The 144,179-nt window shown below is 42.3% G+C and overlaps 1 protein-coding gene across 6 annotated transcripts; it reads right to left on the bottom strand.

Moving 5' to 3' along the window:
• Positions 1 to 49,073: 49,073 nt before the first annotated feature.
• Positions 49,074 to 82,037, bottom strand: Vldlr (very low density lipoprotein receptor). 6 transcript variants are annotated; one of them, XM_076918802.1, is made up of 20 exons: positions 81,928 to 82,037; positions 81,172 to 81,325; positions 68,425 to 68,544; positions 63,734 to 63,856; positions 62,261 to 62,383; positions 60,219 to 60,590; positions 60,011 to 60,133; positions 59,797 to 59,919; positions 59,088 to 59,207; positions 58,859 to 58,984; positions 58,202 to 58,373; positions 57,390 to 57,608; positions 55,719 to 55,837; positions 55,004 to 55,143; positions 54,556 to 54,697; positions 53,217 to 53,363; positions 52,217 to 52,300; positions 51,803 to 51,883; positions 50,846 to 51,015; positions 49,074 to 49,724 (listed from the first exon to the last, which is right to left on the bottom strand). In XM_076918802.1, exons 2-20 carry the CDS (start codon positions 81,251 to 81,253, stop codon positions 49,689 to 49,691), a joined length of 2,622 nt encoding a protein of 873 aa, XP_076774917.1. In that variant the 5' UTR covers positions 81,254 to 81,325; positions 81,928 to 82,037; the 3' UTR covers positions 49,074 to 49,688. The 6 variants fall into 6 exon arrangements, with proteins under 6 accessions (XP_076774917.1, XP_076774919.1, XP_034352631.1 ...); XM_076918804.1 differs by lacking the exon at positions 81,928 to 82,037 and adding an exon at positions 81,666 to 81,771; XM_034496740.2 differs by lacking the exon at positions 52,217 to 52,300 and having other exon boundaries at positions 81,928 to 82,036.
• Between the last annotated feature and the right edge of the window lie 62,142 nt (positions 82,038 to 144,179).

The following is a 144,179-nucleotide window of genomic DNA, read 5'->3' as shown; positions in this document are numbered from 1 at the left end:
GAGGGTATATAATTGCTAGATCCCTGATAGGTGAGGTTGGTGTTTGTTGGTTATTCATGGGGGTTCGTTGTGCTTTGTTAGTAATTGTGCTTGAAGAAGAAACAAAAAAGGAAAAAAAAATAGATTTAGGGAATCTCTGTCTTTCTCTGTCTCTCTATCCTTCTTTCTATCCTATCTAGTGATGGAGTAAAACCAGAGGAGGAGGAAGGGATGAAGGATGGGAAAAAGAATCCGCAAAGTAACAAAAGACCAGCTACAAACACAGAAGAAACATGAAGAAAGAAATTACTTTCAAGGATCTCTCTCTCTCTCTCTCTCTCTCTCTCTCTCTTCCCCCCCATATAGTAATAGGGGGTGAAATGGGATAAAGGGTGGGAAAAATAAAAATGCACAAGGTATCAGAGTCTAGCTACACTTAGCTGAAGGGAAAACATTCATTTAGAATAATAGAGAGCAATGTCAATCAGCTGAATCTTTAATGGCACTATGGTTAGGAATAGTAATTAACTCATGAGCTGATGCATAAACAGGGTATTACAGAAAGGCAAGAGTCTGCCCAGAGTGATTAGTATAATGGCAGGAAAAGAATTTACTTGCTAATCTAAACGAACCAGATTTTGAGGTGATTCGATTGTCACATCAGTTACTACTGGAAAGGAGTTCCTCAATAGGTAGTATAAAGTGTCACGGATGCTCCTCCTTCTGAAGAAAGACTTGCTTTCCATTTGGATCTATAACAGGGAGAAATCCATCCTGTTAACAACGAAAGTGCCATTTCCTTCCCTTGTGCACAACAGGCTGCAGCTTGGGGATGTTGTCAGAAATGTTGTCTTGTGAAGAGACACATACCTGCCAAAGCTAAGCTAAAGCTCAGGTTAGGGCAGAAGAGGGGCTCAGCCTCACACTGGCTGTCAAATGTTAACTGAGATCACATAAAAAACAGTCAGCGTTTGCCTATAGAGATTATTGAGGATAAGCAACCCACATGGAACTCAACGGGTGGTGTGTTTTCAATCGAGGAGATTGGGATGCTGGTTAGCAGAGTCTGTAATCATCTTCTGAAACAGGAAATTCAAAGGGAATTCAGGGCTGGAACAGAGTTCATGGGAGTACGTGCTTGTGCTTAGCATTCATGAAGTGCTGAATTTGATCCCCACTACGACACCTGCTAAAGGGACTTAGCTACATCAGCCAGATAGCCAGGAGTCTATGCAAGACATTCGGAAGACAGACAGTGATCACATAAGTCAAACAGGCTTTGAGATGGCTCTTCCAGAGGACCCAGGTTTGATTCACACTATTCATATGCTGGCTCACAAGCTTCTATGACTGCAGTCTCTGGGGCTCTGACCCCTCTGTATTATATAGCATTTCCAAGCCATCCTGAGATACAGCGAGATCCTCTCCTTACACAACAAAGTCACCATCACAGTAATGTATGTTCACTGAGTAAAATTATCAAAAGACTTATAAATTAAATCAAAATTCTCCAAGAATCTTACTGTATGTATGTACCGATAATCTTGGAAATGATGTGAAGATGAAATACATAACAGGGCAAATTATAAAAAAAAGCAATACTGAACATTTTAAATAGTGGAGGGTAAAACTTGGGGTGAGGTCCGCAAAGAACTAAAGTCTATTGTCCTATGAAAAATTATTATGCAGATATTAAAGAATCGTGATTGTATGGTAGTCCAGGGTCCAGAAAAATGTGATATAGATACATTTCTCTCTTTTTTGTTGGTTTGTTTGTCTTTATTTTTTTTGAGACAAGATTTCTCTGTATAGCCCTGGCTATCCTGGGACTCACTCTGTAGATCAGGATGGCCTTGAACTCAGAAATCCGCCTGCCTCTGCCTTCCAAGTGCTGGGGTTAAAGGCATGCGCCACCACTGCCCAGCTAGATACATTTTTTACCTGAATTTTTTTACGTCATTCTGTGTAGTTATCTCTTCTCTAGAATTTACCTCCACCCCTCTTATATGTGCCCCCATAGGATTTTGGTTTTTAATATTTCAATGTGGAAGATTTTTTTGTTGCTCAAGATGGTGACTTTCTGGAATCTATCCTCAAGGTGTAGGATGTTAGATGTTACTGACATTAGAACTTTGGGCTTTTACCAGCTGGAACTGTATTATTGCTTTGAATTATGTCTTTGGGTGTTTGACAGGCAAAACTTTAAAGAGGTAATTGAGGTAAATGACATCACAAGAGTGGTTCCACATGACTGGTATCCTCATAAGAAGAGGAGATCAGGACAGGACACAGACACTCTAAGAAGGACCATGTGAGGATACAGGGAGAAGGCAGGCTATCCACACCAGCCTGGCTCACACCTAGAGACTGGAGTGATAACCTCCTGGACATTCACAAGTCTGTTTTATATGATACTTTATAACAGGTACAGCAGATCAATACGGCACTCTTTCTGCTACTTGATTTCCTGAGTTGAGACAAGGGCAACGGTGTCTGGTAAGCACACAAAGGCCAGGGACAACCTGCATCCAGCCTAAACTCCTGGTTTTTGTTTCTAAGATTCTTCTCCATCTCACCAATCTTTATATCTCGCAGGATGCACGGTAGTCAGGCTTGTCTCCTAATAGCCATGTTCTCTACCCTCCCCATATCGTCTGTAGTGTTCTGCTCTTAGTTGGGAGTCCTGCTTCTCCAGATTGGGGTATCCGCCTTGCTCTTCTACCTGCCAAGCCTCTGGGGCCTAGTTCCTAACTGATCATCTTTTCCTATGCCATCCCTACTTTTTAATTTGTACAGCACTACATGAGGTTCAAACTCTGCCCCCTCTTCACACACACACACACACACACACACACACACACACACACACACACACAGTCTACCCAGTTGTAAAAAAAATGTAGTTTATACAAGTCATAAAATGGAGCAAAACCCCATAATTTCAACACAGAAGAGAAAGGAAAGCAATGGCAAAGTTATAAAAGGGAGGCGGCATGGAAACCAACAGCTGAAGGCTGCTTCTTGCTGTACGTTTGGCTCACTTGAAGAAGCCATCTGAGAAGGGAGAGTCTGCAGTTCTGAGATTCACACTGCATATAAGATGGAAACAGACTGATTGCTCAGAAGGATAATTGTCCTTGGTATTGCCAAAGAAATGCATCTCTCAGGAGAGTCCCAGAACTACTAAACATAAGGAACCACGCTGTTAGTACTCCACTTCTAATGAGATTCAATGCATGTTCTCACAGTTAAATAAAACTCCAATCCAGCAAGGGTCACTGCACAAATGTTGTTCTTTACCTTGTCACTGCTGGGACAAACACTCAAAGAAACCAGTGTGAAGGAGAGAAAGAATATATATTTTGTTTCATGGTATCAGAGATTTTAGGTCATTTTTTTGGTGGCAGCATTGTTTCTGGGCATGCAGTGGGCTAGTGGAGCATGGTAAGAGGGGAATGGTGGACAGAGTTCTTCATCTACTAGTTGCTGGAAGGAAAGAGGTGACAAAGGCCCAGCACTGCAGTGTATAGTCAGTCATTTGTTAGTCCAGAGTCTTCCGGAGCCCATCACCTCCCAGCTCCATTTCTGAAAAGTGCAAACTGGGAGCCTGTCTTAGTTAGGGTTTCCATTGCTGGGAAGAGACACCATGACCAAGACAACTCTTATAAAGGCAAACATTTCATTGGGGCTGGCTTACAGTTTCAGAGGTTTAGTCCATTATCATCATAGTGGGAAGCATGGCAGCATCCAGGCAGGCAAGGTGCTGGAGGAGTTCTACATCTTGATCCGAAGGCAGCCGGGATGAGACTAGATTGTTTTTGCACTGGGAAGAGCTTAAGCATTTAAGACCTCAAAGCCCCACCTCCACAGTGATACACTCTTACAAGTCCACACCTCCTCCAATAAGGACACACCTCCTAATAGTGTTACTCCCTATGGGCCAAGTATTCAAACACATGAATCTATGAAGGCCAAACCTATTCAAACCATCACAAAGCCATTCTTAAATACATGAGTTTTGGCCTCACAAAGTGTGTGTGTGTGTGTGTGTGTGTGTGTGTACCTCATTAAACTAGCGGTTGCTACATGGTAGGATTAAAGTAGAGAAGTCTCTGCTGGTCTCCTCGGTTAGAGGATAAGCTTGATTGGACTTTGAGGGAGAAAGAGTTGTATATGTAACAGCTCATCATATTGTTTCAATTAAGCCTTGATGTTACTGGAGGGTGAGAGATGAACCAGGCTTGAAAACAGCTGTGTAACAAGCAATGGATTCAGTAATGGCAGTAAGCAACATGCCATTCTGGGTCACCAGGTGAGTTTTGTCTGATAGCTCTTAAGGTATACATAGCCAATAACAAAGATGCTGTACCATTTGTTAGTGCTCTGAAGTACTTGGAGTCAAAATGAATAGGGCTCCTGGCTTGGTACTTTGAAGGGGATAAACATTTGGAAAGAATAGGAACAAAGGGTTGGTAGGACAGGCAATTTGGAGAAGAGAATCTCTGGAAGCAAGAGCTTGCTCTGAATTGGTTACCACTGGAATTTGGGCAATTCTGATTGTGTGTCCGCACTTTTGATCCAGAAGGCAGAAAGACTGGATCATGGTTAACATTGTGGTATGAAACTCTCAAGTGTAGGGAGAGAAACTGGTAGTGATTATAATTATTATTTCTGTGTGCACTCAGACATGATCGTGTGATGGGCTTATTTTGTCTCACTTCATTACAGAGAGGAGTGACCTTAGGAATAGCAAGGCCCACCTCTGAGTACGAAGCCTGCCCTTGACTGCTGTTGGCCATTCTTTTTCTGACATTGTGTGTTTAGAAGAGTGACTAGGAGTGCACCCACTGCATAATGAGGAAGAGGGCATGCTTTTAGTAAAACTTGGGTCCGAATCTTTCTAAGCACTCTGGCAACAAAGGGCCTTTTTATTCCATGCAGTGAGAAAATAATTTAATGCCTCAAAAGTTTTAGGGCAAATCTTCAAAACTGATATTGACATGTTAATCCTGGAGCTGAGTCATCTGGTCCTGTTGCAAAGAATCTGCTGTGTGTGAGCATCCCTTATTTATTTATTTATTTATTTATTTATTTACAAGTTATAAATATGGTTGTTTCATGTCACTCAGTTAAAAAGAAAGATCTTTTATAATGCACACCGGAGGATGGCTAGTGATGGCCCAATGGATAAAGACAGTTGCTGAAAAGCCTGGCAACCTGAATTCTGTCCCCAGAAAGCAAGTGGTAGAAGGAGAGAACCAATCTCCCAACATTGTTTTTTGGCTTCTACATGTGTGCTGTAGCACATGTGTAAGTACACACGGGCATGCACCCATGCACATGCGCATACACACACACACACACACACACACACACACACACACACTCGCGCACTCCACAAAAAAGAAAAAAAAACCTCCTTAATTTCACAGGAACTCCTACTTAAAAAATAATCATTGCTGCAACACTGTGGAAATGATCCCTATGGCTACGCTACACAACTCTTATCCCAGCTATTTATTCTAGCTTTTATATATACATTTTAAAGCTATTTTAATCATACTGCACTGTGTAATTTTACTTTACGATGTGCTGTTCTACCTTATATCCATGCTTTTATTGTAACTATAGAATCATTTTAATGTCTTTTCTCTCTTTCTTTATTGAAAATAGATTTTTTTTTTTTTTTTTGGTACAGTATACTCTGATTAAGGTTTCCCCTCCACTACTTTTCCCAGATCTTCCCCGCCTATCCAGATCTATATACCCTTTCTTGCTCTCTCTTATTAAAAAACAGTCATCTAAAAATAAATAAAAGGACTGGAGAGATGGCTCGGTGGTTGAGAGAACTGGTTGCTTTTCCAGAAGACCTGAATCCAATCCCTGGAACCCGCATGGTGGCTCATTACCAGATGGAACTCTAACCCCAGAGGGAACCAGTGCCTTCTGGCATGCATAGGGACAGTGTAGAGACATACCTGCAGGCAAAATATCTCTACATATAAAATAAAAATTAAAAATAAATTAAAGCTAAGATAAAAACAAACAAACAAGTCAGAACAGGACAAAACAAACAAACAGAGGGAAAAATGAGCCAAAGAAAAAGCAGAAGAAACACACACACACACCCCTTATATATGTGTGTGTGTGTATATATATATATATAATTATATATGAAAATTAAATAGATGATAGATAGTAGATAGATACAAATTTTCTGTTTCAGTTGTGCTTTTTTTGGGGGGTGGGGGTTTCGAGACAGGGTTGCTCTGTGTAGCCCTGGCTATCCTGGAACTCACTCTGTAGACAAGGCTGGCCTCGAACTCAGAAACCCACCTGCCTCTGCCTCACAAGTGTTGGGATTAAAGGTGTGCGCCACCACTGCCCAGCTCCGTTGTGCTTCTGATAGAAACACATGTTGTCTTTTTCCTTTATAAGGTTTCTTTTTTTTCTTTTTAGCTTTTAAGATTTTCTTTTCTGACAAAGAGAAGGTTGTGAGATTGGAAGTTTATTCTAGAACATAGATGAATGTACTTTATCTTTCAGTAGTATCAGCTAAAATCCATGAGATGGGTTTGAACCAAAATTTCAGATCTTTTTTCAAGGCAAGTTTTGAGTACTGGCCATTTGTTTTCTTTTTCTTGTAGGACACCATGTTAGTTCATGAGCCCTGTCTGCTCATTTTCCATAGGCTAACTACCTTGGGTTTTTCCTCATTTGACCCTTAGTCTCCCAGGCCAGAAAATTTGAGCAAGAACAAAGATCATCTCATGATGAATCAAATAAATTCACCCACTTTTTTTTTTAAAATGTAAAGGTTTTGGGGTCATCTCTTTTCTTGTGCTGAGCTTGAGTCTGTGACTTTTTAATCATTGCTGTTAGTCTGTCTGGTCCACATCTTCACACTATTAGTTCTAGTTACTCAAGGTAATTTTTGGTACCAAAATCTTAAATGGACATCTCTCATATGAAAAATTCTTTTTAAAAAGTAAAACTTATTATAGAGCATTGTTAAAGGAAGCATCCTGGGGTTCGGGTCAGGGATAGAGAATTTGCTTAGATATATAGCACAAGACACCAGCAACACACACACACACACAAATACACACACACACACACACACACACACACACACACACACACACGTGCATGAGTGCACATACACTATATAAGTGTTCTGTTGATTATTATTTATCATTAATCTCTTTTACAACCAATATTTATTAAACTTACATATTTTTTCTATATATGCATACAGAAAGCCAAACTTCATGTGTATGTATAATTCATGCTACCCAATTTTTTCAGGTATTTGAGGATTGGTTTGGCACCTGTCACCTGTGGATAAATAGAGACTGCCGTTATTTTTTTAATAGCTGTGCTTTCCATGCTGTAGTCAGCTCTCTCTCAGGAGGAGCCTCACCTAACCCTTGCTTACTTTTACTTTTTCTTATTACTAAGCCACTCTGGCTTCTGGGCATTTTTGTTTGAGCACACTGGTGTTCAGCTACCTAGTACACTAGGGTGTTGACCCTGACAGCTGGGTGACCTGCAGTGAGACATGTGGGCTAACCTGGAGAGCTCTGTGGGGTACAGTGGGCTAAATTAGACAGATGAGTGGGCTGGAGGGATGGATGTAGGTAAATGCTGAGCTGAGTGGACTCCATTGACAGGATGAGGACTAACCCTTACACCTAAGTGGGTTGCAGTGACAGAGACATGGATTAGTACTAATAGGTGGATGGTCTGCAGTGACAGATGAGGGTTAACCCTGTTACATGTGTGGTCTGCAGTGACAGATGAGGGTTAACCCTGTTACATGTGTGTACTGCAGTGACAGATGAGGGTTAACCCTGTTACATGTGTGGTCTGCAGTGACAGATGAGGGTTAACCCTGTTACATGTGTGGTCTGCAGTGACAGATGAGGGTTAACCCTGTTACATGTGTGGTCTGCAGTGACAGATGAGGGTTAACCCTGTTACATGTGTGGGCTGTAGTGACAGATAAAGGTTAACCCTGTTTCATGTGTGGTCTGCAGTGACAGATGAGGGTTAACCCTGTTACATGTGTGGGCTGCAGTGACAGATGAGGGTTAACCCTGTTACATGTGTGGTCTGCAGTGACAGATGAGGGTTAACCCTGTTACATGTGTGATCTGCAGTGACAGATAAGGTTAACCCTGTTACATGTGTGGGCTGCAGTGACAGATGAGGGTTAACCCTGTTACATGTGTGGTCTGCAGTGACAGATGAGGGTTAACCCTGATAGGTGTGTGGTCTGCAGTGACAGATGAGGGTTAACCCTGATAGGTGTGTGGTCTGCAGTGACAGATGAGGGTTAACCCTGTTACATGTGTGGTCTGCAGTGACAGATGAGGGTTAACCCTGTTACATGTGTGTACTGCAGTGACAGATGAGGGTTAACCCTGACAGGTGTGTGGTCTGCAGTGACAGATGAGGGTTAACCCTGTTACATATGAGGGCTGCAGTGACAGATGAGGGTTAACCCTGTTACATGTGTGGGCTGCAGTGACAGATGAGGGTTAACCCTGTTTCATGTGTGGGCTGCAGTGACAGATAAAGGTTAACCCTGCTACATATGTGGGCTGCAGTGACAGATGAGGGTTAACCCTGTTACATGTGTGTACTGCAGTGACAGATGAGGGTTAACCCTGTTACATGTGTGTGATCTGCAGTGACAGATGAGGGTTAACCCTGTTACATGTGTGGGCTGCAGTGACAGATGAGGGTTAACCCTGTTACATGTGTGGGCTGCAGTGACAGATGAGGGTTAACCCTGTTACATGTGTGTACTGCAGTGACAGATGAGGGTTAACCCTGACAGGTGTGTGGTCTGCAGTGACAGATGAGGGTTAACCCTGATAGGTGTGTGGTCTGCAGTGACAGATGAGGGTTAACCCTGACAGGTTTGTGGTCTGCAGTGACAGATGAGGGTTAACCCTGTTACATGTGTGGGCTGCAGTGACAGATGAGGGTTAACCCTGTTACATGTGTGGTCTGCAGTGACAGATGAGGGTTAACCCTGTTACATGTGTGGTCTGCAGTGACAGATGAGGGTTAACCCTGACAGGTGTGTGATCTGCAGTGACAGATGAGGGTTAACCCTGTTACATATGAGGGCTGCAGTGACAGATGAGGGTTAACCCTGTTACATGTGTGGTCTGCAGTGACAGATGAGGGTTAACCCTGTTACATGTGTGGTCTGCAGTGACAGATGAGGGTTAACCCTGTTACATGTGTGGTCTGCAGTGACAGATGAGGGTTAACCCTGTTACATGTGTGGTCTGCAGTGACAGATGAGGGTTAACCCTGTTACATGTGTGGTCTGCAGTGACAGATGAGGGTTAACCCTGTTACATGTGTGGTCTGCAGTGACAGATGAGGGTTAACCCTGACAGGTGTGTGATCTGCAGTGACAGATGAGGGTTAACCCTGTTACATGTGTGGTCTGCAGTGACAGATGAGGGTTAACCCTGTTACATGTGTGGTCTGCAGTGACAGATGAGGGTTAACCCTGACAGGTGTGTGGTCTGCAGTGACAGATGAGGGTTATAACCCTGACAGGTTTGTGGTCTGCAGTGACAGATGAGGGTTAACCCTGACAGGTGTGTGGTCTGCAGTGACAGATGAGGGTTAACCCTGTTACATGTGTGTACTGCAGTGACAGATGAGGGTTAACCCTGTTACATGTGTGGGCTGCAGTGACAAATGATGGTTAACCTGTGGGGCAGTGGCCTGTTAGAGGCAACTAGGCACCTGGTTGAGCACAGGTCTGGAATCCTGGACTCTAATCAGATGGCAGGGGCTTGTCTCTGCTCTTGGGCCCTGGTTCCTTTCATTTAGCTTCAGCCCTCCACAGCCCCTGCCACAGAGAGGTCTATGGTGATCAGTCATGAGGAACAGTGCCTCAAGCTCTCCCACATATAGATGAGGTGTCTCCAAGCTCTCAGACCAACCTAATAGACCTTACCTGCTGCCAGACCCTGAACCATCCCAAAACTCCCAAAGCTCTATTTGGGAGAACTAAAAGTGTGTGGGAGAGTCACCCCATTGTTTGAGAGTTTCTGTCACAAGGCCTGTAACACTTAGAGATCTGCTCTCCTGAGGCACCTTCAGGACCCTCCCCTCCTTGCTAGCTAGCTGGTGTCTTACTAGCACAGCCCGGACTGGCTCAGTGCAGAGGGACAGGTGCAGCACCTGGGAGTGACTGGGAGGCAACAGTGGACTGGAGCAGAGGCAGCAGCAGTGGAGGCAACTCCCCCACCCTGTTCGAACTCTATCCCCTTGTCCTGGACCCCCTGCACTGGGCAGGGCTGGAGATCTTCAGGGACTTCAGGACCAACTTCAGGCATGAACATCGACACAGCTGCAGGAACTGATATCAGGGAGATGTGAGCCAACTCTGGAGACAAACAACCTGGTGTTTCCTGCTGTGCTTTCAGTCAGAGCCATCTTGTGGATTTAAATAAGCTGACAGGGCAACTGAATTCTCCTGGCCAGAGCTACTCTTCGGTGGTGGCTGAATGTCCCTCTGGCCTCTGTTTAAATCCTGACAGCCTGCAATGGGCAATGTCAAAGACTATCTAGACTCTCTTTAAAACAAAAAGAAAAACCTGGTAACTCAGCAGCCACCTAAAAGCCACAGGGTGGCTGCCAGTTCTTAAATCTGCTGGAAGGCTTAGCATTTTGGACCTTTGTGGAATCCCCCAAAGCCAATAGGCCAAGGGAATGTTCCCATTGGACAAAATGTTTTTCCTCTTTTCTGTCATGGGCAACTCAACGCCACATAAAAAAAAATCACCCCAGGCCAGGGAAATATGTGTGTCCTACTAAAATCCCATGGGATAAAAAATAGCCAAAAACAAGCCTGCTTGTTTTGAGAAGAAGTCCTTCAGATAGCGCCATGCATGACTAATGATAATATCTACAGTCCAGACTCATGGAGCAGAGCCGCTTCCCTCATCAAAAACAGAGATATGCAAGAACGAAAAGAAACCCTCTCGTTCGTTTTTGCCAATCTTAGTTGCAATTCAGCAACACATAGGGCCATCTAAAATAGGACAGACTGAGAACAACACAGCTTCTGGCCCCCCACCCCCAGTCAAATGAACCCAAAGATCAAGGTTCCCAAAATGACCCTATTTCAGACCTCACAGCCCTTACCCAACTAATAAGAGAAATAAGACCCATCTACCCCCCCACACCTATGCCTTGGAGGAAGTGCCAAACACACCGGTCTGCTCCTCCTGCCCCTCCCTCCCCTACACAAAGGCAAGGCTCCATTAAAATACCATAGAAGCTCTCACCTGCCTTTCCCCTTACTCCCATCCAACCAAAGAGAGATAAATCCCACCCTCACTTCTCCAAGCCACAAAAGTGAGAGACCTTCAAAACTGGTAAATAAAACTCTGCTAATTTTCATAGTCCCTTACACTCAACCATCAACCATTCAACAACTCTGCAATTTCCAGGATGCTCTTACAAAAACTAACCCTGCCTCCCATGCTACTCAGGAGTCTGATACAGAACTTGAAACCCAAACTACTTGAGCATTCCCAGTTAATATCAACTGCACTTGAGCTAAACCACTTAACTGGTACCCACTCTAAGCCTCAGACCTAAAAGAACTCAGGCAAGCAGTGAAGGAAGATGGCATTCACACACCATGAACAAAATCTCTCCTACAGAGCCATATTGCCAACTTAAACACCCCCCAAAATTGGAGAGATATTTGCCGCTCTTTTCTTCCTGGCCCAATGTTTCTAGAGTGGGAAGCCTCCTTTCATGATGAATGTCGTCAACAAGTCAGGCAAAACTGGGAGAGAGGGGTTTTGATGAACTCTTTGGCCAGGAAGATTTCTCTACTGGAGCACAACAGGCAACTCAGACAGCAGGGTACTTTGAGCAGGTCCGCCTTTGTGCAACACAAGCTTGGTATAGGCTCCTCTACCCTCAGGGTCACAAGACCCTGCCTACTCCCTGCTCTCTCTCCATCAGAAGCCCAGAGAATCCTTATCTGATTTTATTCTTAGAACTAAAATGAACTTAGAAAAAAAAATCTCCAATCCCACAGCCAGGGACCTTCTTAAAACCATTGTTTGGGAAGGCATGACTTCAGAGTCTAGGCTAGCTTGCCAGGGTCTCCAGGAAGAGCATCATGATAGGTGGATTGTGGCAACCCAAGAAATAGGAAACACATCACACCAGGTTGCATCCGTGGCTCAGGCATTTGTAGCAGCAGTGAAAACAAGGAATCTGCTTCAAATATGGAGAGGCAGGTCATTGGAGGAATGAATGCCCATAAAATTCTCCTCCCATAATAGATTCTAATCCCCCTAAGGCAATGTGTTCCCACTGCAGAAAAGGTATCCACTGGAGGAAGCACTGTACCACTCTATATGATAAGAATGGTAAGCCACTAGAGCCTTTAAACTTCAAATGGGGCAACCGTCAGCCCAGACAGTAAGAGGGACAACTAGTCCCGTAGAAGCCTTATGGGTGTCCAGCATCTCAGAAGGCTCTCACCCAAAATTAACCATTAAAATAGATGATAAACAATTCAAACGTCTTATTGATACTGGGGCAGATAGGACAATTTTAAGACAATAGGATGTCCCACAAGACTGGTAACTGATCCCTGGGCCCCAGCTTCTTGGCATAGGGGGTACCTCTCATGCATTCGTCACCAAACATACCTACAGGTGGGAAGACCCACCCAGATGGAGCTACTGGCCTCATACGTCTCCACCCCCTGGTGGCTCAAGTAGCCACCAATCTTTTAGGGAGAGATATCTTGCAAGCCTTAGACATGGTTCTTACCACCCAACCAGAAAGAGACCACATTAAGATAGAGGATGTTACTTATAAAGAAAATAGTACCCAAGGAGATCCCAAAAGCCCTCCTCCAAATCACCACCCAATTCTAGTGGCCACTGTTCGATTTAGTACTCCCTGCCTTGATTGGCTCTTCAACGAAGCCATCTGGGTCCCACAGTGGCCACTATCAAGGGAGAAGCTTAGAGCCCTCAGAGAACTAGTAGAGGAACAGCTGTCTCTATAACACATCCGCCCCTCCTGAATCCCTGGAACACCCCTGTGTTTGCTATAAAAAAAGAGCTCAGGGGGGTGGATACTATTGCAAGATTTGAGGGCAGTTAACAAAACCATGTGAATCTGGGGCTCCCAGCAAAGAGGGCTACCCCACATCTCAGCCATTCCTGCCAGTGTTCCCCTATTAGCAATAGACATAAAAGACTGTTTTTTTCCATCCCTTTCCACCCCTGGGACTGTGAACGCTTTGCATTCTCAGTGCCCCCCACTAACAACTCTGGCCCAGCCTCACAATATGAATGGACCGTTCTTCCCCAGGGAATGGCTAACAGTCTTACCATTTGTCAGGAGGCTGTAGCCACTGCATTAAAACCCTTTTTAGACAACGGACTCAACATCTGTCATTACATGGATGACATCTTAGTATGGAGAGATGCTTCTACCTCCCCCTCCCAACTTAAGGACCAGCTAATACCTTCCCTATCTGCCCTAGGATTCAAAATAGCCCCTCACAAAATGCAACTTATCCTTCCATTGCATTTTTAGGAACAGAGATCTCCCTTACTTCAATATGCCCCCTCACACCCATCCTTTCCTTCCCTCAAAAATTAACTCTTGCCTCCCTCCAGAGCTTTTTGGGTGACCTCAATTGGCTTTGACTCTGGCTCCACCTTCCCACAAGCACCCTTCAACCTCTCTTTAACCTCCTGATAGGAGATAAAAGTTCTCCTCCCCAAGAACACTGTCCCCAGAAGCAGTCCAAACCCTAAATTCTGTCAATTCAGCCCTAAAAGATATGGCTTTTGCTAGGTATGACCCAACCATACCTGTACATTTTCTCATTTTTAACTCCTCCCCTATGCTTGTAGAAGCCCTTTACTCAGGGGGTGCTACCCCAATGAGTGGTGCACTCCAAATTTTAAATGAAGTGGATGCACGCACTAGCATGATTAAAAATGGCAGGGTTAGAGCCCTACAAACCCTAAGAAAAGAACCTGACATTCTTGTCACTCCCTTATCCCTCTCCCACATTCAGTGGCTAATCAAAAATTATTTCCACTTCACTATCAGCTTAATAGAATTCCCAGGACAAATTGACAACCATTATCCTGATGAAAAATGGGCCTCTGCCCTCTCTCTGTTGTGATGCCTATACCCCAAACTATTCTCAAGAGAGCCCATAGCAGGAGCCCCCTCAATATTTACTGATGGAGGGATTAGGGGAGCTACAGCAGTAGTATACTACTACCCCGAGGATGAACCCCCTATCTTCTGATTCAAAGAGCTTCCCCATCACTCCCCCCAATATAAAGAACTATATGCCATTTACGTAGTTTTAAAAGAAGTCAAGGGCCCCCTTAACCTCTTTTCAGACCGTGTATATGCTGTTAATTTGCTCCCCTGGTTGTCAAGATCATTTGTCAAACTAGATGACAACCCACTTTCCCCTCTACTTATACGGCTCTCTGCCTTCCTACAGGAAAGAGCCTCCCTCATCTATCCAGCACATCCGATCCTACAGTCCCCTGCCAGGTCCTATGTCTGAGGGAAATGCACTCGCTGACCAAACTGCCTCAACAGGGACATTCATAGCCTCCACTGAGCAAGCAGACCAATTTCATTCACATACACACACAAATCTAAAGGGGCTTCATGCTTGCTTCCCTCACACCCCCCTTGCTCAGCTCCAAAGGATAACAACACGATCCTCTTGTGCATCCCTCATTACCACCCCAGCTTTACAAACCATGGGCACCAATCCCCAAGGCCTCAAATCCAATGCCTTATGGCAAATTGGTGTCACCCATATTTCCCAATTTGGTAGACAAAAATATGTTTTTGTCACCATAGATACTTACTTTTATATGGGCTACTGCCCAGACAGGTGAAAACTTAAAAAGGTTAATTTACCATATGCTCTCTACCTTTGCCATCATGGACATTCCTCAACAGATAAAAACTGATAATGGCCCCGCCTTCACTAGTTCTCAATTTAAAGCCTTCTGCATACGCTGGGAAATTGCACATCATATGGGAATTCCCCATAACCCTCAGAGCCAAGGAATAATAGAACACATCAGACCCTGAAGGCCCAACTCCTGAAACAAAAAACTACTACTTATCCCCCTAATGTACAATTAATAATGGCCCTGACTACCCTAAACATATTCAACATCTACAAAAACTCCAAACACCCTCCTATTTCCCTCCATTGGCACACTCCAAAATTAGGTCCCCCTAACCTAGTACGATGGCAAGACCCTTTGGATTGAATTTGGAAGGGACCAGACCCCCTCCTTTGCTTGTGTTTTTCCACAGGACTAGCCTAAGCCTATCTAGGTCCCTGCCAGAAATGTCCGACACCACCCCACCAACCAAAAAGATGGCCTACCTCTCACTGACAGATCAAAAACCAAGGAGGGGAAAGAGAAGGCAGAGGAGACACCACCCCCAGAGGAATAGCAGGATCTCCTGGAAGGACATCCATGACCTGGTGACAGCTGCCCAGGCCATGTGCCCTCCACAAGCCCCCCTTTTCTCTTACTCTTGACTGTTTTTGTCGTCCTTCATGCTAACTCTGCTACTGCCCAGCCTCCCCCTAGCCTTCCCAACACCTACCATTGGAGATTCTATGCTAGGGAAACCTACAACGGACACAACAAAGTTATAGGAACCCAGGACTGCCCACTTGAAGGATGTCGAACCAGGATTGAGATTGTCCTACACCCAGAATCCATTTCCACTATCTCCAGCCCTTCTCTCTGCTTTCCTTACATAGGTGAATGTCTCCAGGAGATCTCCACATATGGAGATGGAGATATTGGAGCTGTAGGATAGAATCCACCAGTCGCGGTGGCACCATGCTCACTAACCTTAAAACTCATTTTTAGCTTTCCATCAGCCATTCATGGAATGAACGCTGGGGAACCGGAGTCATGTATAAAAGAGCCCTATTTGGGAGACGTAAAGATATGTGCGAGAATCACCCCATTGTCTGAGAGTTTCTGTCCTTACTAGCTCAGCACAGAGGTGTTGGGAACCGAGCTGGCCCACGTTTGGGGGCCAAAAATGTTGAGGCCCTCTCTATTCCGCACTTGACGGCCATTGTATCCTGGCCCAAGCTGCTGCTCCGGTACGCGGGTCGGGGTTCAGCAAGAGAGTGAGTGAGGACGGACTCAAAAAATGGAGACCAGACAGAGTGTCTTCCAGACTGAAGTTTATTCTCCAGTCTCTCTTCCTAGTCCAAGTCCCAAGTCTTGAGTTCCTAGTTCCTAGTTGTACTCAATCTCTTCTCTTCCGAGTGTCTAATGTCTACTCCTACTCCTAGTGTCTGAATCTCTCTTACTCCAAATTGTTCTCTTCTTTTTATATGTCTCACTTCTAAGCCATGCCTGTAAGTCGCGCCTTTAATCATGCTCTTAGGTCTTGTCTCTAAATCTGATCTCTAAGTCACACTCTTAAACCACACACCTTTAATCTCGCACACCTTTAATCTCACACACCCAAGGAAAGTCCTGGGTATCTAAAGCAAGATGTTATCAGAGTGTGCTCAGTTGTTGTAGGCTATTGTAATCCAAGTCTCATGTCAGGGTATATGGCTCAAGATGGCTGCAAAGCTGATAGCCGCTTTCTGCTAAAAGTCGGCCCCCAACACAGAGGGTCAGGTGTAGCACCTGGGAGTGACTGGGAGGCAACAGTGGAGATGCTGGCTGAGGCAGCAGCAGTGGAGGCAACTCCCCCACCCTGCTCAAACTCTATTCCCTTGGCTCAGGTCCCCACCTTCCTCCCCTCCCCACCCCCACCACACCCCCCTCCCCCCCGCACCTGGCCTGGCTGGAGATATTTATGAAACACCCTCAGGAACAGGGACACACTTTAACCCTGTTACATGTGTGGTCTGCAGTGACAGATGAGGGTTAACCCTGTTGCATGCATGGTCTGCAGTGACAGATGAGGGTTAACCCTGTTACATGTGTGGTCTGCAGTGACAGATGAGGGTTAACCCTGACAGGTGTGTGGTCTGCAGTGACAGATGAGGGTTAACCCTGTTACATGTGTGGGCTGCAGTGACAGATGAGGGTTAACCCTGTTACATGTGTGTACTGCAGTGACAGATGAGGGTTAACCCTGTTACATGTGTGGTCTGCAGTGACAGATGAGGGTTAACCCTGACAGGTTTGTGGGCTGCAGTGACAGATGAGGGTTAACCCTGTTACATGTGTGGTCTGCAGTGACAGATGAGGGTTAACCCTGTTACATGTGTGGTCTGCAGTGACAGATGAGGGTTAACCCTGTTACATGTGTGTACTGCAGTGACAGATGAGGGTTAACCCTGTTACATGTGTGGTCTGCAGTGACAGATGAGGGTTAACCCTGATAGGTGTGTGGTCTGCAGTGACAGATGAGGGTTAACCCTGATAGGTGTGTGGTCTGCAGTGACAGATGAGGGTTAACCCTGACAGGTTTGTGGTCTGCAGTGACAGATGAGGGTTAACCCTGTTACATGTGTGGGCTGCAGTGACAGATGAGGGTTAACCCTGTTACATGTGTGGGCTGCAGTGACAGATGAGGGTTAACCCTGTTACATGTGTGTACTGCAGTGACAGATGAGGGTTAACCCTGTTACATGTGTGGGCTGCAGTGACAGATGAGGGTTAACCCTGTTACATGTGTGGTCTGCAGTGACAGATGAGGGTTAACCCTGTTGCATGTGTGGGCTGCAGTGACAGATGAGGGTTAACCCTGACAGGTGTGTGTACTGCAGTGACAGATGAGGGTTAACCCTGTTACATGTGTGGGCTGCAGTGACAGATGAGGGTTAACCCTGTTACATGTGTGGTCTGCAGTGACAGATGAGGGTTAACCCTGTTACATGTGTGTACTGCAGTGACAGATGAGGGTTAACCCTGTTACATGTGTGGTCTGCAGTGACAGATGAGGGTTAACCCTGACAGGTGTGTGATCTGCAGTGACAGATGAGGGTTATCCCTGTTACATGTGTGGTCTGCAGTGACAGATGAGGGTTAACCCTGTTATATGTGTGGTCTGCAGTGACAGATGAGGGTTAACCCTGACAGGTGTGTGGTCTGCAGTGACAGATGAGGGTTAACCCTGATACATGTGTGGGCTGCAGTGACAGATGAGGGTTAACCCTGTTACATGTGTGTACTGCAGTGACAGATGAGGGTTAACCCTGTTACATGTGTGTACTGCAGTGACAGATGAGGGTTAACTCTGTTATATGTGTGGTCTGCAGTGACAGATGAGGGTTAACCCTGTTACATGTGTGTACTGCAGTGACAGATGAGGGTTAACCCTGTTACATGTGTGGTCTGCAGTGACAGATGAGGGTTAACCCTGACTGCTGAGTCATCTGTAGAGATGGACATAGGTTATCCCCAACAGATGTGTGGGCTGCAGGATAGATCTGGATTATCTTAGAATAGACTTTGGACCTTGTAAGAGTGTTGAGACTGTAAAAGTCTATAAGGATTTTGAAACTGGACTAAATGCAGTTTCCTTTACGAAAAGATCATCAGCCTATGATGGCCAGGGAGTAGCCAGGGAGTAGTTTGAATAAGAAATGTCACCCACAGGTATTTGAACATGTGCTTTCCCATTTGTGGGACTGCTTGGAGAGGTTATGGGAAGGTATAGCATTTCTGGAAGAAGTCTCTCACTGGGGTAGGCCTTGAGAGTTCAACACTTCATTCTACTGGTAGTTCAGCCTCTCTGTATCTTACATATGATAATATGACCCCCTAGCTTCCTGACCCTGCCACTATGTCTCTTGCTTGATACTCTGCCTGCCCCTCCCTTTGTGATGGACTCTTATGCCCCTGAAATTATAAGCCAAAATAAACTCTTTCATGGTCATGGTGTTTTATCTTAGCAATAAGAAAGTAAGCAACTAAAACAGATTGTGTCTACTTTTTTTTTTTTAACTATATGTTCTCTTGAGACACAGAATCCTGATCAGCCATAAAACATAGACAGGAAACCTTTTTTAGTGTGTGAGAAATCATTACAGTACAGTAGCCACTTTATAGAAACCTTTGCTTCTCAGCACATCTTTCTCCTTCTTTGTAAACATAGTTCTGTTAATCAAGTGTCTTCCTCTACATTGCCATGTTTGAGAGTTGTGATCTTTGGTGCTAGCGTGGTATAAGATGGAGATGGCCAGTCCTAGTAATTCACAACTCTTGCTCACAATTGGCCTCAACAGTTATCTGATATAATTTTGACTAACCAGAGGAATATTGGTGCTGGAGCTGTGGGATGTAAAGGATCCTATTAAGCTAGGATCACTGGAAGAGAGCAATCCCCATCATTACATCCACTTGATCTCACAGTCAAGGGAGAGGCGACTAAGAACAGCTGAGAAGGCTGAAGTCAAAGCAGATACTGTGGGATGAATTTGAGGCCATGGTGACCATAGGATTTGTGAGTTGAGGGAAGCTCAGTTTCTGGACTTCTGTGAAGTGAAATAACAAATTCTTCACGGTTTTGACAGTTGATTTTAATTGTTTTGTTACTTGCAGCCGAAAGAATCTGAATATATTTATTTTGTAGTCATTGTGCAGATAAATTCTACAAACTAAAGAGGCCCTGTTGACTCAATAGTCAGAAAATGAAGATGTGATGTGATTTGTGTGTGTGTGTTGTTTCTCCTATGAGAAATTTCAAGAAACAAAAGCTACCAAGATAGAGAAAAATGTAGTATTCTCTTTTTTTGTATTGTTCTTTTTTTTAAGGCATGCCTGTTGCAAATTTTACAAACTATGCTGAGATATTAGACATATGGGCAATTTATAAAAGTGGATATGGTGAATATTTCTACTTTAAAATACAATAACCTTGAAATTTTCTATGCAGACTTAAATTAGAAGTTTTTTGCAATAAGCAAATCAACAACAACAAAACAACATTTTAAATGCATGCAAAAATCTATTGTATGAATAAAATTCTGTCATTAATTAATGAATCGACAGCATGCAGATAAAGTACATACTATTGTGTTGGAATCTTTATAGTATAATATATTGGCTGAGTATTTATTAGGTATCCACTCATAATAGGAAGATGGATGCTGGGGGATGCTTGCTAGAGATTCAGGCCTTTACATAATTAGCCATCACATTATGGGAGCAAATTATAGGATTAACTGGGGATGAACTATTATTAGACTTGTCAATATTAGTTAATTGCTGGATAATGGTGTTTCTTACAGCCTACATCTGTTTTGATATAGGATCCCTCTCAAGACCAGAAGTACAGCCGATAACACACTTGTGCGTGTGTGCATACATTTGCACATATACTTTGTACTTAGGTACATACTTGTTTAAAAGACAAAGTTAATTTTCAGGTATACTGAATTTTTGTACAATTCTGGTGCATAGGTGGTGCAACCCTGCTTAGATGCCCTAATTCCCAAGCAATCTTTGTTTTGATAAGCTCCCATAGGACTCTTAATGTCCCAAAACCTTACGAAAGATGTCCCAACAAAAAGCACAGAGCAAGTGGGTGACTGCTGAAAGGTAAGTTCTCTGACACCTGACTGATAGGTGTCATCATTCATCCTTTGCACTGAATTATGGGCTGTTGATATTCTCAAGCTGTCTTAGGTATTTTTTATTCATAACTAATATTATCTATTTTATTTTGCTCTTTTTTTCTCCCTATTATCTCTTCACCACCCACTGGTGCTCCAGCTATTTCCTGTAAGTACGGTGGGTGACACTCCTTACTGTAAGAATACAAAAAAAAATAATATATGAGCTTTTGGCTTTCTACAACTACAAGAACTGTGTCGATTGTTAAGGTACTGACTGGAGCTGCCATGTGTGGCATACTGCATTTTCAAGGTCCAGAATCCTTTGAGGGGAGGTTAGGTGTCAGGAGATTAGTTGCATGCTCCATAGCCATCACTGAGGTTGGACCCTTGTGGTAGAAGGCGACAGAGAATGGAGTTTACTCAGGGCGATCTGAGGTCACCAAGAATTTCTGTTATTTAGTAATCACATTTTACAAGCTAGATAATTAGCTAAGAAAAGATAAGCCTCTGTTTCTTTATGTGCTTAAGGGGGGGAGTAAGACCTTGTGAGACTTGAGAGAAGACATAGAAAGTGGGGTAACATTACAATAGAAAATTAAGTTGTAAACAGCACAGGACCTAATCCTAAGGAACTCACCCTAGGGAAGGCAGCTATATCTTAAATCTGCACCAATCGATAAATTGCACACCAATGTAAGATTATAACTTCAATTTGCATTAACTATAAAGATTTCTACCAATGTAAGATATGGCTATGCAATGTTTTGTTTAAGAGTAAATTTAATAAGCTACCCCTATTTGTCTACTTCTCTAATTCCTATATCACTATATTCCTCTTTTTCTCTTCCACCCCCGCCCCCTTTTCCTACTTAAGAAAATAGGATAGAGAAGATGAAAGGAAAGGTAGAAATCCCTGAGTTTAAGCTTTCGGGTTCCCTCCCTGTCCAAAGCTACAACCTTTGTAAATTACCTTTTAAAATGACAACATATCTATAATTCATAAAATAGGGAAAACCATCCACTCTAAGCCCCAGGAATTGGGATGATGACTTTCCATCACTTCTGGCTGAACATGGGCAATAAAAATCTTTAAAGGGGAGGGGGAGGATAGGAAACTTAGGATATTTGGTTAGGCCTTAAGAAAGCCAAGCCAGCAATTGTTATTCAGTCTCTGATGCCTAGAAGGCTCAGGGCTTGACTAAAGTTCTGACTGGAACAGTCTGAAAGGTGAAATAAGGCAAGACAACCTGGAATCCATGACACAGGGAGTCCAATCGGGTCAGTTCAGCATCTTTACAGATGAATCTTGCCAAAGCTGTACACTCTGCAATATATAAATCTCAAGACAAATTTAAGTACCATCAAGATATCTGCATGGATTGTGCTAGTCTGTGCCAGGTGCACAGAGCAGTTAAGGATAAAATTTTGCTCCTTGTTTGAGCATGTGAAAGACAGCTGTCCTTTTGATGAGCCAATTTTAATAATAACCAATCCTAAGTCTTCATTTATGCTGTGTGAAGGATGGTACAAGGAATCTTTACCTGTTCTGTTTGATTCTCTTGAATTTTCCTAGTTCTTCAGGGAGTCTCCTCTATCATATCTGATCCATACATCTCTGGAAGGGACACTTGTTTGGGCAAGGTATAGGTTGCATATTCCCTTTCCAGTATGCTTGAGACAGAAACTTTTTCTGATTCTTATTTTCAGATTTTCACACACACACACACACACACACACACACACACACACACACACACAAATACATATTTATATGTATATATAATAAAACTGGGATCCAACTCTAAATTCATCGATGTTTAATATATACATGCAAATCATCTGAAAGTAGTTTTATCTAATATTTTTAGTGCATTTGTGTTATGACTGTGGCCTGTTGTGTGCAGTTTTACAGTGGCTTGCCAGTACTCTGAAAGGTTTTGGTTTGAGAGCATTTTGGGTATCCCATTTTCAGCTTAGGGATGCCTAACCTATAGCTAGTCTTTGGGTTCAAAAGCAGAGTCCAAGATTAGGTCCCACACCTCCAAAACAAAGAAACAAACAGACAAACAAATGAAAAAAAAGTGAACCTATCCAAAAGTGAGTGAAGAGCAGGAAAGCAGGAAGGTGCCTAAAGGTCAAGCAACAATTCAACACAGGAGCAGGACAGGAAGCTGGAAATAAGGACTGCAAGAACAGAAGGTGTTGGTATTCCTTCTATACTCTGCCCACCAGTTACCTAGCAACAGCCAGGTAAGCCTGGCTTGCTATAAAAGGGACTATTTGGACTCTCCCAATCTCTGTGTCTCTCTGCCCCTTTTCTCTTTCTGACCCCCCTTCTCTCTCTCTCTCTCCTTCCCACACCCCCATCCCCACCCCTCCACTCCTGTCTCTCTTCATGTGTTCCTGGCCATCCTCGCCCTCCCTGGCTCTCTCTGCCCCTACTCCCTTCTCAACTCTCTTTTTCATGTGGCCCCCTCATATGGCTTGTACCTCCAGGGTGGGGGTTGGGGAACAGGGGAGGGATGCCTCAGCTTGGTTTTATAAAACACATCATTTGGTATTGTGACTCTAATTTACACACACACAGGTTCACATTTCCTGCTGCAGCATGGACGAAATTTCTCCTCTCAAGGGAGGACTGTTGAGCTTGTAGCCATCCTCTAGTGTCCTTGGGGATGGAGGTGTTCTCAGTCATGGCTGCCCCCTTGCTGTTACCCGCTTGTCTTAGGACCTCTTCCCTTGGACGAGCATTCTTTCTCTCAAGTCAGGGTTTTTTTTTTTTTTTTTTTTTTTTTTTTTTTTTTTTTTTTTTTTTTTCTCTCTCACTGCTGGAAAATCCTAGGGCTAGGTAAACCATTCTCTTGCCTTTCAGGTACTGGCTCAGAGCTCAGACCCTAGGTCACCTCATGATGACCTGGTGATCTGGCCTGGTTGCCACTTTTCCTAGTTATCATATTTATCCTTAGGACACTGGTAGGGAGAATTGATAACTTCTATCCTTACTCAAAGGGAATGTCTTCACTGCTACTTCTAGACTCTCTACTGGAGCCCCTCCTGGTATAAAAGGGTTCTGAATTTACAGACTAAATTTGGCCCCAATACCCACTAGATAACTCCAAATGGCCATTTAATGACACTTTGGGGGGGGGGGCTTTTACAACTCTCGCCAGCAATCTGGAAAATGGAAGGTTTTCTATGTAGGCTTTTTTCCCACCTTTGCCCCAAATGCTTTATTTCTCCATCCTCTGCTCCCCATTCCTTTGACTCTAATGGCACTCTCCAGATTTTGTTTTGGCCCTAACTCACTCTCTTGTTCCCTGCCTGAGCTGACCCCACAGCAGCCCCGCCAGCCGGCTTGCTCACTCTCTGCCACCCGGTACTCTACTCTGCCACTGCTGCTGCCAGATGTTTGCTCCAATGGGTAGTCTTAAATTTCTACTTCCTGAAAATTTTTTTTATCTCTGGTCTCTTATTTCTTTCTATTATGATCTGCTCCAGTTCTAGGCCAGCTGTAGTGGGAGAAGGAATCACTGTGTGACAAACGGCGCCATGCCATAACTCCAATCAGCACAGTGGCAGAGGCTGCCTGTGGTGACAGGGAGAGATGATCTCACATATACATAATGCCCTGTCCACCAGACCAAACATGTCTATTTGTCTCTTTGTTTATTTGTCTCTGCTGAGACACAGCCACACTTCTATAGATAAATGCCGTTCCATTCTAAGTTAGGACAAACACATGACTGCCCTCCGCAAGTGGACCTATCGCTTCAGTGCCATCTTAGCTAAGGGCGGTCACATAGCTGGTTGTAGTTTCAGCACCATCTTGGTCGAAGGCAGACTCCTGGTTATCTGTCATCTTTGTTACGTGCAGTCCTTACTTCACCACCATCTTTAGGAGAACAGCCTGACTTAAAAGGTCTCCAAAAACACTTTTCAATAAGGATAAGGTTTTCATATGATTTCTATCCTGCCTTAGTGTTGAGTATCCAAGGAAATAATAATTTTAATTTAAAGATTTACAACAGTAAAATTGTTAAAGACCACTGCCTTAAAGAGATGTTTAGCGTTGTTTTTGCTACTGTCATTAAGTTATAATATAACCTTTCTGTTTGCTAGATATAGTCTAGAGCAAAAAATTAAAAACAACCACAGACTGTCTAACTCAGATAGGCTTAATAGATACTGGATGTCAATCTTGTCAAACATATGTTAAATATAATGTTAAATGTTTAAGCTTATAACAGAAACTCCCAAATCCTAACCATGACCTCTACCCCAAGGTCTTCGAGAAGATACGGGCTCATTGACAAGAAGCTCTCCCTAGATTGTGGTATAACAGCCACTGAGAAGCACAGCTTCATTGCCTTGCCTGCTGCCAGGGTTTGGCCTAAACTGTGGACAAACAGAGGACACTCAGAGAATTAAATGTCTCATATTGCCTAAGACAAAATGAGCCATTTCTCCCACAGAAAAATGTCTCTCATCACCTAGGCCTGATGGCCAGACTACCTCTGCCTGAGTTTCGATGGAGACCACAGGGACCTGGGAGAATTGTCTAGGTAGTGGACTATAAATCAACCTATGTTATTTTAATTAATATATAACATTTAGGTCATAATTTATTCTTCCCAGATATTTGATTGCATTGACAGCTAAGCTAACTGTAGCTTGACAGCTAGAAAACAGATGTAGTTCCTTACTCCAAGGTAACCCACCACTATAATTAGCTCATTAGTCAATTCACTAATTAGTTAAGACTACCAGATCTCTTATCAAAAAGACAGACAGGTTTGCCTTGCTCACAGGCTTCACGATAAGAGATGCACACGTTCAGATGTAAGCTTTCACAGATGTAAGCTTCCGTTGCTTCCTCATCTAAACTCAGTTTCCAGTGACTAAATGCCTTATGTTTCTTCTCCTTGTTCTGCCACTATAAACATTCCAACCTACGGTTCAACTTTTATAATCACAAGTTCAAATTTTAAGTTTCCTTTGATTGTCTTCTAACTATAGACTTAAAAGTGCTTCTCGTGCTAAAAATGTACACTTTCAGTTATAGTTACTGCCAAGACCTAAGGGTTTCAAATGTACACCTAAGAAAAGTTTTTCTTTCAAATCTACTTAACTTTATTCTCTGCCTTTAATATATATATATTGTGTGTGTGTATGTGTTTCAGCATCTTGTCAAGTTCAGGCATTTACTCAAAATCGACACCCAGGACAGCTCCAGAGAAGCAGCCCATGGATGCTCCAGCCTACTCTCACTGACACAGACCCTTCTACTGAGCCTGCTCCTTCCTATCTACAGACAGCATAGATCCTGGACAGCAAGGAAACAGCTAATTCTCCTAAGACGTGACCAGCATCTCCATCCCCAATTTCCTAGGTTTCCCAGAGACATGTGACCGCAAAGTCAGCAGAAAGCACTTAAAGATCTCAGTGACCCTATTCCTGCTTTACCACCACCTCTTTCTATTTTAGCCCTTTTGAAAATTAAACCAAAATGGAGGAATGTTGGCATTCCTTCTATACTCCTCCCAGCAGTTACATAGCAATAGCTAGGTAGGCCTGGCTTGCTATTAAAGGGACTGTTTGGCCTCTCTCTCTTTCTAACTGACTTTCTGACCTCTCTCTCTCTCTCTCTCTCTCTCTCTCTCTCTCTCTCTCTGAACCCCTTTTCCCCCTCTCCCCTTCCCTTCCTTTCATCTCTCTCCATATGTTTATGGCTGCTCTCTCTCTCTCTCTCTCTCTCTCTCTCTCTCTCTCTCTCTCTCGCGCGCGCGCGCGCGCGCGCTTCTGCCCCCTTATTAGCTCCCCTTCCCATGCCCCCAAATAAACCTGATTCTATACTACACCTGTTGTATGGCTGGTACCTCGGGGGTGTGGGTGAAGATGCCTCAGCGTGGGCCTGTTGATGTACATCTTTCCACTGCATCATCCTGTGCTCTATAAAGCATATCCATGGTTTTATAAAACACATCAGAAAGGGGCCTCCAGGACTCTCTTCTTCACTAGCACTGGCTTGTTCTGCTACTAGTTACAACTTAGTGTCCTGTTGCTATGATAAAACATCAAGACCAAGGCAACTTATAAAAGAAAACATTACACTGTGCTTTTGGTTCTGGAGCATTAGAATCTGTGGTGGTGAAACTAAGGAAAAGCAGAGAGCTCCCATCTGAAACTGGGAGCAGGAGCTAAGCACCCACTGGGAATGGCAAGAGACTTTTGAAAGCTCAAGTGTCTGCAGTGATGTACCTCCAACAGCACCCTGATCCCCAGCATCTCCCAATCCTTTCCTTAACAACTGGGACCAACAGTCAAATATAAGAGTCTGTGGAGCCATTCGCATTTAAACCACCATGGCTACCTTCATTGGAAGCACAATGCTGACACTAAGAGTGAACTAACTATATTTGGCCCCGTTCCACGCAACTGAGATTCCTTTCTGTCCAATGCCCTCTCAATAATTGTGTAGTCTTTCTATTGTCTTCCTCGCTGATTTTCCTCCCAGAGCACTGTCGCGTCTTTAAAAAGTGCCATTTCAACTTTTACATTAAAAGTATTCTCTTGAGAATAGTCCAAGCTTTAAAATTAATTTGAAGAGTCATTTATGGAAACTCACCTGTCCCAGGACATCACACTTACCATCCTAAAGAGCATTACTGTCCTAGAAAAAAAAAATCAGGCTAGATAAAATTTGTATGTAGGAGAGTTAGGTGGATCAAAGAATACACACACACACACACACACACACACACAAAATAGGAAACAAAAACAAGCCCCTTGCCCCAGCTGTTCCTGGACTCCATCTGTGGGCAATATTGTATTGACAAGTCTGTTTCTGTGTGCTTTGCTGTGTTTGGTTTCTGGTCAAGTTGATGGAGCATTAGAATAACACAGTGCTCTTGCTCACTCTGGAAGCCTGGTTGGCTTTGGGAGAGGGATTAACACTGGTATGTGTCACTGAATGTAACCAGTTCTTTGTTCCCCTGGTCCCTGTTGCCCAAACTAGAAAAGCACACTTCTTTAAGATTACCTGGCAATGTCAATCTGTAGTCTTCGTTTTGACCTGGCAAAACAAAAGCACACCTGCTTGGTTCTAAGTTCTAGCTGGTGCTCTAAAAAAGATCAAGCGACCCCTGCACTGTGCTGCTCATGGTCCATTTGGTGGATGCAAGTTACAGAAACCAAATCCACATCTTTTAGAAAACCATGATACTCTATGTTTCAAGGGTGCTGATCATTTCTGACAAAGTCAGGGTTGTTTCTACAACAATCGTAGATGCAGCAGAGTAGCTCAGAGCAAGTGGTGCTCAACCAGGGAGTCGAAGGTCCCCTTCACAGGGGTCGCCTAAGAGCATAGGAAAACACAAATATTTATATTATGATTCATAACAATAGCAGAATTATAGCAAAATAATTATATGGGTCCATGATTCGCTGAAGAATGATACCCCCAGACTCAAACAGTATGCAAAAGCAAACTGTGTTTTACTCTGCAGAAGTCCAGCATGCTGGTCTACCATCTTCCAAGATGGAGGTGCCCTAGTGAACTTGCAGACCTGATTTAAAGCACATTAGGAGAATTCAGGGCCTGCTTGGTAACCTCTACCTTAATCTGTTGGCTCTATCTCTAGAGACATTCCAGAACCATTGCTGGAGTGTGCTTCCCCACCCAGCTGTTGATGAGGAAGTTTGAAAATTTTTGCTGAGGAAGTCTGGAAACTGCTGCTGACACACTGTCTTTGTCTCAGGCCAGGTGGTAGGGCTTAAACTTGCCTGGATTTGTCCACTTCTTAGAAACAGATATTCAGGCCTAGTCTCCTGAACTGCCAATTTGAAGCCTGTCATGGAGTCAGCTTAGCCTGTCTCATTCTCCCTTTCAGTTATGGATCATTGAGAATCCTTGAGGTGTTTCTATGGGCTGGTATTGTTTGATAATCATCAATTGAACTGTGGAAATCTGTTCCTTAACAAACTTAACTAAAGAATTGATTGTGCAAGGACCATAAGTCAAGGCCAACATCAGTAGAATTAGAGGTCAGGGCAGAGACAAGGGTAGTTGGGCAAGGAGACTAGTTTAAGAGGGACTCATACCAACCCTGACACTATTCTCTCTCTATTCTTCTGTCTTGTAGTCTCTTTCTGACTAAGGCCATGGTTTCTTTGACCAACCCTGAGTGGTCAACATAGAAACAACATTCCTTACCTAAGGCTGCATAGTCCTCTCTGCTGGAGGAATAGCAAATCTAGGCCTCTTCTGTTCTGTAAGACTATTTCTGCCAGGGAAGATAGGGAATCCTGCAGGGCTCTGAAGGACTTTTTCATCTCCTGTATATCTGCATCTATCACCATCTATAGGGCCTTGTAAATTTTATCTTGGAGTATTAGGGCTGAGGCCCCTACACTAGCGACTCTGGCTACCTCTATGCCAAGGAGAGAACCTAGTAACACAGCGGAAATGGCCACCCTTTTAACCCAATTGTCTGGAGGTGCTAGCTGGTTGAAGACATCCTCCCCAGAGTAATAAGTCACTTTGTGTCTAAACTATACTAGAACATAAAAATATTCAGTCATATTTGTAACCAGGCCATAAATGCCTGGAGTAAGCCCTGAGGTACAAGCCCATCAAACATTTTCTGGGGACAAGAATAGGAGTTACAGTGTGGTTGCAGAGGTAGAAATAGACTATGGGTATCTCATTTCCAATGCAGAGTCCCTGTCTGATAACCAACAGTTCTGTGTTAAGTCCTGGGTGAGAGGAGTAAAGAACTGGCAATCCAAGTTGCTTTCTTGACACCCACTATGAACTTGATGACAAGGTTGTTGCATCACCCCCTGGGGGTACCCAGATAGTAAGGGGGGTCCCAGTTTATCCACCATTGCAGCATTAATGTGGGAGTGGTTTATTCACATTCTGATCCTGTGTATCTACAGCTGTAGGTGTGGTCAGGATCATGGTGTAAGGTCCTTTCCAGTGAGGTTCCAGAATCGTGTGGTCATGTCTCCTAATCCAAACTTCTGTTCAAAGCAGTGGGAGTTAGGGGGAGGAACAGACTCATAAGCTTGGCAGATCTCAGGCCAGAGTTGCTTCTGGACCCTATGGAGGGCATCCGAGGATTTTAAAATCTTATTTTGGTCATATTCAGCTAAGATATCAGACTGGATGTTAGGCAGCATGGGAGAGGGCCTCCCATATAAGATCTCAAAGGAGGTGGGACCTAAAGTATAGGGGGGTGTTTCTAGCCCTATATAGGGCATAAGGTAGGAAGAATGCCCAGTCACCACCAGTTCCAAGGGTTAATATGGTCAATGTTGGTCCATTGTCAGACCCAAGCAGGGTAGGCAAACGACACCTGGGTATGATGTCTTCCAGAAGCTTCTTTGCCACTACGTTGGCCATCTTCTTTTTTGAAGGTAGGCTTCTATCCATCCTGAAAAGTTATCTATAAAAACTAGCAAATACTTACATCCATGGTTTTATTTCTTCATAACTTATTTCCCAATTAGCCCCTGGCCATTGAGCCCTGATTCTGATTCCTGGAGAGGCTCCTTGATTAGAGCCTGAGGAGTTCACAGCCTGGCAGATGGCACAGCCTGAGATTACCTGATCCACCAAGTGTCCCAAGTTAAATATTTTGTGCCTTGTCCTTCACAGCAGTCCCTTCACTTTTTGGTGAGCAGGTGTGAAGCTTGCTGAATCTGATGGAGGAGCAGCCTAGCAAACTCCTTCGGTAGAGTGGTGCAGCCTCCAGAGGTCTATCTCTTCTGTAATCTACTTGGCACTTAGCCTGATGTCATTTGTCCTCAGAAGTATATTCAGGGATGGCTGGGAGTTCAGGGGGATGCAAAGCTACCAGGATGTAGGCTGTGAAAGCTTGGGTGGCCTTCCTTTTGGCTTTATCAGCTAGCCTGTTCCCTTGGGCAATTTCTGATGTCCCTTTTTGATGCTCGGGGCAATAAATTATAGGCACTTTGAGAGGAAACCAGAATGTCTCCAATAAAGCAAGTATCCCTTCCTTGGTTTTGATGGTTTTTCCTTTAGCAGTCAATAATCCCTTCTCTTGGTAGACGGCCCATGTACATGAGCCTTTGTAAAGGCATATCTGCTATCAGTGTAGACATAAGTTATGGTGCCTTTTGCCAGTTTTAAAACCTTGGCTAGAGCCTTTAGTTCAGCTTTCTGGGCTGAAGTTCCCAGTGGCAAAGCAATTCCCCAAATAACAGAGTCTAAGTCCACTACTGCTACACATGCATACCTGATTCCATTCTGGATGAAGCTGCTCCCATCTATGAAGTAGATACATTCTGGGTCTGGACAGGGTATGTCAGTCAAGTCTGACAACTATAGAGCAATCATGCTGCACACCTGAGGATGGGTCAGGTAGCAGGGCAGCTGAGTTTAGGGCTGATGATGGGTTATATCTTGTGTGAGGGGGATTCAAAAGTAGAGCCTGAAAGTGCACTAGCCTGATGTTGGATAGCCAGTGGCTGGGTAGAGTCTTGACAGTCCCCTCAATAGTATGGAGAAAATAATATGGTTCCTGTTCCATGGTTATTTTGTCAGCATCCGTGACTAACAGGACAGTGGCAGCTATGATCCAGAAGCAGGCTGGCCATCCTTGGGCCACCAGGTCCAGCTTCTTACATAAGCCACAGGTGTTTTCCAAGGTCCCAAAGTTTGGGTGAACACCCCTTTTGCTATCCGCTTTCTCTCATCCACATACAAGTGGAAAGGTTTGTAAATGTCCGGGAGGGCCAAGGCAGGTGACTCCAACAAAACTCTTCTTAGAGTCTTAAAAGCCATGTCCATCTCAGGGGTTCGTTCTATTTTGTCTTCTTGGCTCCAGTGGCCTCGTATAACAGTTTGGCTATCTCAAGGAACCCTGGCAACCAAAGTGTACAAAACTTGGCAGATCCCAGAAATTATCATACTTGCCTTAGGGTTGATGGAATTGGGATGCTAAGGATGGTTTGCTTCCAGGTGTCCAACAGCATGCATCGGTCGTCCCCTTTGAAAATGTACCCCAGATAGGTGACCTAAAGTTGACAAAGCTGGGCCTTCTAAGCAGACACTCAGTAGCCAAGTTGACTCAGTTCCTATAGCAGGTCTGTGTGGCTTCCTGACATATTTCTAGATCAGCCCCCCCCCCCACAATCAGGATGCCATCTCCATACTGGAGCACAGTTATTTAGAGGTGGGCCAGCCAGCACTCACCCAAGTCCTCATGCAGTGCCTCATCAAAGATGGTGGGTGAGTACTTGAATCTTTGAGGCAGGCTTGTCTGAGTCAGTTGTCCCTTGAAGCTTCTCTCCAAAGCTTGCCATTCAAAGGCAGATAGAAACCAGCTTTTAGGTGCCAGAGGCAGGCCACAAAGCCATTCAGTGGCTGAAGCTTCCAACAGATACCAGGGGTAGCTTGGTTATCAAAAGCCAGGTTCGCAGTTGACTGGTGCTCTGTGGGTTCTGGGTCAAAAGGAGTGTAGGTCCTATAGGTTTTGAAAAGGCATTCTAGATATTCCCTGGGACTTGCATTCTTTCCCTGCATCACCTGGCTCACCTCAGATAAATTTGTGGGCCACCTAGCAGCCTCCCAGCGGCCCTCATCAGGATCTGGCAGTGGACCCAGAGCCTTTCCCTACTTTCAGCAGTGTTAAAATCCTAGTCAGGTTGAGTCAAAGGAAAGGCTGATTCAATGTCAGCCTGGACTTGAGTGGGCAGCCCATTTTGTCCCTGAAACCAATTTCTGGGTGGCTTCCACAACCCTCTCTCTTCCCTCTGTCATGAAGAGGACCTGGAGCAACTGCTGACAGTCCCAGGTAAGCAGGTAAGTATGCATGATTGAATCTAGATCTGTGAGAGCTGATGGTCTTTCTAAAAATGAGGTTTTCTGCAACTTTCAATTATAAAGATCATTACTGGCAAATGGCACATATGTCATGAACTGTCTTCCCTGAGCCTCTAGGGGTCCTGTAGCCTGGAGGGATAAGGCCATAGTAGAGTCTGTCCTCTGGGCAGTATGGGCCCAAGTGTGAGGTGGATTCCAAGCAGGGTCAGGAGAGTCAGGGGAGTCAGGGGCTGCTCCTTCTTCTTCCTGTGCTGTCTGGGCACATGCAGTGGTGCCAGGAGCATAAGGTGGGGGACAGAGATCTTCCTTGAGAGCAGGAAGGGGGAGCAAGGCAGGGGACTGAGGATGACCCTCCTTTAGAGGAAGAAGAGTAGAGAGTGGCGAGGCCCGTAACGACAAAGGTCTCATCCAAACAGGGAGCTTCTCAATGAAGTATTGCCACATGGTGATATATGGCAATATATATACCAGGTGGCCCCAGGTCGCATATACTTAACCTTCACCCTGTAAATGATGGGGAGATGGAAAGTCCCCTCCTCAGGCCATCCTACTTTATAGGTGAGCCATTCATTCTTGCAAAAGACGGTTAGTCTGCAGAGAGGAACAACCAGACCAAGGTCCTCTCTAACAAACAGAACACACACAGACAGACACAGAAGGCCTTTCCCTGGGAAAACAAAAATAAAATGAAAAGGCTGTCTCAGCCCATCTTCCTCCCTGCACATGGGAGGCCCATAGACCCACCCAGTTCAGAATCCAGATGAGAACTAGTAAGTTCTCCTGCATCTGGTAGGGGGTCTGGAGTGTCCTCCGTTGCCCCTGGCCAGGTGACAAAATACTTGTCTGCTTTTTCCCTGTCAGTCCCCAGATTAAACCTGAAATAGAAACACAGATGGACAAAAGACAACTTACCGATCAGAAAAACACTCCACTATTTGGGTCGGGGGGTCTCCAGTGAATCCTAGATGAGCTCCCAAATGTAAGGGTCCATGATTTGCTGAAGAATGATATCCTAGACTCAAATACCATGCAAAAGCAAAGAGCGTTTTATTCTGCAGAAGTACAGCATGCTGGGGTCTACTATCTTCCAAGATGGTTGCACCCCAGTGAGCTTGCAGGCCTGATTTAAAGAACATTAGGGGAATTCTGGGGAGGGGTAGGTGGACTCTATCATAATCCATTGGCTCTATCTCTAGGGGAATTCCAGAATCATTGCTGTGATGTCAGGGGATGTGGCAGGGGGTGGCAACTGTTGCTGAGGAAGTCTGGAACCTTCTGCTTGCTTCAGGCCAGGTGGCAGGGCCTGGACTTGCCTGGACTTGCCCAGTTCTTGGAAATAGAGATTTAGGCCTAGTCTCCTAAGCTGTCAATTTGAAAGCTGTCATGGAGTCAGCCTAGCCTGTCTCAACAATGTTAAGGTTGGGGGTCACCACACCAAGAGGAAAACTGCATTAAACGGTTGCAGCATTAGGAAGGCTGAGAACCACTGGCTATCAGAGTGTCACATAAAAGTTTGGGTTCTTTTTAAATCTAAGACTATGGTAGGCTATACCTTTATATGAAGTATCTTTTCCAGCCTCGGAGACTTCAGTTATAGAAGAAAGAATGTTGAGCAATTCATGGGGAACAAGCCAGTAAGCAGCATTCCTCTATGGTCTGTGCTTCAGTTGTTGTCTCCAGGTTCCTGCCTTGAGCTTCTGCCTCTAAGTGTCTGCCCTGCTTGAGTTCCTGCCCTGACTTCCTTTCACGATGGGCTGTAAGCTGTAAGATGAAATAAAGCCCCCCTTTTCCCAACTTGTGTTTGAGCATGGTGTTTTATCATAGCAATAGAAACATAACTAAAACAGTTCCTCTAAATTGCCTGCTTTGAAATGGTTAAAAGTTAAGGGATAATATCAAACCCTTTAGATGAGCTCAGGAAATGAAAGGAAATGTCCCTCAGAGACAAAGTTCTCTGAATTTTTTTTTTTTTTTTTTTAAAATCTATCATAGCATAAGACTCTGGCAGCATACACACTTGGCACAAATCCATGCCCTGCCACACACCATTTGATTGGCGAGTACCTTCAGTTGATGGATTTCTTGCAGAGCTCCAGCTTTCTTGTTAGTAAAATGGGCCAATGAGAAATGATGACTGTAACATTGTTGTGTATGTGGAATGCTTAGCCCTGCGCCCAACTCAGGCAGGCATGAAATCGTTAATTCATAGGCCCTCCCACCCTCTCCCCAATGCCTATACTCTTTCCCCATCCCTATACCTTCTCATCTTTCCCATCTTCCTTTTCTCTTTGCAAACATTTGGTCCTCTGATCCAGAACTGCCTTGGGGATAGATGGTGTCCTCCCTGGCTTGCTCAGGGAGTAGATACTGTGGAGATAACCGTCTGCGAACCAGGTGTGTGTCTGGAAAGCTCTGCAGCTATTCAAACTGAAGCTCACAGTCTGTTCTTTGGGCCTGTGGTACGCCCATTCAACCCACACATTCCTCCATCATTGTAGAGTTGGAGCCATTTGGTTTCTTAGACTGTCAATTTTACCTTCCTTATGCCAAAGCATAAAGGAGCCTTCTCTCTTCTGTCTGCACCTGGAAAGTTACTATTTTTAGAGCAGGCAATTTTAAAAGTCAAAAGGTCCTACAATGATATAATAAAACCCAGCATTTTCTTTTTTTTTACTCATTCCTCTTCCTGAATCTAGCTACACAGAGACAAATACCATTAACTCTTAACTGATTTTATTGCTAATATTATATCACACTCCATTTTCCAAATGATATAATTTTACTGTTCTGCCTTATTTTTTACTTGGTTAGATATCATCAGTTGACTTGATACAATTAAATATGGGAATTTTCTCAAATTTAGTTCCAGGAGATCTGACATGTTTTTCTGGCCTCCATAGGGATCAGAACACTAATCACACACACACACACACACACACACACACACACACACACACGTGCATTTATACATTTATGGAAACTCACATGCAAACATATACATACAAATAGTTGGAATAGATAGATAGATAGATAGATAGATAGATAGATAGATAGATAGATAGGTGGATAGATAGATCTTTGAAAAACAGATTGATGTACAATGTTGATTCCCAGCTTGACCGTCCTACCTTCTATAAAAAGTCTCTGGTTTGTCTCTTTAAGATTGTGTAGCTGAAGATTCCTGTCAAGATTAGAGAATAATCTGTGTTATGAAAGATATCTAAAAGGTTTTCTGTAATTTGCTGTATGGAAGAGAGTAGGTCTACATATTTCTTTACAATTCAGTATTTAGAAAGACTGGGAACAGAACAGAATGCCAACAGTAGAACATAGTCCTGCTTCAGCCCTGATGTTTGGGTGATAAAAGGATTATTTAGACAAATTTGTTACAGAGGAAAATGTTCATAATGTGAGAGAGATAATCAAGAGTTCATGTGATAAAATGTGTATAATAATATTTTTTAAAGAAAACTGCAAAATTGTTGTCATTATTTAATACTTTGAATTATAAGACAAAACCTGCATTAGCAAGACAAATGGCTCTTTAAATGTAAAACTAAAGAGGTATCGTTTCCAAAAGCTTTCTCATCTGATGAAGTATAAGATCATTTCCTCAGTTGTGTTGGCTTTCTTCCTACCTCTTGTCAGTGGTGTGACTCACAGATATGTTTGCCTTGATTCTTCTGCAGGAGTAGGAGGTGAAATACAGTGTGAGCTCTGTGGCACCAAGTGACCCAGCAGACCACAGACACTCTCTCTGGTAAAAACTAGAGAAACTCAAGGGGCCTGAGACCAGGATGTGGTTAGCATGAAGAGTGAGCGTAAACGAACCACAGGCATCCTTGGCAAACACTGTACTTTTATTTTATTGAGGGTCTTAGGAAAAAAATGTTAATCACATGGCAGTAAGTTTGAAAATGGCATGTTGGCCCTTAAGATGGTGTGTTCGCCCTGTCATTCTCTCTCCTTCCTGCTCTTTACCACTTTAAGTAAGTTTCCTTACAATCTTGAATTTCAAAGGGCCTTTACTTAAAGTTGCCAGTTGACTTTTACAGAACGCCTTCTATAGGCTTTTCCTTATTGATTCATTGAGATGCTGTATTAGGTTGCTTAATATTTAATATTCCAGGTTTAGCTTGAGAATTATGATTTGATCATGGCAGACTGTACACTCTAGAATAATTTTGAATTTGATTTGCCAGCATGTTCTTTGGGAATTCTTTTCATTTGCCTTCATAAATGATGATAATCTGTAAATCCATGTAAACATGGATGTGAATGCAAGCAATTTATCAGTGTTAGAAGCAGGACAAGATTATTTCAACTATAAGCAAAATACAGTAAATAATCCATATTTATAATAAGAGATTTCAGTGTTTCTTTCTTAAATAACTTATTAAATAAATAGAGATATATACCTGAAGATTTTTTATGTCTTTGATCATGGGGTGCATTGGCCTATTTTCTTATAATATTTCATCTAGTTTTGTATCAAAATACTACTTATATCTTGAAATAATTTGAGAAATATTCTTCAATTTTCCAAAGGTATTAGGTAAGCCCAGTGCTACTATTTTCTTCAATATTTGGTGGAGATGGCCTTGAACATCAGTCTCATGAGCAGACCCATGGTATAAAAGGATGATGTCTACACAGTTTGCTTGAGAAACTGAATCTAGCACTGGTAGGTAGGGATACAGCCTAGACACAGAAGAAAACATATTCTAGTTGCCAGTGTTCCTGAAGATAATGCTTCTGGTTAATTTTAAAAGACTTGGGAAGATTTGTTAACACAGGAGAGCTAGCAACTCTCTGATGAAAACTGAAAGAAATATTTTCTTCATGGGAAGCCTATAAGAAGGCTGTCACCATGGACACTGAGGAATGACACCTACTGCCTGGAGCATCTCATGTAGCTGAACAAATGCTCTATGAAGCATCTAGCCTGGCTTCACACATGCTCTACGAAGTGTCAGGAATGAAATCAGGCCAGAACATTTTTAAGGAACTGGGGTTTTTAAAGACTATCTTAAATTTCCTTTTCTTTGTATGTTTAAACAACCATAAAGGAAACAGAAATTCAAAGGACCTATTCATAACACCACTCTGCAAAGTTGCCGGCTGCCTACAACTCTGAATATTTGTCATATGAACAAGTACAAACTGGACTTGGTCTTCTATTCTAGACATGGTGCCCAAGGTATTTCCTTCCACACTGTTCATTGTGTTGAAGAGAACAATACTGCAATATGTGATCTATTGCCATGGCTACTCTCACCAAGTTGCCCTGCATTGCATCAGCCCACAGCATAGACAGGGCCAAATAAAAAGCTTAGTAAGGCCAGTTGTAAGAATAGTGACGTGGGCTTTATGTGAAGATCAAAACTACAGTATCTGTAAATCTGTTACAGCTCTTGAAAATATCTCCTAAGATACAAGTTTTTTAAGAGTATCTTTTGGGATTTCCTTCTCCCCTTTGAGTCCAATAAAACCTGTGTGTTAGTAAAGCATGCACACCTTCTACTCTTAAGAATGATTGCCAGGATGAAAGCCACAGTCAACATCTTTAGAAGACTTATTGGCATCAGTGTGAATGACTGGGCTTTGCCAATGTGGGTGGTGTTATTTTAAGGACAGAACACCCTGCACTGTGATTCTTATTGTAAATCTAAAGTCCGTGATTTCAAACTTCAGTACAGTCTCTATCCGGGATGTGAACCTGCCAAATGTGCACATGGCAAATGTGTTTTATTCAAACAGCTCTGGGGGAAAAGAGAGCTCACATTTGAATAGTGCACATCTGTTTTCCCATCTGGTTCTCATAACAACTGTGTGCAGTGACTGAGTCAGAGTTTATCATTGGCTTGTTTGAAGGTGGAGAAATGGAGAGTCAGTAATTGAGGGGAATTTACCAAGATTATAAGGCAAGTAGGAAGCAGCTAACACCAGAACTCACAGCTTTCAACCCACTCTCATGGTAGTACCAGTGTGGTAATTTCTTCAAAATGAAAACATAGATATTATAGTTAAGGATTCAGTTTGAAAGATTAAAATACGCCCCCGTGCCCAACCCACAGTTAAAATCAACATTACACTGCTGGAGTTAAATTTGTTAATTTCTCTCACCAGCCATAAGGTTCTGGGTAGGTTTTTTGTAACAGGGATGTGTCCCTTCCTGTGGAGTAGGCCTTAAATCCAACCATAAGACAGTTAGTTACCTTTTCCCCCACCACCTGCCTGCAAAACTGTCATGCCACCAATTGCACAAGTAGGCATATCTTGCTGGTAGGTTAACGCTATAGCATACAAGCTTCAAAACTGAGTAAGGCTGTGCTGATTCTCCTCCAGCATCCTGTATAGCACCTTCTGCTTCTGTGGACAATGATCAGCAGGAAGGATGCTTATAGCTCAGCTCCAGCTTGATTTCTGTGTCCTCTAACCAAAGCGTGTTGTTTTGTCAATGTAGAATCGAGAATGTTTTGTGAAATTTTCAATTGTTACAACTATACACAGGACTCCTATAGTGTGTATCATATAAGATACTGATTATGTGGTTGACTCTGTCCATTTTGGTGGTGTCTCAGGACTTATATATTGTATCTTAGGCATAAGGAGACAATAACAGAAAATGGGGAGGTACTGAGATGTCTGAGTCCCAACTCATATACTCATTCTAGCCTGAGGTGTGCACATCGTTAGACTTCATAGGTAGACAGCAGGAGATCCCGAGTCACTGACATGAAATGTGAGAATTTGTGTTTCAGTCATCCTTCAGTATCCACTAGGCATATTTCCCAGGACCCCTGTCTGTTGAGAGCTTTTGGCACTGCTTCTAGAAATTTGGCATTTTGTCACTGGGCTCAGACAAAGAAGGGCTCAGATAAGAATATTAGAACAGTGACTATGGGGCTTTGCTTACTACTTTACTTAACTATTACCTTGTGTGATCCTTTGGCTTACTACTTTGCTTGATTACTATCTTATGTGATCTCATTTACTACTTAACTTGATTACTTTGTCTTTAATTTAAGAACTGACCATGGTTTTTGGATGTACCTAGAATGATATGAAAGCAGGCTGGAGAAAAACAAAAGGTGCTTCAGCCTCAGCCTGGCTGGAGTCATGTTATAATTTTGTCTAATTGTTTTTCTTCTTTTCCAATCCTCACTCCCTCCTTTGAGACCCTGTTGACTGACAGAGCTGGCTTGGTCACCTGTCAACCAAATTTCATGGATGCCAGAGTTTCTCCTATGTTTCCTTGAATGGTAATACTTGCATACAACCTATGCCTCTCCTCCCATGTACGTTATCATGTCAAGATTACAGGTTGGCCATACATAACTCACAAACACCATAGAAACTTTTTGATTTCTACCAGAAGAAGCAGACTTCACATCATGAACATTGCTTCATATACAAAATGATTGAACTCTTTGTATGACATCGCCTTCAAGCTACGTGCATAAGGGCACTTGAACCATAAATGAGAAAAACTTCTTGGACTGCACACTCTCTTGGGCTTTATGCTTCTCTAGAGACTGAAGTTGTTCAGTTAGTAGGTTGCCTGGTAAGTCCCTTGATGTGCTGACACATATGCCCAGGTCTAGAACTACTATCTTGTTATACTTTCCATCAAAAGCCACTTAAGTAAATTTTACTGAAGGAACACACACACCACACACACACACACTCAAACCTGTGTATTTCACATTCCTATTGTTTACTCAAGGCACAAATTTCCACTCCCTACACTTTGGTCCCACCTTACTCCCTACTTGATTCTTTATAGATTTTGGATCAGTGGATTAGCCCAATCCCCTGACACAACTCAGGGACATTCTGCAGTAAATATTAAGATTTCTCATCCCTACAGCAATATAGAAATCGCCTTTCCCAGGGACATTATGTTCCCAGGCCTTTTGCCAAGGCAAGAGCAGATACTGTTCCACCTCAATTTCACTGAGTTTCCAAGAGTCTGAGATTGCACGCAAACTAGTATGTCACTTCTGATGAATTGATGCTATTAATTAGGCCCATTGAAATCTTTATCTGTTTCCTAATGAAGACAGTTCATAGAGTGTTGGGAACGTTGTGTCTGCTGCTAGGGAAAGGCTGCGAGGAGAACTGCACGGAGTGTCTATTCTCAGCCCTGCACTCTCTCCCTGGAGGTCAGCAGATCCAGAGATACTGTGGGGCAGGCTTGCTTTTCTGAGTGGAGACAGGTACTGGGGCTGATGTGTGGGAAGTGGCTTTCTCTTTCATAAGCACTTGGATTCTAGCAGAGTGGCAGTTTTGGAAACTCAGTTCCTACATTAGCACACTTAAATAAAATCCTTCAAATTTTAGATCCTAGGGTGACCCTGTTTTCTGAGACAATTATAATTTCTCTCTCTCTCTCTCTCTCTCTCTCTCTCTCTCTCTCTCTCTTTCTCTCTTTCCCTCTCTCCTTCCCTCTCTTCTCTCCCTCTCTCTCCTTCCCTCTCTCCTTCTCTCTCTCTCTCTCTCTCTCTCTCTCTCTATCTCTCTCTCTCTCTCTCTTCCTGTCTGTTTGCCTTCCTTCCATTCCCCCCCTCCCCCTCTTCTCCATCCTCCTCCTCCTTCTCCTCCTCCTTTTTTTGTATCACAAGGGCATGAGCTGCCAGTGACTTTGTGGCTTATGATAAGAGTTGTTACACTGTGAGTGGCTGGAAGCCAATCTGCTGAATGGGTTCTTTGCTCTACCAGGGCTCTGTCACGTCCTCCTCTATCTGGTATCAGGCTCAGTGACTTAGGGCCCTCCTTAACTCAGAAAAGCCAGGATTCCAACATTTCCTCCGGAAAGTAGTTCAGATGGTTCTCTGAAGTTTTTAAGAACCAAAGTGGCTTGAAGAGACACGAGAAGCAGCTGGGTGTACAGAAAATTGTGTCTAAAGCCACTGTGTTCTAAAAGAGAAAATATTGCTCACATAAAGGTGGGTGCCCAGGAGCTTGCACATGGCTCAGTTCTCCAATAACCTCATCCAGATGTGTCCCTAGAAGGACTTCACCTGGAAGATAGAAAAGGACAGACTCACGTGTTGAGGCCTCTGAGCTGCAGGGAAAGATTTCTGCTCCAGGTGCAACTAGATTCTTCTAGATTCTAACATCCTTCACTCAGGAACAGCACCATCAGGGTTCTTCCCACAATGCCTGAAGAATTGTCAGCTTTTCCACTTACATGATTGGTGTCTATCATCCCTTGCCAGGGGAAGTCTAGTGGGTATCTCCAGGCAGAGAACAGAGCTGAGATAGGAGCCTGGATGAAGAGACATGCGTTACGCCCCATTATCCATGCAGGGAGGCATCCGGTACACATATCTTCCTCATGTAATGACTATGAAGAGTAGCTTTCTACCAGCCCCGCCCACGCTATGGACTTGGTCCAGAACCACTGTCATCGTCCTCTACCTCACATGCTGTTTGTGCGTTTGCCTCTCAAATGAAGCATTCAGTGGAAACAGTTTAAAATTGGGTGTGTGTTTCTGCTATCTCATCCCATCTCCTCTTATCCCATCACGTAGACATTCCTGAATTCTAACTACGACACTTGAAGTTGACAACACTTGGTCCTTGCTGCTCTCTCTCCTCCCATTCTCTGCCTTTGTCTCTGTGGCTACAAAGCCACCTTGCTTTGTCTGTGATAAGTCATGCATGTGTTTCACTAAGAACCTTGCCCGCACCCTGATGGTCTTGCCCCACACTTCATCTGTTTTGTTTTGTTTTCCCTCCAGTGGCCTCTCTGGAGAGTGTCCTATTTCTAAATTAGTTATTGAAATTAGATCACTCTGTGTTCCATGGTTTATTTTATTTTTCTTCATAGCTCTTGTCTCCACCTGGCTCGATGTTGGTTCAGTTCCTGGCTCCCAGATAGAATGAGCACCATGAAGGGTGTGGCTTTGTCTTTGTCTGTCATGGTCTTATTGGCTCCCCAGCATCAAGAACAGTGCCTGACCCATAGGGAAAGCTGAGCAAATGAAATAAAGTTAATACATGTGATGGTGTGTGTGTGTGTGTGTGTGTGTGTATGTATGTGTGTGTGTGTGTGTGTGTGTGTGTACATGAGAAGTGACTTAGGAGGTGTGTAGGTCCATACAATCTAGCTTAATTTCATTAAAAGAGTTTTATATTTTGTCCTAATTGATGTTCTATTCAGAATCTGCCCACCTTGACACTATCCTAGATCCTCTGAGAGACTGTCACTACTATTCCCCTGAGGCCTGAGGGAGAAACACTGCACTGTCTAACTACCTTATACCATCCTCCACTGAGAATTTTTTCTCAGAAAACCATGGTCCTATTTATTTAAAGACCTAAGTCTCAGGAAATGTCACACAGGGGCTAGAGTGATGATTCAGCAATTAAAAGCACAAACTGCTATTGTAGAGGACCCAACCTTGGTTCCCATTACCCATGTCAGGTGGCTCACAACTGCCTATACCTCCAGCTCCAGTGGAATCCAACGCTACTGGCTTTGTTGGGCACCTGTACTTACATGGACATACTCACACATAGACACACACACACCTACATATTAATTGGAAATTTACTTATTTTAATTTTTAAAATAAATAAAACAAATATAATGACTGAAGGCTTAAAACACATTCTGTCCCAGAATTCAATATTCTAGCCTTAGTTATTCAGATCTTAACTCTCTTTTTCTTACAATAAGGACCAGCCTTGTCTACTAAGCATTATCATTCCAGAGGGTGTGTTAAGCTTTCCTTCCTGAGTGGTGTTAAGGTATAAGCTACCTTCCCCCACTGATTAAAAAGACATTGCTGTATAACTGGTGAACTCTAGCCTGCCACTTGCATTCTTTAATCAGCCCAAAGTCACATGTGAGACTTTTTGCAAAGCCAGTAAGTACAGGACAATTAATCTTCTTCCTCTTCTTCCTCCTCCTCCTGCTGCTCTTCCTCCTCCTCCTCCTCCTCCTCCTCCTCCTTCTTCCTTCTTCTTCCTTCTTCTTCTTCTTCTTCTTCTTCTTCTTCTTCTTCTTCTTCTTCTTCTTCTTCTTCTTCTTCTTCTTCTTCTTCTTCTTCTTCATGTAAAAAAGGTCACCAATGCTACTGTTTCAAGGAGAGAATTAAGAAGAAACACCCATAAATGTGAGATTAATTCAAAGAGGCAGATCAGAAATCAGGTCCCTAAGTGAATATGAATAAAAGATTTTAACTTAACTCAAACAAACAAACAAACAAAAAACCAACAACAATCCCCCCAATCCAAAACAAAACAAAAACCCGAAGATGAGGAGATAGGGATGGTGCAAGAAAAGCCGTAGTTGTTATCAACTCCATCTAGATCTACTTGCCTCTATCTGAGATACTCATGGTGGTGGGTGTGATAGTTTTTAGAAGAATGTAGTTGACTGTGACTGAAGCTAGTCAAGTGGTGGGAGGGCAGTCCCATGTATTGTGCCTCTGCATTCATTATGAACTCACCAGAGTGAGTTCCTTCCTCTCCTTCCCCCCTCTCTTTTTTCTTTTCTTCCCTTTCCTTGTCGATCCCCTTTCTTCCTCCCTTCCCGTCTTCCTGTTTTGAGTTTCCCTATCTTCCAATTAGCTCCTTCTGAACTCAGTCTGCACCTAGTATAATTTAAACACTCAAGGCCTATTTCTTAGAACAGTTTCATGCGGAATAATTCTACGACTCAGGAAGATTTAGCCTTAACATGAACCAATTCCAATAGACCTTGGGAGAACTGATAAAGGTTGGAAATTCAGGAGTGGTTCCCTGCTTCTCAGTGCCTGTCTCATCTCTCATCTTGGAGCATCATCCTTTCAGTCAGTGTGGCCTGATCTGTGAGGAAGAGTTGGTCCAACAATCTTTCTGGAACACAGCATTGACTTTGTTTCATTCAAGGAAAGAGGAATAGGGATGGGGGGTTGTGAGGAGGTGACTAAGACATTGTTACTTGTGGTGAGGCCCTACTGTGCTTTTCAGGTTGGCAAGACGGGGGTCATCTTAGCCTGACCAGTTCAGGTCTGGATGATTCTTGTTGTTTTCTTTAAAGGGCAACTGTGTCATCCTTAGTTATTCAGCTGAAAAAAGAAGGAATATTGGAGCCAATGTTTCCCCAAGAAGGTCTCTAGAAAAAGTAGACTTGCAACAGTTATCTCAAAAATAAATTTTTATTTAAGATAAATGTACAGTTCATTTAGAGAAAAATAATTATCTACAGGTCAGCAGGTCAGCAGGACTGGATGTGTTCCAACATGTGCCTTTACAACAGTGACGGTACTAAGACAGCGGTCTGGTGTGTGCATGGGCCTCCTGAGACATCACATGCTCTTAAACCATATTTCGGTATCAAGTGTAATGTTTCAAAGAGGCAAGATGGTTGTGTGAAAGCCAGCAATTTTGTTCAAAGACATTCTTTTCTCACCAAGTGTACGTATAAATTGAGAAACAGTCCAGTGTCCCGGCAGATTCGAGAATACTTGAGATCAGTTTTGAAGTTACAGTACCATCGTTCTGTGAACAAGCCATATTTCCTGTCTCCTGTGATGTGTTCTTCACTTGGCTGCCTTGGAAACTGAAAAGTGTTGTATGGTAGCTTTCTTTCTCCTAATATGGTCTGCTAGGGAGTGATGCCACATCTCGAAATTCCTTTAAGGGAACTGTCTTTTTCTTAAACCTATTCCTATTTCTACTCAGATGATCAATAAAAGGCTTCTACCAAGTCTCGTGTCTTGAAGTTGTGGCTTAACTGAGTTATTCCTGTGCTATTCTGATGCCACACTACTGGCTTTAGAGTTCTGTGCACCAACATCCTGGTTAGGTAGGAAGTCTATAACAACTGAGAAACTTCAGACATGCTCTGCAAACCTATAGGAAAAGAGACTCAGCAAATACACAATGTGATATCCAACTTAACATTTGCATAGGACAGCACCCTGTCCCTAGACCATGGAAGCAAGCTTATTTGGTTTTGAATCTCACATGGTTCATAGTCTTAGCTTTCACATCTGCAAAACCAAGATAATACTTGCTTATTAGAGTTTCTGAGATGTTCTCATAAAAGACTGAAGAGCACTTATTCTGCACAATATTAAGCATATAGTAAGAACTGAAGGGCTATTAAAACACTTCAATAGCCATTTAAACACTCTGCAGGTTCCAATACTTGTTTCCATGTCTTAGGAGGAGTGAAGACAGACACACACCAGCTGTGTGTCCAGGGTTTAAATCATATAGTCCTTAAGGATTTTCCCCTGTATGAATTGAGATCCTTCCTGAATGGTGTGATGGGAAACAAGTATATCAGGGCTAAGTGCCCTTGCTACTCACTGAGTGAATCTGCCTGCCATGCTCACTGGTGAGGGCACTTACCAGTTCCTGGGCTGTGTAATCAACACACATCAACAGTCATAGTCAGTATATTTGCCCATACACACCAGATGCCAGACACTGTGCTGCGCTCTTGGATTCCACTGCTGTATCATGCCATAGTCCCAGTGAATTCCTAGCATCTCCATCCTACACAGCTGCTTAGTAATTTGCCTGAGCTAGCACACCAGGGACAGAGAAGCATGTGCTATCAACAATTCCTCTTAAGCACATACCCAGCTGCCCATCTGACTTTGCCCCCAAGCACATTCAAAAAGAAAGCCATCCTTGAGATATCCCAGAGTCACTACCGAGCCCATACTCCCTATGCTCTCTTCCTGTCTCACACTTGTCCCAGGGTTACCACATACACACAACAGGGAAACTTAAGTGGACTCTGGGTCTGTGGCCCCACTTCATTCCTGTGGCTTGAATGAACCAGGTTTAGAAACACTAAACAGATTTAAGTGACACTGTAAAGAGATAGAACGGGACCTCCAATCACATCCCTCAACTTAGGAGTCCCTAGTCCTTAGGGCAAAAACCTTACAATCAGCTTTCCATCCGTAAAGTTCGATGGGAATGAAAATGGTTATTATCCTTTCTATGAAGCTCTTGTGAGCTGGAGACCTCCATGCCAGATGTGAGAAAACCAAGTAAACAAAGGAAAACCAACGACAAAACCCACAAAGACTGTCACATCTTCAAAACCATTGTCCCTTCTCCTTGAGAGCAAGACACTCTTGCAGACTTTTTTCCATCTCTAGAATTTGCCAAGTTTAAGAGTCTAGAATATGGATGAAATCGGGACACAGTTCTGAGTCTTTCCAAAGAGAGCAAAATACTGGATTTTGTAATGAAGGTCATAACGTCTGGATCAGGAGTTGCATTTTTTGATTTTTGTTCTTGAAATTAAGTAAGCAAAAGGGTGTATTTTTTTTAATTTGTTTTGTTATAGGTAAAAGCAGCCTGGCATTCACTCTGGTTTAAGGGAACATCCTGTTCTATTAGGAAAGATTTTACTATGGAAGAATGCTGGGAAATCGGTTCCCTTTAGCTATGTGAGGCATAGGAAGCCCACTAGCATCTTTGAGGTTGAAGTAAAGACAGTTAAATGCTAGGATTTGGGTGAGTCTCAGATTTCTGCAGGGTTCTTGACTGAAAAGTGAGTTTTTTTAACTGGTCAGTAATTGAGCTGTTTAAAACCTGCTTGCTCACGTTTGAGAGGGGTTGTCTGACTTCCAATAATAAAAGAAATCAAGGCAAATGCCCACGTTAAAGCCTCAAAGAATTAGTTTTGCCCCTTATTTACCCAGATCCAAAGGCTCTGGATGATGCCACATCTTCAAAGCAGCTGTTAGAGTATTGTAAGGGACCTGGTGCTATGTGAGCCCTGTTTCTTAACAAGGAACGTGCAGCTTGCAACAACCTCTTAAAATTTTGGACTGAGACTTGGTTGAATTTCTTTACCACAGTCCACAAGTCTGTTGGTTTTTCTGTACTTTGTAGATATTCCTCAAGTCCCCAGATGTTCCCCTCACAGTTGCCTCATGACAGACTGTTCTAATTGTAAATATCATTTTTAGGATTTGATATTTCATATTTTATCCCTTAATGAATTATCCACTACATTGAGCCCTAGAGCAACAGTTCTCAACCTTCCTAATGCCATGAGCCTTTAACACAGTTCCTCATGTGGTGACCTTCAAGCATAAGATTATTTCATTACTATTTCATGATGATAAATTTGATATTGCTATAAATCATAATGGAAATCTCTGATATTCAGCATATATGTCATGTGATTCCCCCACCCCCAAAGGGGTTGCAACCCACAAGTTGAAAACAGATGCTCTAGAGACTCAACCAACTTACGTCAACCCATCTCATATAGAGTTCTTAAGGTCTTGTTTGGGTGAAAAAGGCCAAGGTTCTCATCCCTTGTAAACAATTATACACTGAATCAATTAGCAGTCTCACCAGATAACTAGCTACTTTAGCAATACTTAACAATACTCTGTCAATATTTAAGCATTTCATTTTTATAAATGTTTGTGACTTTTAAATTACAGTAAGTTCTACCTAATGTTGGATTTTTACAGAAGAGACAGGGCTTAAAAAAAATGAAATGACCTTGACTGTTTCAGATGCTGGCTCAGCCATTTCATCCCACGGAACCAGTGACTTTTCACAGTGACCACTTCACAGTAGAGTCAGAGCACCTTGTCTGTGTTTTAAGCTTTGTATCTTCCTTCACTTCCAGAAATCTTGAGACTTGAGTCAGGATGCGATGGCCAATGTGATGGAAAACTCACAAAAAATCTTCCCTTGACACTCCAACTCCTTATCTGTTCTCCACACAAAGTTCCGCAAATTCTCCACAGAAAGACCATGTCTACATATTTGATGCCACCACATTGACAATTTTGAACACATTATAGTTTCACCCTCTATAAAAGCCACATTAGAATAGCTTTTGTCAAACTTTGTTATATCCGAAGTACATGAAGAATCTGTGAAAACTTTCCTGTCTGTATTTCTGATTAAGTAGGTTTGGGGTGAGAACCAAGAGTCCTCATTTCTGTTAAGTTTCTAGAAGCCCATGCTGCTGTTCCTGGGACAGGCTAAGAACCACAACTTAAGATTGTTCAGCGATGCTGGATGCTTCCTAGTATCTTTCCTACCCATCTCCATGGTTAAGACAGGCCAGATTCTTATAAGAATAAAGCCCTTTCCCATGCCGTAGAAGGCACTTTTCTTTGACCTACAAATAATAAAAGAACATGGACAACAAAGCAAGAAAACTTATAAAAATCTTGGCATGTGTTTCTAGATTGTGGGAAGAAAAGTAAGAAAAAGAAATCTGTTAAAGAAAGGAATTTTAGGAAGACAGTGTCATTTATAAAATAAAAAGTACATAGGCTGGGTATAGTTGTATAGACATGTAATTCTAGAAGTTGAGAGGCTGAGGCAGAAGCATTGCAAGCTTGAGGCCAGCAAACAAAGAGAGGAAGGAAGGAAGGAAGGAAGGAAGGAAGGAAGGAAGGAAGGAAGGAAGGGAAAAAGGAAGGAAGTAATAGATTTGGGGGAACAAATATTAAATGATACCTAATTGTTTAGCTAGTTCTTGGTTGTAAAATATACTAGTTCAATTATGGGCTTAGGTTTACAACATCAAGAGCTAACTATAGCTTAGATGTCTAGGACATTTGGCGCTACTGTTCCCAGAAGCTCATCTTAGAGGAATAATCAAAACCATGGTTAAGCTGCTTGGTTTAATTTTTTTAGCACTTGAAAAAAAAAGTACAGTAGTTTGAAGTCAGTCTTTGCAAACCTCTACAGAGGTCAAAGATTTCATTCATACGTACAAAATTAGTTACAAATTTTTTTTTTTGGCAATTTCATCTTAGTAACCCGTTTTATCCTATTGCCATTGTCCCAACCATTGAAAAAGTTTACAATAATTTACATAGAAATATCTTCAAAGTGCTTAAGAATAGTGATTGTTCTCTGGGATATGTACAGGTGGCCTATACAGTGTATGTACAGGTGGGAGACACTATAGCACAAGGTTCATTGCTGGAATATGGCTTTCTAGGGAAAGTGCATATTTGGCCAGAGATGGCAATACTGTCTAGGGATTCAAGGGTTACAGATACTTGGTAACCACATCCAAAGCTGAAGTAGAATGTGGCCAAGAATATTTACAAAAGTAAAAAAAAAAAGATTAAGTACACAAACTTGATCCATGAAAAGATATCTTGATGTTCTTCCAGATGGGAGGAAGATAAAAAGAGACTTCAGCGCTGGCTCTGTTGCCATTCCGGAGTGGGGTGTTACCGATGTAGACCTCATAGATCAAGACTTGTTGAGAACTCAAGCCAGATCATCATCTGTGCTTACAACTGATATCTGCAGAGAAGAAAAAGGTTCCGGTGAGCTTGGTGGTTACTGTTAGCAACTCTACGAAGTGGACGTTGCTTTTGAGTTGGCCATTTAAAGACCCAAAGAATTGGAGGTCAAACTCATAAGTTGTTGTTTGTGTCCCCAGGATGAAAATCTGAAACTCAAAACGGGTTCCCAAGTCTGAAAATTTCTGAGTATCACCATGACATTATAAAAGGAAAATTCCACATCTAACCTTATGTTATTAGTTACGGTCAAAATGGACATACATCAAAATATTGTATAAAGTATCGTAGGCTATGTGTATATACATAAGAATATATGAAACAAATGGATTTTGTGTTCAAATTTTTTATGTATACAAAAACTTTAAAACCCATGTCCCCCCTTTTTAAAAAAAATCTACAAGTTTGAACATTTCTGGCACCAAGTGTTTTAAATAAGGGATATTTAACCTGTACCTACTTGGTGGGGAAAAAAAGTTTGACTGATTCTGTTTAAGGACTATAAATCTTAAAGACAAATGTGAAAAAAATACATGATATGGACTGAGCACTATTCCCTGTTACACTGGAGAGCATGCAAGGACACTGTTTCTGTTTAGCATGCTTCACTCGGCATGGTCCTGAAGTGGAGACCAAATATGTACTTGGGTTTTTAGTGGAAGAACAGGTGATTGCTGTTGTTGCTCTTGTAGAAAGCTGTCTCTCTAGGTGAGATGGAACACCTCTCTGAGGAAAGCACTTATTACTTTTGGCTAATTGAATCTTACTCAAGCTATTGAATTTCAGTCAACTCTCCTATCTCACATGTCCACATTGATTTACCTTTAGGTATCCAGTATGCAAGAAGTTGAGGTTTAAAAAGGAGCTAGTTGGTTCATACACTATTCACATGTCATTTCTGTAATCTAAAATAAGGTCAGGTAGGACTTATCTCTCCTTCCTCTGTGAGTGAGATGCTTATTAACTGACTGTTCTAGTGGACCAGACATTTAGTATTTAACATGCAGTCAGTGGATAAAATGTCTGGGACTTAATGATCCTTTCTACCCGGGTAGCCATAGCTAGTAATTCTAGACTCCTTTGAAGCAACTGAGCCAGTAAATACAGACAAAGCACACTTACTGCTGGGTACGTGTGTCCTACAGAAGCGCTGTGTCTACCGATGTCTATTGAGAGGTCCTCTTCAGTGGTCTTCAAGTACACTGGATTGTCAAAGTTCATGCTTTTCATGTTTTTATGTTGCCAATTCCTCCACATCAAGTAGCCACCTACGGCTGCCATCACTAAGAGCACTGATTAAAAAAAAAATCAGAGGTGACTAAGTGAAGTCTAACGTTTATGGATCTATGGTAATTAACACTAAGAACACTTCCATGTTTTAAGTAGCTTGGGTAACTAGAAATTGGAATATAAGTGAGATAAAGTTTTGAAACAAATTCAGCTCAGTGGTTGTATGAATCTCTGCACTGGGGGGAGGGGTGTTGGCGGGGAGGAAGTTAGGTGCATCCAGGGAAGTATAAAGTCCCAAGCCCCAACCCTAGGACAGCTACATAAAAATTACAGAAGCCTTTGGCCTGCTAGTCAAGTGGTTCTAGTGTGTTAGCTCAACCAGTAAGCTAGGTCAAAGGGGTCATCAAATCAAAGTGCCTTCAAATTCACATGCCTGAAAGTGGCTTTAGAGATTCTTTTCCCTGAGTTTGAAAATACTTAACTTCTTTTAATTTGCCCTTCATGAATTCTACATCCCATTCAAAAAGCATTTGACCCTTTGTTCACCTCCTCTTTGTGAATGATTGCACACAACAAATGGGACTAGAACAAAACTCTTATTAAAGAGACTTCCCCTAAATAAGGAGGCTAAGCAAAGTTAAGAAGTTCAACAGACCATAAGACCTTGTAGACAAACTGATGGAGATTCACTATCAAGGGAAAGATGACTGAAGAGTAGGTACCAGGTAGGTGAGGAGGTAAATGGAAGCCAGTGTCTCATGTGTTATGACAGCCTAAGAGACCACTGGAAGGTGACTGCAGATAACTAAACCTGTCCATAAAGTATATATGAGAGGAAAATTTACTTACAGAGAGGGAGAATGGCCCAGGCAGCCGAAGTCCCTTTTGGGGAAACACTGACTTCTGATACTGCTGTGGTCACATTGATCCCTACAAGGACATACAAGGAATCAGTCTATAATAATTTTAATTTAGACTGAGACATCTACTGATTAGGTAGAGATCCTCACACCTTTGTACTTAATATTGATTTCTAGTATCCATTATAATTAGATATCAGAAGAACTTAGGCTTAGAATTATTTGAGTTACATTAAACCTATAGGTGTAAATAGGTCAAGAGAAATCCAGGATATGCAGGATCTAAATCCTTGGACTTTAGGCACAAGTAGCCAGTTGGGGCACGACCAGTGGTGAAAAGCTGCATTAATTATTTAAGCGGCAGTTAGTTGAGATTAACAGTTTGCAGTGCTGGACCCAATACCTCCAGGAACCAGTCCACTAGTTCGTAGAATGTCTGTTGTGTTGATATCTTTTGTCTCACTGTAAGTCACAGGAGTTGAAGTACCTGGATTACAAAGACCAAGAACCTGGTTAAGGCCAAGGTTCCTGAGTGGCTGACTGTGTAGTCCAGAGAAGTCATGCTGAAAGGTTATTTTAAATCAAGGCAAAAAAAAAAAAAAAAAAAAAAGACAATCCAGTGCAGAATTAACTTGTGAAGTGGACATATCTGAATGGAGAGGAATAGCCAGCTTTGTGCAAAAGATCCAGAAACGTAAGAAAGTTGGGCAGGGCTGTCAGCAGGTAGAATTTGACAACTCAGAAAGATTCAGACAAATGGATTCCTCTCAACAAAGCCCCAAGCTCATGAAATTTCCACAAATGTTCTCAAAACTACTCTAGTGTACAATACACACCAAGGGGTCTTGTACCCATTTTCTAAGAAAACTAAGTGCTTATTATGGTACTACCTAATGAAGTTAATTAAGACATCATTATGTAAGCTCCTTGTTTACAATCAGCAAGTTCAGTTTGCTCCTTAATCAAAAGCTGAGAACAAACTATTAAAATTCAAGTTTAGGCTATCTGTGAGTTTAAACTTGTGTCATCTACTGAGGCTAGTTAAGTGCCCAGGGACCATGGCCTCCTTCCTTAAGTGCCTTTAATATATTTGCTCAGCCCTCTATGGAAGACTTTAATTAGCTAAAAACTGGCTAGCTCAGGAGGTGTTATAGAGCAATGGGTACAAGTTAGCATGTGGTACATTGACACTTCTGTCCCCTCTAAACTCAACCGATGTTGAAATGGGTCACAGGTGAGCTCCAAAGCACAGACAGAATGAATGCCTGCCACACAACCATAACATTCTGAAATCAATTTCAAAGGCTAGCCACAACAGAGTCTCTAAAATCCAGGTAAGCTGTAGCTGGTGTCTTATAATGCTCGTTCTATGTCTTGCTTGTGGTTGAAACGCCGAGTCTTACTTTGACACTCTCGTCCATTTTCTTCAAGATTGTACCCATTGGGACAGGAACAGGTATATTTTGGAGAGTGATCATTGATCTGTGGTGCTGGCAGGCAGAGATATTCACATCCTCCATTCTCCATATCTTCTTCACACCAATTTTTACCTAGTTGGGAAAAAAATCCTTTAAAATAAGTACTATGATGTTAACTGCCTAGAGACTCTGCGGGGCTTACGTTTGTCTACTGTATCAGTTTTTCAAGTAAGACTAACATCAGTGAAGAATGGGTATCACTGGTGTTGAGTGGGTATCAATCAATGTACTGGGAGTACACTTTAAAGATATCTGATTCAGAGGCTTCTTAGAAGCAGAGTAAGAGTTATGTCTTCCATGGGTAGGTGTGAAGGGAGGTGAGAGACCAGGCCTGGCTCATACTGTTTATTTGAAGCTCAGAGCAAAGATTCAAAAGGAGACAAATCATAATATCCTGGTTTTATATTGACGTACTCCTACAAAGTATAAGGGAATTCAGACACAGAGAGGTGTGAGGGTCTCATTAGATAGACAAACTGGTTCAGGTTCTGGGCAGAAGAAAACATGACTAGACACAACTGATAACTTGTTAAATCCTATATAAGATATGTCATGGTGAAGAAAAGGTGTTACAGATTAAGTTGTGTCCCTCCATAAAATTTGCACATTGAAGTCCTAATTGACAATATCTTAGAATGTGACCTTAGTTGCAGATACGGTATTAACAGAGGTAATTAGGGTAGGTCTTAACCCCAAATGTCCAGTGTCCTTCACAGAAGATGAACTATGGGGACAAGCATGTATCAAAAGAAGATATAAATAGATGCTGTGGGGAAATGGCCATCTTCTAGTCAAGAAGAGAGGGATAGAGCCTTCCCTCGTCTCCAAAAGGAACCAACTTACCAGCACATTGACTTTATACTTAGTTTCCAGATTGTGAGACAGTAAATTTCTGTTGTTTAAGGCATCCAATTTGTGTTATTTTGCTACAGCAAACTTAGAAAACTAATCATGAGGAGTATCTGTGGCCTGAAGGTTACCATGGAAACTGGTACAACAGGCTTAGCAAGGAAGACCCAGAAGATGGAGATGAAAGCTATGTCATTAGGGTTTGGAAGAAGCTAAGAGGTGATTCTGAAGCCATTTCTTTAAGATGGCTGGAATATCGATATCAGGCATCGAGTGTGGAGTTGGGCCTAGGGTTCAAGAGGACAAAGGTTCTGTTTTAAAGACAGTTGAGTTGCTAAGGAGCCAGTAAGTAGTAAGTTCAGGACCATACTACTCCTTTAGGATGCTCATTAAGAAGTGGGCGTCTTCATATTACCTAATGGCTGGACGAGTTCATGGTAGACAATGATGTCTTGGGCATCATTGAGATTGTTCACTAGCGTGGCCAGCTCTGACCCAGTGAATTTATTGGCACCGTACACTGCTTCATTTTCTCCATCTATCCAGTAGACACGATCCTAAAACAAAACCCTACAATTAGCATGTAGACCCAAGACTGGCACAAATCAAGAGCTAAGAATTATCATGATTTACTTGCCCTTTAATGGGGCAAGGTTACTTAATGATTCTCTGGAACAGAGTACAAAGTGTAAAAGAAGCAAGTTCTTTGTGGATTTTGTGCCTAATATATACCAGGCTTTAAGGACTTGGTGTCTAATGTATACTAGGCTTTAGGTAAAGGTTTTTCAGTTGTCTACTGCTCCTTTCTCTTCCCATAGAACTGCTTCAAAAGTGTCCACATAGACGTGAAGCATGAGTCTTACCTCAAATATGGTGAGTGCAAGAGGATGAGCCAGGAACTCCAGAGACTTGAGTACTATCCTACGATCTTGACCATTCAGGTCCACACTAGAGAGCATGTGCAACTTGGAATCCAGCCAGTAGAGGCGGCTTTTCACAAGGTCTAGGCAGGAAAATAATTGACATGACATGAGCTATTGCTGCTCTGGTTTCTATTTAAAATACCCAAAGAATCTATTCTACTTTACAGTTTCCTCTCTATCAGGAGTCCTTAATGAGGAGACTGTAATATTTGTGAAGCCACCAACAGAATATGTTGGTGTGTTTTCTCTATGGGGGCGGATGGAAATTCTAAGACTCTCAAAGTCATTGACTAATGATATGCTACATTAGAGAGAGAAGACTTGTATTTTGTGCTTCTTTCCAGATAATTCAGAAGGATACAGTTACAAGTTACCACCCAGGAAAGGCAAAGGCACCCATGCCTATAGTGTTCTGGAGGAGAAGCCCAAAGATTCAAGATTTCCTTAGTTTCTGTTGAATATTAGACCATCTAGATGACAAGCCAGCCATCCTAGCACCTGTAGTTTGTTAAGTCCGCCATATGTGTTTAGCTACTCTCTCCCATAGTTTCTGCTATAGGTGAAACTAGAAGAATCATTTCACATTTGTAATGGGCATACATTTAAAAACTATGAAGACAGTTAACTAGTCAGTGATGGGGAAGGACATACATACCGAGCGTAATTCCATTAGGCCATTGGATGTCCTCCGTCACCAGTGGCCGTCTATCAAACCCGTTCATTCCTGCTTTTTCTATTTTAGCTGGCTCGCCCCAGTCTGACCAATAAACAAAGCTGAAGGAAAGTGAAATCAGAAGAGTGCCTTACTGGATTAGAAGGAATAAAGTTGTATCTTAGAACAAAAGCTTAAAAATGAGCAGAAAACTCTTCAGCTCCAGGCTCTTGAGATATAAGTACTGATGCTTAAGGCTTTAATTATGTTTTGAGTAAATTAAACTTAACAGTCGGAATTCACAAGGGTTGGAGGCACAGCCCAGTGGTACAACATTTGATCTCCCATGTGTGAGGCTCTGGGTCCACTCTTCAGGACTATAGGAAGCAATAATATAATTTCCAAGTCATAGCCATGTTAGCCTGGGTTGATCTGATATGTAACTATCAGCCAGCCCAAAGTCCCATTTCCTTTTTAAAGGCACATTCTTTCAGAGCCATGAAGGAGGCATTTTTCAGTAAGCTCTATAGGAAGAACTTGGGGATTGTGTTCTAATGATATTTCATAGGGACCAACTGTGATCACTGCCGTCAACTATCTAAGCAGCCTGCCTCAGGTTCCTCTCAATTGAGCTTTCACATAATTTGCATTTTTAGATAGAAGCCTTGAGGGGACAGGGTTATGCAAATCCCAGTATTCCGTGCAAGTCCTAGATTTCAGTACCCAGAGCTAAACAACCAACCCAGTAAAGTTCTCTCTCTCTCTCTCTCTCTCTCTCTCTCTCTCTCTCTCTCTCTCTCCTCTCCTCTCCTCTCCTCTCCTCTCCTATCCCCCCTCTCACTTACACACACACACACACATACACACACAGAATTTTGGTGGGCAAAGGGCTCAGATATAGCTCTTGGTTTATGTACTACATGAAATCTAAAGCATTGCTAATGCCACCAAACAGCTGGCTAAGAAGGAGTGAGATTGGGAGGCCATCACACACAAGAGCTGCCCAGGGCTACTCCATATTTTGTCACTCACAGCATTGTTTTTTTATTAGTATGCATTCATTATGTATCATGATTGGTTTCAAAAGGATATTTTCATTCAAATTTATCATGTACACAATGGAATTTTATTTAGCCATAGAGGAGGAGGAGAAGGAAGAGGAAGAGGAGGAGGAAGAAGAGAAGGAGGAGGAGGAGAGAAGAAGAAGAAGAAGAAGAAGAAGAAGAAGAAGAAGAAGAAGAAGAAGAAGAAGAAGAAGAAGAAGTCATTTGTCATTTTCAGGAAAATGGAAACAACTGTAGGTGATCATATTAAGCACAGAAAGATGCCAACAATAAATATCACATTTCCCCCTATTTATAGACCCTAGATTTTATAAAGATAAATTGTGTGTGTGTGTGTGTGTGTGTGAGAGAGAGAGAGAGAGAGAGAGAGAGAGAGAGAGAGAGAGAGAGAGGTGAACAGAAATATGAGATCAGGGAAGAAAGAGAATTAATGGGGGGAGTGTAAGGAAGAAAAATGGGAGGGGCTGGGCAATGAACACTGTCATTGATGACTTGAACCAGCTAATTCTGTTCCTGGGAACTCTTAAAATGAGTGAGCTCTTTATAAGAAAAGTTCTTGACCTCTGTGGCTAGCACCCAAAGGCTAAGTGAAGGAAAACAGAATACAAACCCAGACAACGGATCCACAGCTATGGAGGCAGGCTCTCGCAAATCAGAGTTAAACAGGAACTTCCTCTTGGCTCCATCTAGGGTAGCTACTGAAATAGTCTTAGAAGCCGCATCAGTCCAGTAGATGGTCTTGTACACCCAATCAACAGCAATGGCTGCAGGATTATAGACATTGTCGATCATTTTAAAATGTCTACCAACCTTGTCATCAATTGAGGCACTGAAACAGAATAGGTCACAAGAAATTTAAGAGTTGTCACCATTGGACCCTGGACAATGGACTTGCTGCTTACAAAATGTTCAAGGACTTTACTCAGAAAGGACTCTAGGAACCCCATCATTCAGCACTGAAATTATTCAGCCATGTTGCTTGGGGATGGAAAATTAGTAATACTGTATCTTATGTAGTTGTGGATATGAACTCTAGATATGAGCTCAGAGCCCAGCAAAATTAGTAAAGAGATATCCAACTCAGTAGCCATCATCCTGGGTCTACAGTTTCCACTGAGGAAAAGTTGCTGCCATCATTTCTATTTGTAGCAAGAAAAGTCAGTTCACAACCACAAAAGGGGAGAAATTCTGATGTCATATGCAGGCATAGTCACCTTTTATATCATGATCAATGATTATCAAAGTAACAGCTGATGATCATTTAATAGCTAAAAAGTCAGGGTTGAATTTAAAACTCCCAGCTAAGTAGATGGTAGACTAAAGCCACAGACAAGAGAAGATCCACCCATACTCCAATCCTTCCCACAGACCTAACTGTCAGGACTGAGATGCCCAGATGTCAGGGATGCAAGTGGAAATTACCTGAAGATGGCCTTTTGGCTTAGATCAGCCCAAAATAGCTTCTGAGCTACAATGTCAGCATCGAGGGCCACCGTGTTTCTCAGTTGTTCTACAAGTTGGATGTATTCCTTTCTCTCTAGTCCAATCTTCCTGATGTCCCTTCGATTAGTGAAGATCAGACTTGGCTCTTTGCCTATAAGACATAAGCCAGGTTGATTTAATTTTGCTAGAAGCCAAGATCTTCCGTGTCACCTCCTCTCCACAGAGGACCACTTATAAAGATACCGCTGAACATCTCAGTAGTATCCAGCCTGGTTTTCCAGCCCCCCCAGGACCTGCAAGTACTCTCCACCCTGTTCAGAAAAGCAGTCTTGGGGTTACAGCAATCAAAAGTAGGGTGGCTGCTAACCGAGTTACTTGTTTGAATTGTGCTCAGTTTTAGAAGCAGAAAGGAAGAAACTCTGGTGAATATTCATAGTATCCTATGCAAAAGGAAGGACCAAGGCCGATGCGTGGGAAGATGGTTTATTTTAAGCTATCCTGCTGCACTAGGAGTTTAATAGCATTGCTCTGGGGTGTGACGTTATGTGTAGGTTGACTGCTGCAGTCACCGACTGTACCTTTTAGAATCACTAACTCAAAAAGGTACCAGAGCAACACCAGCCCAAGTCCATTTACCTACTGCCTTGCACACGCCAGTGGCAAGATCCATTTGATAGCCACGACTACATTCACACTTGTAACCGCCTTTTAAGTTGATACAAATTTGACTGCAGATCCCCGGATTTTGGCATTCATCAATATCTAGGAGGGAAATTAGAATTAGTCTTGCTCTTCCTCTGCCTTACTAGATGTAGGTTGCCCCTTCCCACATCCTCCAGGGGTCAGGCTCTTTGCTTCAACTCACCTCCACAGGTTTTCCTATCTATCAGTTCAAACCCAGCTGCACAGTCACATTCATAGCCTATAACTAGGTCTTTGCAGATATGAGAACAGCCACCGTTATTAACCAAGCATTCGTTGATATCTGGAATGAAAGAGTAGCAAAGTCATCTGATAGCTTTTTTTGTTTGTTTGTTTTTAATATAATGTTTTAGATTTATTCTTTGAGACTTCCACATACAGATACAATATATTTTGGTCATATCCACTGCTCTGCACCCCACCTAACTCTCTGAAGATGCTGCACAAACGTCTTCCTCCCAATTTCATGGTGCTCATTCTGTTTTCTGTTTTGTAAACCCAGAGCCCAAATTGGTATGACATGTTACTCTTAATCGACAGTTGTCTTACTTCCATTCAATCTCAGGCGATTCAATCTCAGGTGATGGCTTTTCTAATACTTGATTGTTTTGTAGATAGACATTTCATGCTGGACAGTAGTTAGTTATGAAGGATTTACTCAAGTTTTGCTATGATTTTTAGCTGTCTTAAGGGGTTCCCCAACCCTGAGTTAGTCACTGGCTAGAATTCCACTTTGTAACACTTTATCTTCAAGCTTAACTATTAAAATTTAACTCATTTTGAGTTCAACAGGGCACTAAGCAGGGTCCAAGCAGCAATACTTTTGATGGGCTGACTGGAACCTCCAAGCCTTGAGCAAGCTCGTCACTTACGGCATTCCTTCAGGGGTTCGTCACTCCAATCTCTGCAGTCCTGTTCCTGGTCACATACTTTGCTGATGTCTAAGCATTCCCCACTTCTGCACTTGAACTTTCCAGGGCCCAGGCACTGATTGACTGTAAAACCGAACACAGGAGAAAAGTCCCACTGTTGTTCTGATCGGAGTAGCCAATGGCCTAACTGAACCTGATGGAGAAAGAACCTCACCGTTTTTGCAGTTGACTTCATCAGAGCCATCAACACAGTCCCGGATGCCATTGCATTGCCTGCTGCCATGGATACAGCTACCATCTTCACATTCAAACTGGTCAGGTCTGCAGGTTCGAGAAGCTACGAAAGGAGATAACAATGATGGAATTAAGCCAGCCAAATGGCTTCCGGTCGGTACATAAAAGAGAACTGGCAAGTTACTTACGACAATTGACCTCATCGCTGCCATCCTTGCAATCAGGGTCTCCGTCACACCGCCATTTTTTGTGAATGCACTCGCCAGAGCCACACTGGATCTCACTGGTGGGACATTTGGTATGTATCACAGGCTGACGGCCACACTGCTCAAGAGACTCATCTGATTGGTCGGAACAGTCTGCGTCATCATCACACACCCAGCTGAGGGGGATGCAGGAAGAGGTGCTGCACTGGAATTCGTGGGCACCACAGGTTGGTGGAGCACAGTCCAGCTCATCACTGCCATCGTCACAGTCATCCTGGCCATTGCACACAAAGTTCCTGGAGACACAGCGGCCACTGGAGCAAGTGAACTCATCTGCGCTACATGTTATGTTGCCTGTTAAAGGGAGGATGCCCCATTGAAAGTACATCAGCATTTTTTTTTTCTCTTTAAATACAAGACTCTTATTGCCAAATCAAATACATTCATCTTTGGTGATTAACTTAAGCTTTCTAATTGAAAAGCTATAGTGCTGTTATACTGAGAACAAGTTTCTAAAATACGACAAAACAGTTTCACAGTATAAAATAAGATGCAGCCATACTATGTATAAGAGCGGAAATAAAGGACCAAGAAAACGGTAGAAGGCTAGAAACTAATTTGAGATGAGACCCACAACTGACACTTAAAGGGACAGTGTTCAAAAGCTTAAGCTGGTATTGGGTATTTCATTTTGGAAGACAGAGTTATATCTAGACCAACCTATTGTATGTCAGCCCAAATCATATCACTAGCTGAGAATATACATTACACATCAGCTATAGGTATAATGGATATTAAGATACTATCCAAAAAGAAACAAATCAAAGAACACTCTACATGGTTCCCTCCTTTTGGGTTTTTAAAATAAACATTAAGAATACCATCTTAATCGTTTTTAGTTTGTTTGTTTGTTTGTTTTAAAAATCATTCCTGCTAGGACCAGAATCACAGCCTAGCAACCTCGCATGTGATTGATGACAAGGTATTCATAGTAGCCAGTTTAGATTTTGATTTAAATTCCTGACAAACATACTGAGGTTATAATTTGGTGGGAATTGGACAGGAGACCACGACTCTCTTGGGAAGCAAAGTGTAGATTTGTGAGGGAAATGTTTGGCAGCTCCAGCGCTCGCCATGGCACGCTATGAAGTTCAATTCTATGACTGAATGTGAAACTCATTGGACTAGGTGCAGTGGTATGACCCTCACAAAGTGACTTGTACATGCCAGACTAATATTTGACCTGCAAGGACCCTGAGCTCCCTTGGATACTGCTGGAGCCTGAACTTAAACTCATCAAACTCGGGTTATAGAGGCACCTTAAAGGGGCAGTAGTTTGTAAGAAGTCAGGGCAATGTTTATCTAACCTGCAGATTTTCTCCAGGGCCTCACCTTTAACATGGAACACTTCATTATAGACTTTCCAAGAATATAAGCATGACAGAATAGGAAACAGCGCTAGCTTTCAGAGATAGGAATCATAATAGGACACGAAGTTCGGGTAGACTTTGTAAGAATTTGCTGGCAACACGCTAGATCATGTTTCGCTGCTAACTTAACCGTAGATTCTAGTTGGTGGAAATGTGTGTCTCATATACTCACATTCCTTATTCCAAGAAGCTAATCTAACTGAACCTAGGAATGTGTCTGCTGGTCCCATCACCTTCTAGTTTTATTGAGCCACTGTAAGAAAGGCCCAGGAGCTACTGTCATAAAAGACAAAAGCCCACATCCTTGCTACCTCACTAAGCTATGCTAAATGTACTATGCTGAACATAAGCACCAAGATGACTTCTCTGCTTGCTTCTATTTGCCTGGAAGACACTCCAGGCAATAACCAATTACCAGGAAAAGGCCTTTCACAGTTTTATGGTGGTTAGGAAGAACAAATATTGAGCAGACAGCGAAGCCACTACAAAGTGGGCCAGCGGCACTGGGTCTTCAGGCTTAAGTTAGCATCCCTTGCCCACCTTTCTTTAGGAAAAGGGTCTCTGGGTTATGCCACTGCACACTGGTCTTCTTACCACAGTTTTCTTCATCTTCTCCATTGTCACAATCATTTTCCCCATCGCATCTCCAGGACACTGGGATACACTGAGTAGAACGGGCGCCACAGCTGATTTCATTTGTGCGGCATGTTCTCATATCTGTTGATGACATACAGTCTCAAAAGAGCCTCCAAACTGGTCAGTGCAAAGCTGCTGCTCCCGTGCTGCCTGGAAGTGCAACACCTGGGACTCAGTGGTCAGGTACACAGGGCTCACTGAGTAGTGGAAGCCAGGCAGATCCTTCGCCAGCTCCGTCCTTAGAAGCTACGCCAAGCAAGGCCACCTGGCATCGTACCCAAGAACCTTGACCAGGTTACTCCTTCAAGGTTCTGCCGCACGCTTAGTTCTGGCTTTTGTTTTACTTGGCACAGTTGAGTTGATTTGTTAGCCTGCTCCTAGTTCATTACGTATGTTTAGATATCAGTGAGCATACCAGATAATGTCACCTAATCCTGACTCCATTAAAGGTCAGATGCACTACTACCTATGAGACCTTTGATGGAGCAGTCTCCTGCCTAGGCCCCCTTTCACATCTTTCTTTATAACCACAAAGCAAGACTATGCCCTGGTTATTGATTTTCCCATGTCATTCACCACTGAAACATGGGGATGAATCTGGGCAGATCCTGTTTAGGATCCTGGAGTTTCTAACTCACTGACAAAACTGTGCACTTCTTTGCTAGAAGATGAAATGAAAGTTCAACCTTAGTTATTTTCATAATCATATCCTAAACCTAAACTTGGTTCCTGTCAATCCTATTTCTTCTGTGTGAGCAGGCCTCTACTGTGATGGGTCCTCAGGCTTGTCCTCATCTTAGCATCCAAATGATCCCAGTTTGATGGATGCCAACACATCTTTCTCTGTGGCTTTGGGACTTGCCCCTGCATATCAGCCTATGAGACGACAGATTGATTTGTACCTTTATGAAATTTTTCTTACTCAATAACAAACTCTATGGCTTCTTCTTTTGCTTACATGTTTGTCAAACATCCCCCAAATTACCCTATTACTAATCATGTTCCTGTTTTAATAAGAGCATGTTTTCAGAATATGAAAAATCTCTGTGTTTCAAAGCTTATGTGTGACTCTTAGGAAATCTTCACATCTTGATTTTACTTCCAGGATCAGGGAGCCATCTATCCAGTTCCTGTCAAACATTTGAGATCTGTGCACCTAGTCAAGGAGTTCTTAATTGAATCTGCTGGCTTCAGTCTTAAGTATTCAATGAGGAAGCTACCCAAGAGAATGTCAGTCTTGTTAGACTAGGGAGAGCAGTCTTTAAAGGAGAGGGAATAACTGTTAATAGCTTGAATGACCTTCAAGTCAGTTGGCCTCAAGTTTAAGGCAGGCAAAGAAAAATGAATGCCGAGCAATCGATAAAGCATCACTTAGAACAGAGACAGAACAGCACAGCAGAGGTCAAGTCCAAAGCAAGTCAAGGCACTCACGGCACTGTTCTGGGCTTTCATCAGAACCATCTTCGCAATCAGGGTCCCCATCACACTGCCATCTGTTAGGAACACACTGGCCGTTTTTGCACACGAAGTCAGACTCAGCACATGTCTTCTTTACTATAAACATTTATTCTCAGAGTTAGAATTAAAGTCAATTACTCCAGACCTCAATTTTCTGATTAAGGTAAAAACCTTATTTTGATGTATTTCCCTTTAAAAATAATGTTGGATCAACTGACTGGCATTCAGATTGTTGGCATCTCCAGGGAGAATTTAGAAAGCTCATCTTTTTCTCATAGGTTTTAGAGGAGGGAGTTATTCATTAGAGAGACTTGGAAGGTGACAAAGTCAAGGAAAGGCAAAGGTTGTCCATTGTCTTATGACCCAGGGTCATCTTAAAATGAACTTGTCTGAGAACAATGTTAGCAATGTGGATTTCTTCCAACTCATTCACTCACACTCTCTGAGGTGTTTTTTCCTCCAAGACCATTTTCTGTCCCTATAATAGACCATTTGAGAGTGGACAATTTATAAAGGAAAGAAACTTATTTCAGCTCAAGGTTCTGAGCTGGGAATCCTAAGAGCATGCCACTAACACCTGCTTACTATTGAGTGTGGCTCATTTCCTAGCCCACTCTCTTAGTAATTAATCAGGGCCGGGAGAAAGGATTTATTCCCTCTCACTGATCTAATCACGTCCTAAGTACCCTACCATCTCTCAACACAATACTATTAAAAAATCAAACTTCAACATGAGCTCCAGAGGAGTCAAACAATAGAAAAGATTTCCTACTGGACCCTAGCATAACTGATAGGGAGTATGTGTGTCTTCATATACTTCATATCTCGAAATCCCTACAGTTTTGCTCTAGGAGGGAGGAGCTGAGGGAGGTAAGGCTGGAACCTTCTCAGATGGGACTGGTACCCTTATTAGAAACATGAGTGATGATTTGCCGCCTTCCCATTCCTCCTTCTCCTTTCTCCCCTACCTTGAAGGGACATGGGAAGAAAACAGCCTTTGCATTCAGAAAAGAGATCCTGTATCAGACACTCTGTCACTTCTTTGTTTTGGGACTTCCTAACACCCAGAATGCTAAAATCAAATTTCTATCATTTAAGCCTTCCTGCGGACAGTATTTATGTCACAGCAGTATAAACCAAGGCTGTTTCAGGGACATTTGTCACAATGCATGCATTTAGTGTAGCGGTATGTAGAGGTATGCTCAAGAACTGCATATTGCCACTCTTGCTGGTCTACTGGGGCAAAGGAACTCACCCACTAGACAAGCATAAAGCCAATGATAACACTTAAAACAAGTGGTAGGACTTGGAATTCAAAGAGATTTTAGGCTTTCAGCCAAACTTTGGTTTAACATCAACCAACTGAAAGTCACTGGAGCTGCCAGGACTAAGTCCCATAATTCACAGCTCTCATCAAATACCCTAAGGCAAAATATCAATTCTACTACTAATTCTTCCTATGGGGAATTATGCTACAATTCGCCACTCATCAATTAGACCAGGAAAGTAAATACAAACAAAGCAGGCAGCTTGATCATCATACCCACGAAAAGGTCCTAGAATCTGGAAGAATTCCACCAAATTAGCTAGATGAGATATCAACACACTGTGATCGTCTTTTTAGAATAGATTCCTCCATCCCTATGTGTGTATACTTTCTACCCAAGCATCCATTAAAAAACTCCTCTAATCAATTTTCTGTGTTTGTAAATAAGCCAAAACATAAACTACTTTGCAAATTTAAAAGAGACCACTAGGCATGAGGGGTTTAAGATGGGTAGAAACCTTGAAGGCTAGGGCTTACTCTTATGCCTTTCTTGTTAAGCCTATAAACTTGGAAGACAGTCACTTTGTAACATTTAGCATGGGCTGATAAATTATCATGATCCCTAAGGGCTTATTCATATCCTTGAACATAGCTAAGGAACCATGTGAAGCCATGCCAACTCATAAATTCACCCATTTTAAAAATCACCATAATACAACATTAACATGGCAAATACTATACAAGGTCTGTGTTCTCCTGGGCCCATATGGAAACAGAGGCCAGATTATAGGGCTTGATGCTATAATTCAACTTGTGATCAGCTCTGTAAGTTGCAAAAGAGAGAACAGAGTAATGGCCATAAAGAAAGCAGATCATTTTACAACTAGAAAATGCCATGATATGAAAGATCAACTGTGCGAAGATAAATAAGGGCACGTCTCCATAGAGTTCTTCTTTCTCAATTCTGAGCATATGCCATAAGGGCAAAGAAAAGCTATTCGAATCAACACTGGCATGCAGATAGAAAGCGTTCCACAGGGGAGGAAAGTCATTAGATACATCCTCTAGGAACCCACAGAAGCAAGTGGCATAGGAAATCCATGCTCAAACTGATCATAGTAGTTGTCAAGTGCAAAAATGAGCCTTCTTGAAAATTGCAACTAGGTACAGGTCAAAGGTTAGATGGGGACGTTGGAAAGTGGCTTCAGGTGTTTTAAGTAAATGTGTAGTTTTTCCATTTCAGACACGCATTTAAGGCTGCTTTGGGTGACGCCTACACCTTCCCTGTTTACCTCTTGGGAGCCAGCAACAAATCTGCTGATTGATATGTTTGATTTATCCCACCCTAAGAGATCCTAATTCATTATGCTGTTCATCTACCGATTTCCATCACCCAAATCCTTCTACCATGTGACTAGTAGAGAGTACTTATGCAGAAAGGACTTAAGAAAATCCAGTCACTGCTCCTATGATGACCCAGGTAAAACCTCCTGTAATGGGAAGTATAAAAATAGGTATAAGATGTCTTTTGTCTGATACATGATGTTTTTGGTAGCCTTGCACCTTACAACCATAACACAGCTGAAAGTCCTCTTAGTGAGGACTTAGTGAGATGTGAGATGAGAGAACTATAGTCTGTAGACCGCCTAGAAGTAGCAGGGAACTGTTCCATGAGTGAAATCTTTATATTAAAAGCACACAATGGAGAAGGACAGCACAGGAGAGCTATTCTTGGTCTTGAGACTTGGGATGTTTCCCCAGTTGCAGAATGAACTTTCCGAACTGGCACTGGCACAGAAACCTGGGGTATTGCTGCTGCTGTGACATTTTAAGGTCTCTTGAGGTGGGATAAATTAAATACAACAACCTGCAGATTTGTTGCTGGCTCCCAGGAGGTAAACAGGAAAGGTGCAAACATCACCAAAAGCAGCCTTTTGTGTGCCTGAAATGGAAAAACTACACCTTCACTTAAAACTTCTGAAGCCTCCTTCTAACCTTTGACCCATGCATGGTTGCAATTTTTGGGAGGGCTTATTTTTGCACTTGACAACTAGTATGGTCAATTTGAGTATGGATAATGTCTGAGACATTTTAATGCTGACATAAACAAAGAAGTGCCAAAGGCATAATCAACATGGTAGTCAACAAAACCCGACATAGCCTTTTTTTTTTTTTTTCTGTTCCCCAAGTGCTGGGGTACACATGTGCCTTCACACCCAGCATTGCATGTACCATCTTTCAAAAGGCAAATGACAATGGTCACACTAATCTTCCCTCTTAACATTGGACTGGGGTTTTTACAACACAGAACAGAGTGAAAAAGTAAACTTCAGCAAAAACTCCAGGTCCATGTGATGTTGACATACAGTCCTTAGCTTTATGACATGAGGTCATGGGGCTAACACACACAGACATTTCTCACAATGACCTTTTGATAGGTTCTAATCAATGGTATGCGGTTATAGTGACATTCATTTCGGAAGGGAATATTTTCTAACCCACCTAATGGTTTTGCAGAAGCAAGTATTGTGAACAGAAAAATAGAATCCTTTTCTGATCTTTGATGTGTGTTGTTGTCTTGTCATTTTTATAGCAGTTAGTTAACCTCTAAGCAGTTAGGGGATCTTGTAGTGTGCATAGCTTTCTACTATTCTTGGATTAGAGCCATTTGCGATGTATCTATTTAAAGAGGTATCTATTTTATTTATGTGTACATGTATATTTCTGTATAATTGTATGCTGTTTGTGTGTACTCACGTGCATACACAGGGGATGCACATGGATGTCAAATAAGGGTGACATATCCCATAAAACTGGAGTTACAGGAGGTTATGAGATGTCCAATCTGAGTGGTAGGAATTGAACTCAGGTCCTCTGAAAAAGCTGTACACAATCTTAACCACTAAGACATCCCTCCACGAATAACCCCCCACCCCTTTGTATATTTATAAAGTTACTTTATTTAAAATGTGGAGCTTTTATTCCATATTAAAGTTCAGTTATTGTAACTTCATAAATTTGACAGAAACCATCTTCTGAGACATACATTCTATATAAAGTTACTTTATGCAGTCTTCTGCCTGCTTCTATGTCTGGTTCTCTCTTTCCTTTCCCAGCTTCTCACAGCACATTTGTCTGAGGTATGATAAATCATATCTTGTCATCTGAAAAAAATCCCACTTGGTAGTCAACATTCCATATTCAAGTTGATTACCTCATGTCAAATATTCAATTATATTCCTCTAGATCAGCCTAGACTCACTGGACTCTGGCAATACTTTAGTGAGTTTTACTTATAGGATCTCAATATATTTGCAGAAATTAAAAGAACATGTGCTCATTTCAATCAAATGCATGAAGCTTGGTGACAAACACGACCACCCAAGTCTTTTCTTACCGCAGTTCTTCTCATCGCTGCCATCCGCACAGTCTTCATCTCCATCACATTTCCACAGCAGGGTGATGCAGCGGCCATTTGTGCACTGGAATTGGGAGCTATCACATTTGGCTTTCTTCCCTAGGAGGAGGAAGGGACATTGATCAATGCACGCATAGATGGTAACTTAGAGATACAAATTCCCCGAAGCCGATGGATAGGGACAGCTGCAGACTCAGCAAGCTGGAACATTCTAGGGGTCAGCCTTGGATGGCTTTGGGGGGCAGTGGATAACAGTTGCAGACTCCTTCACTGGGAAACAAACTAAAACTGAACATCAGAGTTCCAGCCTTTCTCCCAGAGATCCACAGCTGTGATACCAGGTTCCAACTTGTGGAATACAGAGAGGAATTATGTAGCTTCTAAGAAATCCAGACACAGGCTGGCCAGTGATAATTTTGGCTAAAATGTCAACATGTACCTTGTCTCCAATGGTAACCATAACATTGCAATGGAGCAACATGATTCTCAGTGTCTAGAGAAGACCCAGCTGAAGAGCTAGCAAAAGAAAACTTCAGAAGAAAAGAAACCACCTCTGAGAAAAATTGAGGGTTAGAAGAAGATTACAGACTTCAAATAGCTTGGGAATGTATCAGCAAACATGGACACCCAACAGCTAACTGTGCTCACTGACAGGAAGTTATGTTCACAGTCTGATTGAAAAGAAGATACAAAACACCAGGGGCATATTTCTGAAAAAATGTGAGGGAAGGAAGAACCTGCCCTAGAGAGAGCTCCCATTGCCTCCTTCAGGAGAGAGTCCAGAAGGACTTACTGTTGTAGAGAATAGCTTCAAACACACAGCGGGAGACACTAACAGGCCTGACCCTCAATAGGCTGAGGAGAAGGTGTATGACCATGTGTTGGTTCTCAGGAAAAGTTTGAAACACAAAAAGATACATATAGAAAAGCTTATAAAATGAGCATATAAAGAAAATATTTTTGCATAGCTGTGCATCATGTGTTTTAAGCCCTTATCAGAGTATTTTTTAATTAACTTAATTTATTTATTTGTTTTTAGGTGGGCCTGTGAGGTAGATGGCTCAGTGGGTAAAGGCACTTGCTTTCCAAGTCTGATCACCTGGGGTCAAGCTCTGGAACCTATGGTGGAATGAAATGACCCCTGAACTTTGTCTCCCACCCTTCACACCAGTGCTGTGCACCCTGAACAAACATTTTTTTTCAAGGTTTAAAAAAGAAAAAAAAAAAAAAGAAATACTCATTATTGAAAACAAATATCTTTATAAACTTTTTCTAAATCAAAGGCCCACCAAGAATATAGTGTTTCTGAAGTGACAGTAATGTCTTAGACCTTGGATTTCACTTTTTATTCACTCACAGGCTCACCAAGAGCAACCGTCAACCCTGCCAAGTCCATCCACATGAAGCATCCTCTACAGAGCTACCATTTTAACCTTGTACAGATATATTTGCATGTGCCTTTTCCATGTTTTGATATGTTTGGATATACACATACCTGCCATTGTGTTGTGGATGCCTACAAAATTTAGTGCAAGTACCATGTTGTATACAGGCAGCCTAGAATCAATAGGCTAGACCCTATGGCCCAGGTGTGAAGTCAAACCATTGTGTTTTGAATGAGAATGGCCTCCGTAGGCTCATACATTTTAATGTTTGGTCCCCAGCTGGTGGAACTGTGGAAATGATTAGGAAGTTTCAAAAGCCCACACTCAGCCCAGTCTCTCTCTGTCTCTGTCTCTGTCTCTCAGCTCTCAGCTTTAGTTCCAGTGTCATACCTGCCTACCTGTCTTTATGCTCCCCACCATGATGGTCATAGACTGACCCCCTGAAACTGTAAGCAAGCATGCAGTGAACTGCTTTCTTTTATGCGTTACCATGCACGTGGTGTCTCATCACAACCATAGGACAGTAACTAAGACAACCACTGCTGTGTGTTTAAGTAAAGGAACAATGAATTGCCCAATAAATTGTAGAGTGTAGGACTTATCTCTATCATTATGAGATGCATGGCTATCTCTCTAAAAGAAGGGGGGGTTGATTTTCCTTCTCTTTAGTTTTTGCTTCCAGGATCCAGAGGTGAGATGGCTCAACAGGAAAGGGCACTTGCTATCAATATTGAGACATCAGCTTTATTCCTATAGGATTGGAGAGAACTGCTTCCTGTAAGTCGCCCCCGACCTCCCATCTATGCTATGGCACACGTGTACATATAAACATGAGTAAATAAGTGCAACTTAAGTCCTTTTTGTATCTAAAAATACTAGACATGGTGGCTGGAATAGTGATCTTGGGCCAATGGAATCAGATCAAGATTAATGAACTTAGATAGGTCAGAGACACAAGGGGCCATCACATGGCCTCTAGACTCTTCTTTGCATAAACTGTATGTTTGTGGCCAACAACATGCAGACCACCCTAATCCTTTAATAGCATTTCCTGGCCACAACCATAGCTTTACTCAAGAGTGAGTCTGCTTATCACTAGCAAAAAGCAAACGACTTGTGAGACGGCAAGCAGAAACAATGATTGATAATGGTTGTGTGTCTTTAAAACTGAGGCCACCTTTGGAAAAACAATATGTTTATACAAACCAGCTCCAAAACCAAGTCAAAAGCATCAAGACAGCATTGTTAGGAGACAGTGTGGTGCCATGTCTAACTAAGAGAGAAAAGGAGAGCAAGCTACTAGAGCCACTGATCTGATTCTGATTGCCCGAGTTCAATGACTTTGGCTCATTATGGACATGCCCTTTAGAGAGGTGTGAACTAAGATTTTCATGGTGGTACTCCATGGCCAGAACAGTGAATGTTCATACGCTTTAATCATTAACACTTCTATCCTTCTGCAAGACCAGATTGCATTGCAATAAAAGGTGCAGCTCTTGTCCCTTAAAGGCCTCTCTTAAATACACTGCCTCGACTTGCAAAAACCCAGCATGTGTCCCAGAGTGCATGCAGATTTGCTGGGGGAGGGTGGTTTCAAGCAGAAAGCCTTCAGATTTCCTGCCACCTCTCAGCACTTGCAGCTGGGGCATGCTGGCATAGAAACAGAGAGGGCAGAGGCAAGCACAGACTGGAACACTTGTGTGAACCACACAATGCTCTAGTTGCTCTCCCTGGTGTCAACTCCACCCTGCTGTTGGGGAGAATTCTGCACGTTTTGTGGCTAATTCCCCAAGAGATTAAAATTCGTCCCAAGACAAGATTAACACCAGGGTGTGGCTACCTTTCAGTACTATGTATATTGCTTTTTAAAACTATATGGGCCTTTCTGCTCTTAGTCGTTAAGCCAGCTAGAACTTGGCTACTGAGCAATATAACTTGATGATATTTTTTACCACCGCTTCATAATGTTTATTTGTTCTACAAATATTTCGACAAATAAAAAATACTAGGGAGTTACAAAGGTGAGGTGAGCACCAGTTGTTTGTTTTAAAACTGAGAAGCCAAGTGTGAGCTACCTGGTGGGAGGTAGCTGCCTCCTAGCTCTCTCCTACTTGCCCTCCCTCCTCCTACCACTGTGTTCTTAGGATGCTCTCCATATTTTCAGAGCTGGAGGTCTATGGTCCTGGGCCCATTTGCTACAGCTCTATAACCTTTCACCTTTGAGGACTACAGAAATGGCAGGAATCCACTCAGAGGACTTTGTTAGAAAAAAAAAAGGGGGATTTACACTCAGAGACTATAGAATGAAATGGAAAGGGTAGCTCCCTGCAGTTAGGATGCAGTGAAGGTGAAGAGTGACATCCAAGGCTTTCATTCTGAAGAGCAAGTAAAAAATGAGCCAAAAATATTAACATTGAAATCTACATAGTGAGCATAATAACCATGTCATCAGACTTCGAGAGAGATTTGGAAAAAAATAATATTTCTTAGGCCAGGATTAGGCTTGTGGGAGAGGACAGCCTCAAAAACTGAGGCTTGTGTGATGGATTCTGTAGACCCTTAAGCTGTCTTGGAGCTAAAAGTCCAACATATAACATGATAAAGCTAATATACAGTTCCTAGTTGTTCTGGACTCTGGATCCAGTTGTAATACACATGCTATCAACAGTAATGGTTAAGTTAAAATCCCTGGAGGTTTTGGCTCAAAACAGAGTTATAACAGACATAGCATTTTCATCTGTTTCAATATCCTAAAGCAGAAAGGGATCTAATGTCTAGCTTTTCTTTTCTAACATGTGTCCATGTCGCCAAGGCTTCTGCTTGCTTATCAGAAAGGTGTATGTTACCATGACACACAGGATGCTCTATTATTGAAGGGGAAGAAAGTACGAGGAAGACAGCGGTTACCAAAGCATCCCTGCTTGTCTAAAAGATGATGGAGAAAAGGATGGATGGGAAGCCAGCCGGCTTGATGAAAGGTCCTCTAAAGAGAATCAATGAAGCCGAGCTTCATGGCTGTGCCTCTCAGATTTGCAGCTCCCTGAGCACTTTCAGAGGCTGCTGCCAGGTAAAAAGTGCTCCCTGTTTCTGTTTACTTCTCTGTTCCATGCACAGCAGGGAGAGCTCAGCCACTAAATTGAACACAGAGACCCCAGACACCCTCCTGGGACGCCACAGATTTTCTCCACAGGTCCCCAAAAGATTCTACCTTTTCATTTGGAGGTTCTGCTGAGACTACTGCTGCTGGGAGGTCCAGAACCAAAAGCACCACATGAATTAAGAAGCTTTTGGTTCTCAAAGCTTTGGGGATTATAGGGTCGTAGACCTGTAGTCTATTTTCATCCACAAATGTTAAATCTCAAGTCCACTACTACAGTACAAAGAGGGAACAGGTTGGCATGAAATTGTCCACCACCAGGTTTCTTTTAATTGTTAAGCTGAGCTAAAGATATGGTACAACATAAATAACCTTGAGGATGGAAATCCTAGGGACTCTATACCCCTGCATCTGTCTGTTCTGAAAGGCGGGTAGCTGGAAGTAAAATGCAGTTTCCAATGGGTTCCTTAAAGCCTAAAGCTGTGGTATTCTCAGAAAATAGCTTGAGGCTAAAGGAATGGGGGTAGGGGTTGGCTAGAGTGGAGAGGCCTGGGGCCTGGAGCTCTACCTCCATTGCAAATGAGAAAGATTCTCTTGGTATTAGTTTAGAAATATGAAAAGGCTCCTCTTCTGCGAAGAGATCAAACTTTCTAAGTTTCCTTCTAGCTTTGATATTGAGCAGGAATAACTTTGTCTTTTTGAGCCTGGAGATTTGAGTTCATCAGTGTCTACCCACTCACATGGCTATTAGAGTTCGTAATAGATACATCCCCCAAAATGCTTCTGTTGCTGCTTGTATAGGTGGCACCAGGCTTCAGAAGGTATCCATGTCCCAGGAGGTTTGCTTACCTAAACACTTAACACTCACTCACTGGGACCCACAATTAACTGTTCACCGGCCTTGGGAGATGGAGGAGTTTGAGTGTACAGAGAAGTCAGCTTGCCACTCTCTGTTTGGTTCTTCAAGGGTTAACATGGAAAATCAGCATGTGAGCTTCAGTAAAGCACTGCATAGGCCTTACAGTGAATAGCCTAGCTGGCTTTCAAGATGGGCCACAGATTTCCCCATAGGCTTTGAGTAACGTTGGCAGGAGTCCCCTTGCTTGAATGCCTGGAATATTGAGTATTCCAGACACCAGAGTATCAGGCTCAGCAAGTGTGAACCTGTAGGGGTCTTCTATGGCCACATTCTGCCAGGCCCAGCATTCACTGCGCTGGCTGACATGGGAAGGGTGCTATCTCCAGTCCCTTTCCTTTGGCATTTCTAGGGCCACCAAGGGCATTTATTTTTAGTCTACTTAGACTCTACTGCTTGCTAATTTAATGCCAATCCTATTCATAGGCTAAAACTCCTTTTAGGACAAGCAGACTTCTGAGTCAGCAAAAAAAAAGAAAAAGAAAAAAAAAAAAAAAGAAGTTTTCCTACAGGAATGAGAGACTATCAGCAGCAAGTTCTACAGCAAGGTGCCCAGGAAGGAGGCCCTGAGATGCAGAATAATGAATTTCACAGTTCAGTTGTCACAAGTTGTTCCCTTTACACCTGATAGGGAGTATCTTAGAATCCTAGATACAACCAAATGCTTTTGATTGTTGGCCAGTTGCCGCTTTAAGACTTCTCACGTCTTCACTTGTTAGTTCTATGTGACCCTTCCCCCGCTTTCCCTCCTCACAGTTTGAAAAAGAAAAATATAGTGATTTGCCCAAGATTACCATGGGATGACCTAAGATCTGAACTCAGGTACTTTGGCTCTAAATCCCATGCTACCTACCAAGCATGCAAATGACAGTAAACAATTTAGGACTGCATAATTCTAGAAGCTTTCATTGGCTTAGAATTTGCCTAGCACAGTCTGCTTAAATCCATCAAGGACGAAGTAGTTTTCCTTCTCAAGAAGGACACTCTGCAGCATAGCTTTATAGTTGAGATAGGATCCAGTTCCCTATTCCCATTGTAGGCTTTTAAATATACTGCTAGAATCCCCCAGCAGCTTTTCCTAAAAGGACTAAGTGTCTTGATTTTCTTGATCAGTGTACATTGACCAAGTCATTGTGAAGACTCTGTACCTTTATCTGCCTGGGGATGGAGAATAGCCCAAGGGGCATCAGCATGAAGACCAAGAAGTTACAGAGGCAGCACATCATGGAAGAGACTTTGTTTTCAAGGTTGTACTTGAAATTGAATACTGAATATACTGTTAATCCCCTATAAGCCCTCATGTGTGTCACTAGGTTCAGATAGGAGATAAATGAAAGTGTTTTGTAACAGACATGTTGATGATATCCCAAATATAGGTTCTGAGTACATTACATAGGTAACGTTTATCTGGATGGCTTACCAGACATGCAACATAAAGCAGTTTGATCCAGAAACCCACCCCCTTCTCTTGGAGTCTTATCCTCGGTTGGCTTGCCATTTACTCTAACTCAGTAGCCCAGGGGGAGCCAGGAACCTTCTCCCTTGACATTGAGCCATCAAATCTTGGCCATGGCTAACCCCTCATTTCTCACTCGGTCTAAATTTAAGTTGCCCTTCCCTTTGCCTCCAGGCTGTTGTACTCTCTATCCAAATTAAGGGAGTGATTTAAGCCACTTAGAATACCCAGAAGGGCCCAGGATAAGATCATTTCCTGGCTTCCCACTGACTCCAGAATTGAGTCTCAGTTCCCTACTAGCTTCCCCTGACTTCTTCCTCTCAGTCATCCCCCACCATCTGCTCTGGCTACAACAGCTGAGCTAACAGCTCTAAGGGGCTTCCCTTACTTCCCCTGCCTTCAACCATTCTCACTGATGTTTTGGTTACGTTTGTCCATCTGATTCCACTCTCTTCCCCACCAGGAGCAGGTTCAGATAGCACTTCTTCATGGAAGCACTCTGTGCCCCTCTGGGTCTTTAAATTCTCTCCCCAGAACCAGGGGAGATCTGGCTTATTTCCCAAAAGTTTTCATACCTTTCCCAGAGCCAGTGCACTGAGGATTTATCACCCAGCATTCAAAGATGTGCTAAGTCCTACTCAATAACCATGGATGTATTGGTTGGTTAATGAATTAACCTGTAAAGCTCTTCTGCATTATAGGCTTTTGTCAAAATATTTTCTCAGCTTTTCTAAATTTGAAGTGAAGTGTGACCTGCTACATGAAATTTTGCCTGGTAGAATCCTTTGAAAGATAAAGTTATAAAGGTACCTGCTTTCTATACCCATGAAAATACTTTCATCTCATCTGTGTGGCAACTTATTTCAAAAAACAAGACACATTGCAGACCCGTCTGCCATAATGAGGGTGTCAGCCACATTTCCACATGAGAGAGATTCTAAAACACATGGAAGATCTGGGAAGGTCAGGAGGCTGGTGTGTCAGACACAAGCTTACTTTGGATACACTACTGCTCTTTGGGGATGCTGGCCAAAGCCACTACTGCTGTTTGCATCCTCATCTTCATGGGGCCATTTGGCAGAGATAAAATCCCTTCTGGCTTTGGCATATTAAAGTCTAAGTTGCTGGTGATTTCAAGGAAACATTATGAGCTCTGATGAAAGCAGCATGTGGGAGCTCACAGGACATCTTCAGCTGATGTCGGTGGCTTTCGTGATTAAGAAGCACCAGCTCTGCTCACTCCATTCACAGCTTCTATGCTCACCTCTTTTTGAATCTTGACTTTCCTGGTTTGACTTCCTACAAAGACATGGCACCAGAAGGCTGGCTTTCTGGCTTCTGTGCTGACCTGATATCAAGTGGTCTTGAGCAGATGTATAAAGGAGACTGGCTTCAAGTTCATCAGCAACTTAGACTTTAACATGCTAAAGTCAAAAGGGATTTTATAACCTGCCTGGTAACCTCCCTGCCAGTTAATAACTTAGATCTTAAGAAAGCATTCTTAGGAAAATTCAAGTTCAGAGGCAGGTATAGAGACTAGGGCAGCATACACTAAATTCTTGGCAGGAATTGTGGTTATAACATATGAACTCTCAAATGTCAATCATCACTTCCTGGAAAACTGCACATCTCCTCACCCCCTCACCTCCATGGCAAGACTGTTTTTGGGCACCCAAAGACTACTGGCCAACTGCCAACCCAGATGCCCCAAGTTGATGGCAGAATTGGCCATTCTAGTGAGTGCCTGGCCTTTCCAAGTTGTAGTTTCTTGCCCTAAATGTACTTCCTAAGTGCTGGCCCAGGCATACCCTTTCCCCACAGTGCGTCTCTACCAGACAAAGCTGGTGAAAGGCCCCTTGCACAAGCATGGAAACATTTCTGGAAGATCTCTATGCTTATTCTTACTCCATGTAGTGGTTTCTCTCTTACATTTCTAATTTAGAGCATAAAAATGACTAACAGGCCCAAATCATCCAGGGTTCTCTCTCCACCTGAAGGCAAAGTAGGTCCAGTTTCTCGTGTAGCTATACCACAGCTAGCACGTCTAACTAGTCAGAACTAACCATGTTTAGGGCCATGATTGCAAACCAACCCTAGAGCTAAGCAGAGAAATGCAGATTCGTATTAAAAACAAATAGGGTAAAATTGAACCAGTTTTCGCTTACAAAATCAGGTTCTCCGAGAACTGGGTTATAGCATGCCTTGGAGACCCCAGAAAAAGCTACTAGTCCTCAGATTATCCCCTCCTCAGCTAGGAGGGGAAACAGTCTTAGATGCTTCCTTTTTAATAAGTACATTTCATGCATAACCTCCAAAGAAGGGCTTCTATTTTTCTTGAAAGCCATCTGCTGGCTGTGGTCTGGGGGCGGGGGGGGGGGGAGCCATCTGGGTGGTTATCTCTTGAGGTTATCTCAAGTTAGATGACCCTATCACCTTAGTGCCACGTGAAGGGCAGTTGCCTTAGTCAGCTGTGAGACTCTCGTCCTTGTAAGCCAGGTCTATATGTGACAGGCATCATTCCAGACCCGTTTTGGCTCTGTGATGTGCTTAATGTCTCACAGGCTAGCACCTATGAGTGGCTTTCCAAAGCAGGGTCAAGTCAAGCCAATCAGGGCCAGGACCAGAGGCAGAGGCTGAAATGGGAACTACCCCATCTCCATCTTACCTCCCCTGAGAACCACTTAACACCCTGTGAGAGACTAGAAATCATTTACCATACCTTTTCTCTTTCTACTTGGTAAGTGGCAGGGTTTGGGAATCTCAGCCATATGCCTAGGGCCCTACCAGTGCTCTTAATCTTTAAGGCACGTGTTTTACTGCTCTGACATTGTCCAGGGAACAGAAAGGGGCCCGCAACAGCTCTTTAGCTCTTCTAGAACCTTCACAAAAAGTACTGCACTGAAGTTCTGTCTGTAGTTATTCACCTTTTAGAAAGCAGAAACGTGATGTTCAATATTGCCACTGTTTAGAAGGTGAAAGAGAGCCACCTTTCCAAGGAGTGCATAGTGTTTGCAAATGCAGTGAGTTGGCCCGAAGTCTTACCATATGCCAGCTCTACTGAACTTGGACTTTATATACTCAGTGTAGGCCTCTGGAGACTCAGGCATTAAAAGTAAAGAGTTGCATCGAAATAACACAGCACTAGAGTTACTGGTAAGTTACAGGGGAAAAGGTTGTTTCAGGCTTTAGGAAATGTGCTGCCCGTGAAGCTTGGATCATGACTCTCTTTTCAAAAAGAGAGCCTTCACCTACATGGATTGCTATGGTCTCTACCTTCTCTTGGTGCTCTGGTAAGCCAGGAATTATTTCTCCTGGTCTTTCAGATTCCTAGCTGCAGGTACTCTGGTATTGCTCAATCCCAAGGTAAGAGAAGTAACCGTCACTGGTCAGGTTGGAAGAGCTCTTGCAGAACCCTGGCTCTGAGGACTGTACAGCACACCACAGCTTAACCTATACTAGGCTGGAGGGAAGAGTCCTAGAGCCCACATGTATTCTATCATCGGCCCTTATGATGTCTCCTTTGTTAACGTCCCTTGTTAGCCTCACTTCAGTTCCTTACAGAAACTCTGTGCACACATTGCCTGCCCTGTGTCAGGTAGTTTGGAGCAGTCTCTGTCTCTCTGTCTCTCTGTCTCTCTGTCTCTCTGTCTCTCTGTCTCTCTCTCTCTCTCTCTCTCTCTCTCTCTCTCTCTCTCTCTCTCTCTCTGTGTGTGTGTGTGTGTGTGTGTGGACAGAGGGAAGGGTTGGAGAGAAAGAGTAAGCATGGAAGGTCTGGGCAGAAAAATCAGTCCTCATGTTTTGGGGCTTTGAACTTATGACAAGTTTGCTACAGCTCAGAAAGAACTGCTTCGCTCACTCTGACTAGTTAGGTTTGTGCCTGGTTCTCTCTTCCACTATTTGCAGCACCACCATATCCCATTTGCAGTAAAGGAGGAACCCAGATTATCCCCACTTTCCTGATCCCGGCTGAACAACTTCTGATGTTTGACTAGCTTTTTGCAGCAGTCTGGGTGCTTTCCTACCACTCCGTAGAAAACAGCACCTGATGGAAAGTTAGCACTTTAAACATCCCAAGAACAGAAAAGGTTCTGCAGCTAAAGCGACTCCTTCCTCCCACCTCCCTGGATCACAGTCAGTAATGGATTTTATACATTCATGTTTTGAAATATTACAAAATATATAACGCGAGTCAAGTCACTCTTCTGAGAGATGGTTTAATAAGTTAACATTACTCATCCATTAATGATTAATGTCCGCGCCTGAAATGTTCTGTTAAGCAGGGCTTCTCTGGGCACATAGGTTTGTCACACGTAGGATCCTAGCTTCACTAAATGTGGACCCTTCTCAGAGTGCAGCTGGAGAGAGCGCCAGAGGGAAAGGCCCCTCTGAGCCTGGCTGATCTTAAAGGTAACCCAGCTGGGCAGCTCAATTAACTCCGCGTAGACACGTGACCAAGCTAAACGCAATCCAGCTACCAGCCAATCGCATGAGGCAGAAAAGCCCTGCCCAGCTTCTCACGCTCCGGACAGCGGAACCAAGGGCCCAGGGGCGCTGGGAGACTTAAACACCCCAGCATAGCTCGACAGACTGCTCGACCACACACTTGAAAGTTCGCTCTCACTCCAGGACACACGTGACCGCACGCAGGCGGGCCTTCTAAGCTACCCAGCGACGCGACAGGAGATGGGGACTGTGGACTATTTAGAGCTGGGACAGCGTTCTGCCCTAATTACCTAGAGCTGGTTGGCAAGCAGGCACTTTGGTGTCACCTCTTAAGGCCTCTAAGACCTCTTCAGTGGCCCGCCAAGGATCAGACCGAACCTTGTTAGGAAGGCGTCTTATCACCTGCTCTGGAAAGTTGTGTGACCCAAGATGGGGTGCTGAAAGCACACAGGGCTCTGAAGCCAGTGTGCCGACCCCCGGGGACTCGACAGTAGTCACCCCCGCCCTCACCAAGCTCCTGTCAACTCCAGCTATAGCACCACACTTTCGGGTCTTATTGTGTAGAAAAAAGGCTAATTACAGTCACTACACTGGGACTCAGTTTCTCTGGGGGAAAGTGTTGCCCAGGATGAGGCTCCGCAAAGTAACCTGATTAAGTCTTGATCCCACTCCCCTCCCCCGTTCAGTTATCTCAGAGACCCCAGAGGGTTTTAAACGCTGCAGTAACTGCGGAATCCCCGGGGAAGGGAGAAAGAAAAGCACTCGGAGGACAGTCCAGTTGAAAGCCACACTTGGAGCCTGAGAGACCGGCCGGCGCCTGGGGAGTCGCAGTCCCGGGCGCAGGCTGCGTACTTGTCATGGCTCGGCCTCTAGGCTGCCGCCCACCGAACGTGCGCCTGCTCACGGCGCGCGAGGACTCCAGGCTCGGCTGGCACCTGGCGCCCGGTGTCCTCGGAGACGCCCACCTTCACCCACTGTGCGCTCTCAACCCTGCTTAAGTCTGAGGGGCGCACCCGGGCTTCCAGGCCCCATGCTCTGCCATGGTCCTAACAGCCCGCCTGGCAGAGGAGGCAGAACCATTGTTCAGTGGCTCCAAAGCCCACATCCCCTAGCCCTTGTCAATGGGGGCTGAAAGCCATGTAAAACAGAGGTTCTGGAAAGAAGGGGGACACAGAAGAATGACAACAAGTTCAAGGGACGCTTTAGGACACCCTAAACCCCACCGTCCCCCGGGCCTGGCTCCCAGTAACCTCGGCTCTGACAGCTCAGAGGCGCCACCCGGGTGGGGAGGGGAGGCAGGAGAGGAGCGCGGAGAGACGCCTGCTAGGAGGGGATGGGCAAGAGGAGCCCCGGGGTCCCCCAAAACGCAGCGATCGCAGACGCCCCGGCTTGTTTCGGGCCGAGTGCGGAGGGGCGCGTCCCCACTCACCGCTTGCAGTGGCGCCGCTGTCCCGGGGCGCCCAGCACAGCGCGAGCAGCAGCCACAGCGCCCAGCGCGCGGACGTGCCCATGCTGCCCGCCCGGATGGTGCCTCCGTCGCGCCGTCGTTGTCGCCGTTCGCTCCGCACAACAAGTTACCAGCCCTTCGGAGAGGAGGAAGGAGGTGGGGGCGGGGAGGGAGGAGGCGAGGAGGAGGGGGAAGGAGTGAGGAGCCGGGAGCACGGAGAGCACGCAAGGAGCTGGCACCCCTTCCCTGCAACTTGCACGCTCTACTCCCCGCCAGCCACCCACCCAGCCACCCACCCACCCACCGGGTCACCTCCCCCGCCGCGGCCGCGGTGTGCGCGCGGACCCTGCGGGCGGAAAATAATGCAGGCGTTGCAGAGAAGGGGAGGGAGAGGGGAGGGAACGGCGCGGGAGGAGGGGGCGGGGAGCTCCTTCGCCACCGGGGACAGCTCAAGTGAGCGGTCTGGGGGCACCCACCCGGGCGGCGGCAGGAGCGCGGCCGAGCGGCGCGGGGACCCCAGCGGGGGAGCTCAGCCCAGCAGCTCCGGCACGCACCCCTCTCCCGCGCGCAGTGAGGAGGGTGCGGGGGCAAGTGGCAGCGTGCGTGCGTGAGTGGCTGGGGCTGGGGCTGTCGCCGCCGCCATCCGGACGGCTCCAGGGGCTCGGCTGCTCCGCGCGTCGGCCCGGGGCTCACGGGGGACCCGGGGCGGCCGCTGGTTGGCTCGCGCACCGTCCTCACCTCCAATCCCGGGTGCCTGTCCTAATTTCCTGATCCAGGGAACCTGCGGCCGGCCGCAGCAGCCGTGCGCTCCCTAGCTCCCTACAGTCGCTACTGTACCCTCCTGGCGCCGTGGCTAAGAGCGCTGATGCAACTATTGCCGCTGTTGCCAACGCCTCCGGGCTTGATGGGGCTGGCAATTGAGGGGTCTGGGGGCAGCAGGAAACCCTTTTCCTCCCTCTCCTGAACAGGTTGATGTGGTGAGGTCGGTAGGTAGCATCTTCCAGGGGACTCTTCTTTCCATCCTGAAAGTGATGAAGAGGAGGGGTGCGAACGCTCCGCTGTTCTGCTGTGGGGTTCGGAGTCCCATCTCAGTGGCAAGCTGAGATGCCATTTTGTTGAAAAATTAAATGTGGCTTTAAGTAAGAGTGTGTGAAAAGAGAGGGAGAAAGAACAAGAGCGCTCCCGCGGTTGTGGCTTGTCCTCTGTAATAGAACAAGACTAAAATAACCAAGTCTGGGATGGGGAGGAGGGAAATTGCCAGCGCAGCTCTGCATTCTCTCATCAACGATTATAGTTAATTGCTAATTGCACAAAATGATAGTTTGAGGGCCTGTAATTAAAAGCTTAACCTTTTTCTGGTTGGAGGAAGGGGACCCCGGTAGATTTATTCTCGGTATAGTTTGTAACGTTCAATTATAAGCGTTGTGGAGGGAAAGAAGGAAGTAAAGTCAACCCTCCCAGAAAGGATAGGTTGGGGGGGAAGTGGGTGTCAGACAGGAACTAAGTCTATGATTTGCTCTTAGTGTACTTCAGTTTTCTTGAACACATCGACCTGGTTGAGATGCCTTCTGTGCTCAGGTCTAAGCAGAGTAGAGGGATGTACCGAATTGTTTCACCTGTTAACGTGGTGTGTACACTTCTGTTTTATAAGTTTCTGTACCTCGAATGAATCCAAGTTGACAGATTTCAGATTCCACGTCCTAGCTTTCTTCTGGCATGGTTCCCCTGTTTATTTGGGAAACTTCCTGTACCCAAGAGACCCTGAGGTGATTCTCAGCCAAGACACATTTTGGTCCCGGTAATTTAGCATCATTGTGATTGATAAGCCCACATGCAGATGGGATCTTCAAAGCGGCTCTCTGTGGATGCTGTTGTGTGTAACAGGAGGGTAGAGGATGGGTGGAAGCTGCATGGGGAAACTCGGTCCATGCCATTTTACAGTATGGGTGCTCACAGCTAGAATTCAGCCCACAGACCAAGTTTGAGGGCGGTGGTCTAACTTTCCTATCTCCGAGGCTTGAAAAACTCATAGTCACTTTACAGCTAGTGAAATGGGTGGGGGACACAGGTGAAGTCAATACGAACAGGCTCAGTAGTTAACTGAGAGGTCACGTGCTTGTTTTTAATGTTTTACTTGAGAGAGAAATGTACACTACAAGGGAGACATTGATATGATACAATAAGACTTATCTTTGACAAACAAGTATTATGCTTTCTAGCAGAAATAAACTGTTGGTAAGCCAAATTATTGGCTCTAAACTCAATCTGGTGGGGTTTGGTGGTCTATCCTTCGATTCTGCCTCCATGCAACTACAAACGATGAAAACAAACCACTCCCTTTTCTGTGCCTGCCTTCTGACCCATCAACTGAAAACAGAAATGACCCACATGATCCTCTAAATCTACTGCGGCCTCAAGAACCAGCTCTCTTTCAGACCTATCCATTATTGGCTGAAAGAAGTTACAAAGAAGGCATGCATGTGATTAACATAGAGAGTAACTGATAACTAAAAGAATAAATTAATCACGAGTAGATAACGTGGGCAAACGAACGGAAAGCCTTCGGGTAACTGTGTGCGTAGTACTATTTACTCCCACAATCCACCGAGTGAGTTAGTGTGTCCAAACAACACACACTGAACAGTGCTGGGCTCTATGCTACGCAAGGCAACTCCCATGGATAAATACTTAGCTGAGGAGGTCATGGGAGCTGGTCAGGGTAAGAGAGACATGTTGAAAATTATAGCAGTGTTTTATATACGGCGCTGTAATCCAAAGTTGTTTGAGATGCTGTAGAACACAGAGCTGGGGCTGGAGCTGGGGTTGATATTCAGTGCTGGGTTACTGCCTGGCATGCACAAAGTTGTGCCTTCCAGCTGAAGCATCACAAGGATGAATGAATGAATGAATGAATGAACGAACAAAATGAATGAATGAATGAATGAATGAATGAAAAGGATTACAGGGGAAACCTAGCTGACTTGGTTGCAGGATGAGAATGTAAAAAAAAAAAAGTCTTTCTAGGGTGCATTGATTTGAGCTGATACAGTCAGCACTTTTCACTCAGTAAGTCACAGCCTGCCTCAGCCTCTTTATCATTGGCTGGGTTAAGAGATTAGCTTTCACTAATTAAGGGACAGAAGTTACAAGAGCTTCACTTCCAGACCCGGACATTTAATTGCTTGTGTGAGGCTCTTTTTGTCTCCCTGGCAACAGGAGGCATTCAAGAGGTGACTGTGCCATTAGCCCAGGTTTCTGTTTGACTGCATGAGTAGCCGTACACACATCTCCAATGATGTCTGTGAATAAGAAGGCTTTTAAATACATTTTAAAGTTTTGGATGCATATACTCACATATCAGAGGCCATGTTACTCACAAAGCCTAAAGTATTTACCATTTGGCCTATTAGAGAAAGACTTGTTAGCCAGTGACACAGAGTGAAGAAATAATCTGTTGGCTTAATCTACCGAGGGTCTGTACACAATGAAACCTGCTATTAACTAAATGCTACACTGGGAAGAGGGAAGGAAGGGCTTAGATTGTTGAGGAAACCAAGACATACGAGTCCTGTCTTACTTAGGATTCTACTGCTGTGAACAGACACAATGGCCAAGGCAACTCTTATAAGGACAACATTTAATTAGAAATGGCTAACAGGTTCAGAGGTTCAGTTCATTATTATCAAGGTGGGAGCATGGCAACATCCAGACAGACATGGTACAGGCAGAGCTGAGAGTTTTACATCTTCATCTGAAGGCTGGTAGAAGACTAGCTTCCAGGCAGCTAGGACACATCTACTCCAATAGGGTCACACCTCCTAATAGTGCCACTCCCTGCATCAAGCATATACAAATCATCACAAGCCCCATGTGTTCAAGGCAGTGTGAGGAATTCAGAATGGGCCCAAGGATGAAGCAGTGGGAAGCAAGGCTGAAGAAAGAGCAGGGGCTGGATTAGTGTGGCTTGGGGACTCACCCTAAAGCTTTGGAGTTTATTATGAGGCTTGGAGACAGAATTTGATCAGAGATTTGCTATTCAGTTTCTTTTTGAGAGATGACTCTCTAGTGGTGTGAGGTAGGTTAGACTAACCTCAGAGAAGGAAACCCTAGAGACATTGGTGGTGATGGAGTATATTAAAGAACAGAAAGAAAAATTGTTGTTCTCAGCGCAGACTTGGGCCTCTTTCTCAAAAATCCTGTTATAATAGGGCCTTAAAAGAAATTTGGCTGGGTGGTGGTGGCACACGCCTTTAATCCCAGCACTTGGGAGGTAGAGGCAGGCGGATTTCTGAGTTCGAGGCCAGCCTGGTCTACAGAGTGAGTTCCAGGACAGCCAAGGCTACACAGAGAAATCCTGTCTCGAAAAACAAAAACAAAAACAAAAACAAAACAAAACAAAACAAAAAAAAAATTGTATGTATACTGTAAACTGCCGACCTGATGGCTGACTGACCATCGCCGACGAGTCAATGAGGCTGACTAGAACAGCTGCTGCTTCAGACTCGGCTAGTCAAGATGGCGCCTGCTTAGGCTTCTGGTAGTAACTACCAGTGCACTGCACATGCACAGTGCACTTTGGAATTTGGCTCCAGCTGAGGTGTATGCTAATGAAACACTGCAAATGGACCAATCGTGCACCTCCATGCGCTTATCTCCGCCTAGGGCTGGGGGTATATAAGCAGCCCGTTCTGGGCATTCAAGGTCTCTCCAAGAAATCTAAAAGAGCGCTTCTACAATAAAGGCTGTTGAGAAGGATCCAGTTTGTCGCGTCTTCCTTGCTGATCTAGCGGGGGCACGACAGTATACCCCTATTCCAGTGATCTGGGAGGCAGAGATTATCATATTTCAATGTATAAACCTATAAAAGTCTAAAAATCCCAAATTACTTAACATCTAAAAATATATATAAAAGAAACTATTTTTTTTTAAGAGAATGATTCCAATGTGTTTTGTTTGAGAAGTGGGATTTTTTTTTCTTTGTGAAAACTATGTAAATTTATATACCCAATTTCTCTGAAATCAGGGCTGGGCCTACAGAAAACTCGAAAGTTCATGCGCTCCTGTCATCTCCCTCTCTTCAGAAGTCATCTTCAGACCATTGGCTAATCGTCCTGCTGATCACCGAAGCCTCAGCAAGTCAGAAGTGAACAGAGCTGACCCTTCCTGATGTATTCTGGTGCTTACACCCAGGCCTCCCCTGCTATCCTTTTTTAATTGTGTGAGAAGCCAGTGAAACCCAAAGGTTTTACCTTCTCTCTAGGCTGTGTGGTCAGGGCCTGATGGTTTATACTGTGTTACACATTTCAAATTCTATCAGAGTCACTTGAAAAGCCAGTTTCAATAGTGTACCAGGCTCTGCCCCGAGAGTTTGTGCTTGACCAGGTCCAGGGTGCTGCAAAAGATTCTGAGGTTTTAACATATTCCACGGGAATACGGATGCTGTTGGTCAGGGACTGTGCTTTGAGAATCACTCCTGAACCTACCTGCAGAACTTCCCCCCGAAACTACGTGGCTGGTTCAGGTCCTTAACCAGTTAGCCCAAGGTATTCTCAGGGTACATTCTTCAAGGCTTAAACCCTAAGCACATGCTCCAAGCTGCTTGAGTTGTGCAGAGGCTCAAGAACTTAGTTTCAGGCTTTCTCTTGGTTAGACAGATGTTTACTTTTAACTAATATGGTAAGTAGGTTAAGGCCAGAACCATTTTTGTCATTGCACCAACATGTACATGGTTTCATCATGATAATTCCATTTTGTGAGCTTCTAGGAGATTCGCACATAGGCAGCAACGATATACCTGATGTTTCCTTACTTGGTTATGTGCATGATTTGTGTGACATCACAGCTAGTGCTCAATGAAGAACAGACCTGCCTCCTCCCAAGCTCTTTGGAAAGATGTTATCCAAACATCTTTATTATTTTAAAAATATATTTACTAGATTTCAAATACTGAACACAAGTGGCTTATCTAGGGAGTAAAAGAGAGGCCAGATCTGGAAACTGTTTTTATTTAGGAATACAAGGTAGTTTGGAATTGTAGAAAAATAGGTTAATTTAAATTGTGAGGAGATGGATGAATACAATTGAGGAAGGTATTGGTACTTTATTTATTCAGAGTGTCTAGTACACCATTAAAGATTTATGATCAAGAGTTGATGAGAGCCGAAATGCATATTTGTAAATATGATCAAGAAGGTGATTTTTCTTTGCACAGGGTCTGGAGGCCACCCATTAGGTACCTGAAAGTCATTGGCTCTGAATGGATACAGAGAGGTAGTGTAAGTCAGTAGTTATAACAATAGGAGGGTGGAAGCAGGCTTTTGGGGATTCAAAGCCTGACTCTAATGCTAACTAGTTGTGAAACTTAGTCGATTATTTAAACTCTCTTTTACATCAGTTTTTTCCCAAATCTGAAAGTGGGTTAGAAAACCTACCCTCTTCTTACAAGGATTAACCAGATTTAAACAATCACTCGTAATAGCATCTACCATATAACAGGTGATCAATACAAAAGTTCTGATTGGCGATAATAGTAATGTTTGTTGTTCTGATGATGTGAAAGTGATAACAGACCTTGCAAAAATACATAGCAATACTTTTTGACCCTCACTGAACACTATCCCTTCTGGTTGGTTTATGGGAATGTCAACACTGATGCCCTTCTTAAGAATAGCAGAAATTATAAATGGGGTCTGCCCATCAGGAGCTTCAGGCTTCCCAGCTAAGTTTGAGGTATGGTCCAATTCTGAATCCCTCCTGTCCAGTCTGAAAGTCTGGCCTGAAGTATTTTTAGTATAGAGGACATCTTGGGATAAAGTTTGAAGGCAATATCGTCTTAAGAGAGGATGAGGGTCTTGCAAAAGCAAATCTCCCACCAGAGTTCCAGAACAGCCTTCCAGTCCTTGCTTTGGGCATCCTGCTCCTGGCCTGGCATCTCACACTCAGCTAAATTTGTCAGCTGTACGAGAGCCAAAGACCACAGGAGGTAAAAAACTGGCACAGGCAGCCTGTGAGAAACCCAGCTGGCGCCCACCTATCAGGTGATGGATTACATATCACCAGTCCCATGCCTTTCTGAATCGATCTGACAACAAGGACTTGTTGCGCTCCTTCTGTGTGACCAGCAGCGTGCCAGGTGACTGGAGGGAGCAACCAGATATCCATGTGGCTGCTGTTGGGGAGCAAGTTGCTATTATTCTGCTTGCTCTTTCTATGGGAGCCAACTCGGGCTTGTTAAGTGGTAACTGACAGTCCTTTCTTCTAAGGAAGTTTCTCTTGGATTTGCTGCCAATAGGAAGTGTATTATTCTGCAGAGCACTATAGAATTCATTTATCGAGTGCCCACTCAATTATGAGGCATGACGGAGTTTGCCATCTGAGAAAGGAAAGACCACTTAAGGATTCTTAGAGTCAGAAGTCTGGAATAAATAGACAGACAGATCAAAGAGTTAGGGGTTGGATTTCATTACAACTGGAGAAGCACAGTTAGCAAGATCTGGGGCGTCCATTGTAGTTTTAAAGATCTTTCAAGTTAGTTTTATAGAAAATATATTATAACCTGAAGAATAAAGGAACAATGAATTTAGTTGACATTATACCAATGTGTTGTTCATTTTGCTAAATCATGAAGAGAACCTAGGTGCAGTGGCTCAACCTTATAGTGCCAGCTCTTGGGAGGCAGAAGCAGGATTATAAGTTCTAGGCAAGACTGACCTACATAGCAATCTCAAGGTTTGCCTCTTGTTTCTGATACTTGCTTTTCATGGTTCCCACCATATTGTCCTAATGTCATCAAAAGATTTGCTTGCAATCAAAATGTACTCCATTACTATCTGTGTAATAAGCATGCATGCTAATGTCAGAATGTATGGTTTAAATACTTATTGATAGAATATCAAATGAAAGTACAAGAGGTATTGTTCAATCAGGTTCTTTGCATGAATCCCAGAGCAGCCCCTCTTAATGAGTGTCTATGAGGAGGGTGGACTACAGCTTGGTTTTCTTTCTATTTATTTTTTCTCTTCTTCCCCTTTGCCAAGAGAACACACACACACACACACACACACACACACACACCAAACAAACAAACAAACAAACAAAAACAAAATAGAAATAAAGAGAGGGATGAAGAAAAAAGAGGAGAGAAGAGAGAAGGATGAAGAGGAGAGAATATGTAAAGGACGAAATATAGGAGAGGCACAAAGGATCTATGTCTTTTTGTGTAATGACTCTATAAAGGTGGCTGAGCAAGAGGGTCAACTTTCTACACACAGAATAGAAATATGATAGCTATGTCTTGCATAGTGTGAGAAGAATGTTTTCAACTTGTGTGTTGCCTTTCTTCTGTGTGGGTTCAAAAAACCCTGCAAACATGACATCATTACCCCCTTGAGGGAGACCATGGATCAAGTCTTGGGAAAACAATCCCCCTTCGGGAGATTACAGAGCTCAAGCACAAATTAGAACCCATGTTGAGTTTATCCAAAGTGTCCCCCAAGGATTTGACTCCTAGCCCTCACTTATAGGAGAATGGTCACTATTACTCATAGGTGTCTGGATGAAGACTAAGTAAGACCTCTTAGTAAACTCATACTTTAAAGAGGCAAACTGTGAGGTTTAATCACTTTTTGTTTGTTTCACCAAAATGATCAGTCTTAGTATGTAGAGATATTTATCAAACATCTTTGTTTTAAGCAAGGCAAAAAAAAAAAAAAGAGAGAACAAAATGAGATACCAAGTAGAATTGCATCTCATTGGATCCCCTTGGATAGAGTTTGGGGTCTCAGCATCCCCAGAAGAGAAGAATAAAGATATTCCATTCTGGTGTCTGGTGCCATCTTGTAGCAAATCACAGTTACTAAAACCTAAACAAGTTGATGTGCAGAATGTAAGCAGGAGTTATAGTTTTATATACATGTACATATACATACACATACATATACATCATATACATACATACATACACACACACATATATATATACATATATATACATATATATATATATATATTCTTTTTTTTTGTTACAAGAAAATGTCAGTCAGTTTAGTCACATTGCTTATATTTTCCACTCCTTGATTCATCTCTTCCCCTCAACCCTGTTCTCTCTTCTGCTTGCCTGTCTGAAAATGTCTTAGGTGCTCTGGCCATGGAAGAAAGTTCATAGGATATGAAAAAAAAAAATGGAGCTGCCCTTCATGGATCTAATAACATTTCTTCAAGTCTAGTTGATTTCAGGAGACATTCATTGGAGAAATTATCAGAACGGTTGCAGCAAGGGCTCTTTGGAAATGAAAGGTGAAAACAGGAACTATTTATCAGGTCAAATTCTATTCTGGTTTTCTTTGTTCATGACCTAAACTGCCTGGAGTTTATTTTTACAAATGGGTCTTCTAGTCTCTCAGACAGAGTTATTATTCTATTAGTGTCTTGGTTTTCTTTCACTTTTTTTTGTTATTTTTTAAAATAAAATTTAATCTTAAATTATTTTAATTTGATAAACAGGTCATGATTGCCTGTCTATGGGAATTAATGTGTTGTATTGATATAAATGTTACACTATCAAATCAAGCTGACTGACCTATCACTTCATTTACTTATCAACTTCTGTGGCAGGACATTTGAAAAGTCCTCTCCTAGTTGAGAAATATAAAATATTATTTTGGTTTATGGTCAATTGACTGTGAAATGAATGGCAAAGTATTTACCTTCCTTACGTATCTTCTGACCATCAGCTTCTACTCCCCAATTCTCACTTCTCCAGGGCTCTTGGTAGCCACCAGATTCATTGTTTCCTAATTACCAAGGAATCTTGTGTAGGAAGCACTACCACCCAGGTAAATCTCTTTCAGCTACAAACAATTGTCCTATATTTAGACTTGGCCCCATGTATACTGGGTTTTTCACAGAGCAGCTGTTTGACAGTGGTTTTTTTCTTGTTAGTTTTCAGAAGGACTCTGTTTTTTTCTCCCATAAGACTAATAATTAAAAAAGAAAAACGAAAAAAGAAAACAAGTCCTGTGAGACTATGGTAGGGGTTTTGGATTTATTAGGACCGAATAGGAAAAGTTGTGGGACAGCATGTGTATTTAGAATTGCAATGTTCAATTTATCTTCTTGCCTGCTCTTGCAGTACACATTATTCTTGCTGAGAAAGGGTCATGTCTCTACTTCCAAAGGCTTAGTAAACACTTTCAGTTTGCCCTTGGAGCCTCCTCCCATCCACCATGATGAGTTCCTATCCCCTCTTCCCACACAGAATCTCATGCTACAATCCCATGTTTTCTCATACTTACCCTTTGCTCTTGATCCCTAGTTTCATGTGGGAAGGGTTTGTGACACTTATCATTTCAGACATGTCCTCCAATTAAGTAAGGTTGGGATCACAAAGCATCTCTACTTATATTTGACCTATTCTCTGTGTTGATATTTCCATAATATTCAGGGCCCATCCTAGGAGGCGCTTTAAGGGTCCTTTAATGACAAATAACAGTAACTTGTACCCAAGTTACATTTACTGTCTTCTTTAGCTACCTAAATCCCTCCAAGGACCAAGACTCATACTCAGAGCATTGAAAGCATCTGTGGTACTGATTTCTCTGAATGATAGCAGCACAGTTCTGGACTCTATTCAAGCCATGTCTATCTTCAACAAATGTTATTTCTTGGAAAGAAATTACTGCTAACATTTCATTGTATGTTATAACCACTGAAAGGGATTCCGTGTGTGTTCATTGATGGAGTTATGCATCAGGCACAAGTCTTAACTTTATATTCTGATGGCTGAGATTGTAGGTTTCTTTTCCATCCTATTCTTTCTTCCCGGAGACGCCCCACTAGAGGTGGCAAGCGCTGGCTTTCTATGGACCACAAGCCATTGTGTGGGAAGCCGCATAACGCCATTACAAGATGGCGTGGATCGCAACCTGAGGCGGAGCAAACAATCAATTCACGCATGTGCAAAATGAGCTCCTCCTATTATCCCCTCCCATTCTGGGAAGTCCACATTGAGGACCACCTACTCTGTTATATCTAGTTCTAGTAGGACTAAGCACCTCTTGTTCCACTGACGCCCAACCAGGCAGTCCAGGTAGGGGAATGGAATCCAATGACAGGGACAGCCTCTGCTCCAGTTGTTAGGGGACCCACATGAAGAGCAAGTTGCACATCTGTACAAATGTGTATGGGGGCCTAGGTCCAACCCCTGTGTGCTCTTTGGTTATGGTTCAGTCTCTTTGAGTCCCAGTGGGCCCAGGTTAGTTGACACTATAGATCTTGTGGTGCCCTTGACCCCTCTGACTAATCAATTCTATCTCCCACTCTTGCACAAGACTCTCTGAGCTCTGTCTGATGTTTGGCTGTGGGTCTCTGCATCTATTTCAATCTACTGCTGGATGAAACCTCTCAGGAGACAATTATGCTAGGTTTCTGTCTGCAAGCATAGCAGAGTATCATTAATAGTGTCAGGAGATGGCTCTCTCCTATGACATGAATCTCAAGTTGGGCCAATCATTGGTTGTTTATCTCCTCTGTCTCTGTTCATCTTTTCTATGTTTTTAATTATTTTGCGAATTTTATATATGAAATCTGTATTTATGTTATTGCTATTCTTCCCTCCTTACTCTGACTCCCGGTGTCTCATTATTATTGCTATCTATCTATCTATCTATCTATCTATCTATCTATCTATCTATCTATCTCTCCATCCATCCATCCATCCCTCCATCCATTTATCCATCCATCCATCCATCCATCCATCCATCCATCTATATCTCCCTGTACATCTCAGGCTAGCCTCATTCCAGATCCTCCAACCAACCTCAGCTGGATTACAGACAAGCCACCATTCCTGGCATTAATTAGGTTCATCCTTAATGTTTCATTCTGAGTTCCAATAAAACCTGTGATCCACACCAGCACACAGTAATCTTTATACCAGTGGTTCCCAACCTTCCTAATATCATGATCTTTTAATACAGTTCCTTGTGTTGTGGTGATCCCCAATGATAAAATTATTTTTGTTGCTACTTCATTTCTATAGTTTTGCTATTGTTATCAACACTAATGTAAAAATCTGGGTTTTCTGATGGTCTTAAGCAATGAAGCTCCAGGTTTTCTATTCAAGGCTGAGGTCCCGTGGAATCCACTGCTATGCTAAGAAAGACATTTGGAAGAGGCATTCTTGTGACTCACACTACAATATTATTTTTCTAAAACAAATGTATGAATATTAATATGCGCTTGTGATGAAAAGCAGGGGCCCTGACATTCTTCTGCGCATCTATGTTCCTGGGACAAAGCACAGAGAAAATCTCTTTGAATGTGTTCTATGAAAGCATTTGCCAGCTCAGAATTTAGCAAAGAGGCTGAGATTGCAACGGGCAGCAGCCTGGGTTCATGGAGAAAACATTGCAGGTGGGACAGGCATTTTTTCCTCTTATCAGTTTTGTTCCACCAAAGAAGATGCAGGCTGTGCCTTTCCTGAAGAATAAAGAAAAGTTCTGGTCACACGGGGCTACCATTCCATATGTCATTTTCTATTTTTCTTTCCCCTTTCTAGCAGTAATCTTTTTCTCTTCTAACTGCTGCTCTAGTTTCAGTCTCTTGCTGTGATAAACCACTGACCAAAAACAACTCAGAGAGGAAGAGCTGGTTTATGCTTCAGATTGTGATCCATCCCTGAGGTTTCCAGGCCAGGAACTCAAGACAAAAACCTGGACATGAGAACCATGAGATGAGAACCAGAGCTCTCCTCTGGCTTTCTTACACAGCCTAGGTTCACCTTCCTAGGAATGGTGCTTTCTACAGTGGACTGGAACCTGTTACATTAATCCTTAACCCAGACAATTCCTCACCGACATGATCACAGGCCAGTCTGGTTGATAAAAATTTTCACTTGAGGTTCTTTCTTCTCTGGTGACTCTAGGTCGTATAAAGTCGACAACAAAAACCAGCAAGGATGTTCACCCTGCTCCTCAAAGAACTTTGTTCCCTAAAGACTTTAAGGTGATTTTTAAAAGGATTCAATATAGCTGTGTGTATTGGTAGACATCTATAATCCCAGGACTCAGGAGACTGAAGAGGGAAAATCAAGAGTTCAATTCCAGACTGGTCTAGTTTAGGTTATATAAAACTCTCTCTCTCTCTCTCTCTCTCTCTCTCTCTCTCTCTCTCTCTCTCTCTCTCTCCATCTCCATCTCCCTCTCTTTCTATCTCTCTCTCCCTCCCTTCTTCCCTTCTCCACCCCCTTTCTCTCTCTCTCTTTCTCTCTACTCTCTCTCTCTCTCTCTCTCTCTCTCTCTCTCTCTCTCTCTCTCTCTCTCTCTCTCACACACACACACACAAAAGCATAAATGTGGAGAAAAACAAAAAAAATGTAAAAGCAATAAGGTGAAATTAGCTATAGAAAATGCATTTCCATGGAATAAAAGTTTGTCTGTGAGTGTCCTAGTGACCATGACTGAAAAGAAATAAATCTCAATTGGTTACCTGCTTAAGAAGAAAAATGAAGTGTCTCGGGAACAGCTCCTTTCTTCCTCATACACAGAGCAGAAGTGAATTTTCGTAGCTCCTCATAAAAAAAGGCTGTTTGCTACTCTGATGATTCAGTTTCCCTCTACTGACTGCCACCAAACTGTGCATGGCTGCTCTGTCTAATGGTCTTTGTTGGTATGTTGACAAAGTGCTGCTCCATAAAGGAAAAGAAATACGTTCCAGGCAGTCATGTGTTCTCGTTTATTGTCACTGAATGCATGTGAAGCATGGAGCCCACAGAGCTGGAGGTTACCTCTGAGGGGCCACGAAGGCAACTCTGCTTAGAAGGTACCTAAGAGCAAAGTCATAGACTCCAGCCTAGTCCCTTTAGCTGGGCAAAGGCAGCATTCCCTTATCCACAGAAACAGGAAGCCAAAAGCATGAAACAGAAGAAGGTCCGCCCACTCCTCTGCCTGAAAAGAGACAAGAATCTCAAAGGAGAGGCAGAAAATCTGAGGGAGGGGAAGAAAAGAATTAATGGTGATTTTACTACTTTAACTGCTTGTCACACTTCCGCATATTCCGATCTTTTTTTAAAAAAAATCTTCTCATGGGTAAAGTTAGCACCATGAGGGTGTGCATACAAATTCTTTCCATTTTTCACTTAACTAAGCAGCATAAAATAGGTTATTACATTTTATATTACCAGAGTGTGCGGGGTTCTGTGATATAATCTTCACTGTGCATCAGACCTTCCATAAAGTATGTCATATGCCACATGCCACAAGTAAGTGATGCCTTAGAAAATTAGGCAAAGAGGCTGCTTAAAGAGATCACAATCAGTGCAGGGATGGGGGAATGGCAGAGAGTGAGACCTGAGTGTGGGGGAGATTCCAGCAAATCAGAATCAGAAGGGAAAGTGTCTGTAGGAATTTATACCATTGGAGAGTATAGGAGCCTTGGGTTCCAAGGACTCAGTTATGTGGGTCTCAAGACAGAACAAGAGGGCCTCATTTTTAAATGAGTCAAGTTTTAAAAGTGTAAGTGTGTGTAAGATCTGTCCTTTCAATCAAGGTAAAAATAGAGCAGCACAGGTGGTTAAAAGGGGTGCGTGATTTTGTAATCTCCCCCCCCCTTTTTTTTCAAAGCAGAGATTTTAGAAGCTACTTTTTCAAGAACTTGGTCTCTTATCTCTTTCTTTGGAAAGGAGGGTTCAAAACAGAATCAGAAGGAGATACAGCATTTGCTTTTGAACTAGTTCTCTCATGAAAATGCCTAATTATCTGCTCTCACTTTGTTCCATTTTCTATCCAGCCTTTCCAGAAATCAAGAATTTCTGGTTATTTAATACAACAACAAATTCATTGAAAGCATGCCTTTAAAAAAGTTCACTTCACTTTTGTGTTTGAGTGCCTGTGTCTATGTATGTATACTATGCATGTGCCTGATACCTGTGGAGGCCAGAAGAGGACATTGGATCCCCTGGAACTGAAGTTATGGACAGCTGTGACCCACTTGACATGGATGTTGAGTCATCTCTCCAGCCTCAGATATCAGAATTATTAAGTGGTATGTGCATGTGATTGAGTGTGTGTGTGTATTGTATTGCGCATGTGCGCATGTGTGCACGTGTGTGTGTGTGTGTGTGTGTGTGTGTGTGTGTGTGTGTGTGAGAGAGAGAGAGAGAGAGAGATTGAATCCAGAATTTTTTGCATACAAGGCAAGCAAGCACTCTTCTGAGCTTTGTCCTCAGCCATGAAAGCATGTCTTAGATGACCTCTATCTAAGATCTGATACCCTGCTATGATCTTGCACAGATGGCTTTATTACATTGCTTTGAAGCAAATAGTTTTCCCCCTCTTTGCTTCTCTGTGTTACTTCTGTTCCAGAAAGAGATGGGAAATGAATTTTTTTTTTTAACTTCTGGCAGTTCTTTGCTGGCAAGACAATGAGGCTTGCAGAAATCAGGATCTTAATACATGATCTTTTTCTTCTCTGATAACATTAAAAAGCAGGGGGAAGGGAGGGGACCTGTCACCAACTTGCCCCTGATAATCCCTTTGCTAAGGAGGCCATATCCACAGAAATTCAACCAATGTGAGTTTTAACAGTCTAAAAACCTTTCTTTCTCAATGAATGAATGTAGGTATCTGAAAAGACACAATGAAATTAGGAAATTTTGGTGGACGTAATTAAGCAGCTGGGACTGAGAGGCTGGATTCTGCCGGCAGTGATGGAGCCTCCTCCATTTTCTAGTATTCAGTTAGTGAATGGAAACTATCAATGCATGTTTGTAATGGTTTTCTTCCTGTAGCCAACACTCCAAGCCGCAGAAGTTGTTAGCTTTACTACTAAATGCTGAAATTTTTAATGGTAAATATTCAATGTAATTCTTCTAGCTAAATGAATGTGCGTTTTGTGTCGAGCATAGCAGGTGGGTGAGCACCAGGTCCCCAACTTCTTCACAGCCCCCACTGGTGTTTCAGAAATCCGAATGTACCCCACCATACAGATCAGACTGCCACTTGCCTGAAAAATTGGTTCAGAATTTGATGGTGAATTGAATTTTCTGTGCACAATAGCTTTAATTTCAAATTCAAAGAAACATCTGTGTGCTGAGTGATATGAATCCATTTAAAGTTTCGATGGGAATATCTAATGGTGACCAAAGAATTCTGGGGACATTGGAGTTTACCTGGTGATTCTGATCTTTTCCCTTGGAATTCCGAAGAAATTCTTAGAATTTCTTCGAGGGAGTCTCCAGGTCTTTTTACTAGAATAAAAGAATTTCTTTCTCCATTCCTGGTTTTTTTGAACCTTTATCTTGAGGTCAAGGTGCTTTCTCTATGGTTAGGAATGCTTGCTGCAAAATCAGTAATCTGGGTGCCCAGTGCTTACTTGCAGTCTCGGCTCCAAGGCTAGAAGAGATGGGAGGGATGCTGGGACTTTCTGGCTTCCAACTTAGTGGAGAAAACATATCCAGAGAGATCCTCAAAGGACCAGGCAGAGGTTGATTGAGAAGGACTCCCCGTGCCTCTTTCTGACCTCCACACGCATACATAGTGGCAAACAACTGCACACAGATGTGAATAAGCTCACACACACAAAAAGACACATACAAATACATAAGTAAATAAATCTCTTTTGGAGCCTTTCTCTTTATTCTTCCTTTACCTTGGGCACTTACATTCTTGTCATCCTACCCCAGGGCTCACTAGTAACTGTGCAAATGCCATGCTCTTCTCACTCTCTCCCCTCATTTCCTGTTGGACCTTACTCCATCTTTTCTACTCTCCTTTACCTTCTATACTTATCATTCTGAAAACTCTAGTCATTTTCTTTTCACACACACAAAATAAATAGAGCAAAAACGTACGTAACTTATAATTAATATTTTAAACTTTAATTTTATTTTGTGATGATAAAATGCTATAAATAAAATCAAAAGTTAAAAAAACAGTTTTATTACACACACACACACACACACACACACACACACACACACACAATGTGTTCATTGTCAGGCTTGGAGGCAGGTGCTTTTTCCTTCAGAGCCACTCATCCCTGAAAACATTGTTGATGCTTAGATTCTACTCTCTTCCTCCCTCTTCCTCTTTCTAGAGATGACTACCTATCAAAACTCTCAGAACGCGCCATGATTCTCTATGTGTCTTGTCTGTCAGCATAGATACACTAGAATCTGCTTTATAAAAGGATGCCTTCTTGTTCTGGGTCATTAAACCAAGAGATAGTTTGAGTATCCTTGACCTACAATGCTCTGAAACCTGCAGTAGTTTTTTTTTTTTTTTCCTAGCATTTTAAGCAAGGGGTACTCAACCCATGTTGAGAAATGAATGTAATAAATGCCTCTTGTAGAAATAGTTTGGAGAATAAGTAGATTGGCTGCCTGTAGGGAAGATTCCATTTTACAAGATTTACACAATGCAGTCAGGGTCTTCTAACCCTGAATCTGTGTGATTCGATCTCTGAGAATTCCTCAGTTTGAACAGCTAGATTTCTAGTGACTGCTCTGATTCCTTTGGATTTCATGAACAAGCTGACTTAGATCTTCAGTGGTCCAGATACTGTAGGTTTGTTTCTTTCTTCCTTTGTTTATGTGTTTGGTTGGTTGGTTTTTGTCCTTATTACTGTTGTTGCTTTCCACAGACTTTAATATCTACAGCAAGATCATGAGTCTTCTGGATGTTTCCTAATTCCCTGGCCACATCATGGTTTGGCTGTTGTGTGCCTAAGTTTGTACCATCATGTTTCTTTTTGCCTAATTGAAGAGTTTAAACAATGGCTTCTGATAGACTCCTCATCCTAATCTATTAGCGAAAGCTTGGACCTAGGTAGAGGCTGCTACTCATCTGACTAATATTTGGCCACCTTAGCTCATCTCTGTTCCTTTATTGCCACCTTCCGCCTCTGTGTGAATAAATGCAGACCCTAGAGGCAGGGCACCAAAACATGACAGGGAACCTAAAGCCTGAATTGCCATTATCAACTTCAATGGCTGACCTGTTGTCTACTGAGGCAGGTCTTAGAATAAGTGATGCAAATGGCTGCAGATCCTGGGTTCTATGTTCTTTTGAAGCTCCTACTTTCCATGGCTTTGGGTGTTCTTGACACAGTCTAAGATGGATACTGCTGGGCTAGCATTAAGTATGTGAGAGATCGGCTCATGAGTCCATCATCTACTCTGTGACATGTGCACAGTGGTTGCTCTGTAGACTCCTTTATGAGCATCGTCTTGCTTTGCTCCCTCCAACTCCCCAGCTTCCTTCATCACCCTTTTCTTTCTCTTCATCTTGACTTATGGGTCTGCTGGACTTGTTCATATAGCATCTAGTCAACGTGTCCTCGTAGCTAGTGAATTGTAGGGATACATAAATGGAGAAATGGAAAATATTGATCAGCTTCATATGAAGCCTGCCAAAATTGTCTTTAGCCCTTCTCACTTTCCCCGAATTCCAGGGACATAAACTGATGAGTCATGGGCTCCAACAGGCATCTGAAACCCAGGACTCATGCCCCACTTAGTGACTACTGTCAGTGGGGAGGGTCTCAACTTCTATAAAAAGGCAATGTTCCCAAAGAAAAATGCTATTTTTGCATATTCCATTTTTAGCTTTCTTGGTTTTATGTCCCCCAGTGATTAACTTGTGGTTTGTAATTGATCTATTTTCTCTCTGAGCCATGGAGTCGTCTTTTCTCAAGGTTAAGTTACAGCTTTCAAAAATTCTCTTACCTGTTCCCCTTTCCAGGCCTTTGAAGGAAAAGAAATAAAATGGTATCACATGTCAGACAGAGAAAGACCAAGTGACATTATTCCTAACCCTCCAAACAAAACAAACAAACAAACAAAAACAAACAAAACAAAATACCCCCTCCTCCAGATACTCCAAGTGTCTATTTCCAGCCAGATTTCTCAGTAAGTGCCTCTTGTTGGCAGGAATATCGGGTCAAATGTCACTGGGGCATCTGGCTATGTAGGTTCTGTGTTGATTCCAGAAATTACAGCTTAGGGACCTTAGATCGCTCATTCAACCCCTTTGATTCTTAGGGTTGTCACATTCAATATGGGGTGTAGAGTGTAATGAAACAAAGCTATCTGATGTTGTTGAGAGGCATAGAGGAAAAGCCTGACACTTGCTAGCACAGAAGGTAGTAGAGAATTAGCATGCAGACATAACTGCAATTCCTGTTCTTCTGCCTCCCTCTTTCTTCTACATCGATTCAGAACACAACCATGTAGTCATGGGGCTACATGGGTCTGCTCTTGGTTCAACCCATTCTTGCACGTCTCTGCAGCAAAATCTTTCCTCATTCTGAGTTTTCTGTATCCCAGAATGATGATGAAGATTGTAGTGATGCTTCATCCACGTTTATTTAAAGTTTTAGCTAAATTAAACAATAAATAAAAACCAGACCGTGTCAATTGGTTATTAGTTATTACAAAATGAATACTAGCAATTTCTCCAACATCAAAATATTAGAATTTTTCTTTAGTTCTAGCACTTGGGAGGCAGAGGCGCACAGATCTCTGTCAATGCAAAGCCATCCTGGTCTACATAGTGAGTTCCAGAAAGGCTAGGGCTACACAGAAAGATTGTGTCTCAAAGAAACAATCAAAATATAACAACAAAAAGAACCATCTTAAATTGTTGCTGTATTTCTGGGTTGCTGGCAGAACTATGATGAGATCAGAGGGAGAGAAATGTTTGTAAACATTAGTCATGTATTCAGTGTCTTTTCATGGAAGATGTATGGGTTGCTTATTTTTATGTAAGTGGAATCTTCTGTAATAGGGCCTTTCCTCCTAACCTAATCTTCCTTTGCAGGCTCCTAAGATGCTAACAGAAAGATGGATCTCCCTTAGTTCTCTCTTGGAAGCTGAATGGGTTGAAAGGAGAGATGCTACTGGAGAGGAGGGATATCGATGCCTGTAAGAAGGGATGCTAGTGTCCTGTAAAGAGGAATGCTGCTGGTTGTACCAGATATAAGAAGGTTCTTTGTTCTGAAATTCTAATATCTGCCTCTCTTCTCCTTCCAAAATATATAGCACACCCCAAAAAGCATCGCCATTTGGAGTTACCACAACCAACCTTTGATGGTATTAGAGTGAATGACATTAGCTGACACTTGAAAGCAAAAATAGAATCTGAGTTTGGTGCTGAGGAAAAGCCAGTACATAGAACAGGGGAGATGTGTCAGAGACAAACTGCCTGTTTTATAGGTTTTCCTGAGCTAATTCCCATGCAGCTCCATCACCAGGCCTGCTTAAGATACAGTCTATATATAGTGCACTGCCTTTGTCCTTAACAAATGTGGACTGTCTCATCACACTGGCTCTTGGTCTGGCTTTCTCCACTAATTGGGATGAATATAATCCATATAAGCTGCAGTATTCCTCTAAGTGTCTCATACCTACTCTACTGTTCTCTCTGATTGGAAAAGCCTCCTGACTTGAAGAGTAAAGGCTCAAGGCTGCCTCTCCCAGGCTATTGGGCAAGAGCCCTTTTCCTTTCTCACAGCTGATGAGTGTCCACAGTGGGAGGGTTTTTGCAGAGCCAGCATCCTGGTCAGGTCCTCTCCCTAACTTCCACCCAGTGTGGCAATAGAGTTCTCTTTAGCAGGGTGACTCAGCTTGTACTCATGTCCATACCCACCAGAACCACTGCACATTTCCTGAAAAACATTAAATTAGGGGGTGATACCAGCCATTACCCCTAGACATCAAAACAGCAATTAACTCAATAACATGACATTAAGCCAGCTGTTTTCCTGGGGAATGTAAAATTGGAAACCAATGTTGCAATATGCTTGGGTCAGCCATGAACTGCCATGAAATAAAAGTCAATATTGTACGTGAAAATATAAATATAATTATAGGACAGTGAGATATCAAAGCAGCTCTCTTTCAGAGAGGAGGACCATGAGGATAAGAAAAGGAGAGTATCTCTCGGATGGAAGACTATCTCTTCAAATGAATCATTCCTTATGTTGTTTATTATACCATGGATTATATGATATATTCAATGTATTAAAAAGCATTTCTGGGGGCTGGAGAGATGCTTCAGTGGGTAAGAGCACTGGCTACTCTTCCAAAACACCCAGGCTCAATTCCCAACAACGACATGGCAGCTCACAACTCCATGTGACTCCAGTTTCAGGGGATCTGACACCCCTAAACAGATATGCATGCAGACAAAACACCAGTGCACATAAAATAATAATATATAAATCAAGAAAAGAAGAAGAAACATTTCTTGTTAAGTAAAGGCTAAGACATTTGGAAATGATAGTATAGAAAACGATGCTAACCACGTTATACAAAGTTCTACAAACTTGTCTATACAGTTGTTCTCCCTTTAATGGAATTAAATTATATTTGACATAAACACAAAAAAAGTTAATTTACTGCATATCTGTATAAATGTAAAAATATGTTTTCCATCTTTCCAGTTTTTTTATGCATTCATTTAATGATTAGAACCTATGTTTAATCCCTTCAGACTACAACACCCTCTACTCAATCAATATACAGGACTAAGGCAAGGAGTTTTCAGCCAAATGGGGACCTCAAAGGCTTCTACCCCTCAAGGTTTTAGAAAGAAATGTTTGTGTATCCGATCATAAAATTATTGAGTACATAGAATATTTTTTAAAATACTGGTAAGTATAAAGGTGACCACCACAGTGTAATTCTTCCCTGGTACTGTTACCCGTGTATGTATGCATTTCTTAAATCGTTTGATTTCAACTGTAACAGATATTCTTACAGCCTACTTTGGTTTAAATGTCATTAGTGGCATCTCAGTTTTGAACTTTTCATTGAAAATTCCTCAATACAAGTACATCAGACTTATAATACTCTTTGTTGTTTGCTAATGATGTTGCAACTAATATTTCAGTATATTAAGCTTTGATTTTTATGCTTATTTCTTTTCAAGTTCTTAGAAAGGCTGTCAATTTGTTTATCTAGACCTCTATATTGTCAAATGTGTTTAAACAGATGGTCCTAAACCATATGTATTGTTATTTCTGGGAACCCCAATACATCTTCAGTAAAGCAGGGGGTGGCTTTCTTCCTGGGGTACTTCTCATTTGGTTTCATACTAGAACCAACACAGAGCACCAAACACATCTATAGCTGACCTTTGTCCTAAACCACTTAAGCTGGAATTTCTGAAAAAGTATGGGAACTAAGGTGTTAGCAACTTTGAAAGAACTCAAATGAGATTAGCTGGGTAAAATGGCAATATTATATAGGCCTGGTAGCACAGGCCTGACATCCTAACACTCTGGACACAGACCGGTGAAGACAGTAAGTCAGAGGTCACTCTAATCTATGTTGAATGTTCCAGACCTGCCTGCCAGAGCTTCAAAGTGAAACATCATCTCATAAACAAACAAACAAATAAACAAACAAATTTCCAATAGTTCTATTTTAGTTCTTCTCTTCTCTTCTCTTCTCTTCTCTTCTCTTCTCTTCTCTTCTCTTCTCTTCTCTCTCTCTCTCTCTCTCTCTCTCTCTCTCTCTCTCTCTCTCTCTCTAGTTTTGTTAACTCTCCCCACTTATTTCTGTGGTAGCTGCCCACCTCATCCTGGCCACCATTTGTGGTTGTTTATTTGTTTTCTCAATGACTGCCATTCTGACTGGGGTGAGATGGAGTATCAATGAAATTTTAATTTGCATTTCCCTGGTGGCTGAGTAGAACCACTTTGTTAATTGAATAAATAAAAATGCTCTCTTCTGAAGCCCTTATGGTCACAAGGCGAATTAGAATTTAAGTAGTGCATGTTCGTTATTTTATTAGCTTGAAAAGCATACCATGAAGCTAGAATCCTGGCCAAAACAATTAGGCATTTTTCTTTCACATACAGTTTTACCTTGGCTGTCATGGAGGATTGATTCTGGGATACATCTTGGAAACTAGGGTCTTTTGCTCAAGCCCCTTAAGTATTGTGTTGGCATGTAATATACATCATCTCTATATTATATATAATACCTAGTACTATTCAAGTCCTGTGTAAAGACTTGTTACACCATACTACTTATGGAATAACAACTCCTCCAGTCTGTATGAAAGAAAAATTTTCCCCAATAGTTCCATCTAAAGTTAATTGAATTCCCCACTTGCCTTTAGAACCCTTAGATACAGAGAAAATTAGGGCATCCTGCATCTAAACAGCATCCCTTAGCATCTCACAGACTGGTGCCTAGACAAGTCTTAGAGTAATTCTCCTTGCTTTGCTTCTAAGCTTTCTGTTTGAAATTCCTCAGAATGGCAAATTTTGTCTTGCCTTGTCTTTTTAATCACTGTTCAATTTGACTGGCTGTCAAACCTTTCATCTATTCATTTTTAGCACTGGGGTGCACATTGTCAAATGCAAAGGTTTCTTCTATATCATCATGTGGTATCATTTCCAGTGTATCTTAGATGTTGTTTAATGGATAAGTAGTCATCAAGAAGGCTAAATATAGCATCCAAGTTGAACCTGTCAGTTCTGATTAGATTCATGGAGGTACCTAAAATTTCTGGGTCATGATTCTGATGGAGTCAGTCCAGAGAAGCCCAGTTCACTTAGCCTGTTAGTGTAAGCTGATATATAATACTCTGTTAGAGGATATTTGAGCACAATATAAGCCCTGAGATTGTGTTAGTTACTGAAAAATCTCCTGTTTGAGTTGTAGTGTGGCTCTGCCCTTTAGCACACACCTTTAATCCCTCTGGCTGGAATATAGACACACCCTTAGTACACACCTTCAATCCCAAACACTGAAGGTAAAGTTAATTTGTAGAAGGAAGCACCCATGTTTGAAAGTAATGTCTAATTGAGTGGCAGACAAAGTGACAAATCAGGGAAAGATATGACAGAATATGCCCAACTCTCATGAGAGAGGAAGGAGAAGCTATTTAAGGGGCAGTGCAGAGACAGAAAAGAGAGGAGGAAGTTTACAAAGACAAATTACAGAAGGAATGAGCTAAACACAGGACTAGGCCTAGGTTAGTAAACTGAGTCTATAAGCCTCAGAGACAGAGATGAGAATTATTCCAAGTGAATTAAAGTTACATTCACAATACTCTGTTCTCCTTCACATCATGGTATAAGTGTTTTACCACTGAGCTCATCTCCAGTCCTTGTGTTTTGGTTGTTTTCTTGTTTTGGTACTAGAAATGCAATCTTAAATAAAACAGATAAATAAATAAAGTTCTTCCACTCAAGTGATTTGCATCTTAAGTGGACAGGCAAGAAATGAACAATGAAGTTAGCCACACTTCTGGAGTTGGTTGGGCACAGTGGTACATACCTGAAATCAGAGTGCTTGGGAGGCAGAGGCAGGAAAATATTGGCACCACTACACAGCAAGACCTTACCCTCCCCCACACCCCAGCAAACAGCAAAGCAACTATTGTTACTGCAGCTAGGATGGCTAGAATAGAAAAACATACCGCACAGATGCAAGCTGAATGACCGAATGCACTTGGCCATGTGAAAAGCTCCAAGGCAACAGCATGGACAGAGGTTGGTGCTTCCTCAGATTGGCATTGGGGAAAGAAGCATCTCCCTGCATCCCTGGGAAGTGACTGATGCTTTTTCCTAGTAAGGGAAAGCCAGAGAAGAGGCACTGTGGACAGATGATGAATTCATCTTAAAGGTAATCTGTGGAGCATCCAAGTGAGGATTCCAAGAAGCAGGTAGATGGGTCAAAGCTTAGAAAGCAGTCTGGGCTACAGTTGTAGACTTGAGTCTATAAGCTATTAGAATGAGTAAGATCACTAGGGGTTAAAACAAGAAACCAAGCACAAACATTTGAGTACCTACCTAGTGTTAGCATAGGAGAGATGATTAGTAATGCTTACTATATCAACAAGAATATAGATAGGGTTCCAAGTCCATTTCACCCTGCTCCCACACTTTCTGTAGTAATCACTTTCCTTAAAGTATGCAACTTTCCAAGTCATTGCTAGGGTTGGGGATGGGTTGAGAAAGATGAGTAGAGAAGGCAAGACTTGGAAACAAGAAACACTGAAGAAATCTGGGAAAGTCATGAATCCGGGGCTAAGCTAGGGGCTAGGAGTTAGAGAAGAAAGTCACAAACCAATTTAAAAAAAAATCAGGCTTAACTTTACCATAAAATACAAATAGACACCCTCTATTTCCTGACAGTATTAGGACACACAGCAAAGATACAAAGACTCACTGAGAATTTGAAAATGACCTAAACAACTACCAATCGAGTAATAAATTCATGGTTGTCTCATTAAAGACTGGAATTATACCTCATTTGAATGAGTGAATTGGAAGATCCTGTATAACAAATCTTAAAACTGCAACCATGTGAATGTAACATGGTATCCCAGGTTAGATGTTTAGTTTTTGAGGGTTTGTTTGCTTGTTTGTTTTGAAGCCCTGGAGATTGAACCCTAAGCCTTGGGAATGGTAGACAAGCATTCCACCAATGTCTCTTTCACACCTTTGTAACTTTTCTGTAAATCTAAAAATATTCCCAGTTGCAGGGGGCAGATGTAGGATAGAAAGGCTTAAAATAATAGTGTACTCGTGTATGAAATTGTCAAACAGAAAACAAAGTTATCCCCAAATAAAAAATTTATTTAAGAAAATCCCTAAATGCAGAGCTGCAGGTATAGCTCATGGTGAGAATCTGCACGGATGTATACTCCCTGGATTTGATTCTCAGCCCCACAGAAGGGATGCGCAGGAAGGGGAAGCTTGTAAATAGTGTGAGCTCAAGGCAAACCAAGTGAACTGTAAAGGAACTGATGCCACATGATAACATTGATGAGAAGCTGAAAGCATGTAAAACAATATGAAATGTTGATACATAGCATGCATTTAATGAAGATAGAAATACATTCCTAAGAATGATGTTTTATTTAAAATAGGAAGTGAAGAAAAATATACATTCAGTTAAATTAAACATGACAAACTTTTTTAAATGACTTAAAAACTTTTTTTATGCGTATGTGTGTATCTATGTATAGGTATGTGCATGCACACATGGGTTTCCTCTGAGCCCAGAAGAGTTGGAGTTCTATTATATATCAACTTAAATATAATTCATAAGAGCGGTTGTTACCTGAAAATCTAGATGAAATATTAGGTACCTTTGTTATTTTTTTTATATTTAACCAAACAGTGTGATCTTTGTATTTTCTTTTTTTTATTATTTATTGGATATTTTATTTACATTTCAGATGCCATCCCCTTTTCCCATTTCCCCTCCCTAGAAAACCCCTATCCCATGCCCCCTCCTCCTTTTTGCTTTTATACACTTTTTAAAAATGTTAATCAAAGGCTTTAAAAGTTTGGTAATGCTCAATCAGAAGTGTAACCCACTACCCAACCTAGATATGTCAACTATCTTTGACTGGTGGAGACACGTGAACATCTGCCTCCATGCCCCCCCCCCACTTTCTCTCTCTTTCTCTCTCACATCACCTAGCTTCCCCTCTCCTTCTTCTCCTCCTCTCCTTACTCCTTCTCTTCCTATCAGTACTCCTCCTACCTTAGCTCCTTCTACATATCACCCTTCCTGTTAAAATAAAACTTTTCTCTCAAAATACAATTAGAGCATAATTATGCCAATTTGTACCAGTGAGGTACAAGATAGTCCTAATACCCAGTTCATCATTTTGTTGACTAACCAGAACCTCTGTCATCTCTCCTAACTAAAACACTTAGTTCTGGACCTGGCTTTTTTCTTGGCTTTAGAATGAATGTCAGCTGAAAACCATCCACTCAGATCTTTTCTCTCAAAGTAAATAGTCAGGATTGGCTATGAGACTATAAGTTTTCAACCCCATCAGAAATCCAGAATGACTGAGTTAACTGAAATTATGGGAAGCACAAAGCATAGCTTCTAAAACTTAGCCAATTTATAGATACCACTGAACACCTGGACACTCCCTGTACTACAAAACATTGGAGCATCTGATCTTCAGCCTTCTGGCCCAGGATCATCTGACAGGCCTTAGTGATGCAGAATTATTAAGGGCTGATTACTCTGTTTAGGCAGATATAATCAGTCGACTATTCTGCAAGTGTGTCCTTTTCTGGACAGTAATTTGTCTGTAGATGGAAAGATGCAATTCTTGCCTAGCGGCTGTCTCACCACAACTGGAGTAACTCCAAAGATGCTCAATTTCTTCTTAGAATTCAAGATAGGAAGCTGTCAGGAGCAGACAGGTCTCTAATCAAACTGAACATTAATACAAAAATGTTTGTAACGTCAATTCTGTGGACTTCTGACGTTTTGGAAACCAACTATCCATGTAAGGTAATCTGGACTGTTGTCCATTAACTCCTCTCAGCTGTTTCTAAATAAAATATAGATAACACCCTAACAATAAACTCAAAGCCATGAATTTGCTATAGGCCCTTAACTCATGGGCTAACTATCTCAAATCTGTTTAAAAAGTTAAAGAAGGACTGGGTCTAAGCCTTGTATTCCTAAATGTGTGATACAGGCACAATGCCTATGAGAGTAATAATATTCATCCCATTGTGTTAATAACTATCCTTTTTAAGAATGCACGCAGCAGGGAATGTTGGTGCATTCCTATAATCTTGATATTTGGAAGGCTGAGGCAGAAAGATTTCTAATAAAGTTAGAAATAACATGGTTTACATAGAAAGATTCAGGCCAGCCAGAGCTACATTGTGTGACCCTGTTTAAATAAATGAAGGAAAAGCCTGTGGTGGTGGTACATGCCTTTAATACTTGAGAATAGAGGCAGATGGGCCGCTGAGTTTGAGGCCAGTCTGGTCTACAGAGCAAGTTCCAGGACAGCCAGGGCTACATAGAGGACTATCTTGTAAAAACAAAACAAAACAACAAAAAAAAAACCCCAAAAAACAAAAACAAAAAAAAACAACAACAAAACCAAGAACCAAAAACCAAACAAACAAACAACAAAAATGAAGAAAAGAAAAAGAAAAGAAATCTAATTTACTGACTCTAATAATGAGAAATACATCCATTAGAATTAGAACAAAAGCCATATTTTATATTTATTTGCTATTCATGTGTATGTATGTATACCTGTGTAATTTTATGGGCACCACATGTATGCAGATGCCCATACAAGTCTGAGGGCTTCAGATCCCTGGAACTGGAGTTACAGTTGTGAGCCTCCAGATGTGGGTGCTGAGAATGAGAATCAAACCCAGGCCCTCTCTGTAAGAGTAGTCAGTGCTCTTAACATCTGAGCCATCTCTCCAGTCCCCCAAACCATGTTTTTTGTTTTTGTTTGGTATTCTAGTTTTTTGTTCTTTCTTTGTTTGTTTGTTTTTTTGAGTGTCTACCCTTGAACAAATTATATAATGGAGGATCACCTGATCTCTTGATCCTCCTGTCTTGACCTCGAAAACCCAGCCTTTAAATTTGTAAGATAAGGTCTGATGTGTAGGCTAGGCAAGCCTAGTGCTTTGTCTTGCCTCTGCCTCTCCAGTACTGGATCACAGATATGCTTCCACTGCTGGCTAATACCTTGCTTTTTCTTGAAATATTTTCATGTTTCTGAAATAAGAGAAGAAAATATTTCCTTTTTAAATAATTTTTATCTCAAATTCTCAGGTCAGATATTTATCTATGTAGCCTCTTAGGCAGTCCTTTCTCCCTTTTCATCTTGTACTGGTCTTCCTCAGGAAGAACTGTGCAGCTTTATATAGACTCACTTCTCCAGATTCCTTCACTGCCGACAGTGGCCATTTGAGCCAATTCGTCTAATCTACATGTAAGTCAAATCCTATAGAGGCCTTTGAGAAAAAGGATGGTTTTATGCCATAGTGGGTCCTCGTCCCTTCTAGCCTTAGGCTTGGGAAGGATGCTTGGACTTTGGTGCTCATCTTGGAAACATGAGCTAATAAACTAGAGAAGAAGATGAACTAACAGAAGTGTGGAGACTTGAGCATCCACTATTGTCCACATTCTTTCACGAGGAAGACTCACCCTCAGTCAGTGTTAGATACTGTTGGTCTTAGTTCTGAGGGAAAACATTCCTGGCTTACCTACATATTGGTCAATATTGGAGTCAGCTGTTGATCACGACTTGCTGTTTCTAATGCTGCTATGTAAGGCCTGACTTATTAAGACCATGACCATTAAGAGGGATAAGGCCTGATCTCCTTCCTTCATGTTTCTCCCTTATGGCAGTGGTCAGAGTGGGGCAGGACTTGGACTAAGAACTGGGGAAAGCCATTGCTTCTTGGTATCTGTCCTTAATCATATTTCTGACTTACGCTGGAATGTGAGCATGCTTCAGACTAAAGCTATTACTTTTTTAAATTCAATGGGAACAAATGGAGATAGTTGTCTGCACCAACTTATACAAGTTCTCAGGTTTGAATTAGGAAATTCTCAAACACGTATAAAACATTATTTGCACGTAGCAGTTTCTTGTAGACTTCTGTCCTTTCCAAACCCAGGAAAGTGAGTATGTGATGTGTAAGGCAGGATATTCAAATCTCTTACCACCTAAGTATTTCATATTATTCCAATCTTGACACAATTTCTCTCACCCTTAATCATTGATATGGCTTTGCTAATGGACGTAATTTGAACTTACATATATTTATTCTGTGCTTACAAATGTTCTGGCCAGAGCTGTAATTGGTTTTGATAGAGTGAACTCGAAGCCTTGGATATACAAAGCAATTAAAACCTTTTGGCATTTTGCAGCAATCACTGAAGCATCATAAATTTTTGATTGGCTATGTGATGTACATATTTACCGAACACAAGCAGTTGTGATTTATGTGCGTGCAGCTGGAGGATAGCCAAGAAAATGCAGATCCCTTGAGATTAAGGAGGGGCACATCATGTGTTCAGTCATTGCTATGACAGCCCAGTGTTGAATCGGGCTGCAAAACAAAGGTGGATCTGTCTGCCTCCCTCTGTAACCACCACATGCTATCTCGTCCACATTTTTAGCTGAGGGGTTTTAAAATGAGATTTGTATCATTTTCTGACCTTTCACTGACTCTCTTAATGTCAGAGTCTTATTTGCTTGTTTGTTCGAGGCAGGGTTTTTCAGTATAGGTCTTTCTGTCTCTGAACTCTGTAGGTCAGTCTGCCCTTAATCTCACAAAGATCCACCTACTTCTGTCTCTCAAGTTCTGGGATTAAAGGCATGCACCACCATCACCCAGCTACTTCAAAGTATCTTAAATCTGTAGCATTATGTTGAAACTAATGTGGAATTACAAATTTGACCTTGAATTAAGCGCTAAAGCAAGATCTAGTTTATTTGTACCCTAGAATCCCCAAGTTCATCTTTTTCAAGTGTCACGTGTTCTAGGCCTTAAAAGCACCCAGGAAATGAGCTTTCTTTGAAGCTAACTCTTATTACAGGTTCATTGGCATCTTCTTTACAAAGCCCTGTGACTGTAATTCTAGCCCCATCTGATTGGGATAGAGATTGGTCATGTTTGGGGGAAAAAATGCTTATAGAATGTTTCTTAGCAGAGTGCCCAGGGCAGGCTTACAAAATAAAATCCAGGCAGATCCTTTACTATCAACACAGGAGATAAACCAGTAGCCTTTTCCAGAGAAGGATCATCATTTTCAATCCGATGTTTTGCTGTTAGCTCCCTTTGTGATAGCTGACTTAGAGCAAGCTTTAGCCTGACACCTTGAGTTTTCTTACAGAAGAGATCTCTGTGGTCCCTGCTGTACCATAGGCTTCTAAGTAATCTCTGGGAGTGTTTGTAAGTGAGAAGTGGCTCAGGTTTCTGACCTTGGAAGGGTAAAGAAATGTCCCTTTCTTGACTCTTTCTAGAGGTTTCAGTTTCCTTTGTGTCATTCAGAAATGAAGCCGAGAAAAAAAATAAAAAGAACAAAATCAGAATTAATCCTAGAACTCATCTATCAAATTTGTAAATCCCCAAATGTTGGCTGGACAGTAGAGAAGCTCAGTGGTCAGGGCAGCATCGTTTTGTGCCAATATGCTAACGATTATTTTATTTTTTTTTCCATAATTGTGACAGTCAAAGAATACTTACCTTCTTGATAGATAAAGAGGTGAGTTCAAATTCTGTTTTACTAATTGTTATGTAGACCCTCATACAGCATTCCCATTTAGGCCCTGGGTCTTCTGTTCTGTTCTCAGCTTACCGAGAAGGAAAGTGGCCACACCCCATTACCTGCTCAGGCGGTGGGTTCAGTCCTTCCTTTTCCTGCTGCCCCTTGTTAATTTTCAGAACACATAGCCGGAGTGTAGTAAGACTCAATAAAACCCTCACAGGCCTCAAGCAATGAAAAAAAGAAGCTTAAAAATTCTCCGCCATGGAAGCTAATTGTGCTCTCTTAATTAATTGCTCCAATTAGTCCCACTCTCCTCAGCTCTGCTACTCTGTAACAGTGTCATCTGGGATGCTTCTGCAAATTACAGCGATGGTCAGGTACTCGTCAATTAAAACGCTTACTGTGTGCAATTAGCTTCTCCTCACAATTTTATGGCAGCCCTGGGGAGTATGACAAAGTAGCATGGGTTAAGGCCTGACACTGTTAGACAGAGAGTATCATTGTGTTTCCATTCCTATCATTTTGGAAGCACAGAAGTTTATGTATAAAGTTTATTATAAAGTAAATGATCCAAAAGCACGATGAGCAACCTTGACTCTGCATTTGAGTGATATGAACAGACTCTTTACTACACTTTAACAAACAACACAAATACCAGTAGATGCTGAACAGTTAAGGAAAAGCTGCCTTTCAAACATCTCAACTAAGTATCTTTAACATGGTATGAGCTGGCGAGTATCATATTTGTTCATTTATTACACCTGAGATTTCTTAGGATCATGAATAATGAAGATGAGGTTAGCCGGCTTTAGTTATAAATTGGGACTCAGGAAACATCTTTTTCTCAACACTCCAGGGACTTCAAGTTTCTGTGAGGCTAGGCACTTTCTCTCTCACTGAGGCCAGACAAGGCAGCCAAGCTAGTAGAACATATCCTAAGTACAGGCAACAGCTTTTGGGATAGCCCTCGCTCCAGTTGTTCAGGACCCACATGAAGGTCAGGCTGCACATGTGCTACATATGAGTGGGGAGGCCTAGGTCCAGCCTGTGTATGTTCTTTGCTTGGTGGTTCAGACTCTAAGAAGGCCCAAGGGTCCAGGTTAGTTGACTCTGTTGTTCTTTCTATGAAGATCCTATCCCCTTTGGGGTCTGCAGTCTTTCCTCCTATTTTTCTGTTAAGAGTCCCCAAGCTCCATCCACTGTTTGCCTGCGGGTGTCTATATCTGTCTGAGTCAGATGCTGGGTGGAGCCTCTCAGAGGACAACATTCTGTCTGCAAGCATAGCAGAGTATCATTAATAGTGTTAAGATAGGTGCTTGCCCATGGGATGGGTCTCTAGCCACATGGGATATGGGATCCAAACAGATCCTTATGCTTATTTGGTGAGCACTTAACCAACTGAGCCATCTTCCAAGTCTGACGTTTTTACTTAAAAAAATAAAAATAAATGTATAGCATACCGAAAGGGACACTACATGAAAATATGTGGTTCTCTCCTCCGGTTTTAACAACTTACCATTTAGTTACTTTGATGTTTGTTGCTGGTAAGTCTGCCATCTGGATCCATTACCGATCGGTCTCCATTTTCTGATCTTCCTGTAGTCTCTTGTTCTTGTCTTCTTGATAGTATTTATTGCATTGCAGAAATTATATTGAATAATCTCGGGTAGAAATAATTTGATACTTAGGAGACTTTGTTCCCGAAGAGAGGATTTACATTTTCTCCCAGTTGCCTGGCAGCTTGTGCGTCAGGAATCACCATAATCCAATTTCAGGCAAGATGATGCCAAGCTGAAATTCCTGCAGGAGCCAGTCTGCTTCTGCTTCACACCTGCCAAGGTGACTCAGGCTCTCCTACCAGGCTCAAGATTACAGTCCTTGTGACTTGATACTGTCAAAAGTGCTACTTACCCTCTTGGCTGCCTCTTCCTAAAGGGGCAAATATCCCCAGAGGATAACCAGGCATTTGATCTTACTATCGTAGGTGAGGTGTAGCTGGACACAGTCTTCAGAGCAGTACGGTGGTGTCATATCCCATCAGCTCCTCTTACTGACTTCAGTGTTACCATGGCAGAAACTCCAGGTTTCCCTGGAGTTAAGAGCAACTTCTCCAGTCTCCCCGCTGGGCCTTATTTCTACTGCCTCAAGGCTGTCTGTCCAGGTTCAAGGTTGATTTCAGAGCTACGCTTATTTCCCTTCATTACAAGGTAACTGTGCATCTCCGTGCTCTGTGAAGGACATGCAAAATGCCCATTGGACTACAGTGCTTGGCACCAAACACAGATGAAATGCTTTGCTTTCTCTTTGTTGTTTTCTTGTTTTGCTGCTATTTTGTGGAAGGAAGTGTACCAGATCTTCTCATCAGCCATCTTGCTGACATCTCTTTCATAATCCTTCCACAACTTTCACGAACTCCTCCCTTCCCCTCCCCTTCTTTTCACTCCTCCCCTCTTCTCCTCCACTCTCATCTCCTTTCTACATCTTCCCTCCCTTCCTCTCCCTTTGCCTCCCCATTTTTTCCTCCTCTACCTCCTCCTCAAGTAGATGTGGCTCAAAGAAGACATGGTGGCATGTTTGAGGATGAGAGTCCAGGAGAAAAGTCAAGACATTTTCATCACTGTTTTGCCTACTATAAGATCTATTGGATTTGACTTCGCTATGGGTCCAGCTCTTACCTGAGCACCTGCCATCCAGTTAGTGAAATTCATGGAAGGAGGTAATATGCTACCAACCACAGCTGAGAAGCTTCCACTATATAAGAGAAATAAAGCAGATACTGTTCTCTGAAACCGTCTCTGAGGTGATTTACCTCCGTACCCTTTATTGACCCACGGGCTTTGCAGTCTTGTTAGGGGGATGCCCTGGGCACAACAGGATATTCTTTTTGACTTAATAACTTTTCTGTCTCTCTTCATCAGTTCTTCTTAACTTGATCCTACCTTGAAGTTCTACTGTGGTTACTCACCCACTGCTTGGATTTTGCTGTAGGTCACAAGTATGTTTGCAGGAGAGAGTCTTTATTTTCCTCAGGAGAAATATTATTTTGACAAGGGATGAAGGCAACTGCCTGTGAGAAATCACAAAGACACATGTTACTTGTCAAACTCAATGATTTAAAGGAGAATGTCAAAGAAACTGAATAAGGAAAAGACCCCTAAATTTCCATATCTTTGGGTGGAGCAGACACAAGTCAGGCTATGAGAAGAGAACAGAAGAGTCCAGGTCTGATCCAGTTCACAGAAGATCAAAGACCTGAACTAGGAAATTTTAGAAAAGAAAATATTTGTTCAGTGTCTCCATGTAAAGTTAGCCTTTGAAATTATTTCCAGTCCAACTAACAACACACAGGAATAGCTAGGTCACTCTTGTGCACATCTTGAAAAATCTTCAAAGTTTGAAATCACTTTCAAACTATTTGATGTGGTGGCATTTTCAAATTCACTTAACATGTTTATGCTTGCTGGTCCATAAGCTTGAGCCTCGAGGGACAGTCCCCTGTCAGTCATTGCGAACAAGCTCTGTCTACACCAGTGTTACTCACAGACAGTTGATTGACAGCTGTACAAAGAATAATAGTCAAATGGCAACTTAGCTAGATCATAATTTTTCAGCGACTGATGAAACAAGATGGTTAGTACGATAAGTTGCTCTTTCTGAGCCAGGATGCCACTTGTACTTTGGGGGTGAGGCGGACCACTGAAACAAGTTAGGAGATGGAAGGTAGAGTGTAGAACTCATTGCTCAGGTATGGATTATTTGTAGCTAATTATATGGGTTGGGAGGTTGTGCTCAAGCCCAGTGCTATAGAATCAACACCTGTTTCTCTATTCCATGTATGATGTCTTGACATGGTAAATGGAGAAATCATTGAGTCTGGATGCAAATCAGAGTTCAAGTCCTCTTGCAGCTGTTTGTTATAGGACAAAGAACATGACTTCTTGTGTTCTACATCCTCATCCATATGGTAGGGAGACTAATACAATCTCTTTGACTAGATTATGGGGATGGTTTAGGTATGAGTACTCACAAATGTGTGACAATTGTAGCTTGCATCTTACACAAACATCTGGTAGCTCTCCTAATGTGTGTGAGCCCTGTGCTTGGGCAGGTTATAAAGTATTTCTGGGAGGAAGATAGTGAGCCTGTAACTATGCCTCTGGATGGGAACTTTGTGACAATTTCCTTGAGTATTTCCTTCCTGGCTTGTCTTTTACCTCTTTCTCACTGTCTGATTGCCACTCCTCACGTTCTGGCACCCGGCCTCTAGAGTATTTGTATTCATTACACACATTCCCCCACATGACTCTCTCGGCTCTGTGCCAAAGGTGGAAGTCGAAATCAGTAAATGCTTCCTTTATTTGCGTTATAACTAACTTTCATTTCCTTCCCTTGCTTTACATCCGGGAACACTCATAATGTATATATTGCAATAAGAGCCCACAAAATAACAAGTCATTACTTGCAAAATGCATTTCCCCCTCCTTGGGGGCCCTATTAGCAATTGGTAATGTTAAAATCGTCGCTCCTAAGCAGGACTCATCAGGTATTTCTTGACTCCATTCTGTATTATTCCTAGTCTTGAACATTTTGCTAAAATTCATTGAAAAACTTTTTCAAGGGAGGAAGGTCCCCTGTACCCCTCAAACTCCCCTTACTCACAACAAATTCCAACAATGCCAAAACCTAGCCAGGAGTCACCTTACTTACTCTGAGAAGAATAGTCCCTTGCAGTTTACCCATACTTTGTCACCCAGTCCCAGTAATAGTGGGCTTGATGGTCTGCATTCTAACTATTTTGTTATTCTAGAGGTTGAATTTGCCATAGGGCTGCTGTGCTCCCAAATACTCACAAATTCCCTCAAAGAGTGAACAACTAAAACCATCCTTTTAAACTATCCTTTGAAGACAAAACAAATGTTAGCAACCCATATCCATTGGTTTTTCCCTGCTCCAAGCATTTTCATCTAAACCACACCCTCCTGTATTCTCAGAGGGAACTCTTCCTTCCATGAGTTTAAGAGTGCTTTGAGATCTTTAGGTTAATTCACATGTGAGGGACATTGAAGGCTGATCTGCTACTTAAGTTCAGGCAAAACAATACAATTACAACCGACAGTGTTCATTCTTATTAAGTGGTCACAACTATAACTGTCAAATACAGACGTAAACAATGACATTCCAAATACCAAAAATGTATTTTGGAGTTTCAGTGTACAGAAGGAAGACCCTTGGCACTCAAGTAGTACCTGAGATCATAACAAACTGTTTAGTCTATTCCGAGTTTGGTCAGATAGGGTCATAGCTGATTGGAAGCAGTGAATTACTAAGAGTAGAAAAGTGAGAAGTCAGTTTGGGCTGGTATAACAAACACTATGCAACAAGTAGTTTTAGCCACAGACATTCACTCTTCACAGCCCAGAGGCTGGAGGTCAAGTTCTAGTTGCTAGTTGACTCAAGTTCTTGTAAGTGATCAGGTCCTGACGTGCAGCACACAGCCTTCTTGCATGGACTTTTCTTTCATGTACAAACATGAACAGAAAGCAAGCTCTTCCCAGTTTGATCTTACGAGCATCCTAAGCTGACTGTGGGACCAACACTGTGAAATCACTCAATCCTAATTACCTTCCTAAGGTTCTATGTGCAAACCCCCATCACTCTGCATCACAACCCCACTTCATGGACTCGGGGGGCAACACAGTTCTGCCCATAACACCTTAATAAAACAAGGACACTAGCTTCAGTCAAAAGAGAATAGTATTTATTTTTAATACTACCTATTTAGTGCAGACATATATTCCTCAAAGGAAATCACTGGGTTTTGAGGGCATCTTGATCAGTAATGTTCATGGTTATAGATCTAAATCTCCCATGCCTTTTGTCTAAGAGTGCAGAAACAGTAGAATCAGTTTTTAGATTACTTTTGTCATGGTTCTTGAAGTATTAGTATGCCTGCTGGTTGCAGTAAATCATTTGAAGTATGTACTTAGGCAGAATGGTTTGTTTTCAGAACCTTGATAAATCTCATGTATGAGCAGACATTTAATAAATATTTTCTCAGGTCAGTCAACAGGGTGTCATTTTCAAAGAATAATTTTCTTTTCAACCGAATTATGCAAGAGCTAACAAAATTTAACATTGATATTTCAGCCATAAGAAACAATCTACCGGGCTCCTTGCTACCTATAGCCAAGGTTGAAGAAAATTCATCACCCTCCTTTCTTATCCAAAATTCGGTGTGTGACAAGGCTTATTGCCTTTTAATTAAAAAGGTAGTAAGAGGGTTTCCATTTCCATAGAAGGCAGCACTTCAGTTTGACCACAGTTCCTGCACCTTGGCAAGAACCAGTGATTTCCCAATGTGTACCCTTCTATTCTCAGCTCCTGCCCTCCCTATTAATAGCCATTCGCCTGAGATTGCAGCAGCCAGATTTTCCTTATCCCTGCCTGTGTACTTGCCAAGCAGTCGGCATTCATCTCCACAATAAGGTCTATATTGCAAAAGATCCAGGCTTCTTGAAGTCAGTTGGCTCTAATTCCCTTTATCAATCCCTACAGTAGTCAGAGCCCTGCCAATGGGACCATAATAATTAAAATTACTTGGCAGAGCCTGCTTCCTCTGGATACTATTTGGAAAGGAGCAGTGGAGGAGCCGATAAAGTCCGGAGTGAATGTGTATTGTTCATATGGGCACAGACACATCAAGGACCCCACTGCCTCAGCCCTATGGGAATGGCAAGTCTTCCCCAGGACAGGCTCAGGGAATTTCAAGCGACAAATTTTTCCCTGGTCCAAGTGCCAGTGTTGATAGTGTATGTAGAAACTATAACCACAGCTTCCTTTTGTTTGTGCTGACTACACCCAGGGTCTGCTCCCCTTCTCCAGAGACCTCTTACAGAGATCGGCTAAGCCTGTCTCTAGTTCAATTGTACACAATATCTCCACCTCCTTATGTCGTTGTGCAAAACAAACCCACCTCCTTGATTCAGATATTTAAAATAAATTGAGGTTCTGAGTTGCTGCATTTCTATTAGAAAACACACAACCCACCCAATCCCAATTTTCCTGTATGCGTTGTCTTTTCTTCTTTGCCCTTGTTAGGTTTCTAGCACCAATTCATGCAGGGTGTGCCAGCTTCTGTCTTTATAATTCTTTTTTCATATATGCATCTACATCTGAGAAACCCTCACTTGACTGATGCGAGCCTCCTTAAGGCATGTTAAGAGGTCTTATCTCAATTGGCTGGCAGTCGTGCTTAAGGTTATGTTAAAGTACTATGGGAGTTGTGATTATGAGCTACTATATCCTGCTTTCAGAAGATGCCTTGGTGTGGTCCTAGTCCCTTCTGTGTTCTTAAAGTGCTTTTCTCCAGTAATCCCAAGTCACCATGTGCTGACAACTTCATATACCAAGTGTCTTACTTTATATACCAACTCAGTTGGGGAAACCTAGTACTACGTCTAGAATACAGGTCTCAATTTCAGCTACTTCTCTAGCCTGTCTCTAGCCCAAACCTCCAATTTTGTCCATCCCAACACTGTGGTAGTAATTTCTATTTCCCATCCACCCCCTCTGCATATAAGAAGGCATTTACGGGAGCCAGAGTAGTCTTTTCTTTAGAGAGTGTTTTCAGAAATTCCCATCCCTCCAGAGATAATAAAATCAGAGAATAGTGAACTCCCTTATAGGTGTTGTAGTTGCAAATAGCCTAATAATATTCTCTCTTATACTTTAAATAGAATCCTTTCTAATACCTATTAGAATGTAAATTCTCAATAATTACTTGATATGCTACACTGTTTAGGAAATGTTAAGCAAAGGCTGTTGTTCATGCTTAATATAGACATATTTCCAAATACTTTTGACCCAATGGTTGGTTGATACAGTGGAATTGGGACCTATGGGCCAATGGTGTATGTAGTTCAGGTCCAGAGTTGCAATAGTTAAGAATGACAGTCAAATAATGAACCACGGGGAGATACAGAATGTTCGACATTACATGTTTATGAATGTCATCACCTGCATCAGGAATGCCTGGTGGGTGTTGGACATGAGAGGCACTAAAGCCTGGTCAAGTGCTCACATGCTGCCTTTTGTTGCTGTCTTGTTGGTTTTGGCAAAAAACAAAAACCACAGCCTGGCTGACTGAGACAGCTGCTAACTCTTGGATGTACTTCCGGCAACTAAGGTTTCAACAGACCCTTCTGTGTATCTGGAAGTGGATACCCCAGTGGAGTTCTTCACTAAATAGGCAATGCCAATTTGTCTCAGTGTTGGCGTGCTTTGGCTATCGTTTATATGTAAATGATTCTCCTGTTTTAACCTAAATAGCTACTGCCCATAAGAACGTCCTGACTAGATACTCTTTAACTACATAAATGTGAAGTACATTATATTCCAAAGTGAACACTTTTTGTTTGTTTGTTTGTTTGTTTGTTTGTTTGAGAAAAATCCTCTCTAGGCTCTCTGGTTAGCCTAAAACTACCTATGTAGACCAGGCTGACCTCCAACTCACAGAGATCCACCTATCTTAGCCTCCTAAGTGGTGAGATTAAAGGCCTGTGCCATCGTGATCAGCCCTAGATGGACATTTTGAAGATCATGATGCCAACTAGTTCTTGAATAAGATATAGGAAATCCATGATTGGTTGGCATATAATTTGTTTTTGTTTTTTTTTAAAAGAACTAGTTCTGCTGCCTATTGCAACAGTGTAGGGCAGACATCTGAAGAGAGCACCTGGCCTGCTGGGGCATTGCTCTAGTTCTGTATTCCAGTCACTGGATTATCTTTATTATTTTTTTCTCTCATTTTCAAATCTATTTTTAATTTTCTGGTTCTTTAATTTTTTTTTCTAACTTACTGGATATTGGATTATCACCACGGAGTTTATAGTAGTTCAGCTCTGTCTCAGGAAGTCATTCAGAGAACACGTTGCAGTCAACCCAACATCAAGTTACCTCTGGCCTGCAATGTTGCCATCTGACAAGAAAACCACCTCCTGTGACCTCTTCCCTTGTATTTCAAACTATAAATAGGTGTTAGGGCCCTGCCAAGTTGGGTCACTGTGGCTCACAAGGGACTGTCAGTTCCTCACAAAGATTGCATAGCTTCAAATCTACTATACCACCCAAGGTGACTCATGACATCGGCTCCTCTTTAAAAGGGACTGTGAGCAGAGTCGCCTCTATTATGACAATGCAATTATGAACTCTTTTCACTGCTGGCTGCTCAGAGAAGTCCTCAGGAACCAAACAAGAAATCAGGGGAATCTAACCCAGCTTACCTATCCAAGGCAAGGAGGCGGTTTAGAGTGAAATGTCTGAATGTTTTATTGTATTTGATTTTATTTATTTACTTATTTATGGGGAAGGGAGACAGGCCCTTACTATGTGAGTGTAGCTATCCTGGAACTCACAGACATTTTCCTGTCCTCTCAAGTGCTAAGATTAAAGACATGTGCCATCATGCTGTTACCTAATTTTTAATATATACACAGAGAGAGGGAGAGACAGACAGACCAACAGAAGTGAGTTATTTTTAATAAATTTGCTCACATCACTGTGCAAAGCCTAATTTCTGCAGGGCAGACCACAAATTAGTTAAGGCAATGATGTGGTGCACGATGTTGAAGCAGGATTTCTTTGTGGGAGACCTCTGACTCTGATCTTGACACTTTTCATGGATTCTGCAAGACTCACCCACAGACCCACCCACAAATCCACCTACAGACCCACTCACAGACTCACCCTTTGTCCACCTACAGAGTCACCCACAGATCCACACAGAGACACACAAACCCACACAGACTGACCCACAGACCCACACAGACCCCCCTACACACCTACCCACATTCTGGAGGAGGATAATCTACTCTCCTGGTTATAAAATACACCATGTGTGACTATTAATCATATCTATCTGCACGATGTTATCACAGCAATATTCAGGTTAGTATCTAAATAAACCATAGGCCACCATAGGGTAGACAAACGTGACACAAAACTATGTCGCTACTGTATTTGAAAGAAGCAATCTGAATTCTTTGTCATATTATAGGAGAAGACATCCTGTGAATTCAACTAATCACTACCAAGTCTTCCAGGTTCGCTGTTCATCTCTTGCATGCTCTCAGTCATGGGGTTGGGGCCACTTCTCAAAGCTGCCATACCTATCTTTGGATGACTCTCTTAGCTGACAGAACCTTACATGACCCCTTTATTTAATTCTAATCCCTTGCCCCATATTGTCCAAGTGTGCATATTTCAACCTCTGGAACACCTGAAGGATGTGTTCAGGATGTCTTCAATTATACCCCCAAAATATATTCTATAAAATATTCCATTTTGCATGATTCTCAGCATGGGGTAAGAGACAAAGAATGTTCTGTGAGCATACGGGTTTGGGAGACAATGCTTAGCATCCCTTTCTTTGGAAGACTTACCCTTAATCATATTAAAGGTGTTGATATCCTGTAAAAAATAAGCTAGCTAGGATGGGTTTGACTTTACATTTCCCAGCCCCCTGGCTATGGAAACACTTCTTTTTCTTTTCAGCATCCTGCATAATTGAAAACTAAGGTGTCTATAGCTCGGATGATCTGTCCCTCCAGTCATTGTTCTCTATGATCATTGCCAACTGTTAGCTGTGTTGTAGAACAGCTCACCCCAGTGCTCAGTGGCTTAAAATCAAAGCCATTTATTATAAGTTTTCCAAGTTGACAGTTCCTTGGGTGATTCTGCAGATGTGTTGGTCATGATTAATCTCAGCTAGGCTTATTCAGCTGGTAAGTAGACTGAGGGTGATGAGTCTGGCCTTTCTACAGCTGAGATGATTCTTCTGTAACTCATGGGTCACTCACACTCTTCTAGAAGGCTGCCAGAACAGACTTGTGTATCAGATTTAAGTGTCTGGCATGGTTTGCTATAATCTAGTGGCCAGAGTAAGTGACTTAGGTAAGCTGAGAGTAAGACTGGGGAAACATCAAAAGTCATGGGGCAGAGTGAGAGGTTATAAGTGACATTAATATAATGGAGGCCATCATTGATTAGCATCTAGCACGTTATTAACGATAATCTGGGAAATGGTACTCAAATGGCTTCATCGCGATTAAAGCAGGAGTGGTAACAATGCAATTCCCAAGATTCCCATCTTCAACAGAAGACCACAAAGAAGGTGTTATTCATTATATATGTTACCTTTCTGTTACTGTGATTAAAAAAAAACACAATCAAGAAAAATTATAGATGGAAGAGTTTATTTGGGTTTACAGTTTCAGAGGGGTCAGAGTCCATCATGGAGGGAGGCATGGCAGCAAGAGACAGGCTGAGCAATCTTCTACCTCAAGTGTGAAGCAGAGTGAATTGGAAGATTAGACTTCATTCTCAACCCCTGTTCCCCCTCATCCCCAGTGATATATTTCCACCAGCAAGGCCTTAACTCCTAAACATCCCAGTGTACCAGCTGGAGACCAACTGTTCAAATACCTGAGCCTATGAAGGATTTTTTTCATTTAAGACAACACATGTTGCTACCGGACCCCTATAGGCTCAAACCATGTCATAATACAAAATGCATTTAGTCTAACTCCAAATGTCCCTGTAGTGTTTGTGAGTTTCAACACGGTTTACATGTCCAAAGTCATGTCTGAGGCTCAAGGCAATTTCTTAGTTGTAACCTGTTGTAAAAAGAAAAAAAAATCAAATTTCATACCTCTGATACATAACAGCATGGAATACACTGTTATTCCAAGAAGGAGGAATTGGGATATAGTGAGAAAATACTAGACCAAAGTCAAACCCAAACCCACCAGGGCTAACACCAAATCCTGTAGCTCAGAGTCTGATGTTAAGGACTTAGGTGGTTCTATTTCCCCAGCTTTGATGACTATATTTCTCCTTCTTGGAGGCAATTCTACTTCTTGTCTGCAGATCCCCTGGAGAAATTTATCACTGTTCAATGTAAAGAGCTGCGATGTGCCGTGCTGTAAAGATGGCGCTGGCTTCTGCCTCCCGCCTGCCCGATGGTGAGTGCTCTCTAAGAAAAACAATTCCTAATATGGACAAGGCTGGTGATCTGTGCTGCTTCCCCTTACGTGTGCCTATCTGCTGCCCCCACGTAGCTTGCCTGGGTAGGTTGCTGCAGGAGTATTTAGCCTGTGGGCGGGCTTTCCCCCGGGGTCAGAAGAAGATACAAAGTTCCTGAATAAACTGCTTGAGGAAGAGCTGCAGTGTTGTGTCTTCCTTGCTGGACGAGGTGGGCGCAACAGTTCAACGTCTTCAACATCTTGAGGTTCCTCGGCTTCCCACTCACAGCTTCACACCATGGTCTCTCGAGGCCCTCCTGGAGAAACTTCTCTGCCACACAATGGCTGACTTCAGTGGCTCTCTCAAATTGTAGGAGAAGAATCCATAACCCTTTACCCTTGCATCCTCATGTACTACAGGATGATACTGCCTGGTGTGGGCTGCCAACTTAGGATGGACCCTGGCCCCCTTAATCACATTAGTACTTTTCTTCTCTTTTCTTTGCTTGCTTTCTGGGATCAGAAACACCTTATGCTCCCTTTTACAAGTTGGAAATTGAGCTGTGTGGAGTCTTGACTGGAGGGTACCCTTCTCTTTGTTCCTATGTGGAGCAAACCCTACATATCAGACCATGTCTTCCAGACTCCTCTTAGAACCATCCTTTGAGAGACACTTACAGTATTCAACCGCTTCTTTAGTTCAAAGTCTTCCACTTTCTTCCAGACAGCAATACAGTTAGGTTCTTCACAGAAACAGCCCACTCTCAGTGTCATCTTCTGATTTAGGTCTTTTCTGTTGCTTTGATAAGGTATCATGGCCAAGGCAACTTAGAGAAGGGGGAGTTTATTTAGACCTCCAGTTCTAAATCGATAGGAGTCCGTCATGGTAGCTGAAGCAAAAAGCTGAGTGTGATCACATCTTCAACTGAACATCAAGGCAGAGAGACAGAGAACTGGAAGCAGAGTGAAGCTGTAAACTCTCAAGTGACATAACTTCTCCAGTAAGGCCACACCAACCAAATGCCCTCAAACAGCATGCAGTTGGGACCGAGTGTTTAAATACATGAGCTTATAGGGGACATTTCTCATTCTAACTACAACATCCACAATCTCGAAGACTAGATTGATGATGAGTCTAAAAGCTCTAATTTTAGAACATTTACTTTTCTCATTTATATGGCAAAATATGTGATGGAGGTAGGAGGTCAGTCATTGAAATAGCATGTTAGCCTAACTTGATAGAAGAATGGGGGGGCGGGCATTGCATAGAACTGCACCAGCCCAGCTAAGGCCAGGCTAGGCCAGCTACTTCCAGCTTGCTTATGGGGTGGGGGTGGGCGCTGTATGTTCATATTTTGGCTTGTGACTTAAGAGAGTACAGTCTATCATCATAAGGAAGGCATGGCAAAGTTCATGGTGTTGGGAGCATAGAACTGGAATTCCTCACATCTCAGTAGATCAGGAAGCAGAAAGTAGAGAATACTGGGCCCATCTAGCTTTCTCCTTTCCCTTTTCAATCCACTCTAGGACCCAAGCTGATGAGAAGGTACTGCCTACATTTAGAGTAGGTCTCTTCTCCTTAGTCAGCCCTCTCTAAAAACACTTCAACAGCATGAGAGGCATGTCTCCTAGGTAATTCCAAATTCACTTAGGCTGACATAAGTACTGCTACCTTTCTTGTGTTCAACAGTGTTAATTATTCTCTTCAATCATAAAGGCCCCAAGGAATAGAAGGAGGTCTAAGACAGAGGTTTTCAACTTGCAGGTTATAACCCCTTTGGGGGTCAGATGACCCTTTCACAGGGGTCACCTATCAGATATCCCACAAATCAGATATTTCCATTATGACTCATAATAGTAGGAAAATTACAGTTATGAAGTAGCAATGAAATACTTTTATGGTTGGGGGTTACCACAATATGAAGAACAACTGTATTAAGGGATCACAGCATTGGAAGGTTGAGAACCACTGCTCTAGGATAAAGAAGTTGGTCCTCCTTCCCTGTAATCCTCCAGTCTGCAGCAAATGAGACCGATAAGTGGTCAGTTAAGAAGCAACAAGTCAGCTCTACCTCATTTTTGCCTATGCCTGTAACTTCCTCTAACAATAATTGACATGAGTCATTCTTGTTCTCAGTCAAGGAGAGAGCTATGGAAGAGGGACTTAGGCAAGCAATGCTAATATAATTGGACTCAGAAGAAGCTGGGGGTAGGATTCCTATCTCAATGATTGAGCATGCCAGGAGCTCTATGGAAGTATAATTGTAAAAGAATTGGCTGTGAGAACTGATTAGTATTACCTGCAGGCTAAATATGAAATTACATCCCTCCCTCAAATATATGTATAGGTTTTAACCCAGTTACATGTTGTGATGATTGGTAAAATCATAAAGCGTTACTAAATTTCTCTCTCTCTCTCTCTCTCTCTCTCTCTCTCTCTCTCTCTTTCTTTCTGTGTGTGTGTTAGTTAGTTAGTTAGTTAGTTAGTTAGTTAGTTAGTTATGTGAATGCATATGCATTCAAATGTTGGGAAGTTCTACTTGTCAGTTGGAGCTGCCATAAGAAAAGACAAGTTTGGGTGGCTTCAATGACAGATATTCTTTCTAGCAGCTTTGGAATCTAGAAAGCCAAAATTAATGTAGAAAGAGAGTTGGGAATGTGATGGTTAACATTGCATTTAGACTTACCATACTTGAGAGACCAAAAAGAAAAAAAAAATTCCTCTAACCCACAAGTCTTATACAGGCTTTCCTCTAGCGATCCACTTCCCCTTTTCCCCAGATGTAAAAAACTATTCTTATATTGACTGATCTTGTAAATTTTGCTGTTCTAATGAGATAATAGGTCACAAGATTAACTGTTATTTCTGCTTTTGTAATGACTGGGACAACTGCAAGATATATATGTTAAAATTAGCCCATGCCTACACATGGACAGAATACATGTCATCTTATGGTTTTTGACTTTATAAGCCCTAGAATGGTATGACCAGATGCTGCATCTTGGGAGCACTCCGAATTCCAGTTCTGGTGCCGTGGGTATCCAGTGCTAGTATTTAATAAAGTCAACCAAAATTTGAGTCAGACTGTTGGATCTCTAAACAACCCCAGACCTACAATTTCTGGTGAGGCTTCATCTTCCTAGCTTACAGATGTCTGTAATAACCCCATGCCTTTACATGACATTATGTTTGCCTGTGGTCAGGGAGGTAGGCAAGGAGGGAGGGAGAAGGAAGGACATATTGAGAACACTCATACTACGGTATGTTGCCTTTTCCTTTTACTGAATTTAGGTCCTACCCTACTGGCCTCATTTAACCTTAACCATCTCCTTAAAAGACTTATCTTTGAACATATTCTGAAGGGGATTCGGTCTTCGATTTATGAATTTGGGAAAAGCTCAATTAAGACCCTAGCAAGAACCATTGCATTAGATGATTAGATGCCAACCACAATAAGATGCTACAGTGCCTGTTCCCATCTTAAAATCTCCAGACACAGTTGGGCTGTGGAAGCTTAGCTAATCTCCTTCCTTCAGCACAGAAGGGCACCAACAGTTCATGACTACAGCTACCCTAAGCAACTCGAAATTTCCTTTGGCTTTCCTACTTCACGTGTTCCAGTTAGATTAGATAAAGCATCAGGACCAAAACCTATGTGAATTGTGTACTTCCTTTAAAATAATGACTTTATACTGGGCACGATGGAGCACACCTTTAATCCCAGCGGTAGTGTGGTTTCACATTCTGCCCCGCCTTTGGGGTGTGGGAATGGCCACTTGGGCAAGCAGAACTTGGAGATGTTAGACTGTGTTCACCCTGTGCGGCTGCTGGTGGGTGCTGGGCTGGAGCAGAACATGGAAACACCGCTCAGGGGTTGGGAAAATGCAGCCTATGATGTGGGTGGTGAAAGCTGGGATTCCCAGGCTCCAGGGCATCCATGGAGTGGGGAAAGAAGGAGGCCCAAGAACCTGTGAGGAGGCTGGGGCTGGGGGTAGGAGAACTCTGGCTTAGCTCAATTGGTGAAATTTTTTAGCTTAGCAACAATTGTCTGGGAGCGCAGGGGAGCCTTCTGCAGGAGGTTTTGACAGCACAGCTCTGTAAGCGAAGATCTTCTCCATGCTCTCCACTGCAGTTCTTGAGGACAGAGACAGTGGAGAACTCTGTTCTGAGCTACGAGCCCACAGGTTACGTTTCCTCTGTGGGAAGTGTGACACGTGTTCCAGGTCAGGAACCTGGGAGGGAACAGGGAGCTGCCTACTGTCTCAGATGGGTGCCTGGGTGCTGGGGACTCTGAACCCACTCAACCTTATCAAGTTTCCTGGCAGGGTCCATTGTCCCCCACACTAGGAGGATAATGAGGCAGGTGGGCCTCTGAGTTCGAGGGTAGCCTGGTTGACAGAGTGAGTTCCAGGACAGTCAGTGCTACACAGAGAAACCCTGTCTTGCAAGAAAACAACAAAAGCAAAGGATTAAAATAATGAGCTTAATGATCAGTGATGAAATGTCCTAGAATATTGCAATATAAGTTTAAACAGTCAAATAAACCTGACACGCTCTCTGATCATGTTACAAGTCTAAGGGAAAGAAAAAAGCAAGCAAATCTTCCTCAAATCACCAATGAAAGTGTTGCCGTGCAGGTGTATGTTTTATACCTTTTTTTTTTTTTTTTTTTAACTAATAAATGTATAGTTGAATAATGTTTGAATTGTAGTGTCTTTGTGCCTTACTGTGGCTGTTAATGCATTTTATCCTCCTGATCCATATGTATTCTGGTGAAGCTAAGAAAGAAACTGTGAATGGTGTAGCGGGTAGGATTCTAAGTCTTATTGACTTCCTGTACTTGTCAATAACGTTATATTGTAACACAGTCGTGTCTGTTTGTTTGTCTAATGCCTATGTCTGCTTTGGGTCCCCAACAGTGGATTTCAGTAGCGCTCATATGATCAGCCACTTTCATATTTGATCTGTTACAAAAAAATATTTAGCAAACTAATCTCCAAACTACAGCAAAGACTGTGAGTTCAACGCTACCTCTGTGATAGCCTGCTGTGTGATTTTAGATCAGCTATCTACTTCTCTGTTCCTTAGTTTTTCCAGCTATAAATAAGTCTGGTCATATCTGTTTCTAAAGGGTCCTAAGGATAATGAGGTAATACCTGTTTCTAGAAGATCCATAGGATAAAGAAGGAGCATGTGAAGACCTCAGCGCAGGGCAGGGAGTAGACTAAAGAGCAGAACTGATGAACAACCTGTATCAAACTAACTCCGTACCAAAGATGTTGAAGTAAGAGGAACTTATAATTAAGGAAAAAAAAAATAATGGTAATTACAAACCTGACTCAAATCCACAATGTTGAGGGCTCTTTCTCAGCACCTTTCCAAAGGCCCGCAAGGATTGCAAGGATTCTGTTTGCATATGGGGCATGCCCAATGGGAGTGAGCAAACACTGGCAAGAATTGTTTGGTAGTGAGTCACTTTGGAAAGCAGAATAAATTCTTGGTTAAGCTTTGGCTGTACAGTCGCTTTAGTTTATTAACAACATATTTAATAGCTCTTAATCACTCATTTGGGGGGCCAGAGAGATGGCACAGTGGCTAAGAAGGCTATGTCAGGCAGCACACCACTACCTGTGACTCATACTTCCAGGAGCCAATGTCATTGTCTGGCCTCTGCAGGCAACTCCATGCTTGTGGCATGCACTTACACAGATACCTGCAAAAATAAAATAAAATAAAATAAAATAAAATAAAATAAAATAAAATAAAAGCAAGTATTTAATCACTTAATCAAAAAGCATCTTCTAGTTGTCCCTAAAAATAGAAGTCAGACAACTTAAATTCTGTTTTCAGTTGTGTTTATAGTGCCTGATCTTAGTTTGCAATTGTGTAATCCTAACCGTCTTCTGACCAGAGAGGGCCAGCCATCTGATTCACTGGTTCCATGGATCCAATTTCTAGCTTTCCTATGAACTTGATTCTCTCTTGTGGTCACTGGCTGAACCTTTCCCTGTGGTCAGCTGTAGCAAACAGGCCCCTGGGGAGGATTAAGTAGTAAACACTACAAGTGGTTGGGCAATTATAAAGAGTTTACCCCACTGGAAATTTTGTCTGAGTGATGACTGCTACATAGCTTAGCAGCATCCTGATTTAAGTACAGTTCTTGGTCCAGGAGAGAAGGACAGCAAAGGTAGCTCCCAGTCTACCTGGGGTTACACAAGGTCATTCTCAATCCCTTCAGTAGGTGTCAGCTTCACAACTATATGGATAACACTGAAAATAGTAGTCACAGGTGACAAGTTGTTTAGCGAGGAGTAAGAAGTATGAATAGGAAATTCCTAATAGAATCTGGTGGCTGCTTGTTTCCTTATCATGGTCAGAAGTCTCTTCACAGATTTTCAAATAAATCTATATTAATCATTAACCCATGAGCGTGACTGGAAAGGAGCTCTCAAGCAAGGAGACTTAGCCATGTAGACTCAGTTAGGCCAGGAAACTCTGGCTCCTTGAATCTGCTTTAGTAAACTAAATAGGCTTGTTTGTTTGTTTATTATTTATTTATTTATTTGGGACAGTATCATTCTTTAGCCAGGCTCGTGTGGAAATCATTATGTACCTAGGTTGGCTTTGAACTTATGACAATCCTGCTGTCTCAGTCTCTCAAGTGCTGGGATGACCACTGTAAGCCACTATGTCTAGCTCCTAGTAAGTATTGAAAGACGTTGGTTTTTGGAGTCCTATATTCATAGCAAAATTGAGTGGATGATAGAGATTTCCCATATACCCCATAACCTTACGCTTTTACAGCCTCCCTCATAATCTTTCTCCCCACTGAATGGCAACTGGCGAGACTCTACTAGCCAATAGGAATGTAGATAACATTCCCATTATCTACACTTTTCTAGGTTTCATTATTATTGTGTGCACCATGGATTTAGACAAGCATACAGTGATAGGTATTCAGCACCATAATACCTAATAACAGATGTCTCTTTCTTCATAATCCTGGAAATCAATAATCTTTAATTGTTTCTATCATTTTGCCACACGTTAATAAAGCTGGAATCATGTGATATGTTCAAGTAACTTCTCACACTTCCTAAGTACAAGCTTAAGTTTGCTCCTTGTCATGTTATAGCTTTCTGCTTCATCTCTTTCTTGGTGTCAAATGATACTCCATTGTCCAGATATTTTATTATTTTTAATGTGTGTGTGTGTGTGTGTGTGTGTGTGTGTGTGTGGTGTGGTATGGCTATGTGCTGTGGTTCATTGAAGCCAGAGGTGTTATATCCCTCTAGAGATGGTATTATAAGTGGTTGTGAGCCAACTGATGTGGGTGTTGAAAACTGAACCTGGGTGTTCTGAAAGAGCAGTATGAACTCTTAGCTACTAGGCTATCTCTCCAGCTTTTAGGACAGCTTATTCATATGTCCTCCTACTAAAGGATAACTCGGTTCCTTTCTCATTCAGGGTGAAGTTGCTATAAGCATTCATGTGTCTATTTACATATGAACACAAACATTTTTTATTCTTTTGGGTAAATAGTGAGAAGCATGATTGCTGAATTTTGAAATAAAAGTAGACTTAATTCTGTAGAAAACTGTCCAACTGTCTTCCAAAACAGCTATACCAATTTACATTCTCACCAGTGAGGAATGAGAACTTTTCTGTTCCACACCTTGGTGAAGCCTTAGGTGTGTTCAAGGTTCTGGATTTGGGCTATTCTAAGGGAAGTGTGATGATACTGAATTTGAATTCCATTTCTTCCATGATTGGGATCTTGACCATGTTTTCATAAGCTTATTTGTCATCTATATACCTTCTCTGATGTGTGTTTATGTATTTAGATTACATTTTGAGTGAAGTTGTAATATTGTTGAATGTGTGAGTACTATATGTGTCTTAGAGTTTTCATTGCTGTGAAGACACATCATAACCACAGCGACTCTTAGAAAAAAAAAAACATTTCATTGGGGATGGCTTACAGATTGAGAGGTATAGTCCATTATCATTGTGTTGGGAATCATGGCAGTGTGCAAACAGACATAGTGCTGGAGGAGCAGGAAGTTCTGCCTCTTGATCTTCAGGCAGCAGATGGGAACTGTGTGCCACACTGGTCATAGCTTGAGCATAGGAGACTTCAAACCCTGCCCACACAGTGACACACTTCACCAACTAGGCCACACCTACTTCAACAGGGCCATAACTCCTAATGCCACTCCCTATGGGACAAGTATTCAAACACATGTGTTTATAGGGGCCATACCTATCCAAACCACCATAGTATGTGTTTCTGATGACATATTAGATCTTTATCACATATCTTGCCTAAGCATTTTCTCTGTGGTTTTTTCATCTAATGGTTGTTAATATCTCTTATAAGCAGATGAGTTTAGTTTTTAACAAACTCTGCCTTATTAACTGTTTTCTTTTTGCAAATTTTGTATTTTGTGTTTTATCTAAAACATAATTTTCAAATTCAATGGCACCCAGACTTTCTTCTCTTACCTTCAAAGAGTTTTATGATTTTGTGTGTGTAGTTCTGTATCTATGTGAGCTCATTTTGTGAAGAGAGTAAATGTATGACTAGATTCTTTAAAAGAGAAATGTTTTGCACATGAATTCCCAGTTGCTCAAGAGTAATTCATTGAAATCATTTCTTTTCTACATTGTATTGTACCTACTTATTTCTCAAAGATGAGTTGTCTATATGTCTGCAAGTCCATTACTGGAGTTCTATTCTGCTTCATTGATTCATTTCTTTCTTCTTTCACCAAGTACCGCATTGCCTTGATTGTCATAATTTTATACTCTGCCTTGAAGTCTTGTCTGTCCTTTGGCTCTCTTCTGTTGTGTTGATATTATGTTGAGTATTATTGATCCTTTATCTATTCATATAAACTGCAGAATGAGTTTGTTTGGATCCACAACATACTTGTTAGGATTTTGATTGGGACATCCTTAAATTAAAACATTTATGCATAGCAAGGAAAACAACTTAGATGATGACTTATGTGGAGGTCAGAGAAAAACTTTGTGGAAGCAATTCACTCATCCATCCTCTGTGTAGCCCCAGGATAGAATTCAAGTCACCAGGTCTGTGTGACAAGCATTCTTACCTCTCGAGTGGTGTCATCAGCCCAAGAAAGCTAGTTTATTTACAATTTTGTTTAAGAAAAAAATGCTTAGATTTTCTTTATCCCAGAAGAATTGGAATCAGAATGGCTCAGAGTTCTAACTTGGTCACTCTTTTCTCTCAACACCAGAAATAGTCACTCTACTTTTTTAGTTTGTATGGGTTTTCAGAGACATCAGACACAATTCTTATCTTTGCTATCCTCTGTGGGAAGAAAAAATTGCCTCCCTTAGCTTCTTTCAGTATACTTTTCTATATTGGAATCTATACATAAAAATTTTCTACATTGAAAGAAATATGTCTACCTGAAGCGTCTTTTGTTGTTGGTGGTGGTGTTTTGTTTGTTTGTTTTAATCCTGCTTGGTGTCAGCATTTTCTGAGCTTCACAGATCTGTGACTTTGTGCTGACAAGAATTTCTTAGGCATTATTGATTCTTTGCTTTTGTTTTTGTTTCTCCCAGAAAGAATTTCCCTATGTAGCCTTGGCTCTCCTGGAACCTATTCTGTAGACCAGGCTAACATCAAACTCAGAGATCTGCCTGCCTCTGCCTCGTAAGTGTTTCTTTATGTACGTGTCTGTCTGTCTGTCTGTCTTCTATGATTATCTATGTCATATACTTTTAAATTCTGGTTTTATTTCTTAATCCTTACAGATTTTGTTTTCTTCAATTTTGAAGAGTTTTGTTGAGAATCTCAAGCTTAGAATATTCTTTCCTCAACTGTTATAGTCTGTTGTGGATTTGGCCTAATGCTACTTAGGTTAATTTCATCCCCCAAATTACTCAGGAATCTGCATGCCTGCAGTAAAACATTGAAGCACCCTACCCCCAGTTGGTTTTGATAGGTAAATAAAGTTGCCAGTGGCCAATGCCTACATTGAGACACAGGTGGGGCTTTTAGGGTTCCTGGGCAATGGCCCAGGAGAGAGAGAGAGACAGAGAGAGAGAGAGAGAGAGAGAGAGAGAGAGAGAGAGAGAGAGAGAGAGACAGAGAGAGAGAGACAGAGAGAGAGAGACAGAGAGAGAGAGAGAGACAGAGAGAGAGAGAGACACAGAGAGAGAGAGAGAGAGAGAGAGAGAGAGAGAGAGAGAGAGAGAGAGAGAGAGAATAGCCTCCATGCTAGGAGATGACAGAGAGACAACCAATATGTAAGAGCTGGGGTAGAGCGACCCCCCCCACCCCCACTGGGTCTAGGGGAACAACAATAGAATATAGATTTTAGTAAGTAATAACCCAAGAATATTGGAGGGGAGGTGATAACCACATGGAGGTTTGGAAGTGGCCTATGGAGGTTTAGAAGTGACCCAGCCATTGAGCTGTTTAAGGCATATTAAACTAGAAGGCTGTGGTGTGTGTGTGTGTGTGTGTGTGTGTGTGTGTGTGTGTGTGTGTGTGTGTCTTTCATTAGGAACACAGAACATCGGAGCAGGTAGCAAGAAATTCATAGCCACTGCAGAGTCAATTAGAGAAGAGATTAACTGGCAACTACTACAGTAGTCAGTGTTTTTGTTTGTTCGTTTGTTTTCAGGTTCTGTCTTAGAAGTTCTTGGTCTGCTTGTACCAGTCTATTACCAACCGCTGTCTGCTTTACCCCAGTAGCATCTTCAACAGGTGAGCTACAGTGGCCTTAACTTCCTGTCTAATCACCCACCTTCCCTTTCATCTCCAAATCTTAGTCTGAGGCTTGTGTGCTCTCTTTAGCCTATGTTTTTGTTTTCTAGTGTGCCTGGGAATGTTTTCCTAGTAGCCAGGCATGAGGTAGTAGACAAAATTAGCAGCTGTAAACAGACGTGAGACTAATGTGCTGAGGTGGGAATGGTAAGTGTTCTGTAATTGGCCTCCGCCATTTAGTGGGACTAGGCTTTTGAATTGTGAGCTCCATGAGAGATTCTGATTTACTTTTTCCTCTCTTAGGTGAGATAGGATGACTGGAGGGGATTGGAATTGGGTGTTTCCTCTTTCCCAGGTTAGATAGACCCTGGTAAGAGCCTAGCATGTTAAATTCTAGTTAATCAGTTTCTCATGGCATCAGGCTTTATTAAGACAGCACAAAATGTTCTGATTTATTTTAAAATAGTTTTTTCTCACCCCGATGGAAGCATGGGACAATTTTCCTCCAGTACTCATTGAGAGCACCCTGGTAGAGACCTAGGAGGTTAATTTGCAAATGTGTGGAGCTCCTGATGGCATGGTCTGGGGTGGGAAGTGAAATGGGGGTGAGATTTAAAATGGTGGGGGTGGGGCTCACTGTCAGAGGTGACTATAGCAGACAGAGCCTCTGGTTGGTCATCAGTTGATCCCTAGCCCAGCACTGCTTCTTCCCAAAAGTTTTGAGTGACTGCTGGGGGAAAGCTGTGGTTCTCAGTGTCTACTGTTTGTTCTTGAGGGAAAGCAGTTTGCCCACTGTGGGACCTCACTTCTCTTCCAGACTCAGGAATAGGTCTTGATTTTCAGTGTGTTCAGCTTTGGACCTACCTGCTGTTAGGAAGGTGCAGCAGCCTCCAAGCTCCTCATAGGCTCAGCCAGAATGGAAACTGCTGACGGGTTTTTTAAATCACTCCCATGGACAGTTATTACACCAAATTTGTCACAGTCAAAACCTGCCCAGTTCCTACAGATGATCCTCTGGTGCCTCACTGTCCTGTGTGAGAATTCTGGCAGTACTTCCTTCCTCAGATCTTCGCATTCTGCCTCTCCCCTTGTGCTAGTCTCGCCACTAGCTGCAGATCTCCCTCATCTGCTCCTCCTGGATTGAATCTTATTATTTTTCAGTCCTGTCCATGAAGACTTCTTTCTAACTTCTTTGGAAGGCTAAGATCGGGTGGAAATGGTCTGTGTTGACATGCCCATTTGTCTGTCTGGAAGATAAAGAATGAGACTATTATTAAAAGGAAGAGACGATATAAAAGCCCTTATTTGTGTGGTTCCTGTCTTTTTATCTTGATTGGTTTATAAAGGACCATGACTCAGGATCTATTGTGGGAAATTAAACAAGACAAGGAAACCCAATAAATGGAACGGCAGTCACTGTGATCCCTGCTTGGGGGTTACAGGCATTAATACCTTGCTGTGTTTCTCTCTTGATTCTTGACGTTTGTTCAGTGTGAAAGCACACACATGGGATTTTTTTTTCTATTAAAAAGATACATTGTGGTGAGAGTTCTTGTATGTAGAGCAATTATTAGACCTGGGGCCATGCCTTGCATATGTATTAAATTATTTGATTTTTCATTATAACCCTAGCTTAGTGGTTCTGAGCCTTCCTGATGCTGCAACCCTTTAATACAGTTCCTCATGTTGTAGGAATTCCAAATCATAAGGTTATTTTGCTGCTACCTTATAACTGTAATTTTCCTACTGTTTTGAGCTGTAATGTAAATAAATATCTGATTTGCAGGATATCTGATATGTGATCCCAAAGAAGTTGGGATCTAGAGGTTAAGACCCTCTGCCCTAGGTGCTACAATCTGAATAGTTCTCATGTCAAACTGATTAAACAGGCCCTAGAGAAGGAAGCTACTTCACGGGTAAGAATGAAGTCTCAGGTTGGCAAGAGGTCATAGTGTGTTGGTTCTGTGCTAAATGAGTTCCGTCCACACAGTATTTTGCTATTTAAATTGAATGCATTCATTTGTTTATTACTTTAAAATAAAATGAAGCTTGATCAATGCCTTATTCAGCTGTCATCAGAGATTCCTCCTGTAACAGATGGGAACAAATACAAAGACTTGAAGCAAGACATGCAGACACACACAAAGAGAGGGAGGGGGAGAGAGAGGGGGAGGAAGAGGAAGGAAGGGAGAGGGAGAGGGAGTCAAGCAGACAGAGAGAGAGAGAGAGAGAGAGAGAGAGAGAGAGAGAGAGAGAGAGAGAGAGAGAGAGTCCTTGGAATACACAGTTCTAAATGAGATATCTTCATCAAATTGCCCCCTTTAGAGTTCAGGGAACCCCACAGAAGAGAAGGCAGAGTAGTGAGGGAGATAGAGGAGTGGAGGAAACCAGGCCCTCTAAAACAAAGCAAAGCTCTTAAAAACTCATAGAAACTGAAGCAGTAACCACAGGACCTACACCAGTCTACCCCAGGACCTTTGCATATATACTATAGCTTTCAGTCTAGTATTTTAATGAGACTTCTAAATGTGTAAATAGGTTGGTCTCTGATTCCTGTGCCTTCTCTTGGGGCTCTTTTATTTTCTTTTGGCTTGGTTGGTCCACCTTCCATATGATGGCTTTCATTTTATCTTATTATATTTTATTTTGATATGTTTTGTTGTTATATCTTAGAGGCCTGTTCTTTTCTAATGGGATCCAGATGAGAGAGGAGATGGAGGGAACTAGGAGGAGTAGAGCGAGAAGAGACTGTATCAGGATATATTGCTTGAGAAAAGAATCTATGTTTAATAAAAGGAAAAAATCAAATAAGTTATTAGATCTTGATTAAATAATTAAAAGCATAATATTTATGGTTCAAAACATGCAAGTTTCAGTTTTTGACAAAAACTTTGCCTCCCAGAAATCAAAGCAAAGACCTATTAGCATGAAGGACACCAAGGCACACTCCATTCTTGTCACTACACTTGTTTCTCATCATTTTTCAACTGCCCCAATAATCAATGAGTTTGTCATGTGAGAAGGCGAGGAGGAGAAATGATTTCTCCAGCTGGAAGGATTCACATTAACTTCTCCTTCCACCGCTGCTCCCGACACCTTGGCAGAGTGGTCCTCGCACTCTGATAGGCAGGAACTACATGGCTCGTTCCCACATCCTGTTCTTTCTAAGGGACTCAAGGGGCATCATTCATAAAACGGTCAGAAAACAGAAACACTTGACAAATTACCAAATTTACTTACCACATAGGGAGACTTTAATATGTGATATTTAATTTTTGGGTCTGAATACTAATTATATGGGAATCGGTACCTAATGTATATTTTCTTACATTTGATGGCTTACAAATAGTGTTCTACTAGAGTATTATTAGAAATGCTGTGGCATCTCAACCTAAAAAATATGTATGGGAGCAAATGTTAATCTAAGACCCTTATACTTATGCACTTCAACAAAGTACCTTGTGTGTATCTCAATTCACAACACCGAGCTCAGAATTGTGAGCACGATGTAACTCATGCTTGGATGGAGTTTCAAGTACCATTTCCTGTCTGTCACAACTCTGTGTCTAGTACCGTAAGATAGCACTTCTCCCTTAAGGTTCAGCTCAATATGAACAGCAAAATGACCAAAGAAAGCACAAAAGTATACAGACTCTGGCACTAGATAGACTATAAAATAGACATCTCCAGCAGGAGAGATGAAACAAGAAAGCAGCAATGCCTTGCTTAAGCTCTGCTGGGGGTGTGCACAGGGTTGTTCATTCTTGGATGTTGTGCACATGCCTGCAAAGTGTCAATATTGGAGTTATAGATACACTTCAGTATACACATCAGTCCTCAAGTATGCAATAAATTAAAATGAAAATCAGGCACGACAAAGCGACAACTCCTTTCTCCATGAGTATGTGTGATGACAATGCTGGACATAGGCAGTTGTCATTAGGAAGCCTCCCCTGTGATAATTGTTACAGATGAACCCACTGACCAATGCTGAGCACAGTGGGCAGAAGCTTGAGGAACAAAGAGATTTGGGTAGTCTCAAGACATGACCCACAAGACCTTTGTTGACTTCACAGAGAAAGAAAATACATTGACATTTACTTTAAATCTAATGTTTCATCATTAGTTTGTCCAAGTATTTGCATAGTATTAGCAGGCGTTGGCCAGCACATGCAAATGTGTGTGTAACGCAGCCCAAATTCTTGTTGAAAAGGGAAGCCTACATTTTGCATTTTCTTAACAGGTAATTAGCTGGTGTTCCATGAGAGCTGTTGATTTATGTCTGCTGTGTGAAGCCTCACACTAGATATGCTTCAAAACAGGAAAACATTTCCACCAGAAGAGCTGAAACAAGGAGTCTGATGGTGTCCTCTCTGACCTTCACACATGCACTGGGAAGTTACCCACACTTTGTTAGCATTTGCATTCCAGAGAGAGGAGGGAGGCTCATAAAACTCAGGAAGCTAATGAAACTCTCCAGTGTAAAGCTCACAAAACATTTGGGTGAGCTTCCCACTGCAAACAATTGTGGGAGAAAGGGTGCTGGCTCAGGTGGAGCTGCCTAGAAATGTTCTAGGAGCGCGAGCAATGTAGCATTCCTGGCTAGTCATCCATGCTGGGGAGATGACTTTCCAATGAGGTAGGTGCCCTTGAGTGACCCACACTCCTTTAAGGCATGGCTATTGGTTATCAGTTTCCTACTACAGAACTATGTGTATGTTTCCCTTCTGACCAGAGTCTACCCAGTACAGGGGCTGCTTTGTTCATGCTTAAATCACTAACGGCAACATATCCATTCATAAAATAGATGCTTAATAGCCTGAATCAGAAATGGAACTGGTTAGGATTAGATCCAAGATAGTGTGTGTGTGTGTGTATGTGTGTGTGTGTGTGTGTGTGTGTGTGTTGGGCAAGCCTTATGCATATTTTCTCATAGGCTAATGGTTGAACTAGTAGCAGTTCTCTAATTGATAAGGTATACACAGATCACACATAGAAGTGAAAACTGACCTTTGCAAGTACATTTGTGGGAGAGGAGAGATACCTCTGCCATAAGAGCACTGGCTATTCTTCCAGAGGACTTGGGTTTGATCCTGGCACCCATATGGCAGCTCATAAATGTCTATAACTCTAGCACCAGTAGATCCTATGTTCTTTTCTAGCCTCTATAGGCAGCAGGTATGCATGTGGTAAACCGTTCAAAAGAATGTACTGACTTCTTATGTACCAGTTCAGATGTGATCTTAAGGGTGTTATTTATATTCCCGATTTTCTGTTAGAAATGGTGCTTCTGTGACCTCGGAAAGATCGGTAATCACTCCAGAGATTTTTCTAAAGCAGTTTATCTGAAAAAAGCTGGCAGTGCTGGGCTACGTCCTAAGCACTCGTGGCTTCAAGTTGAAGCAAATGCATTAACTAGATTAGCTGACTGGCATAGCCAATATCTAAATGTCAGAGACTTAGTTGTATTTCCTTCCTTGTGAGAATGTGTTGCTGGTGGTTCTGGTCTGACATTTTTCACCTGGACAGAGAGCTACAGATGCAGACTGCTTCCATTTTATGGCTTTATCTTCCTACAGAACCTTAATTCTTACTCTTCGGCCCTTCAGCTGGTAGGTGTTATTGTTGTTGTTATTTTTGTTTTTGATTGTTTTTCTCATTACGTAGCATTGATGGAACTGGAGCTTGCTTTGTTGACTAGGGTAGCTTCAACCTCACAGAGACCCACTTGTCTCTGCCTCCAGGGTACTGAAATTAAAGGTATGTAGCACCACATCTGCATAACTGGTGTTTTTTTTAATGGGCCAGGTCCTACATAGTTTCCTGCCTCTGCCTACATTTCTTTGATGTAAATTGATCATGTCCCACATCCAGATGGAAAGCATTCCATTGGAAATCTCTGGTTCCTTTGGAAACTCAGTTATGTCATATGATCTTTTGCTGGGGCAGACAGGTGAATCAATGTTTTGCTAAAGCAGACACGTGAAAGAATACTGAAGCAGACATGTGAAAGAATGTTTTGCTGAAGCAGACACAGGTGAGAGGATGTTTTTCTGAAACAGGTACATGAAAGGACACAAGATATTTAGAAAGAATATAAATATGACCACAGATGTGGGACAAGGGTGCTTTGACTCTCTTTGCACTGCTTCACAAGTCTCCACTGAAGATGCTCTGGCACTGGTTGGCCTTGCACCGCATTGCTGATCTTCACTTGTCGTGACTTTGTAGAGAGTAACTCAACAAAGAACTTCTCATTGTCTCTTCCACAGACTCACGTGGTTTATTTTGGATTGAGCTGCAGCTTCTGCTTTATGTGTGTTGTTTTTACTCTTCTTAAGACACTTAATGCTTTTCCCCATTGTCTTCATCCATGAACACTTAGTAATGGGGTTGCAGGCTCAGTCAGTGAAGTAACTGCCACACAGCATGTAAACTTGGGTTCAAATCACTGACACCCACATAAAAGCCAGGTGTCAGCACAGCTGTCTTTTACCCTAGTGCTGGAAGGTGGATCCAGAAACTTGCTGGCTAATGAATCTATCCAATCAGTTAGCTCTGGGCTCAGGGAGAGACCCTATATCAAAAGATAATGTAGGGTTCATTATTGTGTTAGTTACCTTTCTATTGCTGTGATAAAGTGCCATGACCAAGGCAACTCATAGAAGGAAGAGTTTATTTGGCATATGGTTCCAGAGGGAGAGGCCATAATGGCAGGGGAGGCATGGTGGTAGGGTGGCAGGAGAAGGGAACATAAAACAAACATAGTGAACTGGAAGCTGGAAGAAGCTAAGAGCCTTCAAACCCATCCTCATGGCTGAACTTCCTCCAACAAGACTACACCATGTAAACCTCCCCAAACAGCGCCACCACTTGGAGACCAAGGTTCAAACACAGGAGCCTATAGGGACATTCTAATTCAAACCACCACCTAATTAACAGAAAAAAATGAATGAAGATCTACCTTGGAACTCAGTCCAGGTCTCCTTGTTAACTTTACAATATTTGGAAGTCAGAAAATAATTGTTTATTTTTTTACATATATTCAGGCTCTCTCTCTCTCTCTTTCTCTGTGTGTGTGTGTGTGTGTGTTAGAAAGAGAGAGAGAGAGACAGAGAGAGAGAGAGAGAGAGAGAGAGAGAGAGAGAATCCATGGGCACACACAAACCACAGCCTATGTATTATGTATGGAAGTCAGAGGACAGCTGGCAAAAGTTAGTTTTCTTTGTCTTCTATGAGGGTTCTTGGCATCAAACTCATTCATCTGCTGCTTTAGTTAATGTTCTATTTCTATGAAGAGATATTATGACCATGGTAAGTCTTACAAAAGAGAGGATTTAATTTGGTCTTGCTTACAGCTTCAGAGGTTTAATCTATTATCATCATGGCAGGGAAGCATGGTGGCATGCAGGCAGACATGGTGCTAGAGAAGTAGGTGAGAGTTCTACATCTTGGGCCATTGACCCAGAAAGAAACTCTGGACTTGGCATGAGCTTTTGAAATCGCACCCCAGGTGACCTACTTCCTCCAACAGGGCTGTACCTCCTAACCCTTTCAAATAGTGCTACTCCTAGTGAATGAGCATTCAAGCCTATGAGCCTATGGGGGTCATTCCTATTCAACACATCTGGCTTGGCAGCAACTAAGCTTTACCTGCAAAGCCATTGCTCACAACCTCTCATTTTTTAATTTTTTTTTAACCAAGCACAATTATCAATACTCTCAGACAAGTACTTTTAGCTACTTAGATTTGTAAGTTTTGCTCCAAATATTCATTTGCTACTCACGTGTTAATGCAGTGTCTATTCATAGACCTTCTAGAAATAAGCACAGGTAGATATGAGGCTTAAGGCAATATATAAAAAGAAAAATTTAATTTTCTCCTAAATGTAATTGTCTTTGAACAACTGGAAAAGGACATTATTCATGCTAATTAACAGATTACAAGAATTGAAAACCACTTATCTAGACCCAGCTCTCTGTGCTTGTAGGACTCTTATTAGCACATAGGCACTTCAACACTGGAGATGTAGTGTAACACAGTTATCTTTACCCCTAAACACTCTTCTTATTCATTTAACTCATCACATCTTTTAAATAAGAGCTCTGATTTATATAACTTTATATATACCAAATTTTAGAAATGCAAAAAAGACAAAACTTTTTTGTCTTCCTTTCTACAAACACATCCTGTCAAGGTGTATGTACTCTTGGTCTCTTTCTCTGTTCAATTGTATTAAACATACAGATAAAAGTTTAAAAATTCCATCTGTGTCTTAGTTAGGGCTTTACTGCTGGGAGCAGATACCATGACCAAGGCAACTCTTATAAGGACAACATTTGATTGGGGCTGGCTTACAGGTTCAGAGGTTCAGTCCATTATTATCAAGGCGGGAACATGGCGGCATCCAGGCAGCATGCACAGGAGGAGCTGAGAGTTCTGCATCTTGTTCCAAAGGCAAATAGGAGGAGACTGGCTTCCAGGCAGCAAGAATGAGGGTCTTAACGCCAGCACCCACAGTGACATAATTCCTCCAACAAGGCCATTTGTCCAAAGAGTGCCATTCCCTGGGCCAAGCATATTCAAACCACCACAATCTGTTCTTATGTCTTCTGTATACAATTACTTTTTTTTTTTTTTGCTATAATTTTACTTTGAACATAATGGGAATAAAATAAATCAACAGGTTAAAAAGCAGCCCCTCCAAGGACGTGACTCTTCTGTGCGATGGCTATTAGTATACTAAAGTGTATGCTGGTTTCCAGACTTCCTCAGTATCACAAATGTGTGGCTCTTCTCACCCATCCCTACCCTAAACCTCCCTCCCCACCCTCGGCTACTCCTCTTATAGCTACATTGTTTCAAGCTATGTGCTCTCTTTGTCTTCCTCTCTTAGTCCCCTCTCTCTTGCCCCGTCTTATTTGCCTGCACTCCCTTTGACTTGCTCTCTCACTCTTTCCCTCGCTTGCTCTCATGCCCCCACCCAGTCTGCTGGCTTAGTCTACTACTTTCTCTACTCTGGACTCCTCCGTAGATCTCTGGGCCGTTCTCTCCTCCATAGCTACAATAAAAATCCTTGCCCTCAACCATACCTTGGAGCAGTCATGTCCTCAGTTGTTACACTGATCTGTATGTTTGACCTCTTGAAGACAATTTTTGCACTCTTGGGTAAATTTCCCACCACAGAGGCGGCATCT

The sequence above is a fragment of the Arvicanthis niloticus genome, chromosome 1 (assembly GCF_011762505.2).
Source record: "Arvicanthis niloticus isolate mArvNil1 chromosome 1, mArvNil1.pat.X, whole genome shotgun sequence".
Classification (NCBI taxonomy): Eukaryota; Metazoa; Chordata; class Mammalia; order Rodentia; family Muridae; genus Arvicanthis; species Arvicanthis niloticus.
This window is presented reverse-complemented; position numbering and strand designations above follow the sequence as displayed.

Excerpts from the sequence above, each read along its gene's own strand:
- Vldlr (XM_076918802.1), bottom strand. The coding sequence starts at position 81,253 with ATGGGCACGTCCGCGCGCTGGGCGCTGTGGCTGCTGCTCGCGCTGTGC. Across the intron at positions 54,698-55,003 it reads TTGCACTCACCATATTTGAG|GATCGTGTCTACTGGATAGA; the intron begins GTAAGACTCATG and ends GTTTTGTTTTAG. Across the intron at positions 52,301-53,216 it reads AAATGGACGAGAGTGTCAAA|GTACTTCAACTCCTGTGACT; the intron begins GTAAGACTCGGC and ends TTTGTAATCCAG.